The sequence below is a fragment of the Rana temporaria genome, chromosome 5, assembly GCF_905171775.1.
Source record: "Rana temporaria chromosome 5, aRanTem1.1, whole genome shotgun sequence".
NCBI lineage: Eukaryota > Metazoa > Chordata > Amphibia > Anura > Ranidae > Rana > Rana temporaria.
The window spans coordinates 315,794,781-315,938,959 of NC_053493.1; positions in this window are offsets into that span (position 1 = coordinate 315,794,781).

A 144,179-nucleotide genomic window follows, 5' to 3' on the forward strand; every position below is an offset into this window, starting at 1 on the left:
GCAGGACCGCTGATAGGGGGGGACCACCAGTCCTCCTGTAGGGGGATCGGGCTCACAGGGGGGCACAAACAGCAGAGGGAATCAGTGCGTTGGGATAGAGGGGCAATTACAGGATGCCCTATGTGACTCTCTGCAGCAGCTGAAAACCAGTTTCTCTCCCTCCCACTGACTTTCAGGCCTCGTACACACGACCGAGGAACTCGACGGGCGAAACACATCATTTTGCTCGTCAAGTTCCTTGTTAGGCTGTCGAGGAACTCGACAAGCCAATTTTCTCCATTCCCGTCAAGGAAATAGAGAACATGCTCTCTTTTTGACTCGACGAGTTCCTCAACAGTTTCCCCGTCGAAAAATGTACACACGACCGGTTTCCTCGGCTAAAAAAAAACCCCAGCAAGTTTCTTGCTGGTTTTTGCCGAGAAACTTGGTCGTGTGTACGAGGCCTTAGCTGCTGCAGGGAGAGACACAGACACAGCTGCCGACTTCCCTGTCCCATTAAGAAATTGTAACCCTGTATTGTTTTAATCCCTTGTAAAATTGAATACAACTCTTGGGGGGGAAAAAATGTAAAAAAAATATATTTTTAAAAAATTGAAAAATCTTTTTTTTTCAAAACATTAATATTTTTAAAAAAAAGTTATGGGGGGGACCATCAGTCCTCCTGTAGGGGGGACCACCAGTCCTCCTGTTTTTGTTTAAAAAATGTAAAAAAATATTTAAAAAAGGGCTAATTCACACAGCTTCTCTGTTATCTTTGTGTCCGCTAAGAATGATTTTAGTATATTTTAGGTGAAAATCTTGTTTTGATATATTCGAAGGGGGCCCTGCCCGGTAGGCTGTACGGGGCCCCCTGATTTCTAAACAGCAACCCTGATACTAGGACAATATCTCCTCTTCAGCACTGCGCTAGGCATCTCTTTCCCCTGTATCTCCACTGCTTGTGCCTACAGATCCTGCTGCTAGCTCTACAGTTAAAGCAGAAGGAAAATTGACAGCAGAACTGTGCTGATTATACAGAAAGAATGTCACTCTCCTAAAGTAAACTGACAGCTCGGTCCTGCACAGTGCAAGAGATGGCTGGGATAATGAAGAGACAGGAGAGGCTCCTACCCTAGCAGTGCCCCTTGCAGCATAGCACCAAGGGCTCCTTATAGCTCTGCCTTATCCTGGCCATGGACACAGGTTTTAGTCTTAATTTAGAACTACATTTTTAAAAAGTTTTATGTTGCAGTATGTTTGATTCTTCCAAAAATCTGCAAATTGCAAATGTTAAAGCGAACTCCACTGAAGTCAAGGGTAGTTGAATCTTGAAAAGCTAATGGGCAAGGGGTTGTCAAACATGGAAATTGATTAGCTGGGCACTGCCCTCGAAGATACTATATGTACCAAAAAAAAAACATGTATAAAAATACTGTTCAGCTGGGAGCAAGTAAAAGATTCTAAATACACAATTTCTTTAAAAATATGCTTGGAGATGCGTTAAACCTGCTTGTGATTGTGCACCTGTAGAATATACACAATTAAAAGTGACCTTAGAAAAAAAAGTGTCACTTAAGGCCCATACACACGATCAGACTTTCCGACAACAACCATCTGGACGTGTCGGAATTTCCACGGACAAAGGTTCGCTGTGCATGCTCTCAAACATTCTGACAACAAATGTGTTACGTCGGATCATCGTGTACACACGATGATCGTGTGTACACAAGTCCATCGGACTAAAATACAAAAACACGCATGCTCCGAACCAATGCTAACCATAAGACAACATTAGCAGAAGTTGCCCAAAGGGTGGCGCTTAAGAGCAGAAAAACCACGTAGTATGTCTATTACGTCACTACATTTGTGTTTGTTGGCTGGAAATGTTCTGCCGTGTGTATGCATACCAAGTTCAGGGAAAATGCCCTTCCGATGGAAGTCTGATCGTGTGTACAAGGCATAAATGACAGAAATATCCAAAACAAAGCAAAATAAAAAAATGGAAAAAACTGCATGGAGACCCCTAAAATTAAACAAAGGGCACGAGGAGATGGATATTGATCTACGGAGGATATACTAATGGCAAAAAACATTTAGCAAGAGTGACTATTTTAGAAAAAAACTTTTACCTGCTACCCCTTTGGTTTGTAAAAAATCAAAAAAGCAGACCCTACTATGTTATAGCAAAGGGGTTTTGTGACTTTAAATGAGGTGCATGATGACATGCACCTCCATCCCTAAATTAGAAATAAGAAGAGGGTTTTGGGGATTTTGAGTGAGGGACAAGACACGTGGTAGGAGAAACTGTAAAAATGTTTAGTAGGCATATAAACAAAGCATAACTCATAAACATGTGATACATGGTTGTACATGAGTATTTTTTCTTTATACAAGATGATGGCATACAAAAAAGAGGAATTCATATATATATATATATATATATATATATATATATATATATATATATATATATATATATATATATATATGTATATATACACGCATCTAAAAATCGCATAGTATCCCATGGAAGTAACTAGTATAAACAGCCGAATGCCTATTGAGTAATGGATACAAAATGGGTTATAGGATGAAAATGAATAACATTTGAGGTTAAGCTATGTGTTGGGAACATGATGACATAGATAGTCTTGCTGCGTTTCGTGGCCAGATGCCACTCATCAGGAGCATTTGATGTCCCAAAAACCCTTCTTATTTCTAATCTGTTATAAGACTACAATATAGACTTGGAGAGGGCCTAGGCAACCCCCAAAAAAATATTAAGGTGCCATACCACACCCTTATTTCTGATGAGGATCCGGTTTGGATTTTAACAAGGAACAAAGAAAACAAAACAAAAAAAGCACCAGTGTTCTAGTAGCCAATGGCATGGGGTAGATGCACAACCCTGAGCAGGAACCATTAACATTTATAGCAACTTAAGCCTCGTACACACGCTCGGTTTTCTCAGCAAGAACCAACAAGAAAACCGCTGGCAGAGCTTTCTTGCTGAGTATACCAAGCGTGTGTACGAGGCTTTCAGGTTTCTCATCTGGAAATCTGCCCAGAATCTCAACGAGAAAAATAGAGATCCTGCTCTCTATTTTCTCGTCGAGATTCTTGTTGGCCTGTTTCACAATGAGAAACCCAAGCATCTGTATACTTACCTGTCGCCGTGGAAACCCGTGCATGCTCGAGATGACTTTAACGCATGCGCGGTAGCTTCCACGGCATAGGTAGCGTGAAGCAAGATGGCAGCGACAGCATCGAATGTGATGAGCGCATGCTTGTCGTACGTGATGACGTCACCACGTTCTTGCCTTTCAAAAGAACCACGGTTCTTTTGAAAGGAGTGTGTGTGCACTCGGGCGGCAAGAGATTCTTGCCAGGAATCTCGTCAGGAAAAACAACGTTTTTTTCCTGACGAGATTCTGGCCCGGCTTCACTGTAGAAACTGGAGGCTCACTTCCATCCATGGGCTTACAAATATGCTATTTACTTTGCTTGAGGATTGACAAATAGCCAGACTTCACTGAAAACTCAGGGACATTTTTACATTTCAAGATGTTTCATGTTTATATGCTTAAAGTGGTTGTAAATGTCAATCTTTGACTTGTACCTATAGGTAAGCCTATAATAAAGCATGCACCGTTTTGGAGCTATTTACTATATATGCAGCCAATGACGTCATCGGCACATGAGCTCTGAAGGAACGGCCAACCAGGTTGTTCCTTCAGAATTCTGTGCCATAAACAGTGGCCCCCTGGCGCATGTGCAGGAGTGACGTCATTGCGGCTCCGACCAGTCATAATGCATACTAGCATAATATGGCTTTACCTTGCAGGTGAGAAAAAAATGAAAAAAAGGCACCCAGTGGTTTACACCTGCTTTAATCCTTTAAAAGTATGATACTGTTATGGACAGGAGTAAACAAATGTACTCTCGGATACATTTAAGTTCTATGGGCTATTCAAATGCAAAAAAAAAAACCATTTTCTTTTGCATTAGAGATTAAATAATAATTGCCAAGATTATATAACTTTGGTAGGAAGACAGGCAAATGTCACATGTTTCAGAAATAAAATTAATCAGAACAACCCTACTGAAAAAAAACATCATCCAAATTCTACATGTCATGGTAATAGTAAGTAAAACAATGTGTGCATAACCTTTAATGGATCATAGAGAATACACAATCATTTTAATATGATTGGCGCAAGAACAGCTCTAATATACTAAATTGTGCAATGTAGCGTATGTTCAATATTACTCTAATTTATCCAAGACAATTCTTCTCTAATGAGCAAAGCAAGTAAATCACAAAATACATAAAATGTGAATGTGTGGGAAACCGCTGGGTAAATCTTTGAAGGAGAAGGATCTTTGTGTCCTTGTAGACCACAGGCTAAACAACAGATTAACAAACTATAGCAATTTGCAGCTTCTAAAGCTAACAAAATACTGTCTTCTATTGAACAGATCTAAGGTTCAGCAAAAGAGGCATCATTTTACCATTTTGCAGTGCAGAAGTAAAATATATCTTGAGCATGCCATTTAGTTTCAGACGCCAGCTTACAAAAAGGACTCCAAAATTACAAAAGAGTGCAAAAGAAAGGAAACTAAATTACAGGGAATCGACTAACTTAGATATGAAGATGCATTGACATAGATAAATCTATTTACAAAGGAGAAGAGTTCCTTTAATGCCGGGGACAAACTATAAATGTATTTTCTTTCGGTCCAACTGGCCGAACAAAAAAAAATGATGGTCTCATTGTACTATGCAATGTTAGTACAGCGATCTCCATGCTTATTGGGGACTGCCCCCCTCCAGTACACACCGGTCAGCACTCGCCACCATTGGCGGCGAGAGCTGATCGGATGCCGATTGTCAGCTGTTTTACCAGCTTGCCCGATTGTGAATAGCTTGATGTTCAGTCTAGTAAATATTCCAATCGCACACGTTCCTGAAGAGACATCTCATAAGTAAAAGGTGGTTGCTGAAGCGATCACCAGCTGGGCACTGGAACAATCAACCACATAAACAGATTCGCCAGCACACCATGGATCGTATATGACATCCAAAAATGTATTGCAAAGACGAAGAGGCCCTGCGTGGCCTCGAAACGTTGCACTTCCTGTGATGCTTTCTTTGCAATAAATTTTTGGACGTCATATACGATCCATGGTGTGCTGGCGAATATGTTCATGTAGCCTGATGTTCAGCCGGCTTCTTTTAGACAGGCAGCTGTACACATGGACTGAGCGTCAGCTCTGTTGAACCGGCCAATCTGTATGGGTAAATATTTAAAAAACCAATACAAAAAATGTAAAGACATTGAGGTCACCAGAGATGTAAACACCTTCAGATGGTTGAGCCACATTTTTGCTTCTTGCCAGTAGGGATGAACATCGTATGATCGATCGTTCGTCGAAATACGAACAAAACAGGTCGTTTGTGCCAAATTCGAGTTACGTTTCACAGACCATAATTCACTGCGGCATCGCTGGCTGATGATTGGCCAAGCATGCACTATGACCCGCATGCTTGGCCAATCACAGCTTGCAAAAAATGGAGAGCCATAATTGGCCAAAGCCAGGGTGGCTTTGGCCAATTATGGCTCAGGGGGTTTAGTACACGCCCCACACGATAATAGGCTGCCTGCAGGTCGGCCTTGTGTAGTGTGTTGCGGTGGTTGAGAGGACAGAGAGAGTGTCATTTTTTGCAGGTAGATAGAGCAGGCAGGCAGGCTAGTCAGTTAATGTTACAGTGTGTAGAGGATATATATACATCCCAGGTGTTGTACATATATTTAAACACTGTATAGATCAGTTCTTCCTAATTTACTGGCAGGCAGGTGGTTGTGCTAGCTGCAGTATTCTTACGTGGTTTATTGCCTGTGTCCTGTGTAGTTTGCACCTAAAGCTACTTGGGGTGTACTGGCCGTGTGCTCTGTAGTTTGCACCTAAAGCTACTTGGTGTGTACTGGCTGTGTGCTCTATAGTTTGCACCTAAAGATTCAGGAGCAGTGATTTTAATGATGCTTAAATAATAAAAAAAAAAAAAATGAAAAATTCCTTTAAATATTGTACCTGCTGGGTGTCTATAGTATGCCTGTGAAAACGTCTTTGAGAACCCGGGTCTTGCCTGAGGGAACATGTATCAATGGAAAAAAAGTTTTAAAAACGGTTGTTTTTTCAGGAGTCCTGTAAAAAACGACCGTTTTTAAAACTTTTTTCCATTGATACATGTTCTTTGGGGCAAGACCCGGGTTCTCAAAGACATTTTCACAGGCCTAATATAGACACCCAGCAGGTACAATATTTAAAGAAATTTTTCATTTATTTTTTTATTTTATTTAACCCCCTTAGCGGTATTCCCAAGCGTGACTCGGGGTGGATTTTCAATGCAATTATCGGTAACCCCGAGTCACGCTCGGGGTAGATGTGCAGAGCCTGCAGCGCGCGCTGGCTTAACTTTTCCAGGCAGGGTTACTGTACTTACCTTGTCCCTGGATCCAGCGATGCATCCCCGCTGTGTGAGCGAGCGGCGTCCTCCATTCGATTCACACAGTGCCCGCGTGCCGCCGATCTCCATTCCCTGCAACGTTACGACGCACAGGGGCGGAGACCGGTGGCAAATTCAAAAAAGTAAAAAAACACATTACATACAGTATACTGTAATCTTATAGATTACAGTACTGTATGTAAAAAATACACACCCCCCTTGTCCCTAGTGGTCTGCCCTGTGTCCTGCATGTAGTTGTATATAATAAAAACATTTTTTTTGTGCCTGCAAACTGTATATTGTCCATAGCAACCAAAAGTGTCCCTTTATGTCAAAAGGGATTTTAGAGCAGCTAGAAAACAGCGATAATAAATTATAATCACTTGCAGAATTGTGCGATAGCGATTTGTGGGGAAATTCATCATAAAAAAATAAAAGTAATGACAGCGACAATTCTGCAACTGAGCAAATTTCAGTGATTTTGATTTGATTACATTATTTAATCATTTTTATTATAATTACATTATCATTTGTTATAACTATTTATAGTTATTTATTATATTATACTTTTATGATTTTGTGTTTCAAACTTTATCATACCCGGGATGCCTATTAGACTCTCGTTTGGACAGATTTAAGTGAGTTATTCCTAAGAATTGCAGGCCTACAGTATAAAACGCAGAATTTCCATGCAAAATAATTGTACTGCTTTTGGTACGTAATTCCAGACAGAATCATACCGCCAGGGAGGTTAAGCATCATTAAAATCACTGCTCCTGAAAAAACAACCGTTTTTAAAACTTTTTTTCCATTGATACATGTTCCCTGGAGCAAGACCCGGGTTCTCAAAAACATTTTACAACAATAACTTGAATATTAGGCTTTAAAATGAGCACTTTTGAATTCGAACGTTCGAGTCCCATAGACGTCAATGGGGTTCTAAATGTTCGCGTGAACATTCGGTCCGTTCGAAGGTTCTGGTGCAAACCGAACGGGGGGGTGTTCGGCTCATCCCTACTTGCCAGCTTCCCCCCCTTAAGCTGCAATAGGCAATGGACGTGGGTGTTTAAATGCCATGGTCATGAGGCTTTGATTCGCACCTGTTGATTCGCACCTGTTCACCTGACATGGTGATCGGGAAGGCGGCAAGCTCGCTGAATGCTACACACTTAAGAAAACAGGGAAGCGCTGCAAGCACAACAACATGCAATGAATGTGGTTGTGGGGCATTTGTCAGCAAAATGGGGTTAAGGTGGTGAGGAAGCATCATCTCACTTCGTTACTGCCTGTAAGGTGATCCGAATGCTGATCAGGTTTCAGAGGAAAGAGAGATTTAGACAATACGTCTAAATCTGCATCTTGCGCTTGGTAGAAAAACTATTTAAAGCCTAGTTTAAAAAGTTTAATTTATTTATTCTTAAATTAAATAATTATTTAAAAAAGGGTTAACTCCACTCATTATATAAGGATGGCAAGTCCATCCTTCCTTTACTGGAGGGTATATGTGACCCTGTATTTAGTGGGCGAGCTGTAAAGTTTGACTGGTTCCCTGCTTTAGGCTCTGTTATTAAATTTGAAAGTCTCTTGTACAAAAGATTCTGGAACCGTGGCCACTTTTTGATAAGACTTGTATATTACACCAATCAAGGGGAACTTTCATTCATATAATTCCAGTCTCATACTCGATGAACGAAAGTTCCCCTTGATTGGGGTGAAATACAAATACTATTCCCAGTCTATATTAGAGGAACGTATTATTTTTTTATCAGTCTGCTGTCCCCTATGGGATATATGCACCTTTTTTGTTCATTTTGTCTATTTTCTTTCCATGGGTACATTTTTAATGAATTGATTCAATAAATTTGTATTTTTAAAAATGACTGTACTGTGAGTTCATACCGTACCATAAAAGTCCGTTTTGCTTCTACATAATATTTTCGGACATTCTTGATTTCATAGGACGTAGGTACTCTGGGCCAAATCCTCAAAGGAGATACGCACGCGGAACTGCTGTTCAGCCTGCGTATCCCTGTGCCTATCTTTGGATCTGATCCTCAAAAGGATTTTTCCTAAGATAGGCAGAAGATCTGACATCTGTAAGGCCCCGTACACACGACCAGTTTCCTCGGCAGAATTCAGCTTCCGACCGAGTTTCTGGCTGAATTCTGCCGAGGAAACTGGTCGTGTGTACACTTTCGGCCGAGGAAGCCGACGAGGAGCTCGACGAGGAAATAGAGAACATGTTCTCTATTTCCTCGTTGTTCTATGGGAGCTCTCGCCCCGCCGAGCTCCTCGGCGGCTTCAGTGCTGAACTGGCCGAGGAACTCGATGTGTTTGGCACGTCGAGTTCCTCGGCCGTGTGTACGAGGCCTAAGACACTTACACTGTCAGATCTTAGGATGCAGTACCGCATCCGCCGCTGGGGGCATTTTGAGTCGAAATGCCGCTTTGCGTATGCAAATGAGTACTTAGGCAGATCCACAAAGCTTTTTAGCTTTGTGTTTTCTGCGTAAGTTACGTTTTGCATACGTAAAATTAGTTCTGCTTTTACAAAGTGTAAACTAGTAACACCTTGTAAAAACAGAACTTTTTTTCGATCGCCGCAATTTTTTTAAAATTTTTAATTTTTTTTCCCGGCGCGTAACTTTTTTTTTACCCGACGCAACTTTATTGTCCCGTCGCAATCCACAAAGACCGACGTAACGTAATTTTTCGCGATGCACGCAGTACGGCCGGCGCGGGAGCGCGCCTCATTTAAATTGTATATATATATACTCGCCAGCACACCAGGAATCATAACGTCCAAAGATTTAATGCATATCTATTATGTCAAAAAGAGCAACGTTTCGAGGCCACGCAGGACCTCTTCGTCAGGCAAAAAGATACAAATACAATAAAGCAAACAAATATATAAGAAGCTGTCACCAATGAAAATCTTTGAAAAATAAAACCCACCCACCCCAAACACCTCCTCCCTCTACCCACCCATCCAATCAGGAGTCTACATTAGGTATGTTATGCAAGCACCTATTAGTGATCAGTTAATCACAAACAGGCATGAGCAAAGAGTCACATGGGGTACATACCCCCAGCTGTGTTCACGATCAAAACAGTGATCGCATAGCTGCTCAGTTGTACATTGCCAGAAAAAATGTATAATGTGACAGCGCGACTTGTAAAACAAGCCGCTGTGATATGGTTCAATGGGAGGTACTAGAGAGGAAGCGTGCTATATTCACCCAGGATAAGATAATAAGTGAAGAAAAGAAGAAACTTTTTATAAAAAAAAGGTAAAATGACTAATAATAAGCACCAATACAGAACCATACACCTACATAGATAGACAAAAAAGAAGAAAAAAAGGAGAAAAAGAATAAAGAAAAAAAGAAAAAAAGTAAAATTAAACAATAATAAACAACTAGAAAAAATGTAAGAAATAAAGAATATAAATAAAAATAAAAATAGATGTAAATTAACATAAATAAACATAAATAGAAAAAAATCAAAATAAATATAAATAAATATAAATAAAAATAAAAATAAAAATAAATATAAAAAATGAAAATAAATATAAAAAATAAAAATAAATAAATAAAAATAAAAATAAATAAATGCAAATAAAAATAAAAATAAAAATAAAAATAGAAAAATACAAATAAAAATAAAGATAAATAAAAATAAATATAAAACAAAAATAAAACAAAAATAAAACAAAACAAGGCAGAAATCAAAAAACAAAACAAAGTGAAATTACTGAAACAGAAGAAAAGAAAAAGCAAAAGAAAATACCAAAAAACAAAAAGGTAAGAAAGCACCAGGGTGAACAGACTGTTAAAAAAGTGTAAGATATGACATGTAGACACAATACAGAGGGCTAACGGTCCGGGTGAGAACACCAACAGACAAATGGTCACTCAAAAACGAGCCATATCGATGTACATCCTATGTCAAACCTGCCTAAAGGTCTAAGTTGATAGGGTCATCGTCCATACATAGTCAAATGTAAAAATGTCTACAATGTCAACCATGAAAAAAGAAAACAAAATACAGTTAAAAGAAGCCCACAGGGGGCTTGAAAAAAACCGATGGTATAAAAAATACCATATGGGATGTCATTTCTAATATACAATGGCAAGATAAGATCAGAGAATAACTTTAAATAAATACGATGGCGCAAGAATAATATGCGATTGAAGAAGAACACTAGATAGATAAGCCCAATCAAAGGCCATAAGGCATTGCATAGGGGAGCTTAATGGAAGTCACAGCGATCAATCAGCGATCATCTATAAAGCACGTCAGTGACAAATTCGCGTTCAACCCACCAGGTTGCACTGTCCCTAATGTGTGTATCCAATAGGCCTCACGGCAAAGTAGTGCTCGATTCCGATCACCACCCCTATAGGGTGCTTTAACGTGTTCAATAACCATACCCCGGAGTTCGTGGATCTGGTGTTTGACTGTCACGAAATGTAAAGCCACAGGTTTGTTGAAGTCTACCTGTTCCCCCTTGGCGGTCTTAGTTAGGGCTACCCTAATGTCGCTCCTATGTTTTTGGAAACGCTTCTTAAATGGGCCTATAGTCTTTCCAACATATACCAATGTACAGGGACATTTTAGAATATAGACACAGAAGTCGGTGTTGCAGTTTAAATATTCGCGTATAGGATAGCGACCTCCCATATGTGGATGTGAAAAATATTCACCACAAATAAGGGAGTTGCATATATTACAGTTATAGCATCTAAAACATCCGGTTTTGAGGGATATCTTAGTTGCCGTCTTCGCGTACTTGTGTCGTGGGTCAGCCTGTACTAGATGGTCTCGTAGCGTTTTTCCGCGTTTGTACGCCATCATTGGTTTGGTCTTGATTGTAGGACTCAAAGATCTATCTGACTGCAATATTTTCAAATTGCGTTCCGTGGCGCATTTGATTGTGCCTGACTCTTGGTTGTACGTGTGAACTAGCATAGGGCACGAACTAGCCCTAGAGCTTTTGCTACTACCAGTTAATGCCTTATCTAGAGCTTGATCCAGAATTGGTCTGGGATAACCACGTTCGAGAAATTTCTGGTACATGATATCAAGTTCTTTCTTTTTATCTTGCTCATCTGAGCAGATCCGTAAGACCCGTACAAACTGTGAGATCGGCAAATTGTGGCGTAAATGCGTTGGATGTGCACTCTGAAAGTGTAGCAGAGTGTTTCTATCGGTGGGCTTAGTATATAGGGATGTGGTCATACTACCACCAGTGATGGTGATAAGTACATCGAGGAATGGAATACATTCACCCGAAATCTCTGGGTTGAACACGATCCCTGGGAAAATGCTGTTAATATACTCCACAAATTTCACAAAGTCCGTCTCACTCCCCGTCCATATAAAAAAGATGTCGTCTATATATCTCATCCATTTTTTTACATATTGATGAAACAAAGGAGATGGATAGATATACACCTCTTCCAGATAGCCTACAAACAGGTTAGCAAAAGAGGGAGCTGCGGAGCTCCCCATAGCTGTCCCTCTAATCTGTGTATACATCGTTCCTTCAAATCTGAAATGATTGTTCACCAAAATAAATTCAAGACATTCAATAACAAAAGCCCTTGGTAACTCAAGGGAACCTCGTTTAGACAAGAAATGATCAACAGCCAGAAGACCAGCCTCATTGGGTATGCAGGTGTATAGTGAGGAAATGTCCATTGTGGCAAGCTTCCAACCGTCATCACATGTGGAGGAGGGACCAAGTTTGTCAAGGAAATCACCCGTATCACGGATGTATGCTGGTAAATCCTTGACTACCGGTTGTAGATAATAGTCTACAACCTGGGCCAATGGCTGGGTGACAGAACCAGTGCCAGAAACTATAGGCCGAAATTTAAGGGGCGTGATGCCCTTATGGATCTTAGGCAGTCCATATATAACAGGTGTACGAGGAAATTCGTTGTACAAAAAATCAGCAACCTCGTCTGTCAACCAGCCATTGGTCCGACCGATACCGATCAGTCTCGCCAAACCATTCTTGGTACTCAATAGGGGATCACTCCCCAATAATAAATAACTAGACGTGTCAGCCAACATGGAAAGCATTCCCTCCCTGTAATCACTATAGTCCATGATAACCACCCCCCCGCCTTTATCGGCGGGCTTAATTATGATGTTTCTGTCATTCTTGAGGGATTTCAATGCTGAAAAGTCCATAGGTCCCAAATTGGTCTGTGCGTTTTTGGAGGCTTTATGAACGACATCATGTTTGATCGTTTGCTCTTTTTGACATAATAGATATGCATTAAATCTTTGGACGTTATGATTCCTGGTGTGCTGGCGAGTATATATATATATGATTTGCTTTCCGGTTCCCAGCCGGTGATCGTTTCAGCACCCTTTTACTACTTGGCCATTTTGCCGGAAGGTGTGCAATCGGAATATTTTTGAGATCATTTAAATTGTAATCGCCCCCCGGAGAGGAGGACCGCCTTGCGACGGAGGCACTTAAGTTACATGGCCTGAAATTTCTAGGTAAGTGCTTTGTGGATCGGGCACTTAGGTAGAAATTTTAAGGCCGTGTAACTTAACTCGGAAAAGTTAAGTTACGCTAGTTTTCTGAGGATTTGGCCCTCTATCCTTGCCCTAACGTATTGTAGCACATCCTTCTATACTGTACTATTTTGTCTCTTCATTCTTTCTTTGAAATTCAAAATAAAAACATTAGACACTCAAAAGAATTACAATTTATTCTTTAAAAAAAAAATCCCTGAAGGGTCTCTTTAATGTTTATTACCTAATCCACTGATATTCACCTTCACAGAGCTCCCATGACTCTCCTGCCATGATGCACACTGTTACGTGCCAGAGAGGATGTTATTTTTGCTCCCTGTAAGTTTCAACAACAGCTGACTCCTGGATATGTTTTGCTGAAAAGCAAGCACAAACCTCAACCCTAGTGGCCGTAACAAGGTACAGAGAAGAAGCATTGTGGAGGTGAGTATAAAGAGGTCAGGGTGGGCTTTAAAGAGACCCTGTCACTGTGCACTTTGTCCTAAAATGGCTTGATGTAAGTTACATAATAGTTACATAGTTAGTCAGGTTGAAAAAAGACACAAGTCCATCTAGTTCAACCAAAAAAAATAATAATAATACAATCTCATATACACAAACCTATACCCACAGTTGATCCAGAAGAATACGAAAAACCCCAGCAAAGCATGATCTGATTTGCTGCACCAGGGGAAAAAAAATCTTTCCCGATCCCCTAGAAGTAAAGAGTGCCCCCTTGTCCTCTGTGATGACCTTACAGTTAATAACTGAACACCAAGTTCACTATATGGCCCCCTTATGTATTTGTACATGTTGATCATATCCCCCGTTAATCTCCTCTTCTCAAGAGGGAATAGATTCAGTTGCTCTAATCTTTCCTCGTAGCTGAGCTCCTCCATGCCTCTTATTAGTTTGGTTGCCCTTCTCTGCACTTTCTCCAGTTCCCCCATATCTCTTTTGAGAGCTGGTGCCCAAAACTGAACTGCGTATTCCAGATGAGTTACATAGTTACATAGTTAGTCAGGTTGAAAAAAGACACAAGTCCATCCAGTTCAACCACAAAAAATAAAAAAACAAAATAAAAAACACAGTAAAATCCTATACACCCAACTCCATACCCACAGTTGATCCAGAGGAAGGCAAAAAACCCCAGCAGAGCATGATCCAATTTGCTACAGCAGGGGAAAAAATTCCTTCCTGATCCCCCGAGAGGCAATCGGATTTACCCTGGATCAACTTTACCTACAAATCTTAGTACTCAGTTATATTCTGTACATTTAGGAAAGAATCCAGGCCTTTCTTAAAGCAATCTACTGAGCTGGCCAGAACCACCTCTGGAGGGAGTCTGTTCCACATTTTCACAGCTCTTACTGTGAAAAAACCTTTCCGTATTTGGAGGTGAAATCTCTTTTCCTCTAGACGTAAAGAGTGCCCCCTTGTCCTCAGTGTTGACCGTAAAGTGAATAACTCAACACCAAGTTCACTGTATGGACCTCTTATATATTTGTACATGTTGATCATATCCCCCCTTATTCTCCTCTTCTCAAGAGTGAATAAATTCAGTTCCTCTAATCTTTCCTCATAGCTGAGCTCCTCCATGCCTCTTATCAGTTTGGTTGCCCTTCTCTGCACTTTCTCCAGTTCTCCGATGTCCTTTTTGAGAACTGGTGCCCAAAACTGAACTGCATATTCCAGATGAGGTCTTACTAATGATTTGTACAGTGGCAAGATTATGTCACTCCCTCTGGAGTCCATACGTCTTTTAATGCAAGAAAGGATTTTTCTTGTTTTGGAAAACGCAGCTTGGAATTGCATGCTACTATTAAGCTTATGATCTACCAAAACCTCCAGATCCTTCTCCACCATTGATTCCCCCAGTTGTACTCCCCTAGTATATATGATGCATGCATAGTCTTAGCCCCCAAGTGCATAATGTTACATTTATCAACATTAAACCTCAATTGCCACTTAGTTGCCCAATTAGACAGAGCATTGAGTTTGGCTTGTAAATTGGAGACATCCTGTAAGGACGTTATTCCACTGCATAGGTTGGTGTCATCTGAAAAGACAGTTATCAAGCTGTGAACACTAGAAATGTCAACAATGAAGTGATGTAGATATTGAATAAATGCAAATGTTTGACAATCTCTGAAGTGAAGCAGATCCTACCTTATGCTTGATAAGTGTGCTTCATTTTAACTATTGGGTAAACCGAATAATAAGCAGCAATTGGACCAGTCACTAAAGAGGATACATTGGAACATCTGTCCCTTTAGGCTTAATCTTGGTGTATGTCTTCTGATTTTGTGCATACTCATTGCCTGCTAAGTATGTCAGTGCAGCTCTTGTGAAAGGTAAATCTGCCTTCACTACTTTTTTTTACCCATAAGGATTTAGGGCCAGATTCACAAAAGAGATACGATGGCGCATCTCCTGATACGCCGTCGTATCTCGGTGATCCGCCCGTCCTAACTATGCGGCTGATTTATAGAATCAGTTATTCATAGCTAGCCCTAAGATCTGACAGGTGTAATTGACTTACACTGTCGGATCTTAAGGATGCAATTCTATGCCGGCCGCTAGGTGGCGAGGCCATTGCGGTCGGCGTAGAATATGCAAATGACTAGTTACGGCGATCCACGAACGTCCGCATTACCCGTCGCTCTAACTTTACGTTGTTTCCGTCGAGATACGCGTCGTAAAATTAGGGCTGAGCCCTAGTTGTTCTAAGCCATGTTAAGTATGGCCGTCGTTCCCGCGTCAAAATTAAAAAAATCACGTCGTTTGCGTAAGTCGTCCGTGAATGGCGCTGGACACAATTTACGTTAACGTCTAAACAAATGACGTCCGTGCGACGTCATTTAGCGCAATGCACGTCGGGTAATTTTCCCGACTGAGCATGCGCACTATGTTCGGCGCGGGAACGCGCCTAATTTAAATGGTGCCCGCCCCATTTGAATTAGGCGGGCTTGCGCCGAGCGGATTTACGTTACACTGCCGCAAGTTTACAGGTAAGAGTTTTGTGAATCAGGCACTTACGCTGTAAACCTGCGGCGGTGTAACGTAAATCAGATACGTTACGCTGCCGTGGAGCAACGTAATTCTTTCTGAATCTGGTCCTTAGATCTCTGAAGCTGGTCTCTGCTGCTAGGAAATTTCTATTCATCTGATTGTTTACAGGTTCCACTGAAGGTGAGGACAGGATTACAAATGATAGAAGGATACTAACACTCATGTCCAACACATTAATAAAATTACGAAGTGGAAATCAGTTATCAGATCACCGTAAAGAATGTGCTTGATCATAAGGTAATGTTATAGCATTTATCACATATACCATATGCTAGTGTGTTTCAAGCAGGGTATTTAAGGTAATACATTTTTTTTTGGTTTTAAAATAACCAGGTCTGTCAAACAGATGTGCATGATAATGCAACTCACTTTAAAATTGTTTATCTCTCTAAACTATATTTATTGATATTAGCCATTGTATTATTTTAGTGAGACAAGAACGTCCATAGAATTTGGCAAACAAAAATTGAAACCTTTTGTGCATTTTAAAGATTTTACAATTCTACTAAAGAGTAGGTATCTCAAAATTGGGCAAGGCTTAGCCCAGAAGTTATGGTAGTTTTTTTGGCTGTAGCTGGCACATTGTGGTATCACTCATAGGCAAAATGTAAGTATTTTAAATGGCTAAAAGGTTTTCTTTAAAGTTTATATAAACTCCTTTAGTTTAGCCCTGGTTCACACTGGTGCATTTTGACATGCGATTTGACATGTCAAATCGGCTGCATTTGCCGGCAATTTCTGGCAATGGCACCACCCTAATCGGATTTCAAGGGCAGAGGAGACATCTGAGGTCTAATAGACTCCGGATGTCTCAGTAAAGAGGACCTGTCACTGCTTGTTGTTATCACAAAAGGGGTTTACATTTCTTGAAAAAGAAGGAATGCCCCAGTTGAAGTCCAATAGAGACGGAACGCATCGGTCCAGCTAACGATTGCTTCTCACGTTGCTTTTATCCGATTTGTGATCACTTTTATACTTTTTAAACATCATGTTGTGATGTATACCAGATTAAAAAAAAATCTTCCATGTTTGATCTGCACCATATGGAGCCCCTTTTTGCTTTTTCCCCCGCTCTCCATCTTGGATTCTGATGGGAACATCTTCACTTGGGAATCATCCATTGGACCTACTTCTGGCATCTACTCATCGTCTGGTTCCTGCCTGGTTGGTACAACTCTGGAGTCCCAAAGAAATAACACTTTTAAGCTTGTTTGACCCACTGCCTTATGGTACGTCCATCTGATCTGGTAAGGTACCCACCTATTTCAATGCATTTGGAGTCTCTTATGTCATCTTGTGGTTCAAGATTCAATTTCTGAATTTTTTCATCTTTTCAATTTATATCTTGTGCCAGAGTACATCACCTTCACTTAGATTGTATTGTTTATTCAGTCACTTCTGAGGACACCACTATTTTATATTGATTCATACTTCCTGATTGGATCATTTGAATCACTTTTATGTTTGGACTATACTTGTTATGTGATTATTACAGACACTAGCACAAACCACGTTGCACATTATATTACATTATATTGTATACTTTTTAGTGCCACACTATATTTTTATAATTTTTTTGTTTTATTTTATTATTTTATTGTTTACATTTCTTGTAATAGCAATAAAAGTGATCAAAGAAAAAACATAAAAACAACTAATTAAAGAAAGTGTAAAAAAAAAAAAATCTAACAAAATAAATAATAAAATATATATATTTTTTAAAGTGTCCCATTAGCCCGTGCACAAATGCGACCTCACGTGTTGATCCTGCGCGCATATGTAAATGGCAATTGTACCACACATGTGAGGTATCTTCGCGAATGTTAGTGTGAGAGCAATAATTCTAGCTCCTGCTTCTAAAGTGTCGCTTTTGGGGATTTTTAGGTACCTTAGTTTGGAGCCATTTCACGGAGTTGGAGGGCAACATGGTCTAATGTCATATTTCTAAAGTTTCCACACATCTGTTTTCATTTCCAACAGTCAGACAAGCTGAGGCTTGCAATGTCCTGGAGGACAGAATGCCCCCCCCCCCAGGTTGGAATGTAGCCTGTTAAACCCCTATATGTACATGATATTAGAGGCTCCAATCTGTCTGCAAGATCCTTTGATTAGCCACTAAATGGCAATGATCAATGGCCAGCAAGCTGTTGGAGATGATATGGGAAATACTGCCCCCAGAGGCCAAGTATGGCAGGACAGTCAGTAATATAAAGAGGATTGTCATGTGAGCACTGATTGGTCCAAAGCAAATGGGACTGGCAATGGGGGGAGTTTGAATGAGTGATGACTGAGATTTGTAAAAAGGATTGTTGCAGAGAGCTCTATCTCTCTTTTCGCTGCACAGCCTTTTTCCATGAGGCTGTCTCTCTGCCATCCACATGGAATCTTGGGTTGGGCCTAGCCATGAGGCTTAGCCCTTTCTGTTAACATTTGAGCTCAGCCAGTGAGGGTTTACCCAGAGGAGGCGATAAGTATTTTTGATGATGTTGTTAAATGTAGATATTTGCTGTATTTGATATTCCTATTTTTTTAAGGGAAATAAATGTAACATTGTTTACTGAGAAAATGTGTCTGTCTTCATAGTTAAAATCGTATCATTAGGCCTAACATACTCTGGTAGTTAATTATAGGGACTAGGCAGATTAATACATATATGTAATAGCTATATAGGTTACAATAGAGTGTATAGTATTGCAAGTTGTTACTCTACAAAGGCAGACAAAATTTTAAAGTGTGGCATGTTTGGTATCTATTTACTCAGCGTAACATCATCTTTTATATTTTACTGAAACATTGGGTATTATGTCGTGTTATTGTGAATGAAAATTCATGAAAATTTACTTTTTGAAAAAAAATTACATTTGATAAACCTCTGTACAAATATCGCGTGACATAAAAAATGCAACATCGACCATTTTATTCTCTAGGGCCTCTGTTTAAAAACAATATATTGTTTGGAGGTTCTAATTAGTTTTCTAGCAATAAATTATTTTTTATACATGTAAGAGAGGAATGTCAGAATTGGCCTGGACAGGAAGTAAGAATGCATCTACAATGAACACAGATATAAGTATAAATTATGTGATTCCATCAAGTTTGCTATAAAACAGTCCAACCAACTGTTACAGATTCATTGTAGACTTATGGGAATTTATACAATATACATTATACATAGAGCATATGTTCATATGGATGATACATAACATTTCATCAAAATATACCCTTTACTGATTGGCAGTAACAAATTGTATAACCTGTACTCTCATCTTGAGAAAGATGCATGCTTTTTATATAGTAAAGGCATTTTACACAGGAATTATGGATGATATGTCATTGGATATATAAGCACTAAACCCATAATGTTTGCTTGTTTAAATAATACAAACCTCTACTCAATGCCTGCCCTGCAGGTACATGTACCCACTATCTTGTGTGGAAACAATGCACTGGAATTCTGCAGTGCTTGCAAATACAAGACCAGACAGATTTACATTCCCTTCATCTGTATGAATGAACAAAACAGGTGACAGGTATGAGTACAGGCCTTATTTATCTAAAAGAACAATGCCATAGCTATGAGCCAAGACTGATTGTATGTCACTGTAGATTTACTAATTAAGGAAATGAGTTGTATAGCCCCGAGTTATTAGGTGGAAATTTATTATCATGCTGCTGGCACTATGAGTGAAGTATTCCCCGCTAGCAACATCCTTACAAATGTTCACATAAGAAACAAGGACTATTCCAGTTCTCTGTGATGTCATGTCTGAGCAAGAATAAGCAGTAGTGACTGTGTTTACATTATGGCAAAAAAGATAAGTATTAGTAGAATGTGTTTACAAAGTTAAATACCTGTGTGAGAATCTGCTGATGATTGCAGCCACTCCCTGCCTTGCAGCAAATGTTATTGTAGGGGCAGTGAGCAGAAACAATTCAGTGCAGGAGCTAGATGGTGGTAACTTCAATCTGATGCTTCTCACCAGGTATTTGACTGTAACAAACCTTCTCTAATACCATTCAATACATGTTGTATGTAACCCATGCAACTCAGTGAGGTTGAAATACAATTTTCACTTTGTTAGGGAATATTCACTTAGCTTAAAGTGGTATTAAACCTTCATTTTTCCCCCCTTAAAATAACAAACATGTCGCACTTACCTGCACTGTGCAATGGCCCTTTTTTTCTGGGGTCTCCCGCCGGGGTTCCAGGCCCCTCCTCTTCAGTGGGTGCTCCATGGAAAGTCAATTTCCATGGGGACACCCATGCATGCTCGCTCCTGAGTCCCCCTGCTGTGTCCATTGACACAGACTGCAGGACTTGGCCCCATCCACAGCTCACATGTCACAACTGCTACCAATCTACCCAACGGGGAGCAAGTGAGCGGTGGGAGGTGGATCAGATCGGGCTCAGGTAAAAAAAAAGGGGAGCAGGGGGGAAACTGCAGCACAAAAGATTTTTCACCTTAACGCATTAAGGAGGAAGTAAATTTCCATGTATTGTTTGTACCTATAGGTAAGCCTATAATAAGGCTTACCTATAATGTACTGTAAATATCTCCTAAATGCCATTTAGGAGAGATTTACTGTATATGCAGCTGATAATGTTATCATTGCATGGGCTCTGAAGGAATGGCTACCCGTGCTGTGATTGGTGGCTCCCGCGCGCATGGACTCGGAAGGAAGACAGGTGAGGATGGATGCGGCCTCCAGTGGTGACGACTAGGGCTTCGTTTGCAGGTAAGTTTCACATAATGGGCTAGTATTATTTGGATGGTGAGCTGTATTGCATTTCTGCTGGATTTGTTGTTTGGTGTTGAGGCCAAATTATTTAATTTTAATCTGACCATAACCCATTTTTCCATGTGGCCTCAGAATCTTCAAGGTGCATTTAAGATGAGACTAAAATTGAATGATTTGACCTCAACACTAAATGATATGTCCAATCCAATACAGCTCACCATCCAAATAACACCATTCCTACAGAAAAGAATGGAGGTGGTAATATCCTGTTATGGAGGGTATTTCTCTGCAGCAGGGACTGGAGCACTTGTCAGGAAAGAAGAAAAATAGATGGAGCAAAATACCATCCAAATCCTGGGGAAAATATGCTGCCCTCTGCCAGAAAATTGTCAATGGGAAGAAGATTTACCTTCCAACATTACAATGACCCAAAGAACACACCAAAAGAGAACACAGTGGTTGAAGAAGAACAGGGTAAATGTCCTTTGCGTGGCCTAGCCAAGTGGTCTCCAAACTGTGGCCCGGGGGCCAGATGCGGTCCTTGGCTTGCCTTTATCTAGCCCTTGAGGCATTATTCTTTCCACTGACATTAATAATGGGACACAATTCCTTCCAGTGACACCAATAATCAGGTACTATTCCTCCCACTGACACCAAAGAGGGTGGCACTAATCCTCCCCCTAATACCAGAGATTGGGAATTGTGTACTTTCACTGGGCACAGACTGGTCCACCCTAAAGTCCGAATGACAGTAAACGAGTCCTTTGTTTAGAAAGTTTGGAGACCCCTGGCCTAGTCAAAGCCCAGACTTAAATCCCATTGAAAATCTGTAGAATGACTTGAAGACTGCAGTCCACAAACAGTCACTATCAAATTTAACTGAACACGAGCAGTTCTGCAGAGAAGAGTGGGCAAATATTACAAAGTCTAGATGTGCAAAGTTAGCAGAGACATATCCCAACAGACTGAAGGCTGTAATTAAAGCAAAAGGTGGTTCAACTAAATACTAACACAAGGGGGTGATCCTTTTTCCAACTCAGTGATTCTGTTTTTGATCGTATTACATTTTTTTCTGACATGTTAGTGTTATATCTTTCAAAAAGAAAGCTCTATTTGTGTAAAAAAAGTATACAAATGTCATATGGTACAGTGTTGAATGAACACACATTCAAAGTGCGACAAAGAAAAACTGACCTGGGCAGGAAGGGGGTAAAATGCCCCACACTAAAGTGGTTAAAAAACTTTATTAAAACCAGCAACAGTTGAGACAAAAAACACATTGGTCAGGTCTATTTGCAGGGGTCAGAAGTAAGTCAAAAAACAAATAACATATGCAGCGTCAGGATGAGGGCCATGTTCACATCATATTCTCCATCTACACATCAGAGCCCCCAACTTATGTCTGTGTCTCCAAAATCCCACCTTACATCAGTGTCCCCAGAGGGCCACCAACTTACATCAGAGACCCCCCCTTACACCAGAGTCCCACCTTACAGCAGAGGACCGCCCCTACATCAGAGCCCAGCAGAGTGCCCCTTTACACATACATTCTCCACTGGCGGGCACATGAGATGAACTGGTTTTCAAAAAATCCCCTTGTCACTGGCTCTGAACTGCACATGGGCAGTTCCAGAGCCAGCCAATCAGCGAACTTGTATTTTTTCACAATCCCTACAGTAGGTGAACCCGATTTTGTGTCAATCTCGCTCTCTTTCTCAGCGAGATTGAGCACCTACGAGCCCCATCGCGGGAGCCAGCGCCGAGCTGGCTTGCCGCGATGGAGACAGAGCCGTCATAGAAGCGACGGGAGATCCGACTTGGATTCCCGCCAATTCTACACGTGTGCGGCGTTTGTTATGAATCCTGAAGGGGAAGTCCCCGCCGGATTTTAAATAAAAATCCGGCATGGGTCCCCCCTCAGGAGCATACCGGGCCCTTAGGTCTGTTATGGGTTGTAAGGAGAGCCCCCCTACGCCGGAAAAAACGGCGTAGGGGGTCCCCCTACAATCCATACCAGACCCGTATCCAAAGCACGCTACCCGGCCAGCCAGGAAGGGAGTGGGGACGAGCGAGCGCCCCCCCCCTCCTGAGCCGTACCAGGCTGCATGCCGTCAACATGGGGGGGTTGGGTGCTCTGGGGCAGGGGGGCGCACTGCGGCCCCCCCACCTCAGAGCACCCTGTCCCCATGTTGATGAGGACAGGGCCCCTTCCCGACAACCCTGGCCGTTGGTTGTCGGGGTATGCGGGCGGGAGGCTTATCGGAATCTGGGAGCCCCCTTTAATAAGGGGGCCCCCAGATACCGGCCCCCCACCCTAAGTGAATGAGTATGGGGTACATCGTACCCCTACCCATTCACCTGCAAGAAAAGTGGTAAAAACACAAATAAACCACACAGTGTATTAAAATATTTTATTTTTCTGCTCCGGAGGCCGCCCCCTGTCTTCTTTATTAGCTCTTTTACCAGGGGGGGCTTCTTCTTTGACGTCTTCGGGTGGGTGGGGGCCGCCATCTGGTTCTCTTCCACCGCCGGGGGGGGGTGGCTTTTAAAAAAGCCCCCACCCCCCCGGCGGGTTTCCTCCGGCGTCTTCGGCGGGGCTCTTCTTCTTCCGCTATCCCGACGGGTCTTCTCCGCTATCCGGGGGGTCTCGCCGCTCTCCGCTGTTGACTCGTCGCACCCCGGTTCTTCGTATCGCTGTCCGGTCCCTTCTTTCGTGCTGTACGTCTTCTCCTTCCGTGCTGTGATGAGTTCTTCTTCCGTGCTGTGACGTCATGTTCTTCACTTCTCTCCTTCTCCCGATGTTGACTCGCCGGTCCTCCTCGCTGAAATGACGGATGCGCGCCTTGCATCGGACCTATATAGGCCTCACAGTCCCATCATGCTCTGTACCTACCCATGTGATACCTACCACGTGGTAGGTATCACATGGGTAGGTACAGAGCATGATGGGACTGTGAGGCCTATATAGGTCCGATGCAAGGCGCGCATCCGTCATTTCAGCGAGGAGGACCGGCGAGTCAACATCGGGAGAAGGAGAGAAGTGAAGAACATGACGTCACAGCACGGAAGAAGAACTCATCACAGCACGGAAGGAGAAGACGTACAGCACGAAAGAAGGGACCGGACAGCGATACGAAGAACCGGGGTGCGACGAGTCAACAGCGGAGAGCGGCGAGACCCCCCGGATAGCGGAGAAGACCCGTCGGGATAGCGGAAGAAGAAGAGCCCCGCCGAAGACGCCGGAGGAAACCCGCCGGGGGGGTGGGGGCTTTTTTAAAAGCCACCCCCCCCCGGCGGTGGAAGAGAACCAGACGGCGGCCCCCACCCACCCGAAGACGTCAAAGAAGAAGCCCCCCCTGGTAAAAGAGCTAATAAAGAAGACAGGGGGCGGCCTCCGGAGCAGAAAAATAAAATATTTTAATACACTGTGTGGTTTATTTGTGTTTTTACCACTTTTCTTGCAGGTGAATGGGTAGGGGTACGATGTACCCCATACTCATTCACTTAGGGTGGGGGGCCGGTATCTGGGGGCCCCCTTATTAAAGGGGGCTCCCAGATTCCGATAAGCCTCCCGCCCGCATACCCCGACAACCAACGGCCAGGGTTGTCGGGAAGGGGCCCTGTCCTCATCAACATGGGGACAGGGTGCTCTGAGGTGGGGGGGCCGCAGTGCGCCCCCCTGCCCCAGAGCACCCAACCCCCCCATGTTGAGGGCATGCAGCCTGGTACGGCTCAGGAGGGGGGGGGGCGCTCGCTCGTCCCCACTCCCTTCCTGGCTGGCCGGGTAGCGTGCTTTGGATACGGGTCTGGTATGGATTGTAGGGGGACCCCCTACGCCGTTTTTTCCGGCGTAGGGGGGCTCTCCTTACAACCCATAACAGACCTAAGGGCCCGGTATGCTCCTGAGGGGGGGACCCATGCCGGATTTTTATTTAAAATCCGGCGGGGACTTCCCCCTCAGGATTCATAACAAACGCCGCACACGTGTAGAATTGGCGGGAATCCAAGTCGGATCTCCCGTCGCTTCTATGACGCGCTTGCTGGGATGTGCTGTCACTATTCCAGTGAGTGTGAGATGTCGGCGAGATCTCGGCACCCTGTCGCCGAGTATCAGCGCGACGCTGTCGTGCTAAAAGCACAATATCACAAACACCTACTGTATGTAAATTTACAGATGGTTGGAAACACAGGGCAGGGGTGTATACATGCTTCCAGTGTGATGCTTTTTTTTATGGCCGTGACAGAAATTACACCCTCTGTTACTTTCTGTGGGCACAGGGAGTGGGAGGGGGGAGAAGGGAGGGGGTGGGGACAGTTCCTTCATAGAGCAGTGCTCAATGTTCACTCACCCCAAGCTGGGATCTGGAGACTCAGGCACCATCATCATTCACGCAGCCAGGGTGTAGCTTCCAGTTGTACTTCATATCTCCTGCCCACACATCCCCTTTCTGAGGCACAGCAATGGCTAGGGATTGGAGTGTGGGTGGGGCAGACACAGGAGGAGAGGGCAGAAGGAGCTGGAGTAAATTGAGTTCCCTCTCCTCATCCGTCTATGCAGAGGGGGGAAATGTGGAATGGGGTGGGGAGGTGGGTAGAGCTTGGTGCTTGTAGTTTGAGGGACACTGAAACTTGACAGATGCAGCCAGCCTGCCCTACAGACTGATTCCACTGATAAATGGTTGGCAACCCTGCCTGGGCACAACATCCATGGAGCATGGCCTGGGGCAGAGGGGTGCAGCTGAAATCTGTGGGAGAACAGCCCACCCCCATCAACTCTCTAGATCTGGCCATGCATTACATATATATCTCATAGAGATAACCAGATCAGAAAAGCTTGTTGCATTTTTGATCCATTCCTCATGTAGTTTTGGAATTCAAGCAATCACAATTCATGAATTGTCTGATCACTACAGACTGGTTTATTCAGCATGCAAATATTCTGTGAAATCAAAAATATCACTATTTATTAATATATGATTCACATGGTTGTCAGTTTGCTCTCCATTGGCCTTTTTTCCCTTGAGAATCTAGTTTGAGTCAAATATTTCCTTTTTTGTCACTTTACAGGTTGCAAATAAAAAAAACACAGTTTGCATTGTAAAATCAGGTTTGCCAAGTATCACACCCTATGAGTCTGACATGCTGACTTATACTTAAGAAGACTGTTGAACCAATAAAAATCCTACCTGCCCTCAAGCCATTTTTCAATGTAGTGGAAAGAGCTGAGCTTTCTGAAATGTCAGAGTTTAGGATTATACAATCACTTTGCTTTGCAGATTTTAACTTTTGGAGCCACTAGGGGACTGCTATGTACTATGCTATACACCTGCTTTTCTAAGCAACCAATAATTATATTCTTTTACAAAGTATAATTGTATATTGCGGTTTAACCAGCATTTATGATACCTTACAAATGTTTTCAGAAGAAAGGGCAAACCAAGCATTTTGGCAACTATTTCTAGAGCAAGAGGGCCATTAAGCGTGGAGCTTCCTTTTAAATTGATACCAGCCTATATATTTGGCACTGAGTAGCAAGATAAAAGAACCCCCAACAAAAAAAAACACAACGGATGCTTTTGGAACTTATAGGTAGATTCACAAAGAGTTAGGCAGGCTTATCAGTAGATAAGCCGACCTAACTCCGAATCTACGCCACCGTATGTTTAAGCGTATGCTCAAACAGAGATACGCTTAAACGAAGCTAAGATAGGACGGCTTGCGCCTGATTCCCGAACATATGCCAGCCCGCCGCAGTCGAATTACGTAGTTTCCGTAAGGCCTTAGGCGGCCTAAAGTTGTTCCACCTATGAGGTGGAATAACAATGTTAAAGTATGGCCGTCGTTCCCGCCGCGAGGTTCGAATTTTTTACGTCGTTTGCGTAAGTTGTCCGCGAATCGAGAGTTACGTCGTTTACGTCCACGTCGAAATCAAAAGGCCTGTACGGCGTACTTAGCCGCAATGGGCCCTGGGAAATGTAGGCGCCCGGCGCATGCGCAGTGTAGAAAAATGTCCGCTCGTTTGAGGCTACGCCGCCGTAGATTAGCAGGTAAGAAGATTGAAAATCATTACTAGCCTAGCTAATTTACAGCGGCGTAGCCTAAACAGGCTAGGCAACGCTGCCCTAAAGATATTCCTGTGTACCTGAATCTACCTATTAGTTACTGCTGATGGGTACTGGGCTTTTCTGCACCTATTGTGAACGAGGACAGGGGAAGATATTTGGAAACAATGGGTTGTATCCCAAAAATGTATTAAAAGTTGTCACAAGAACAAGAAGAAGAGAGGAAATGTTTCAAATGTTTCTTCCAGTGAAAACTGTCTAATGGAGAATTTTCCCTAACTTTAGAGATTTCCTGTAATTTCCTGTTATATTTCTGGAAAGGAAGTCAAACGATAATCTCCCTAATATTGCCCACGAAGGACAAAAAAAGACCTATTTATTCAAAATCCCACAACATATTTTGGCTATGTATACACTTTAATAATTTTTTACAAATTGAAACATTAGGCATCAGAAAAAACACAGAACAGATGCTGGGGAAATGTTATCATCCTCCTTTATAGATCTGGACAGGGTGTTTTATTTTTTATTTTTTCACCAGGAGTTGGAACCAACAAGTATTGAGCAAGAAATATGAAATTATGTGGATTATTTTATGGTTTTCTTAATTAAAGAGAAAAATGGGGAAAAGGAAGGTGGCAAGTGCCATTTAATAAAGCATATTTTTTAACTTTTACAACGTCATTATTTGATGTTGAGGTATTTGGTCCCAAGCACACATTTACCAGTTCCCAGGGCAAATGACTTTGGAAGTACAGAAGTCACTGAACCAGAATGACATCCAGGACAAGCATTTCAGAAAGAGAAGTGGACAGTAGAAGCCTCAATGCTTTCTCGGTACATGTTTCCTTTAAAGCTGAAGTTTAATGTGGTTACATATTGTCTTCCCTGGACCCTCATTGCCCGCATATCTACATGCCAAGTTAATTAAAGTTTTCATTACATATGCTATTTTAGATCCAGTGACATTATCACTAGGTCTTTGTGCTTCTCTATACAGTACAATGCAGCCAGACTAGGGCTAGTGGAAGGGGCCAGCAGGGTGCTTTATATACCGTATTTATCGGCGTATACCGCGCACTTTTTTGCCCTGAAAATCAGGGCAAAATCGTGGGTGCGCGATATACGCCGATACCCGCTTTCCCGCGCCGAGTTTGAATACTGCGCCGGCATATACCGAGCGCAATACACTCGTGTATAGTCGGGCAGTCTTTGCTCCTCCCGCGGAGGCGAGTGTACTACGCTCGGTATATGCCGGCGCAGTATTCAAACTCGGCGCGGGAAACGAGCGAGGAGGACGCCGCAGAAGGACGCCAGACCCGACGAAGAGGACACCCGAAGCCGCAGACGGACGCCGGACCCGACGAGGCCGCCGATGGGCGCCGCGCAAGACACCAAAACTGTAAGTACAAAAATCTTTTTTTCCACAGGAATTTTGGGCCAACTTTAGGGGTGCGCGCTATCCGCAGGAGCGCGCTATACCCCAATAAATACGGTAGCTTATTAAAAATAAGAGCTATATCAATACCTACATTTAATGCTTAAATGTTAGTTCACCTTTACAGAAAAATGGAAAGATGAACTAACACTGGACACTCTCCCCACCCCCATGGTCCTCACTGTACTTACCTCTGGGGTTGTTGAATTGTCAGCACCCCAAAGCTGGTCCAGTGATAGGATATCTCTGCTCTTCACCTTCTTCTCTGTGCAGCACTTCAGGGATATACAACATTGATTCTTATTGGATGGCAACATTACATTGCATTGATCATGTCTGTCCCAGAAGCACCACACAGTGAAGAGGAAGAAGATCAGGGATTCCAAATTCCAGTTCTCTGGACAGGCTGCAAAATTGCTGACAGCTCGTGTGTATGTGTAGCGGAGAGGGGGGGGGGGAGGTGTCCAGTGTTATCTCACCTTTACATTTTTTCTGTAAAGGTTAACTAACCCATTAGCCTCTATGGTTGAAAAAAATGTAATATAATAATTTAAATAGGCAGACTAGGGACAATAATGCTTGGAAGGAAAGGTCTAGATCAGTGATGGCTAACTTTGGCACCCCAGATGTTTTGGAACTACATTTCCCATGATGCTCATGCACTCTGCAGTGTAATTGAACACCATAGGAAATGTTGGAAATGTTAGGAAGTGTGGGCCAGATTCACAAAAGGGATACAACGGCGTTTCTTCTGATACACCGTCGTATCTCTGTTTCTATCTATGCGACTGATTCATAGAATCAGTTACGCATAGATATCCCTAAGAGCCGACAGGTGTAATAGTTTTACACTGTCGGATCTTAGGATGCAGTACCGCGGCCGCCGCTGGGGGGAGTTTGCGTTGTAAACCAGCGTCGGGTATGCAAATTAGGAGTTACGGCCGATCCACAACGGTTTTTCGCGTTCGCTACATCGTCCGTAGTCAAGTTTCTCGTCGCAAAGTTAGTCGTTTTTTTTTGGTGCCCTAACTTTAGTCAGCAAGTGTAATGCTGTCTAAAGTATGGCCGTCGTTCCCGCGTCGAAATTCAAAATTTAACGTCGTTTGCGTAAGCCGTCCGGGAATACGGAAGTACGCTATGAGCGTCGCCATTCAAAAAAATGACGTCACGGCGCGCAAAGCACGGCGGGAGTTCGGAAACGGAGGTCCGGCACGGGAGCGCGCCTAATTTAAATGGCACACGCCCATTTAAATTGGCCCGCCTTACGCCGGAGGCCGCGGGCGTAGTTTTCATCGCAAGTGCTTGGTGAATCAGGCACTTGCGATGAAAAATAGCGGCGGTGTAACTTATCTAGGATAAGTTACGCCGCCGCGATTCTACGTGAATCTGGCCCAGTGCTTCTTTTTTCTGTTTTCTGAGCTGCAGTTTACACTGTATGAAACTTACAATGTTCATTGCAATCAGAGTAAGCACTTTTAATACAAGAAAGGAGCCTGTAAAACTATGCAAGATGGAAGGTAAAGCTGGATACAATACAAGCTTTATACAATGAAAGTAATGGTTGTATTAGGGAACCATTAAAGTAAATAATCTTAGCAGTAAAGCAACAGAATTAGGTAAGTAGATATAAAGTGTCAATCTATCAGCGGAATTGTTATGTTATTTTATTTAAACTTTATAAATCCAACTAACTATTATATAAGACATTTCAACACTTTTAATTGTTGTGTTGTTTTGCTGTTTTTGGTTTTACATGTTTTTAAGAACTAAATAATAATCAAGAAACCAAATTGTGTTAGAAACACAATGACTTGGTAAAATATAGTAGATAAAAGTAATGGTTTTGTTTGCTGAAAACATGCCAAAACCAATAAGCACTTTTTTTTAGGTGATAGTGTTGGCAGACCTAGAACAGATCGCCTTGCCTGTATTTAGAAAATAGTGCTTGGTAGATTTCTGTTGTTTAATGGGCTGTCACATTTTCTTCCTCTATTATATTTATTCCGGACTTGATGGAAAAGTCCCAGCTTTTGAAACAATGTACATTGTCACTTAATAAAAATCAGTTTGTGTGTGGTAGAGAGCTACAACTGAAGATGAGCTAAGACTCAACAGATGGAAATACATCTGCATGGCTTCAGAATGTATAAGGGGCAGTACAAAATTCTTTTCCGAGTTATTCAAAAACCAAATTCCAGAAATGCATCCTCTGTCAAGTTTGAATGAAAGCCAAATCTTCTATCCTTTTACAGCCTTTATATCTTTGTCAAATTCATGTTTTTCTTTTTAAACAGATTGTATACTTTTCTTTACAATGGCACCATCATTACACCTAGTTCAACAGCTCAAATTACTTAGCAGATATACATATTAACTGAATGAGATGTGGGGGTCCCATTTATAACGCACCAGTATGGCCTTACCCCTACAAGTCCAACACATTTATAAAGCACAGAGCAACACCATGCTTTATTATGCTCCACTTGCTTTAGGACTCCAAAGAAACACAAAATGCCATTCATCCCAATTAATGAAAGAAAAAAAGGGAAAGAGGAATGCCTGGCCATGTGACCTGTCAAAGTCATGTTATACAATGTCAATACTTTGTGGGACTTTGTGGGACTCCACATGCCCCACACCATAGCCTGCATATATAAATCTCTGTGAACCCCACATACCCCCGTCCAGCACAAATCCTCCACACTCCAACTACCCCATCCCCAGCCCAAATCCTCCCTCCTCCAACCCCCAATTTTTCTAGCACAACCCCCCCCCCATTTAACCACCCCTCCCCTTCTAGCACAAATCCTCTCTTCTCCTAAATTGCCTCCCTCAGCACAAATCCTCTTACTGGAATATTTCTCAATTTTGTAGAATTCCCAAGACATTCCTGCAGAATTCAGGAAGGTTGGGAGGTATGATTTTGTGCCCGGGGCAAACGCACCTGTGGCCCCACCCACACTACACCACTGACCAATTTATCTGACTGTAGCTTGTGTAAACTAATGGACTATATACTGTCTATGGCCCTTTGCATGCAATATATTCAGGCAGCTAGCCTGCAAAAAAAACAAAAAAACAAATTGACCCTGTATAACAATTTAAGTTAAAGCGGTTGTAAACCGCATATATAATTTTTATTTATTTTTTTACCTGCAAGGAAAAATGCATAATCAGCTAGTATGCACTGCATAATAGCTGATTATGAAAAACTTACCTCAAAACGAGGTGAACAACACTTACCTGGTTCACGCCGAGCGAGATGTCATCTTTCTCCGGCGTGTCTTCCGGGTATCGCCGCTCCAGCGCTGTGATTGGCTGGAGCGGCGCCGCTCCAGCGCTGTGATTGGCTGGAGCGGCGATGACGTCACTCCCGCGCGTGCTCGCGGGAGATTTAAAATCGGCAAGGTCCGGCGGCTGCCGGATCTTCCGCCGTGGATCCCCCCTGCACATGCGCCACCCGCATTGCGAGGGGAATATCTCCTAAACCGTACAGGTTTAGGAGATATTCTTTTTACCTACAGGTAAGCCTTGTTATAGGCTTACCTGTAGGTAAAAGTGAAAAATTAAGGTTTACAACCGCTTTAAAAACAGAGTTTTTAGCTGCACACATTTTTAAACAAGCCATACAAAAAAATGGCAACCACCCCAACCTATAACTAGCCTTTGCAGTAAGGTGCACTTGGAAGGGCAATGCACAACACAAACAGACAAACAATTCCCAGCACACTTACCAGCTAGCCTGCAAAAAACTCAAATTGACTCTGTCTAGCAGTTCACGTTACAAACAGAGGTTTTAGTTGCACACATTTGCAAATATATGTAGAGGCCGCAGTGCCTATGCCAAGGCTCCTCTGTATACTGTGGTCCTAACTCTATATTTTTGAGGGTCAAACTGGAGCATATATATAACAGTGTGTAAATTAGGGTGGGTTTTAAAATACCTTTGGAACTGTAGCAGTTGTTGAACTGAGCATTTGTTTCACTAAACAGCTCTCTAATGTCTAGTTAGATCTCTGCTCATTATCCTATAGACCTGATTTATTTCTATATGAAGTCAGGAAAAGTGATGAGAACCTGTGCACACAAACACCCAGCCATATACAATCCATGGAATCCATGTACAAGTCATAGAGTTTAAAAACAAAAATAAATTGTATTACTTTTAATACACTTTATTGGATGGTTGCTAGGAATACATGCTCTCTTCCCCATATTTGAGTAATTCAGGCCCTGTGTAAGCAAGCCTGCTTGTGATTAAAAAAGAAATAGTAAACTTTGTTTTTTTTTTCTATCTAGAACATGTTATGGATGACTCCCTAAAACAAAAAAATTCCTTTTGCAATATTTGATATTTATTATGACCCCTTTGGTTATTTATCTATGGTTTGGCAAAACACCACATGTACCAGGATAATTTTATTTTGTGAAAAGTCAGTTGTAATCATGTAACCCCCAGTGTTTTCAAGGACACAGAACCTTGCACAGAATATGATCTATGAGTTAACCTTGTCCAGTTCGTCAGCTGTAATCTAAAAGATTGGCTACATCCAGCCTTTGCTGTCAGGAATCTTTTAGGATGTTTGTAGCAGACAAATTCACTGCAGATTCCTTCAAAGAAGCTGAAACCAATACGTGTATAAAATAAATATTTCACAGCATAATAGAATAAAAATATTTACCCCCTGTTTACCTTAGTTTTAGATTTATTTCCTTCTTTAAGATCCAATTTGAAGTAGCTTTCCATGGAAACAGCAAGGGTGGATCGGCTTGGAAAGATGAAAGGAAATGGTCTCTGAACTCACTAAATGTATTGCATCTCACCAATCATTGTTATAGTACTACACACATTCCTGTAGCCAGGTGTATTTTATTACTTTACTGCTTGGCAAGGCTTACATAACAATATGGAAAAGTTAAGCCTTCATTCTGATGTGGGAAACCAGTTAAACAAATGCAAGATTTTTGCTTGTTAACCTGTTAACGTTGGCCCACCACGTTCGTATGCAATCCTTACGTTGTTGGTCATCTTGATTTTAGTAAGAGAGAAAAGTCTGTGGACAAGATCCCAGATCCTACAGTGTTCACATGAGTGCAGTGGGAGAAACTGAATCTATAGATACCCATGGACAATAATGTCTAGTTTGTAATTTTTCTGACTTGTTGTGGTAGCGATTGGTTTAAATTACTAAAGGACAATAAACTTTCACTTAAGCTGGCCACAAATTGATTGAAATTCAGCTGGTGGAACAGGGACTGGCTAAATTTCAATCCATCTTTGGCCATTCCCATTCATGTGAAGTCCCTCTAAATCAGTGGTTCTCAACCTTTCTAGTGCCGTGACCCCTTGATAAAATTTCCCAAGTTGCGGGGACCCCTAACAGTAAAATTATTTTCATATTGTGGGTTGAAAGCACCCAAGACAAGTAATTTGCGCCCTTAACCCCGCGGACATTTAGCGCTCCCTGAGTGCTTTCCACTCGTACAGTATTAAAACCCCTTATAGTACATTTTAGGATGTACCTCTCTTTCTTTGTTCAACTTTCTTTCCCTTTCATCTCTCTCTATCCTAATTTCTTGTTTTTTCCCCCATCCCTCCCTCTAACTGTCTTTCTTGCTCTCTCTTTTTTTCCTTTCTCTCCCTTTTTTCTTTGTTCCTCCCCCTCTTATCATCTCCCTTCCTGGGAGAACAGTGCGGGCTTCAGGAACAGCCCAGGATTTGGTGACCCCTAGCAAATCATCATTTGACCCCCGAGGGGGTCCCGACCCCCAGGTTGAGAACCACTGCTCTAAATGATTGACTTCTCACAAAAGGCCTTGTTGGAAAATTTGGCTGCAGCACTAATCAGTGTATTCTGACAGCGGAGGGAGTCCCCACTGTCCGAATACAATAGCATAGCGAAGAGGATTCCCCCAGTCCACCTTACTTGGGAAAATACGTTTAATTTTTTCCAATCCCACTGGATGAATGAAAAAAAAAATGATAAATGTATAGCCAGCTTTAGTCTAGTGAAGCTGTTTTCTCTACAAATGCCCAATTATGTATAGTGATATTAGAGTTGTTAGATGCAAAGATGAGGGCTTATCTGAAGATATCTGACAAAATGTCAACATTTTTACACTAGTAACTGCTAGTTAAGTCTGCTTGGACTACGTGTTATGCAGAAAAAATTGATCATTAGCTAACGGAGCATACGTATTATGAATATAATATTATGAACATATATTATTACTGATGCTCCTGTTCCCCTGATGATGTTCTCTGCCAATGAAACGTGTTAGCAGGGGCTTAATCTGTGATCTGTCATCAAGTCTTCCCCTGCCGGAGGTGGGGCTCTTTCTCTCTGCTTGTGTTTACGAATTTCTTGTAAGTACCTGTCTTTGTTCTTCTATTTCCAAATATGTAACTGCTGCCTCAAACGTGCAAAGTGGTTTGCTTATTTCAATGGCAGACCTTCTTCTTCAGGGTTTGTCCTTTAAATATACAAGCAACTTTGCGTATTTGAGACAGTGATTGCATGTTGTATGAGTTTGACAGACAGACATCTGTATCCAGATGATTGAGTCATTCTGAACTTGGCATTTGAAATTTACGTTATACATGCTTCTTGAAAAGCACTTCTTGAGTACAACGTATTGAAAAAAAAAAGGTTTGTAGATTTCATGCAATGCTGGTACACTTTCTATCTGTTTTATAGTACAGTAGTTAAAGGATTCTTAAACTACTATACTTTACTATTCATATGAAAGCAATATGCATGCTACTAAATAGTATTGAACTTAGTAGTGGGATGGTTTCTAGGGTAGAGATTGGAGAGCTAAGGGCCCTGTCATTATTTTGTTGAGGTTTCACCATTTAAGGCTCGTACACACGATAGGTTAAACCGATGAAAACTGTCTGATGGACCATTTTCATCAGTCCAAAACGATCGTGTGTGGGCGCCATAGGTTATTTAACCTTCGGTTAAAAAAAGCAAAATTGCTTTAAAATTTAACCGATGGATTGCTAACCGATAGGTCAAAACCGATCGTTAGTATACAAAACCATTGGTTAAAAATCCACGCATGCTAAGAATCAAGTCAACACATGCTTGGAAGCATTGAACTTCGTTTTTTTAGCACGTCGTTGTGTTTTACGTCACCGCGTTCTGACACGATCGGTTATTTAACCTATGGTGTGTAGGCGTGACGGACCATCAGTCAGCTCCATTGGTTAACCTTCAGACCGTTGTCCTCTGGTTAACCTATCGTGTGTACGAGGCTTTACAGTTACCCCCCAGTGACCCCAGTCCATTAAAATATGGATTCCAACTGCTAAAAGCCAAGGAACCAGTGGTTTATAGGGTTCTCTTACAGCAGGCTGCAGAGATTTGAGGGGGATAAAGGGAACATATAGTCAAGCTACCATTGCTAATTAATTAAGATAAAACAAACCTCACCTAAAATGCATCTATGGCAATTAAGACATTGTCAGACTGAATGCAGATTTTTTAAAGAAGTAATTTGCTTCTGGACTTTCCAGTTATTTCCTTAATCTGTATTATGGAGACGTGAGAGTGCCACCATCGTCATCATCACTTGGCTTTGTAATGGCTATGATAGTTGGACATAATATTATTGTTGTGGGGATATCTTGCCAATAGAGACCTAAAAAATGTTTGAGGTAACATATGTTTCAGCCACAATCAAAAGTTGGATCGACAATCAATGGTCTTCCAAGGGTAAGCTATTGCTCATGCACAACTGGGCTGAGAGAGCTTCCTTAAAATACAGCATCCAATGGTCCTACAGGGAAGATTTCCTTGGTTTATGAACAGGTAAGTGGCAGACTTGGAGGACTTGCTGGGATAGAGAGGAAATACATTTTAAATTTTTTTTTATGTTTACACTATACATTTTCATTTGTAACATAATCATTATATTAGCAATACGGACAATAGTTATTTTTAATAGTCCAATATAAACTTACTTGAAAAACCTGCCTGTCTGCTTGCCATATCTTTCCACAGCCTGTATTTCATGCATGCTTTAAGGCTTTTCCTCTTCTGTTTACTTTCAATATATAAGAACTACATGTCCCATAGTACATTGCTGCATGCAAGCAGTGATTGTACTGACACTGCCTCCTAAAACTCCTCCTCTCATCACCTCTATAGTGCAGAGGGCAGGCTCTGTGAATTCTGCTACACAACAACAGACCATAGTGAATATATGTCACAGAATTTAAGAAAGTAAATGTGTGAGGATCTTTACAAATTAATACATGCTTATGAAGTTCGGGATCATTCCGATCAATAAGAGTATGCCAGAAATAATTTAAATACAATGTGGAGATGAGTATAAGGCATTTGGCAGGAGATGAAGAGGCATTATTTTGACTCCTTGCCACCTGTTTTAACCCCTAAAACCTCACACCACCACCATGCTGAAATAATGTGCATTACATGTGGTTGCGGGGCAGTATTGTCAAAGCCCCATTCAGATGAATGTTCACATGGTAGGGGTATAACTTTTGCCGTGCATTGCAGCTGCAGCATGCGGATATCCCTATTCACTGCTTTTGTAGCTTTGTAGCTGAAGGGGGAGTGGTCAGGGTGGTGGTAAAAAATGCATCTTAGTCACACGTTGTTCCTGCTTCCCAACTCCAAGTGTAAGCACAAAAGTTTGATGTAAAACCTTATGTGTAAGGCCTCATTCACACAGGCGGACTCTGTCGCTACGGAGTCCGCATGCTCCCGTCAGCTCAGCGGGAGATCAGTCCGCAGATGACAAGCTAATCTCTGCTCACTTAGCGGGGAGGGGCTTGTCGGGCACCGCTGTCCTCCTATGGAGCGATCTGATGAAAAAATACAGCATGTCTGTTTTCATCAGATCTTACCCGATCCGCATGGTCGGATGGGGAGCCCCCATACGTCTGTTTTTAGTGGATCGGATAGGGTCGGATGTCAGTGGACATGTCTCCGCTGACATCCAACGCTCCATAGCGATGCATGGAGCGGCCGTTCAGGTCCGTGACAGATCGACCCGAACGGCCCGTAGTGTGAATGAGGCCGAAATGAACAAAAATATTTGTTCATTAGTCAGCTTAGATTCCATTCACACTTGGAGATCAAAGTCACATGACAAATCGCAGACCATTCTTTTCAATAGCACCCATTCAAATCACTTTGAAAAGGCCGCAGTGCCGAATCGCAAAAAGGGGCCGTCATTAACCAGCAATATGGTCCGGGGCTGAAGTGGTTAAACAGTGTACAATATAAGAGCCCTATACATTTTTTAGGTAGGCAAATTAGAGTTATTATCAGGTTATTCTATACATACCGATGCTAATAAAATTTGATCTAGACATCTGGGCTTCAAATAGATGGTCATGAAGTTGTTGCAGTTGCTTTGTTAAAACCCATGTTACATTGGTTAGGTGATAACACAATAGATTAATTGCTTTTTTTATATATACAGTGTATTGAGTTATTGTGATTCAGGTGATTGTAGACAGAACATGGACAGCTGGAATGACTGATAAATGCCTGTTCTATCAGTGCTACATAACTGAAAGCTTCTTGAACAGGTGCAGCTTCTAGTGCATGTTTCCACCTGCTGAACGGAGTTTACCCCTCCCGCCTCTGGATTCCTTGTCGGTATCAGCGATGTTTTCTCAGCTGCTGCCTCCATCACATATGAAACATTTCACTGGCTTTTCCACACTGAATATATTTCTACCTGTGAAATAAACATGAGATGACATATTTTCTTGATTTGCGTTCTTGCTGTTACCTCCCTTCAGTAATCATAAACACAGGAGCACAGTAATGTTTTTTTTAGTAGTTCAAAGGTATTGAGCCTTTCACCATAAAGCCTACTGCTTTCATGGATAACCCATAGTATTTGGATAATGAAATCAAGGGGCACTTGACTGTGCAAGGCTAATAAGGAATTTTGGACCCTATGGCACAGTTTGTAGAGATTACTGTTGTCTAAAGGTTTCTTGCACTACCAATTGCATGCTCTATTTCATGTGCAATATTGGGATAGCTTCAATTTAAAATAGAATTTTGGCCAAAACCACTACTCTTGGACCCCTTTCACACTGAAGCGTTTTTACAGCGCTTTAAAAATAGCACAAACTGTCATAAATCATTCTCCATGCATCTCAATGGACCCTTTCACACGGAGTCCTGCAAGCAGCATCTTTGGAGCAGCTTTTGGGTGCTGAAAAAACCCCTCCAAAAACGCCCCTCTCCATTTAAATGAATTGAAAGCGCTGTAAAAACGCCTTACCCTTTCACACTGAGGCGTTGCACTGGCGGGGCGTTGAGAAAATTCCTGCAAGCAGCATCTTTGGAGCAGCTTTTGGGCGCTGAAAAAAACGCTCCAAAAATGCCCCTCTCCATTGAAATGAATTTAAAGCGCTGTAAAAGCGCCTTACCCTTTCACACTGAGGCACTGCAAAAATGCCCTAAAACGTTCGGGTCTTAGCGGTGCTTTACCAGCACATTGGGATTGCAGATGAGACTTCTCTCCAATAACGCTTGAATAACGCTTGAAAAACTCCCCAGTGTGAAAGGGGCCTTAAAGTGATTGTAAAGTCTTGTTTAAAAAAATAAAAAAATAAATAACAAACATGCTATACTTACCTGCTCTGCGCAGTGGTTTTGCAAAGGGCAGCCCCGATCCTCCTCTTCTCGGGTCCTTCTTTGGTGCTCCTGGCCCCCCACCTGTCAAGTGCCCCCCACAGCAAGCAGCTTGGTATGGGGTACCCAAGCCGTGTCACAGCTCTGTGTGTCCATTCAAACACGGAGCTGCCGTTTGGCCCTTCGCTCTCTCTCCTGATTGGCTAACTGACTTTGATTGACAGCCGCGGGAGCCAGTGGTGCCGCTGCTGTGTCCCAGACAATCAGGAGGCGAGTCCCGGATGGCCGAGACACTCATGGACATCGCTGAACAGAGATGGAGCTTAGGTAAGTATTAGGGGGTGCTGGGGTGGCTGCTGCACAGAGAAGGATTTTTTATCTTAATGCATAGAATGCATTAAGATAAAAAACCTTTTGCCTGTAGAACTCCTTTAAAACTGTCCCCAATCCCCTCCTATCACCTATTCTGACTAACTTGTAAAAGAAAGATCAGTATACTTCCCTATTTTATGGCATTCCGGTCTGGTCACGTGATCACCCCAGCTCCTGCTGCAGGGGAGAGGAGAAAACACTGTAACAGTGGCTGGTAATGCTTGGGAACGTGATGTCACCCATGGGCTCCAATGGTCCATGTGTTGTTGGTGCTCCCTTCTCTCCCCTGCATCAGTAGACACAGGGGAGCAGGATCACGAGACTTGACCAAAGCAGCCTGCAAATAGGTAAGTACAGTATACAGATCTTTCTTACACAGGTTACTTAGCATAGGTGTTATAAGGGGGGAGGGGTTCGTTTTAAGGCTAGTTAGAGTTTTCCTGGAATTCCACTTTAACTAATAATAATAATAATACTTCCATCAATCAGAAACAACTGTTACCAACCACAAGCAAGTTACTCTTGCTAGTCTGACAAATTCAAGTTCTGACATCAGCAATAAAAATCCAATTGGTTGTTATGAGGTGAGTGCACTTATATTACATATATTGTCCCTGTGCGTTTATGCTGCTTTACTTATTAAGATCAATAATATGAGGGTGAGTCATTAATTATCCGCACCTTTGCTATAACAGCCTTTGGTTTGGCTGTACTGATTTCTGTGTGCGCGTGTCGAGAGATGGCGCCTTTGTCGTCACTTTATCGAATCTTTGATCTTCATTACTCAGTTTCCTATGCGGCTGCACTAAAGAAGACAGCACATAGTATATATATATATATATATATATATATATATATATATATATACACACACACACTCTGAATAGAAAAAAAATGTAAAGACACATTTGAAAATGTGTGTTTAAAACAGAGACCGTGTCAGTAGAGCAGTGGATGGTGTCAGTAGAGCAGAGATTGGTGTCAGTAGGGTAGTGGCCGGTGTCAGTAGTTTATTTTTATTATTTTTTACAATGTTTTTATTATTTTTTTTTTTAGGAGCTGTGTTGAGGGGCTTTGGTGAACTTATCAAAATGTGTAACTTCCAGGCAACAATTCTGACTTTTTCCCTCTGTGCAGGGGCACCAGGCAGGGTTGCCCACTCTCCCCACTCCTTTTTGCCCTGGCAATAGAACCCCCTAGCCTGCGCAATTAGAAATAATATAGATATCAAGGGCTACACTAAAGGGTCCAAAGAATTCAAACTAAGCCTCTATGCTGATGACGTCCTTCTCTTTTTAACAAATCCTCCCATCTCCTTACCTAATCTGACCAAGATTCTAGATACCTTTCATGATCTATCTGGATTGGGTGTAAACCTGTCCAAATGCTCAGCCTTACCCATCAACATCCCACCAACCTTAATTGCATCGCTCAAAGACAATTTTCCATTCACTTGGTGTACGGATTCATTTAGATACTTGGGAATACGTATCACCTCCTCATTCAAAGCTCTATTCCATGCAAATTACCCACCATTATTCAATAATATCAAAAACACAATAAAACTATGGTCTTCACACCAAATATCTTTCTCAGGAAGAATAGTGGCCATGAAAATGGTCTTACTACCCAGACTTTTGTTCCTTTTTAGAGCTCTTCCTCTTACATTGCCCAAAAGCAAGTTAGATTCACTCCAAAGGGAAATTAATAAATTCATCTGGCAAAACAAAAAAACAAGATTTTGCTACTCCCTAATGTTTAGGTCCCAATTGAAAGGAGGACTAAGCATCCCAAACTTATGGCTGTATTATCTGTCAGCCAGATTTACTCAACTTGCACAGTGGTATGCCCCAGCCTCCCAAATACCATGGCTTCAGTTCGAAGAGCAATCCGTCCTCCCTTACCACCTACAAGGTCTGCTCTGGTCCAAATCCATTCTGCCTCAGAGAATTAGACCGTTAAATACAATTGTAACACATTCCCTACAACTGTGGAACAGACAGGTCACCAAATTTAACTTGTCCTCGGACATCCCTCCCTTGGCATCCTTCCTAGGAGACCCTCATTTCACTTTCCAAGATAATTACCAAAACTCATTAGCAATATGGAAGCTACACAATATAACGAATCTAAAATCTCTCACCCATAACAATACTTTTTACTCATTCACTGAACTACAAACTAGATTTGACCTTGCACACACAGATTATGAAAATTATGAAAAGATAAAGCACTTTTACCAAAAATACTACTCACTTACTCTAAACAACCCTTTCTCACTATTCGAACGTATTTGTATTTCCTCCCCTCGTGACAAGGGTTTAATATCAAAAATCTATAAAAACCTAAACTAATTCAACATGCCAGAAAAAACACACCCTATGCTACAATGGGAATCGGACTTAAATGTTTCATTCTCCCCCGAACAATGGGATGCCATATTTGACAATCTACACAGATGTACCAAAACTACCACCATTAGAGAATCTGCCACTAAACTGCTGTACAGATGGTACCTAACCCCTGCCAAACTTAATTTGTTTTACCCATCAACTTCTCCACTCTGTTTCAGGGGTTGTCCTACACAGGGAACACTATTACATATATTTTGGGAATGCTCCCACATCAAACCCATCTGGCACAATGCAAGTCTTATGATTGATCGAATTTCAGGTAGAAAAATCCCAATAACTCCTCAAATGTGCCTTCTATTTGCTCCCATTCAAGACATACCAATTGCAAGTTCCAGATTAACCCACACTCTCCTTAGCGCCATCCACTGGGCCATAGCTTTCAACTGGCGTTCAAACAATGTGCCATGGCCTCAAATTCTTAACCGCATGGAAAATATCAAATTATCGGAAAGAATACACCACACGCTATATGACACTATGCATCTACACCAAAAAAAATGGTCTCTGTGGGAAGCCTCACTACGGATGTAAAATCCATTATAGGTATTCTGCTTAAGCACATCCACTAATTACTATTCTTATTTTATTTCTTTCTCCCCCACGGAGATCGTATAGATCTGTAAATCAGTTGTATACATTCTCCCATGAGATATATCTTTACTTGTATGTACTGTATTATGTAAATGACTCTTTCACTTGTTCATTTTTTACCACTGGTAAATGCTTATACTATGACCTTATGCTTCAATAAAAACGTTTGTAAACAAAACATGGACAAAGTCAGTAGAGCACTGGATGGTGTCAGTAGAACAGTGGATGGTGTCAGTAGGGCAGAGATTGGTGTCAGTAGGGCAGTGGCTGGTCTCAGTAGTTTTTTATTTGTACTATTTTATTATTTACAGTGTTTTTTTTTTTTGTTTTACAATATTACTTTTTTTTTTGTAGGAGCTCTGTTGGGAGGCTCTGCTGAACTGTCAGGGGTCTAAACAAACTTCTGATGTCTCACTTTAAGACATTGAAAGGGACTGAGGGAAAAGATTCTTCAGCCCCTTTCTCTGCAGCCTCAGCTGCACGGGACAGTGAATGAATAGAAAGTGTTCTGTGCTGAGTGGCTTCCTGTTCATTCACAAACTAAAGTTTACTATGCTTCTGTTATAAATAGTATCGGTACTGATCACTCACTGTGTTTAATCAGAAAAAGAAGGGGCCAGTAAATGACATATTTGCTGACCTCTTCTCCCACTCTCACTGCTTGCTGTCATTCGGGGACCACTTATAGAAAAGTCTACTGGGAGGATCCTCTTTCCTTATTCACTCAAGTCCTCTATTGAAATTGGCCTGTGGCAGGGGCCCTAGAGACAGGTCTGTGTGAGAGATCTGTTCCTCCCAGTATTATCCTAAGTGACGCTCCGGCTGCCAGGCCTATCATAGGGGTCTGTCCGGGGGCACTTCACCCACTCCGAGCAGAGTGGCGACGTGTTACAAAATTGGTTCTATGCAGGGCAGTGTGATGCTCAGTTCTATATCCAGGCCTGATACCGCATGGTTCTCTTCTTTTTCTTCCTTCATCAACTTTGACCTTCCCAAATTGTGTTGATGTTGGCCGTGTTTGGCCTGGGCAATAAAGCATAGAAAACTTTTTATTGAATGTCTAGACCTCCACTCATTGTTGCTACTCTCACAGTTACACCCCTAGACACTGCCAGGGTAACTTAGTAGGCCGATCCCCAAATCAACCAGCGGCTCCTTCGGGGGTAACGCTACAGTTGCATGACAATGAATGCTTACATACTGCCGTCCACACTGTTCAAACAATTCAGAAACTGGGTTTTGAGTTATTGGAGCATTCTGCATGTAGCCCAGATCTTACTCCCTCAAATCACCATCTGTTTGGTCCACTTAAAGATGTCTTAAGAGGTCATTGATTTGCCACACACCAACATGTGCAAGAAGGGGTACAAATATGGCTGAGGGACAGACCAAAAAATTTTTTTGAGAGTGTAGACAAGTTTGTGGAACGCTGGAGGAAGGACATTGAAAAGCAGACGGACTATGTTGGAAAATGATGTAACTGTACATTCTCTTCTGTTATATTCAATAATATGAATAGAGGGAGGATAGTTATTGACTCTCGTATTATTACATTTCAGTGGTCGGCCAACAATACCAGGCTTAACCTGCAGGTTGCGCTGTAAGAACACATTGAAATGAAGGCTCTTATCCCCAGGGAAACTGAAGATTATTGGTATGGAGGTGGTGGGGAATTATGTGTAGTTACACAAAAATAACAGCTAAAATTTCAGTTTTGGTTGCAGAGAAACACAATTATAGGATTGTGTTTTACAATAGGTAGGGATTATTCAAACTATTTTTATTCTTAGTTTTTTTTCCCTATAAAATGAACATATGTTTTAAATACAAACAGGACCTTTTGTAATTATCTTCATTCCTGTCCTGGAAACTGCTGTGTCATAAGACATCAGTCTTTTATGTAAATTGCCAGAATTCTTAACGATAATGTATCCTTCCTCTTAAAAGACAATCCTACCGTTATTAGAGATGACAAGGCAACAAATATCAAGGAACAAACATTAAACAAAACCTTCTCTAATTTGTTATACCCATCACAAAATTAATGTTCTAAATCAAAGCAAGAATGCTACGTTTTATATAGATCTGTAGCTCGCTTAGGTAATAAATGCATATTTATTACTGAGTTAAAGGATTTGTAAATGAAATATTTTTTTGCCTAAAATTAATGTCTGCAAGGTAGACAGACAGAATAGTGTAATGATTCTGTTAAAAAACAAGCAAATACCTATTAAATTCCTTCATCTATATCACCTCCGGCATTCTAGTTTCTGTTCTCTCATTCACTTCCTGGTTTTCGCTCGTTCATCTAAGAACTACATTTCCCAGTATGAATTGTGGCACGCCCAGTAATTCACACCTCCTTGAAGTCTCTAACGCTTAGAGAGCGTCCTGCCACACAGATGTAGTTCCCAGGAGGGGGTGAGCACGTTACTGACCACCGCAGTAAACCCTCCCGTCACGGTGGTCAGTAAAATTCAGACAAGCAGGAAGTGAACAGACAGAGAAGAAATAGAGCAGCTTCTGAGCAAAAACGAACAATGAGGAAGTGAAAAGAGGAATGTCTGCAGGTAAAGGATGCTTATTATGAAAATTTTTTTTTTCCTTTACAACCCCTTTAAAAAAAAAATGATTTCCTAAGAAAGAGGCCACAGAGTGCTATGTTAAGCTATGCTAAGAAGGTAACTTCACTTTCAAATGTTTTTTTTTGTAGTAGGGAAAGAGTTAAGACCTCTGTAGATTTTTTTAATTGTCCACATTAGTGTTAGTGAATTCGATCTAACAGTAGCAATGAAATTCTGGTAGAGTTTTCAGCTCTACTCCAAATAAAAGTGGAGATCTACCCAACACAATAAACAAGTACAAAGGAATTTAAATTTAAAGCTGAACTCTAGGCAGATATACAAGGTATAAATGAATGTAACTAAGGGTAACAATTATGCTAAGTACACACGGTCGGAATTTCCGATGAAAAAAGTCAGACGGAATTTTTTCATCGGATATTCCGTGTTTATGCCCCATTAGACTTTTTCCGACGGACTTAGAAAGAGAACATGTTCTCTTTTTTTCAGACGAAAAAAATTCTATCGGAAATTCCATATGTCTGTATGGAATTCCGACAGAGAAAAAAAACATGCATGCTCGGAAACAATTTGACGCATTCTCGGAAGCATTCAACTTCATTTTTCTAGGCTCATCGTAGTGTTGTACGATCGAAAATTTGGAGTGTCCGTGTGTAAGCAAGACAGCTTGAGCGGGATTCCGTCAGAAAAACCAGCTGGAGTTTACTCCGACGGAAAAAAACGATTGTGTGAACGAGGCATTAGACTCTCAGCCTCAACAAGCACACAGATTTTCATGCCCATGGCAGAGCAACAGCAAACTGAGTAATTGTAATTGTCACTGGGGCAGGTTAAGTGACCAGTTACCTTTCACTACATGTTTTACCATAAACACGCATTGTCCACAGAATCAGATGTGACCTATTAAAAAAAAAAATGATCACTTGCTGTTACATCAAGACAGGAATGTAACAGATTTTACAACCATGGTTGCTTCTTTAAAAAGGCAATGTTTTTAAAGCTCAAGTTTAGGTAGGGATAGTTTTGCATAGATATATTGGTCCAGTCAGAACCCATTTAAGTATGCATATATTTATTACCTGGCTGATTCCCATGGAATCTGAAAATCAGTGTAGTAGGTACCATTACTTCACACAAAGAAACAGCCATGCATCCTCCTTCACCTGGGTCTGGTAACAGGTATGGGATTCCACTGGCAGGGTTTGGTAGCAGGCTAAAAGGCCCAGATTCACCAAGACACACAGAACCCGATTCCCCATCAAGTCCATCAAAGGAGCAGGTATCCCAACAGTTGGGTAAGATATTAGGCATTCAGCACTGGAGCCTTCGAACAACACAGGACCCCCGATGTTACAACACACACCCCATTTCTGAGTAGATTGTAAAATCTAGGGCCTTGTCACTTGGATCAGTTTTGTACATTGAAAACCACCTAGGTCTTTCCAGGGCACTGGTTACCTGACCCCAATATCCTAATGCACCTGGAAGGAATCCAAATTACTACATCTGGGCAGTGGCGTATTTAGGGTATGGCAGCCATGTCAAGTGCCATGAGCACCATATGAAGGGGGCACTGTTGAGTGGCTGGGCAGCAAGGCACTTACCAGGGTCTGAGGGTCTCTTCTTCCCTCCTCCCGAGCATAGGCAGGATCCTCTTTTCAGCACCTTTGCTAATGGACAATGGCAGCGCTATCCCTGCTGTGTTCAGCCACAGCCCTCCCCCTTTCTCCCAGGCTCTCCCATTCAATCTGGTCGAATTGGCAGCGCACAAAGAAGAAGGAGGAACATCAGTCCTCTGTGAAAACTGAGGCCTTAAGTGATGAAGATTTCATCACTTTCAGTATTGGTTCTGCATTTACCTGGCCTTGGAGGGCAGGGGAGGGATCAGGGGTCTAATAAACCTCAGATTTCTCCATAAAGAGGATATGTGTTAGGATTAAGTTCACCTGCTGGTGGCACTATCCTGCTCTGGGCTGTTTGCTGCAGTTCCAGTGTCCACCAGCAGGTGTCTCCCAGAAGCCAGCAGGTTCTGATCAGCCACACCTGGCTCCAGCTGCCAGGTGGATATTTAAGGCTGCTCCTCCCTTCCCCCAGTGCGTTACGATTCTGGTCCCTTCCTGTCTGTCTGCTACCAGCTTGTGCCTGATAACCTGCCCTTGTCCTGATTCATCCTGCACCCTTCTTGCCTTGTTTTATGCTCTTGTCCCCAGCCGTGTCCCTTTCCTTGCATCCCTGTTGCCTTTTCCCTTATGTTGTAGATATTGTATATAGATAGCTGTTAGGTTATTAGTTGTTCTTGTTTGCTGGCGTGGTTTATGTTTTCACTGGTTGTTGTGTATGTTTATTGGTGTATGTTCACTGTAAATAAATATCACTTAATATATATATCCTTTGTTTGGTCTCAGTTCCTTTGTGTAGCTACGTGTCTGGTCACCTTAGCTGCTGATCCTGACAATATGTCACTACCCAAGGTATCTCAAGAGATGATACATATCACTAGTTTTGTTAGCTGTTTTTTTTGTTAAGGTTATCTGAAAGATGGGTTTCAAATGTTTCGACAGGGCCGCAGTTTTAGTTCTTGCCATAGGATACGCCTCTGCATCTGGGTAACCAAATATTTCCTTGACAGAAGATCCCTACTGCTAGGGCTGCCATTATGAATACAACTACCCGTTTCAGAGTGAGTGTTTGGACTTGTAGACATTTGCACAAGAGCAACAACAGACAAAGATAGGATCTAGGGCAAGCCAGCTACAAGAACAATCTCAGGCCAGACAGACAATCTATGCCAGATATGTGACAAACATTGAGAATCAGTAGTAACAGACCAGTCAGCTGAAAAAAAGCTCAATATAAACTTTGGAATCAGGCTAGATAGTGAGTGGAGAGTTAACTTAGGCAGGCTAGATAGTGAATCGATTTTTAAAGAACAATGTTTGTCATTTTTCGACAACAGAAATACAGACACTACCCGAGCAGTGGGTTTTTACACAGACCTCTGCACAATGGAGTTGATTTACTAAAGGCAAATAGACTGTGGGCTTTACAAGTACAGATGCTCCAGAGCATAGTAAATGAAGGGAAGCTCTGCTGACTTCCATCATCCAATCATGTGCAAGCAAAAATGCTGTTTTTTATTGTCCTAGCTTGTGATTGGATATTCTTTGCAAAGTGAATCTACACCTCATTAGCTCTAGAGCAACTGCACTTGCAGAATGCAACTATAAACAGTATGGAAACTAGAGGCTGCAAAAACTCATCAATATATCTGCCTATTCGTGCCGTAACTGAATCTATTCCACTAATAATAGGGTGGCCCGGTGGGTTAGACATACTCTTGTGAACCTTGGGCAGATAATATATGACTGGTACCCTAGGTGCAGAAGGCACCAAATGTGTTCTTTCTTTTTTGTTTAGAACACCCAGGGAATAGCCCTCATTAATTAAAGATAGGAGCTCCTTCTTAAATGTAACAGTAGAATTGCATGCCAGTTGGGTATAGGTAGCAGTATCTGATAAAAGCCTGTTCATCTCTGTCAAATAATCAATCTTATTTAAAATAACAACACCACCGCCTTTGTCTGCGGGGCGTATCACAATATCCTTCCGTGCGCAAATTTCTTTTAGGTTACTCTGGAATTCATAATTGTTCCTGAATCTCAGGGTTTTCAAAGCTACTATATCCTTAAGTAGCATCTCTTTAAATGTTTGAATTGAAGGGGCAACAAAACCTGGTGGATTAAATAAAGAAGCATTTGAAAATTGGTATGTCGAGTTGGAACTATGGGCCAGATTCTCGTAGAATTACGTTGCTCCACGGCAGCGTAACGTATGTGATTTACGTTACACCGCCGCAGGTTTACAGCGTAAGTGCCTGATTTTCAGAACTCTTACCTGTAAACTTTTCGACGCGGGAACGACGGCCATACTTAACATGGCTTAAGACAACTAGGGCTCAGCCCTAATTTTACGCGGCGTAACTCGACGGAAAAGACGTAAAGATAGATCGACGGGCAGCGCGGACGTCTGGGAATCGCTGTAACTATTCATTTGCATATTCTACGCCGACTGCAATGGCCTCGCCACCTAGCGGCCGGCCTAGAATTGCATCCTTAAGATCCGACAGTGTAATTCAATTACACCTGTCGGATCTTAGGGCTAGCTATGCGTAACTGATTCTATGAATCAGTCACATAGTTAGGACGGCCCTAACACAGAGATACGACGGCGTATCAGGAGATACGCCGTCGTATCTCTTTTGTGAATCTGGCCCTATATTCCCAGTACTAATTGAGGTACTAGGTGCAGACAAAAGATCTTGTCCTACTGATTGTGCTCCAACCGTAGAGACAATTTGACTGGCATTTCCTATAGGGTTAAGAATAAAGTGTCTTTTGAAGTTCATTTTTTCGAACAAATTTGTGAGCATCAATGAATGTCTCAAATTTATTCAGTGTACGAGGGGGTGCACATTTGAGGCCCTGACTCAAAACTATCTGTTTGCCCTGTGACAATTGGACGGAGCTGAGATAAGTATTTGCATTTACCACAAGGTACTCTGGCTGACTCCAGCACAAAAAACGTCTACCTGCTTGTCCCTCACTGTACTTCTCCAATCTGTCATTTGGTTTCAGCAACAATTTAATGAACCTCCACTTCATTAATCTTTGCTCAATAGAACGTTTATTTAAAGGGGAGTGAAGGGGTTGCCTCATGCACAAAAAAACTAAAAATATGTAAGAAAATATGAATGAATGAATGAATGAATGAATGAAAAACTTATATAGCGCGGCACATGCGAACTGAATCGCCTCTGGGCGCTTGTTGTTAGTGTCTCATGCCTTTCAGAAAAGCAGGGTTTTGATCTGCCTTCTGAAAGACAGGTGGTTTTGCTCCAACCGAATGCTGGTTGGTAAAGCATTCCAAAGCCTGGGGCCCTGGAAAGCAAACCTTCTTTCTCCTTTGGACTTGTATTTGGTTATAGGAACCTTGACCAGATTTTGGTCGGTGGAACGCAGAATGCGGCTGCAATTGTGCGGTTTGATCTTGTCGCATAGATATCTAGGAGCCTTCCCATGGATGCACTTATGTGTCAGGCAGAGTGCTTTGAATGCAATTCTGTCTTTCACTGGCAGCCAGTGAAGGGATCTCAGTGAAGGTGAGATTGATTCCCAAGATTTTTTCCCAGTCACCAGTCTAGCGGCCGTATTCTGTACGACTTGGAGACGAGCGATTTGGTACTTGGGTAGCCCGAGGTAAAGGGCATTTGCATAGTCCAGTCTGGAATTCACGATAGATCCCACCACGACTGCTACGTCTTCTTTGGGAATAAATGGGATCAGTCTGCGTAGTAGGCGCATCAAATGGTGCGCCCCGCTGACTACTGACCCTATTTGTGCGTCCATTGTCATGAAGGTGTCAAACGTGACTCCCAGACTTTTGACTTTGGAGCTAGGGGCGATGATTTGTCCCAGGATGGGAGATGGTGTCCAGTTTGTTGTCGGTGATTTCTTCCGACTGGCATCGAAGATAAAGAGTTCTGTTTTAGCACTATTGAGTTTGAGATAACTCTTAGTCATCCAGTTTTCTATTGAAGAGAGACAATTCTCTAAACTTAGATGATGATCCTTTTTGTGGCAGATGCGAAAATACAACTGCGTGTCGTCTGCATAAGAGTGATAAAGTAGTTCATGGCTACTGATAATATCAAAGAGAGGACGAAGATAGATATTAAACAGCACTGGTGATAAGGGGGATCCTTGGGGGACCCCACATGTCACCGTGCGTTTTTCTGACGTGAAGGATCCCAGTTTCACTGTTTGTGATCGGTTTCCTAGAAAAGAGGAGAACCATGGTAAGGCATCTTCTGAGACTCCGGCGACTTCTGTTAGTCGTCTCAGTAGCAATCCATGGTCTACTGTGTCAAAAGCAGCGCTTAGGTCCAGCAGAACCAGGAGAGATGATTCTCCTTCGTCTGCGGCCTCGAGCGCATCGTCCCATATTTTCAGTAAGGCCGTTTCTGTCCCGTGTCCGGGACGGAACCCGGATTGAAATGGATCGAGTAGGTTGTGGGTGTCCAGATGCTGTTGCAGCTGATTTACCACCACTTTCTCCATTATCTTGGACAGAGCATTTAGACTTGTTATGGGACGGCGGTGAGTTGGGTCCATAGGATCCAAATTAGGTTTTTTCAAGATCGGCAGGATTGTGCCCTCTTTCAGCAGGGAAGGCACTATGCCTTCCTTAAATGACTGATTTATAAGCTGCGTGATCGGAGGCGCCAGGATGTCGGCACATTCCTTCAGTAGCTTGGTGGGAATGATGTCATTCGGTGCTGTGCTGTCGCGCAGCAGGCCAATGAATTTTTTTGTTGTATCGATGGAGATGGGTTCCAAAGTGAACTTAGTTGATTGTAGAGGCGTTCGGTCGTTGTTTTGATTGAAGACGGGGCTGAGTGGAGTATTGTTTTGCCGAATACTTACCCGAATTTTCTCAATTTTGTCGATGAAGAAATCCGATAGTTCATTGCAGAACTCTTGGGTGTCTGAAGTGGGGACTTCTAGACATCCAGGTTTCATGGTCTGGGTGACCATCCTGAAGAGTTCGCGAGGGCGATTCAGTGCGCTGTTAATCACCCTGGAGAAGTGAAGTTTTTTGGCTTTGAAAATTTCCTTGTGATAGCGCGTAGTTACTGCTTTGTAGATGTTGAGGTGGTCTTCTGACGGACTTCTTTTCCAGGAGGCTATGATTGAGGTCCCCCTAAAATCTATATCAGAATCAAAGGTTCTACTATGGATTTTCCAAGGGACTTCTCAAATTTTTTAGGGTGGAGATCCTTCTTAAAATCCATACCGGATTTTGTTTGCATGGGGTACCCCCTCAAAATGTATACACCTTGTACACCCTAACCCTCACTCCCCCAAAGTTTGGACAGAACTGTTGGCTCATCACCTGAGTCTAAGGAAACTTACAGAAGACAGACTATATAAATCAGTCATGACTGTATACAACCTGGCAATGGCCAATTTAGAGTAGAGTCCCCCCTGCATATTTTAGGGCTGCTAAACATGATAATGCATGTGGATCATTGTACCAAAAATACAGTTGTGCCCATAAGTTTACATACCCTGGCAGAATTTATGATTTCTTGGCCGCTTTTCAGAGAATATGAATGATAACACAAAAACATTTATTTCACTCATGGTTAGTGTTTGGCTGAAGCCATGTACTATCAATCAACTGTGTTTGCTCTTTTTAAATCATAATGGCAACAGAAATGACCCAAATTACCCTGATCAAAAGTTTACATACCCTGGTGATTTTGGTCTGATACAATGCACACAAGTTGACACAAATGGGTTTGAATGGCTATTAAAGGTAACCATCCTCACCTGTGATCTGTTTTCTTGTAATTAGCGTGTGTGTCTAAAAGGTCAATGAGTTCCTGCACTCCCGACAGACCCTTGCATCTTTCAGACCTTCCCATCTTTCATTCAGTGCTGTATTGACGTTTCTGGATTCTGAGTCATGGGGAAAGCAAAAGAATTGTCAAAGGATTTGTGGGAAAAGGTAGTTGAACTGTATAGAACTGGAAAGGGATAAAATAAGATATCCAAGGAATTGAGAATGACAATCAGCAGTGTTCAAACTCTAATCAAGGTAGACCAACTAAAATTTCAGCCACAACTGCCAGAATTTTTTTTGGGATGCAAAGAAAACCCCACAAATAACAGGTTAAATACAGGACTTTCTGAAAACATGTGGTGTGGCTGTGTCATGATGCACAATAAGGAGGCACTTAAAGAAAGATGGGCTGCATGGTCGAGTTGCCAGAAGAAAGCCATTACTACGTAAATGCCACAAAGTATCCCACTTACAATAAGCCTTAAACCATCTGGCACACAGTCATTTGGAGTAATGAAACCAAAATTTAGTTTTTTGGCCACAACCATAAATGCTTCATTTGGAGAGGAGTCAACAAGGCCTTGGAGGTGGATCGCTGATGTTTTGGGAATATGTGAGTTACAAAGGCACAGGAAATTTGGCAAAAATTGATGGCAAGATGAATGCAGTATATTATCAAAAAATACTGGAGGAACATTTGCATTCATCAGTCAGGAAGCTGGGCATGGAACGTACTTGGACATTCCATCATGACAATGATCCAAAACACAAGGTCAAGTCGACCTGTCATTGGCTACAGCAGAATAAAGTGAAGATTCTGGAGTGGCCATCTCAGGCCTCGTACACACGACCGAGTTTCTCGGCAAAAACCAGCAATAAACTTGCTGTTTTTTTTTTTTTTTGCAGAGGAAACCGGTCGTGTGTACACTTTTCGACAAGGAAACTGTCGAGGATCTCGTCGAGCCAAAAAGAGAGCATGTCTTCTTTTTCCTTGACGGGAATGGGGAAATTTGGCTCGCCGAGATCCTCGACAGCCTAACAAGGAACTCGACGAGCAAAACAATGTGTTTCGCCCATCGAGTTTCTCGGTCGTGTGTACGAGGCTTCAGTCTCCTGACCTCAATATCATTGAGCCACTCTGGGGAGATCTGAAACATGCAGTTCATGCAAAACTGCCCAAGAATTTCCAGGAACTGGATGCTTTTTGCCAAGAGGAATGGGCAGCTTTACCATCTGAGACAATAAAAAACCTCATCCACAAATACCACAAAAGACTTCAAGCTGTCATTGATGTTAAAGTGGGCACTACACAATATTAAGGACTGGGGTATGTAAACTTTTGATCAGGGTCATTTGAGTCGTTTCTCTTGTGATTATGATTTAAAAAGAGTAAACACTGTTGATTAATAATAAATGGCTTCAACCAAACACTAACCATGAGTGAAAAAAAATGTTTGTGTTATCATTCATATTCTCTGAAAAATGGCCAAGAAATCATAAATTCTGCCAGGAAATGTAAACCTGTATCTTTGGATTGAAGTTGTTATTTAAACCTGAAAAGGTTTAAGCTAGCAAGAGTTCCCTGTGTGTAAAGCCCCCAAAGTTGCCTTCTGTGATTATTTATAGAGACTGGATGTTTGCACCAGAACCAACTATCACACATAGGTGTACCTATTTACTTGCGTAGCACTCACACAAATGATTTCATTAAGTTTAGATTACTTTGGCTGGGAAGTTAGTTCGGAAACAAAAAATATACTTTATTAGGCAGCTGAAATTAGCCATGCTGGTAGCTCTGTAAACTGAATTACTTTTAAAATTCTAAACAACTACAATGTGGACTATATATGGTCATTTTACGAAAAGGCAACTGTAACCTGTGTTTTAAAAGCTGCTGTAATAAAGTTTGCGTTGTGTGATGTTGAGCAATAACCTTTCACAATCCTAAATCACGAAGCCTCGAATATGAAACTCTAAAGTTAATTAAGTAATTGCGTCTAAGTTATTGCTGTGACTGGGAGGGAAAGAATGCCTAAATAATACTGCCATGTAATAAATTGCTGATTGAATTCAGATACACATTTTAAGTGAAACAGGCCTTTTGTATTAATGTGCATTTCATTATTGGAAAATAAATGTACATTCCGGTAATGCAAAATTTCTTGTTTTATTGCACACAATGATTTTAAGTATATTCCTGAATAAATAGTAATAGTCTGTTCATTAGTGAATAAAATAAGAATTTTAACAGGTTTTTCATTTATGTATAAGCTATGATTTGCAAAAAAGTATTGTAATCATGGCTCAAGTCCTGCGGGAACGTGTGGGAACGGAGTTCCTGCACTTTTTTCACAGCAGGAACGCAGTTCCCTTTGCAGGACTAGAGCAGCTGAGAGCAGCCGAGCCGCCCGAGCCAATCCTTCACTAAGCAGCGATGCCCAGCTCGAGTCACTGTCAGTGGCAGGCGAACCTTAGTAATCCTTTATGTTACTGGCCGCTTCCTGTATACAGATTCATCAGGTAGTGTGCGGGTATTCCGTCACTTCCTCGATGCCGCAATGTCTCCTGGGAGCTTTTGTCATTGTTCCCAGGAGACATTGCAGAGGTCTGCCGCGAGTTATCGTGGGATTTAGAAAGAACATGTTTAGTAATTATACATATGAGCGTATCATTTTTTTTTTGGTGGGGGGGGGGGATCTTGGGTGGGAGTTCCCACACTTTTTTCCCCAGGACTTGATCCCTGATTGTAATGCATTATTGTTATAAATATGTTGTTAGTGACCCTGCAGTTTTCCTAGCTTCTCCTTGTCCTGCATACAGTTGTATAGTTTTCTAACCAAGTGGAGTAGGTTCACCCCACTTGGCAGGGGCCTGTTGGCATCCAAATTGCACATGAATTGAACATGCACTATTTTGAGATCTTAAGCAATGGCACACAGAAGCATGAAAATAAACAGAAAAGCAACCGATTGGGGAAAGCTCCCATTATTGTATCTGGGCTGCAAATACAAGCAATTAGGAGGTCGAAGGCCTAAAGGCGGCCATACACGGTTCGAATTTTCGAAAGAATTTTCTTTCGAAAATCGTATCAAAGAATTTTCGTACAAATTTCGCACCGTTAGTGGGCTGCAGCAACAGCCGATTTTTGTGCGGCAAACAAATTTGAGAAATCCGACATGTTGAAAATTTTTTGAAAAAACGAACGATTTTCTGATCAATGATGGGAGAATCGTGCGAGAAATGTGATAGAAAAAAATAGAATTAGATAGAATTAGATCGGCACAGTGTATCAGAGATATGCTACGCCGCTGTAACTTACTTTTGGCTGGTTCGAATCCTGGAAGAATTTGCGCCGTAAGTTATGGCGGCGTAGTGTATCTCTGGCGGCGGAATTCAAATCGGCGATTAGGGGGCGTGATTCATTTAAATGAAGCGCGTCCCCGCGCCGAATGAACTGCGCATGCTCCGTTTCTAAATTTCCCACCGTGCATTGCGCGAAATGACGTCGCAAGGATGTCATTTTTTAAACTTACTTCCATCCCGATTCACGGACGACTTACGCAAAAAAAATAAAAAATTCAAATTTCGACGTGGGAACGACGGCCATACTTAACATGGCAAATCTAACTATACGCCGCAAAAAAACAGCTTTAACTATACGCCGGAAAAAGCCGACTAGAGACGATGTAAGAGAATGCGACGGCCGCGCGTATGTTCGTGGATTGTCGGAAATAGCTAATTTCCATACCCGACGCGTCTGTATTGCATCTTAGATCCGAAAGGCGTACGAGGACGTATACCTGTCGGATCTAACCCAGATGCCGTCGTATCTTGGTTTGAGGATTTAAACCAAAGATACGACGCGGGTAATTTGAAAGTACGCCGGCGTATCAGTAGATACGCCAGCGTACTCGCTCTGTGGATCTGGCCCTATGTTTTTGGGTTTAGATACAACAGTTATTAAAACTGTTAGTTATTAGGCTGCATTCACATCTAGGCAGACAAAATCGCGGCGTTTTGCCCCGCGAATTGCGGCGACAAATAGCGGCATTTTGTACCGCGATTTGCGGCGACAAAACCCTGCGATTTGCGGCGACAAATCGCCGCGATTGTCCGCCTAGATGTGCCCCTAGATTGTCCCCCTATGGAGATGGTTCCCATCTCCTATGCCGAACGCCGAAAGCCGCCTGAAAAAAAGGTCCGGGACTTTTTTTCAGGCGGCAGGCGGCAGGCGTTCGGCGTGGAGATGTGAACCATCTCCATAGAGGGCAATGTTAAATCATCCCTCTGGCGTCTTGGGACGGCAGTGGCGTCACACTACAGGCGACAAAACGCCTAGGTGTGAATGGGGGCTACGAAAAAAAATTGTGCTTACTAAACACTGCTTTGAATTTTGAGGCAGCAAAAATGCACCTTGTATAAAATGTGTCTGGCCATATAGTATGTACAGTATGTGAACAGACAGTTTGTCGTCATTGTGAAAAAATTCCAAGTGCAGACGCTATTTTGTTTCACATATTTAACATTGATGGTTTCTTGCATTCCTGCATTCAAATGACTTCATATAGCAGCCGCTACATTTGCTCCCAAATCCCAGTTAAACTTTGGGCTGCACGACTAGTATGAACAGGTTTTTATTTATTCTGCTGCTTGAAGGGACAAGGTAAAGGAGAATGAGCGCTGACGTCAGCTTCCTGAGGGAGCTCTGTGTGCCTACAACTTGCTGAGTAACTACAGGAATCAGAGCAGGGATTATTAGCGCTGACCAGAGTTTTTCTGGCTCAAGATCAGACTGTGAAGTTGGACAGGATCATGCCTGACACAGTGAAAGAGGACGGAATAAGGGAAAGAGTCAAGTACTGGCTCCAGCCTGTCGGCCCACTGAGCAGGTTGATGAATGGTCTGAGCTTTAAGAGCATGCCACCCAGGCCAGTTCATAGCAGCCACAATGAGTGTTACAGTTACCCAGGATCTCTCCCTCACCTTCCTCCCTCCCTACTTCTCCTCACTGCATAAACACTGGCTCTCAGTGACTGTCTTCAAAGTGCAGTCTTGTCGCTGTGGGAGTTTGTGGCAGACAAGGATCGCCCTGCTGCTGGCATGGTCACCAGGCCTGGCAAATAAACACTGGCTGCGCTTATGGTTTTTCAGGGCAACACATGTCCTCTAATCTGTTCGGTTCCCAAAGACAGCATTAAATCCCACACATAGTTACTATGCAACCTGCCTTGTGTGTCATTGTGAAGAACGTAGGAGGAACTTGCAGGCTCACATCATTTTTTATTGTAGCCCATTAACATTTTTCTTGAGAGCCTTCCCAAACATAAAGGCTTCGCAGCCATCCCCAAGGAGAAATGTGCTGGAGACATAAAATCTTCCCACCAGCCCTCCGTTTTCTGGCATGTGGTTTCATTTTTGCATATGATTTCATTTTCAAGTTGTCTTTTTCTTTTTTCTTCTCTTTTAACTTTTTAACATTTTTTGTATTTTTCATTTAGAGCTATAGAGTTGTGTTTGTTGTTATATTGAGGATGGCTGCACAGATATCATATATGCACAAATCAAATGGGTTTAGTTTATGTACATAGTGCCAATTTATTCTACGGTACCTGAAGTGTATCTAAACCAAGAAACTTAGGCCTTGTATACACGATCAGACATGTCCGATGAAAACGGTCCGCGGATCGTTTTCATCGGACATGTCTGCTGGCAGATTTTGGTCTGATGTGTGTACACACCATCAGACCAAAATCCCTGCGGACAGAAAACGCGGAGATGTGGCGGCGACAATGACGCGGCGACGTGCGCGACCCAGTAAGTTCAATGCTTTCACGCATGCGTCAAATCACTTCGATGCATCCGCGGGATTTCGGCCCAGCGGACATGTCCGATGAGTCGTACTAACCATCGGACATGTCCGACGGACAGGCTTCCAGCGGACATGTTTCTTAGCATGCTAAGAAACTTTTGTCCGCTGGAGACCTGTCCGCTAGGCGGGAAAACTGTCCGGTCGGCCCTACACACGGTTGGACATGTCCGGGGAAACTGGTCCGCAGACCAGTTTCAGCGGACATGTTCGATCGTGTGTACGAGGCCTTAAAGGTATGGATAGAAAGGCTTTCCTGAGTGTGTCAACATCCTAAGCAAACCAAGACAAAATAATAACAGGTGTTCTAGTGTAGAAATCCCTGTATATAATGTGGGCTTTAAAGCGGAGCTTCACCCTAAAGTGGAACTCACGCTGATCGGAACCCTCCCCCCCTCCGGTGTCACATTTGACACTTTTCAGGGGGGAGGGGGGTGCAGATACCTGTCTAAAGACAGGTATTTGCACCCACTTCCGGACATACAGTTTTGGGTTTACTGCGGGCAGAACGTCACCTCCTGTCCTCCCCTCGTTGTGCTCTAGGAACACTCGGCTCCCAGAGCACAGCGGGAGCCAATCAGCGGCGCAGCGCAACTCGCACATGCGCTGTAGGGAACCGGGTAGTGAAGCCGGAGCGCTTCACTTCCTGGTTCCCTCACTGAGGATGGCGGGGGGAGCAGCATAGTGACGAGCGATCGCTCGTCCTCTGCTGCGGACGGCGCTGGACTCCAGGACAGGTAAGTGTCCTAATATTAAAAGTCAGCAGCTGCAGTATTTGTAGCTGCTGGTTTTTAATATTTTTTTTTAGTGGCACATCTGCTTTAAGGGCACAATATGAGACACATATCAAAAGTTAATTTCAATAAAAAATAAACTTATTCAAGCAATAGTCTAAAACATGAAATGTTAAAAAGAGGGGTAGGTCCTGTATCTCGAGCCTAGCCCAATAAAGGCAAAGAGAAAGAACGGGAGTAAAAACCTCCTTAAGGTATATATTGTATGCACCTTACATTTGAATCACAGACAAGAAAATATAGTAATACATAAGATACGTGGGTAAATATGTTCTTGTCCAATCAATGGTCAACACATTTCACAGATAGCTTCTTCAGGGCCATACAGTTGTAGGTATAAGGACAACGTTCTCTTTAAGTAAAAACAGCTCTGTGATCATTTTGCATCAACATAGCTTACATATTGCAGTGTTTGTCCAATACCTAGTGAATGACAGTCTGGGGGGCAGACATAGGGGTTCAAGTTGACCAGCCAAAGGTTGATAAGGTTGAATAAAGACACCAGTCCATTCTGTTTGTGAGATTATGTCAATAATAGATCCCACATCCCTGTATGTTGCAATCGTTAAGATGCCCAGCTAATCATTTTTAGAAACTATCAACACTCCCTGCTGACACCACTGATTGTGGAAGGGGGATTTACATCCTTACCACTCTGACAGTAAAGAACCCTCTATGCAGTTGAAGGTTAAACCGCTTCCCTTCCAGTTTCAATGAATGGGTGTGTGTCTTTTTAAACTCCCTCCCACAGAAAAGTTTTCCCTATGATAGAGCCACCATTAAAGTTGTTGTAAACGAACGTTTTTTATTTTCTAAATAGGTTGCTTTAAGCTAATGCATTGTTGGCTCGCTTACCCTTTCCTTCGATTTCCCTTCTAAATGTTTTTTTCTTTCTTTTCTTTGTCTGAATTTCTCACTTCCTGTTCCTCCTCAGTAAGCTGTTCTGGCTGACTAACACCCAGCCAGAACGGCTCGGATGATGGGGCAAGCTTACTGAGGAGAAACAGGAAGTGAGAAGTTCAGACAAAGAAAAAAAACATTTAGAAGGGAAATCTAAGGAAAAGGTAAGCAAACCAGCAATGCACTAGCTTAAAGCGGTTGTAAACCCTCCTATCTTTTTCAGCCAAGGAAGCTGCCATCTTGGCCTTTGTTCAATCTTCAACTGCCATGAAGCTGCACATGTGATCAGTTATGACACCAGCCATTGGATGGTTTGACAGTTTGGTTGAGAGCACAACCAATGTGCAGTTAGCATTCCCGGCATGCCGGGAATGTTAACAGTTTTTTTAAGTGTTACATCGATGGGTTTACAACCGCTTTAACCACTTGCTTACTGGGCACATATACCCCCCTCCTGCCCAGGTGAAATTTCAGCTTCCGGCACTGCGTCGCTTTAACTGACAATTGCGCGTCATGCGACGTGGCTCCCAAACGAAATTGACGTCCTTTTTTCCCCACAAGTAGAGCTTTCTTTTGGTGGTATTTGATCGCCTGTGCGGTTTTTATTTTTTGCGCTATAAACAAAAAAGTGCGACAATTTTGAAAAAAACTACACTATTTTTTACTTGTTGCTATAATAAATAGGCCAATTTAAAAAAAAAAAAAAAAAATTCCCAGTTTAGGCCGATACGTATTCTACATATTTTTGGTAAAAAAAAAAAAAAATCGCAATAAGCAACTGGTTTGCGCAAAAGTTAAAGCGCCTACAAAATAGGGGACAGAATTGTTTTTTTTTTATTATTTTTTTTTTACTAGTAATGGTGGCGATCTGCGATTTTTATTGGGATGGCGACATTATGGCGGACACATCGGACACATTTTTGGCGCCATTCACATTTATACTGCGATCAGTGCTATAAATATGCACTAATTACTGTATAAATGTGACTTACATTGAAGGGGTTAACACTAGGGGGTGAGGAAAGGGTTAAATATGTTCCCTGTATAGTGTTCTAACTGTAGGTGGAGGGGGGTGACTGGGGGAGGTGACCGATCTGTGTCCCTATGTACAAGGGACACAGATCGGTCTCCTCTCCAGAGACAGGACGCTGTCTCTGTGTGAGCCGGCAATGAGAGATGATCTCAAATGTTTACATTTGAGATCATCTCTCATTGGCCCCACAGATCGCATAGCAAACGGCCACTCTGATTGGCCGTTCGCCGCGATCTGTGATTGGCTGTGTCCAAGGGACATATCTCCTCTCAATATTCTGCTCTCCAGATAGAATATGTTTAATGCATTTAATGGTTCCTCATAACTGAGGTCCTCTAGTTCCTTTATTAGCTCTTTTCCCTTCTCTGGACTCTCTCTAGTTTCAGCACTTCTTGAGGACTGGTGCCCAGAACTAGATGGCATACTCAAGATGCGGCCAGGCCAGAGTCTTGTAGAGTGGCATTATTGTTTTATCTCTTTAGTAAATTCCCTTTTTTATGCATGCTAATATTCGGCTTGCTTTGCTTGCAGCAGCTTGGCATTGCATTCTATTGTTGAGTCTGTCATCTACTAGGACCCCCAGATCTATTTGCATTTTGGATTCCCCCAGTGGTTCTCCCCCTAGTGAGTAAATTGCGTTGCCCAACCCATTGTTTTATTGAGGTCCTCCTGTAAGGTTTCCATATCTTGTTGTGAAGTTGTGAAGTTATTGGCCTGCTTAGCTTTGTGTCATCAGCAAACACTGAGATTGCGCTATTTATAGCAACCTCTATATAATTTATGAATAGATAAAACAGAAGTAGTCCCAGAACAGATCATTGGGGGACCCCACTTACCACACCAGACCATTCTGAAAGTTCACTAATTATCACCACCCTTTAAATGCGTTCCTGTAACCAGTTTTCTATCCAGGTACTTACCCTATGGTTCATGCCGACAGACCAGACCTCAGTTTGTAAAGTAAACATTTATTGGGAACTGTATCAAATGCTTTTGCAAAATCCAGATATACCACATTCATAGGCCTTCCATTATCTAGATGACAGCCCACTTCATCATAGAATGTTAACAGATTGTTCTTTCAAGAAGATCTTTCATAGATCTATGCTATTACTAACAATACTGTTTTCATCAGCAAATTTTTGGATATAATCCCTTATCATTCCCTCCAAAAATTTACAAACTATTGATGTTAGACTGACTGGCCTGTAGTTTCCAGGTATATATCTCTGCCCTTTTAAATATTGGTACCATTTGGCTTTCCTCCAATCAGTTGGTATCATTCTAGTCAGTGAATAGTCTAGCTATCACCTGAGTGAGTTCTTTAAGGATTCTCGGAGATAAGCCCTAGTCCTGGTGATTTATTTATGTTACGTTTTACAGGTCTATTTCTGACACTGTCTTCTGTTAGTCACATGGGTAAATTATGTGATGCGTTATTAACAATACAGTCCAGTCTTGGTTGCTATATATCCCCCCTTTCCTTTGTGAAAACTAGGAGAAGAATGCATTTAATACCAGTGCCTTCTCCTTATACCGATGCCTTCTCCTTGTAACCAACTTCCCCTGATAATCTCCTATGGGCCAATATGTGTAACCGGCGTTTCTCTCGCCGTATTGCGTTCCACGCTGGAATGCATATGGCAACCGCGCAATGACGTCATCGCCCGGCGCCGCGTGCGTTCCAGCCTGGAACGCGTAAGTGCGCTGCATGATCATCGCTGTTTTACCCATGCACCTGTCTGCTGCCTATAAAGGCATCTAGTTTACATTCAAACATGGTCCTATTATTGTCAGCTGTAGCCGTCCACACTACAAGGCTAAAGGTACCATATATCCCAAGCTGGAAACCATGCCATGCGGGACCGCTACCACCATCGAGCTAATGCTAACTGGATCCATGCTGCCATGAATATTGCCATTGCTGGGGACACCCTAAAGATATCTTCCTCCAGGAGACCCTGCACTACAGGATCCCATTGCCGCTATGATACTTCAACACTCATCCTCTGCGAATGGATAAGTAGCATCATTACGTCACTTATACTGTTCTAAAATTACCTGCTTCACATATTGCCTTACCCGGAACTAAATCTGGCTAAATCCTGCTGCTTGGAATTACTTAACATGCCTTCTTGAAAACAGTTGTGGAAAATCTTAAAGGGACATATACTCTTAAACCATTTAACCACTTAAGGACCCCTTCACGCCGATATACGTCGGCAGAATGGCACGGCTGGGCACATCAACGTATATGTACGTTGTCCTTTAAGCCCAGCGACCCGGTCCGAAGCTCCGTGACCGTGACCGCGGGACTTATGGACCCGATCGCTGCTGGAGTCCCGCGATCGGTCCCCGGAGCTGAAGAACGGGGAGAGCCGTGTGTAAACACTGCTTCCCCGTTCACTGTGGCGGCAGCATCGATCGTGTGATCCCTTTTATAGGATGACGTCACACCTACAGCCACACCCCCCTATAGTTGTAAACACACTTCAGGTCACACATAACCCCATCAGCGCCCCCTGTGGTTAACTCCCAAACTGCAATTGTCATTTTCACAATAAACAATGCATCTTAAATGCATTTTTTGCTGTGAAAATGACAATGGTCCCAAAAATGTGTCAAAATTGTCCGAAGTGTCCGCCATAATGTTGCAGTCACGAAAAAAATCGCTGATCGCCGCCATTAGTAGTAAAAAAAAAAAAATTAATAAAAATGCAATAAAACTATCCCCTATTTTGCAAACGCTATACATTTTGTGCAAACCAACCGATAAACGCTTATTGCGATTTTTTTTACCAAAAATAGGTAGAAGATCGGCCTAAACTGAGGAAATTTTTTTTTATATATTTTAGGGGATATTTATTATAGCAAAAAGTAAAAAATATTGAATTTTTTTCAAAATTGTCGCTATATTATTTTTTTTAGCGCAAAAAATAAAAAACGCAGAGGTGATCAAATACCACCAAAAGAAAGCTCTATTTGTGGGAAAAAAAGGACGCCAATTTTGTTTGGGAGCCACGTCGCACAACCGCGCAATTGTCAGTTAAAGCGACGCAGTGCCGAATCGCAAAAAGGGGTAAGGTCCTTTAGCTGCATTTTGGTCCGGGTCTTAAGTGGTTAAGCTTCAATTGCTTCTCTCAAGTTAATGCTACTTGCATACAGTATTTTTATATGCTACGTGCTTGACATTCGTTGTTACTTGTATACGGCTTCCTCCCTAAAATACTGAACATGTTCGTTATACCTTTTTTCGGCTAAGGTTGGAAGGTATGTTGTAATACCTCCCCCTTAGTAGCCCAATGCATTCCTTTATGTAAAGTGATATGATGTAGAGAACCCCCAAACTCCTGTTCTCTGATTGGAGTGACGCCTGGGATCCCATACTGATAATCACTTGCATAGAGAAGTGCATTGGAATTTTTAATGCAGTTGTGCTCGTTGATTTTTATTGTGATCTTCGATGTTAGCGATTGGAGGCATGTTGTAATACCTCCGCCCTTAGTAGCTCAACACATTCCTATATGTGTGAGAGATGATGTAGTGAACCCCCAAACTCCTGTTCTCTGATTGGAGTGAAGCCTGGAGTCCAGTACTGAAACCTCACATAACATAGGGAGGTGCATTGAATTCTTCCCTTAAACGCAGTTGTGGTTCACTCCCGTTCACCGTAGTTTGTGACAATATGCTTGAACCTCACTTTCTAATTGTTAATATATTTAAAATATTTATTTGAGATTTTTTTATTCTCCTCTGCTATGTGCCTTTTGTGGTCTACCTTAGCAACCCTGATTGCACTATTAGGGCCCGTACACACGGTCGGACAAAACCGATGAGAATGGTCCGACGGACCGTTTTCATCGGTTCACCGCTGAAGTGGCCTGATGTGTGTACACACCATCGTTCCAAAAACTGATCGGGTCAGAACGCGGTGACGTCAAACACACGACGTGCTGAATAAAACGAATTTCAATGCTTCCAAGCATGTGTCGACTTGATTCTGAGCATGCGTGGGTTTTGAACCGATGCTTTTCTGTACTAACCATTGGTTTGGACCGATCGGCAGGGGTCCATCAGTTCAGTTTTGAAGCATGTTTTAAAATTTTGGACTGAAGGAAAACAGACCGATGGGCTATACACACCGTCGGTTTGGACCGATGAAACTGAACCTCGGTCCATTCTCATCGGTTTTGTCCGACCGTGTGTACGGGGCCTTACACTTCTTATTGCATGCTTTGTAGTGTTGGAATGCTGGCAATGAACCCCTGAGACTTTTCATTTTTTAATGCCTTTTTGTTCTCTTTTATATGCATTTTTACTTAATAGTTTAGCCACCCAGGTTTAATCTTAGCTCTTTTATATTCATTTAACATTGGAATGCACTGGCCAATACCTTTATTTAATTTTTTCTTAAACCCCTTAAATTTTTCCTCAGTGTTCCTTGTTTCTAGGATTTTATCACATTTTATATTGTGTAGCATAGAGAGCAGTTTAGGGAAGTTGGCTCTTTGAAATTCAGTGTACTTGTATTACCCTTGTGCTTCTTTTTCTTGTGATTTATACTTTATATTTATATTTATATTTGTGAATGTAATTACCTTGTGATGGCTAATGCCTAAGTTGCCCTGTATTTCCATATCCCTGATCAGGTCTGTGTTGTTTGTAATCAGTAGGTCTAGTAATGCATTATCTCTTGTTGGTGCATTCACCAACTGACCCATGAAATTGTCCTGCAAGACATTTAGATAATGGTGAGCCTTGGATAAATGAGCAGTTCCTTCTGCCTAGTCGATATCTGGATAATTGAAATCTCTCATTATAACAACATTGCCCTGCCTTGCTACCATTCCCAACTGTGAGAGGAGGTCAGGCTCCTCCTCATCCTTCAGGTTAGGGGATCTGTAGCATATGCCCACTATTACTTTTCCATTTGTTTCCTCCCTTTGGAGTTCTAGCCACAAGGATTCCACCTCCTCCCTTGCTCCATTAGTGATGTTGTCCTGAACGTTCACTCAAAAAACATTTATGATATACAGGCATACCACTCCCCCGTTCCTACCCTCCCTGTCCCTAAGATATAGAGAAAATCCCTGAATGGTTACCAGCAAGTCATGTGAGCTGTCAAACCAAGTTTCTGATATTCTCACAAAATCAAAATCCTCCTCGTAAAATAACAGCTCCAGTTCTCCATTGGCATTTGTGCATATGACTCTTAATTTTGTCCGGTCACATATTATTTCCTTGTTAGTTGTGTTTAGGTATTCTAGTCACCCTACCACTAATGCTCCCAATAGTATCCGCTGAACCATGCTCATTGCTGGCTATCGCTTCATCTGATCCCTCCACCCCAACACCTAGGGCCAAATCTTCAAAGGAGATACGCAGGCGGAACTGCTGTTCAGCCTGCGTATCCCTGTGGCTATCTTTGGAAACGATCCTCAGAAGGATTTTTCCAAAGATAGTCAGAAGATCCGACATCTGTAAGACACTTACACTGTCGGATCTTAGGATGCAGTACCGCATCCGCCGCTGGGGGCATTTCGAGTCGAAATGCCGGCTAGCGTATGCAAATGAGTACTTAAGCAGATCCACAAAGCTTTTAAGCTTTGTGTTTTCTGCGTAAGTTACGATTTGCACGCGTTAAATTAGGGCTGGTTTTACAATGTGTAAAGTTAGTACACCATGTAAAACCAGACCTTTTTTTCGATCGCCGCGATTTTTTTTTAAATTTGAATTTTTTTTCCCGGCGCGTATTTTTTTTTTCACCCGTCGCAACTTTATTGTCCCGTCGCAATCCACAAAGCCCGGCGTAAATTATGTTTGCGCGCTGCACGTCGGGAAAAATGACGTCACACGCATGCGCAGTACGTCCGGCGCGGGAGCGCGCCTAATTTGAATAGGAATCGCCCCCTCGAGGAGACGACCGCCTTGCGACGGAGGCACTTAGGTTACACGGCGTGTAATTTCTAGGTAAGTGCTTTGTGGATCGGGCACTTAGGTAGAAATTTAACGCCTGTGTAACTTAACTGCTGAAAGTTAAGTTAGGCACCGTTTTTGAGAATTTGGCCCAAAGTTTAAAAGTTCCTTTAACTTTCTGGCAATCTTCTCTCCCAAGAGAGCTGCATCCTTCCATTTTAGGTGCAGCCCGTCCCTGCTAAAGAGCCAGAAACCGACTAAAATGTCAGCCCAGTTATCCAGGAGCCTGAACCCCTGCTTCCTACACCAGTTCCTCAGCTACTTGTTACATTGGAGGTTCCATCAAAAAAAACAATTTTGCTTTAAACTGTAGCTTACGACTAAAAAAGAAAAAAAAAAAATTTTTTTTTTTTACTCATCTGGAAATGCCTGTTGCTATGCGGTCCCACGAAATCTGCCTTTGAAACCACCTAGGATTCTGACATCCTCTCCCTCTAATGCTCCTGGGAAATGTGTGTCATCATTTCCCAGAATGCAGTGCGCTGTCCAATTATCACTCCCCATCCAAGACTTCCAGGAAGTAAGTGCCTGTAGGCTTCACAATGCCCACAAGCAAAATGGCAACGGTGTAGATATAGTTTTATAAACTATCTTTTTTGAATATCTATGCAGATCGGCGGCGGATTGTAAAATAGTAAGTGACCAGATTTATATTATAAAAACGCAGGATGAAAGTACATACATTTAAAAAATGCTAATTGTGGGTGGAACTCCGCTTTAAGCTCCCTGGCTGGAGGTACAGGCAGTATTTCTGAGAATACTACCTTGGAGGTCTTTTTCTTCAATATAGCTCCTAAGTCCCTGAAAGAGGTTTTTTAGGGCACTCCACCTTCCTCTAACTTTGTCATAGGTACCAATGTATACCATGACAGCTAGGTCCACCTCAGCCCCACCCAACAATCTGTCCATCCGATCTGCGACGTTGGGCATTTCCCCTAGAGCCCAACTCCAGCCACATTTTTTTACTTTTTGAGTGGTGCAGGGAAGAGTTAGAACCTCTGTTAGGTGTATAGCGCTGACTGTGCTGCAGTTGTTGAACGAAGAAAAAAAACGCAGCGTTGAACAATACCTTTTATTTGGCTAATTGAGTAGATTACCACTGCAAGCTTTTGAGACAGCTCAGGTTTCAGTGTCAGGCATGATGTATTATGGAAACTGAAATTTCTTATAATTTATACTCACTTAGACAGGATAATAGCTTTCTTATCATTTTGACATCCCTGTGTAAAATATATTACTGATATTGATTAGATTCATGCATCAAAGGTAAAGAGGCCAAACACAATTCACACCTCTTTGTTAGCAGATGACACTCTAATGCCAGTATCTTTTGGAATGTAAAGTGACCTTTGTTGGAGGTTTGCTGAGTTGTAGTGCTCCTGGATGCATCAGAGTGAAGTTAATCATAATAATTTGACACAAAATTCACTTTTTTTATTGAAGCCTCGCCGGAAGCATATTACATTTTTCACAGATTTAAAATTCTATTCTTTTTGCTGCTGTGTTTTGAAGCTGCCTGTTAATATAGTGACCTTGAGGTTTTCGATGATGTTGTCCTCAACTGATATTAAATTTGAGCACATAGATTTGCCGGACACAGTCTCTCCCTTTCCCCCACAGTATGTTTTCATAAACAGAATGGAGTAGACCACACTAGATGACCTACAGGAGAATGACTCTTTGCTCTGAATTCCAGGTCACTAGGTTATATGGCTAGTTTGTCTTTTATAAACTGTAGATGTATTGGCAGTTTTCTCTTTATTTCTACAGGCATGGAGTCATGCTACTTTCTGATGGGTCAGGTGAGACACTTAGGTGTTGAGATTTAGTGGTTGTTTTTTTATTGTAGAAGGACATGTTATGGGATTTTCTCTTTAGCTTATCTGCTATATACAGGGTGATTGGGGGTTTTCCCCTCACTTCCTATTCTGACAGGTGGTCCAGGAAAAAGCCTTATAGGCTGAAACACGTCAACCATTTCTTTTTGCGTTTGATCATTGTGGCTTGTTAATAAATACTACATATTTTTAAGAGCAACGACTTTAAACATTACTCTACTCAGCCAGCGACTGTGGATCGAGCACTCGGGAGCTTTGCTTTCCATGTGATGTATGGGTAGTAGCACTGACCTTTTTGTTTATGGTCCGGGAAAAGCCCTTTAGTGGGGTAACCTTCTGTTCCATTGATCCCTATTCCCATTATTTCTTGTCCTGGTGACAGGTATAAATAGTGGTGGTAACTCTCCCCAAAAAAGGAACAGACAGCAAAATAATTACTCCCTCTACATTCTTAAAAAAAAAAAAAGAAACAAAAAACATTGGCCCGGATTCTCAGAGGACTTACGACGGCGTAGCGCCATGTACGCCGTCGTAAGTCAGAATCCGACCCGTCGTATCTATGCGCCTGATTCTTAGAATCAGTTACGCATAGATATCCATTGGATCCAACAGGCGTAAGTCTCTTACGCCGTCGGATCTTGACTGCATTTTGTTTTTTGCCCGCTAGGTGGCGCTTCCGTCGAAATCCACGTTGAGTATGCAAATTAGCTAGATACGCAAATTCCCGAACGTACGCGCGGCCGACGCAGTAAAGTTACGACGTTTACGTTAGGCTTTTCCTGGCGTAAAGTTGCCCCTGGGTCTATGAGGCGCAGTCAATGTTAAGTATGGCCGTCGTTCCCACGTCAAAAATTTATAAAATGACGTTGTTTGCGTAAGTCGTCCATGAATGGTGCTGGACGTAATTTACGTCCACGTCAAAACCAATGACGTCCTTGCGACGTCATTTAGAGCAATGCACGCTGGGATATTTTTAAGGGACGGCGCATGCGCAGTTCGTTCGGTGCGGGGACGCGCTTCATTTAAATGAAACACGCCCCCTACCCGCCGAATTTGAATTCAGCCGGGTGATTTACGCTATGCCGCCACAACTTTACAGGCAAGTGCTTTGTGAATAAAGCACTTGCCTGAAAAACTTGCGGCGGCGTAACGTAAATGAGATACGTTACACCCGCACAAGTTTGCGCCCATCTACGTGAATCTGGGCCCAAGTTTATAAACACTCCTGCAAGTCTCGCTTTCCCTCGAGAAACAAATTCTTTTTTAGAGTTTGGCAGCAGGAAAGGTGAGTATGTACTGTCTTCTTTTACAGGTATGCCATAATTTAAACAATGTTCTAAAGTGGCAGGATCACCCTATTATACCATACCTTAATTAAATCACTGTCGTTGAAAATATTGTAAGCTTCAGGGGAGCCAAATCACTTGGTGGCCTATCAGATGAAAGACCTTGTTAATTAAAGTTTGCAGTGATTACTACTATAGTTACAATGACCTACAGAAAATGTATACCAAATGTGCCAAAACCATCTCTAGCATGCAAAAACCTCTTCCTGAGTTCAGAACATTTTACTATAATAGCGCAATATTAGATAAAATACAACAAGCTGTAACTGTACAGCCGACATAGCTAATGCATTGTTAGAGCTCCCAGGCACCTGTCTGTACTCCCACCTAATAAGACATGCACACACAAGAACACATCTTCTTTTTACAAGAACAGGTTCATTTCTCAACAACAGGCATCCACTAGCATTATTTCTTGGCACTGCATTTCTTCCCTCAGGCCAATTCCTACTAAGAAAATTGTTTAAAACTCGCACTGAGTCTAAACCTGCAAATTAATGGAAAGGTACAGGTAGAAATGTGATACATGGATACATCTGTGAGACTGAAGGCATCTGAGCAAGGTTTAGGCATGACTATGTTAGGATGGAAGAGGAAAAACAAACAGTGGTATAGAAAACAGTGATTTTTTTTTAAATTCAACATGAACATGCTATTCTGTATACAATCTTGTGTACTGTACAGCTCATTTATACGAAATCTCTGCTGTAGAATATTCTGTTACTCCAAATTGTTGTTCACAAATATAGAAGGAGGGGAAGCAATGATTTGAGACTTGGGTTGTCCAGTGTCAGGTCACCCGTAGCCAGGTGACAAGTGCACCCCGTTGGGGTCAGGGATGCACCACAGGGTAGTGAACCCTAGCCGACTGCTGCTAGCAGAGAGGAAGCGCGAACCCAAGATCACCCAGGGAGCGGAGTCTAAGACCCAGTTTTGTGTTCAACAGAGCCTCTAGTGGTGAGGATGGCCTTGGCCGCAACTGGATCCAGGTAGCGACCCCCAGGATCCCCTAGGTCACACTCCGCAGGGAGAGAGGGGAAGCAGCCAGCAGGACAAACGGTGGTGATAGGTAGGCCGAGGTCAGGGCAACAGGCAGACAAGGGTAACCATGGGACAGGCAAATGGTCAGGGGCACAGGCAAACAGCAGAAGTCAGGAACAAGCCAAAAACGGTACACAGATGATCGTAGCACACTGCAAACAGGAACTTAGCAAACTACACTATTGAACAGCGAAGCAGACTAGCAGTGCATTGGTTAATATAGGCTTCCTGGGATGGCCTAGGGTGGAGCCATACAGGGAGGAAGGTGATAAGAGACAGTCAGAAGGAGGGTCAGGCCTCTAATGAACACATGGAGATCAGGTAAGCAGGCAGACTTTGTTGCATATCCATGACATCCAGGCATGGGCATCCCTGAGGAATTTAGTTCAAATAGTTACTAAAGCTGTCCATTCACAGTAGAATTTCATTAGAACGTTTGTACGGAAATTCTGAAAAATCTTTGCCAAAGCATTCAATCTTCCCATCATTAAGTCGACTAACTACATTTGAAAGCCCTTAAAATTTATTTGGAATAGAATGGAATTTTGAATAAAAATTTGAGTAGAATCCCATGCCTCGATTACACAGCCAAACACTTCTGTGTCCCATGTAGGAGCTTGTTTTTCCAGCACAGGGATGCACAGGTTTTGCATGCATCCCAATGTTGGCAGTCCCATAGATGTCAATTGGGACACATGGCTGCACTGACACAGCTGTTGTGTCCTAATGTGACACCCGAGAGGATGCACAGCTCTGAATGCACCCAGGGTGTGTTTTTGAGACACGCCTATGCACAGATGCAGACACATCTGTCCAAATGCCCCGTACACACGTTCGTAATTTCCGATGGCCTAAAATCCGATGGAATTTTTAGTCAGAATTACATTCAAGCTGTCAGACCAAATTCCGACCGTCCAAAACGTGGTGATGTAAAACACTATGACGAGCCGGGAAAATTAAGTTCAATGCTTGCGAGCATGTGTCAACTTGATTCTGAGCATGCAGGTTTTTTTTCTCTGTCGGAGTTGCACACAGACAATAGGAATTTCCTATCGTTTTTTTTCCCATTGGAAAAAAATAAAACATGTTCTATTTCTAAACACAGATGAAAAAAAGTCTGATGGGGCTCACACTATCGGAATTTCCAATGAAAAAAGTCCATCGTACCTTTTTCATCAGAAATGCATTCATTAGGAAATGCCACAACTGGCAAAACATGGCCCTGCAAGGGACACAGAAGTAATCGGCAGTGTGAATGAAATAGGATGCAATAGGAATGTGGGTGTAGATAAGTGGGCCTGAATGCAGAGAGTTCACTTTGGGGCTGCTCACCTGCATGCCTATCACATTAAATGAGCAGCTGTGTCTACACAGCTGTGCATCCTGATAGACTTCATTGAGCTACCCGCACGTAGCACCTGGAAGAAAAAAACAGCCTGTTCATGCTATATACAGTAGATATCTTTTTCCCATGAATGAGGTCGTAGGCCCCATTCACATCTCTTGATTTGGGATAGCGGGCTACACTTGTCGCTCAAAAAGGAGAATGAGCTTCTTTTTGGGCTACAAACCCATTGGTTCCTCCCCTGAATCCACCACCTTTGCCCTGCCCATGTTACAGAAGGCGTCGTTATACAGGAAGCATCGGCTCTGCATCCTCTAGCGCCGGGCGCCCCTAGGTAGCAGTGCGCCTAGTGGTAGCACCGGCCCTGCCTGGTTGTCTCCTACAACATTTGGCAGTCTATCTAGGTAATTTATATCAGAATGTCTGTTCGAATATTAATTACAAGTTATTAAAATAATAAATATATATATACTGTATATACAAAAAATAATATGCAGCCATTACTTATTGTCAAGGACCACACTTCCTATATGCAGAGTGATGGGTGTAGGATACAGTGAAGTATATGTTAGATTGATAGGTATATAACCAGATTCACGTAGGCGGGCGCAACGTTAGGCAGGCGTAGCGTATGGCATATACATTACGCCGCCGTAAGTTAGAGAGGCAAGTGCTGTATTCAAAAAGCACTTGCCTCCTAAGTTACGGCGGCGTAGCGTAAATGGGCCAGCCTAAGCGCGCCTAATTCAAATGTGGAATAGGGGGGCGTGTTTTATGTAAATGATATATGTTTAGATGTCAGTGTCAAAGGTATGTCTTCCTGCACACCTACTAAACCTATTTATTAGGTTCAAAGTCTGTCCCAAGCAGTAACACAGCTGTCTTGAATAATCTTCGTAATTTACCATATTTACTTCCTATGATCCTCGGCTCCATCTAGTGGCCATAATGTGGTTATTTTCCTGATTTAGGTATTTTATAAAAATACTGCATTATGGCCACTAGATTGAGCTAACAATCATAGAAAGTAAACATATTACACAATTTAGGGGGATTGTTTATTATAGCTGTACAAATGCCGGAGACATTTGCACAGAGAATTTTTTTTTTATAAATGGACCTATTTTTGTCAGACAGAAAATGATGAAGAAACCACCCAAATTGGGACAGATGTCAATATAAACATGACAGAGGCTCTAACTCCCTCGCTCCTTCCAATAAATAAATAAAAAAACACGTCTCTGAAGCTAAACTGGTTTTAATCATACAAATGGATTGTAATGTGTATGCCCAGCTTTACTAGTAATCCCAGCAGTGTTTTTAGTTAAATGTAATGTCCTATTGATGCAAACAATACAGCAATAAAACTTAGTAATAGCAGAAGAATGGAAGAGAGTTGCGTAAAAAAAAAAACGTCATCATCATTTCAATAACACTGGTTAGAAGCAGTTTACTTAATTACATATTGATCCTGCAACGGCATGAAAACAATCACATATTTATTAAAGTTAGAAAATACTCCTTCGGTCCTCTTCCTCTGTAGCCCTAAGGGTCTGTAAACCACAACCACATGATGCAGCTATGGGAGTTTTCATATGTGTTATGTTTATTTATTTTATAACATTTGATACAGTTGAAATGTAGTATGTGGTCATGTACCACAGCCATTAATAAACATCATTTCGTAAGTTTAAACCATGCTGATGACAATTCAAATGGATTGATGTAAAACTCTCAAAAAATTGTGCAATAGCATGAAACATTATCCATATGGCATGGATTAAGAGCAAATGTTATGCACAGTTTTAGTTGTTGAATTATTTGACAGACTCTTAATGGTGACCATCTCTAAACAAGTATAGGGCAAAAGAAAGGACAGAAGGTTTAGAATGGTTTAAATCACCATTTTTATAAAGATCTTCAAATTTTATTCCACCTTTGTTTGATTTACCCTTTTACTGTCAAAGCAGTTTTTTTTGCAAATTATTTTCCACATGTTCAATTGCACATTTTAGGCCTGAAGATTAGTAAGAACCACCAAACATTATTAGGTAGATTCACAAAGAGTTAGGCCGGCTTATCTACAGATAAGCCGACCTAACTCTAAATCTAAGCCGACCTATGTTTAAGTGTATTCTCTAACAGAGATACACTTAAACATATCTAAGATAGGATGGCTTGCGCCGTCCTATCTTAGATTGCAATGTTTTGGCTTACCGCTAGGTGGCGCTTACATTGCGGCCGGCCTAGATTATGTAAATGAGGGGATACGCCGATTCACGACGATTCACGAGCGTACGCCGGGCCTACACCGTCGCATTACGTTGTTTCCGTACGCGATAGGCCGCCTAAAGTTATTCCACCTATGAGGTGGAATAACAATGTTAAGTATGGCCGCCGTTCCCGCCGTGAGGTTCGAATTTTTTACGTCGTTTGCGCAAGTCATCCGCGAATCGGGATTTACGCCGTTTACGTACGCGTCGAAATCAATAGGCCCGTACGGCCTACTTAGCCACAATGCACACTGGGAAATGTAGTCGTCCGGCGCATGCGCAGTGTAAAAAACGTCAAAAAACGTGAGGTCAAGCCTCATTTCCATACTTCACGCCCCCCTCCCAGTCATTTGAATTAGGCGCGCTTACCCTGCTCGTTTTAGGCTACACCGCCGAAAATTTGAAGGTAAGTGGTTTGAGAATTACTAATAGCCTAAATAATTTACGGGGGTGTAGCCTAAAAAGACTAGGCTAGGCCGTCCTAATTTTAGGCAATTGTATGTGAATCTACCCATATATATTTTCTGATAGCAGAAACCCTGGAGAACACACTGATTGTAGTTAAAATTGTATATATCATATATATCATATGATACTGGCATAAAAGTTTATCAAACCCATCTTTCTAGTAAAAAGCACACTAATGCATGGGTCGAATTTCGAAATAACTTTCTTTTGAAAATCAGAAAATTCGTGATCCGATGGTGCCACCATTGATTTTCGAAATTCGACCAACCAAAGCTTTAATTTCACCTCATGTCATGTTCCTACAGAAAATAATTTTCGTGTCTGGGAATCTTATTTTCTTTCCGGGAATATTCTTTTCCACATGCGCATTTCTTTTTCGATTACATTTCTCGCACGATTCTCCCATTATCGATTAGAAAATCGTAATTTTTTTTCTAAAAATTTCCAACATGTCCGATTATTAAAATTCGATGGCCGCATGAAAATCGGCTGTTGCTGCAACCCACTAATGGTGCAAAATGCGAACGAAAATTCTTAGATACGATTTTTGAAAGAAAATCCTTTCGAAATTCGACCCATGTATGGCCAGCATAAGGGTAAGTTTAGTGCACAGAAACATAATATATTACCCAATGTCTGGTAAAATTTAAAGATGAGGTTGCATTGAGTAAATAGATACCAAACCTATGAAGATTTTAACCTCCCTGGCGGTATGATTATGTCAGATTTTTGATGCTGAAAGCGGTACAATTGTTTTGCATGGAAATTTGGCATTTTATATTGTAGGCCTGTAATTCTTAGCAACAACTTAAATCTGTTCAAACCACAGTCTAGTAGACATCCCAAGTATGATAAAGTTTGAAACACAAAATCATAAATTCTAATATAATAAATAACTATAAATAATTATAACAAATAATAATATAATAATAATAAAAATTATTCACTAATGTAATCAAATAAAAAACACTGAAATTTGCTCAGTTTCAGAATTGTCGCTGTCATTACTTTCATACACACGGCCGGGATTCTTGGCCAAAGCTCTACAGCAGTTTTTCTGCCGGGTTCTCGGCTTTCCCCTCGGTTTTCACAGCAGACTTTTTACCGTCGTGAAAACCGAGCGTGTGTACAGGGCTTTAGGAGTAGCTTAAGGATCATGTTATGGAGTGTGGGAAAACACTTCTTTTCACCACTGAAAGCTCTGTGCTAAGAACTAGCGAGCCGTTCTTTTGAATGGCACGAACGCGGTGATGTCATTGACTACGACTAGCATGCGCTCGTCACATTCGATGCCATCGCCGCCGTTCTTGCTACACCCTTCCTATGCCTTGGAAGCTACTGTGCATGTGTCAAAGTCATTTTGAGCATGCGTGGGTTTCCATGGAGAGGTAAGTATACACACGCTCAGGTTTTTCGGCAGGAAAACACTGCCGGAAATCTTACTACGCGAAAATAGAGAGCAGGTTCTCTATTTTTCTCGTCTAGATTCTGGGCAGTTTTCTTGACGAGAAACCTAAAAGCCTCGTACACACGCACGGTTTACTCGGCGAGAAAACTCTGCCAGCAGCTTTCTTGCCGAGAAAACCGTGCGTGTGTACGAGGCTTTAGGCTCAAAAAAGTTCTGGAGCTTTTTTCGGAGGTCAAATTGGGAAGATTTGTGTGTTTTTGGCTCATTGTTATTCCCATAGAAACTAATGGAAACTCATGATTTGCACGTTTGCATGTTTTTGTTGTTTGTACATTTTTGATCAAATTTTCTGCTCACATTAAAATATATATATATATATATATATATATATATATATATATATATATATATATATATATATATATATATATATATATATAAAAATAGTAATAATATATGAATAAATACACAAATAACTAAAAATCATCATAAATTAACCACTTCAGCCCCAGAAGGATTTACCCCGTTAATGTCCAGGCCATTTTTGCGATACGGCACTGCGTTAGTTTAACTGACAAACTAAATTAACATCCTTTTTCCCACAAATAGAACTTTCTTTTGGTGGTATTTTATCACCTCTGCGGTTTTTATGTTTTGCGCTATAAACAGAAAAATTGAGGAAGCAGGAAGACAGATCTCAGTGTCATCCCCTGACAGAATGGAGATCTGCCTTGTTTATTTTGGCAGATCCTCATCCTGTCTCTGCGGGGAACGATCGCGGGTGTTCGCCGGACACTGCTCCCCCAAATTCTTGGGCGAGAACCGCCGTACCGGTATGGCAATTTGTGCAGCTGAGCCACCTTGCCGCAGTATATCTGGGGCGGGTGGTCGGCAAGTAGTTAATAATAAATAAATAAATTAAATGTATAATATGTAATAACATAATAAATAAATAATAATTAACCCCTAATATAAAAATATATATTATTATTAGTAGTAGTATTAACACCCTAACCCTAACAACAAAAAAAATCATAATAATAAGACAATAAATAAAATATGAACCCCTAATCCTAATCCCAACACAAACCTTAACTCTAACCCCTTACCTTAACAAAAATAGAAAAACAAGTGAAGAATAAAATTAATAATATATTTTTATTTTTTATAAATTCTGCTGAAAAAGCTGAAAAACCTAGCAATAAATGATGCAACAGGTAGTAGTTTTCTCTATTGGCTAATAAAAACAATGTCAAAGCTCAGAAACGCTGTGTAAAAACATACATAAACGTGCATAAAAACGCACCAAAACCTCACATGAGAAAACACACCAGAAAAACATTCAAAGATGCTACACTCAGATGTGAATGCAGCCTAAGAAACAATGAGCGAGTGTTCATTTCCCATAGCAGACAGTTTGATTTCAGTTTACTGAAGTGAGATGACCAAAGGATGAGGTGTGATTGGTTGTTGTGGATAATTGCATTTTGCACATCATTTTTTTTTCTCTGTATTGGCTAAATAAATGCAAAGTAAAGGACCTGGATGATATGCAAACAGCAGTAACCCATAACAAACAACTAAACAGATTTCAGTTTACCGAAGTAAGACCAGTGAAAGGTGATTCACAATTTCTACATTGTCCTTTGGCAGATTGCATAAACTTAATGAATCAGATTAATTCAGTACCATGGACAGGGAAACTCTATGATATGATGTGCATGCCGCTGCTTAGGAACACGAGAGTACATGTACTATCACACGTGTATACATACATTCACACTATAACTCATGTTGACAGTACAGCATCTGTTCTGAAATAAATTTAGAATTGCTGCAATAGGGAATAAATTATACTTATCTTTTTTGACTCTGTTCTTCAATTTTATGCTTTTTTGACAAGATACAGTATATTTAAAGAGGATGTAAACCCACTCTCATCAATTATAAACTACTGCCATAGTGCTGAACTATAAGGACATACATGCCTCCTGCATGTATCCTTACCTTTTAAATGTCTCCCTCTTCTCTATTTGGAGCCCCGAAAAACTCTGGATTCAGTGGGAGGGTCTGTTGTGTGGTGCTCAGTGAGCGGAGTCATGACATCAGCAGGCTCCCTGCCAACCTCTAGATTCCCCTTGGACAGAGCGTGCACAGGAGAGGCAGAGTGCGTTCTGGGCAAAAGCAGAGCGCGCTCACGCCCCCTGTCAGTCCTGCACACATACACATAGATGTACAGTGACAGTCGGGATCGGGGACAGCTGTGAGCACCGATCCCCCTGCATGGCTTTCTTTTCAGTTGACAGCCACGGGAGGGAGAGAAGGAGAAGTGGCTGATGAAAAGCCATGCAGGGAGATCGGTGTTCACAGCTGTCCCCGACGCACGATCATCCCCGACTGTTCCCGTGTCTTCATCCTCCTCCAGCACCTGTGTTCTCCTCCAACACCCCCTTCATCTCTGGCCCACTCCGCATTCTCCTGATCCGCCTGCTGTGTCTCTGTCTTCCTCCTCCACCACCCCTCGCCCCCTGCAGCTGGCTTCTCTCCTCTCCCATGGGCTGCAGGGGGGGTATCTGTCAGGATGGAGAGCGGAGGAAGGTCCCTTCCTTTTCTGAATGGGACATAGAGAGCTTTCTTTACCGATCGTTTTCCGTGTTCTGTGATGACCGAGCAGAGTAAACTGTATGTTACTCTGCTTCAGTTTATGAATGGAGAGGAGTAGCTCCTGCATGAGATATGTAAATCACCTGTCACTCACAGCATGGGGGAAGAACTGACTAAAGAAATATCAGTTTGTCAGTTTTATCTCACTGAAAAAACATAAGAGGATTGCTCAGAGCTGGATTAACTCTTCATGGCAAGACATGACACAGATGGAATGAAATCCTGTACTATACAAGTTTCAAGCCTTAATTAAAAAAAATTGGGTTTACATCCACCTTAAGTTGGACATCTATTATGATAATCTTTGGGCACCTGGATAATAAATAGGGATTAGTGAAAGGATAGGGATTAGTGAAAGGAAGTTTTAATCTCATAGACATTCCGCTGAAAACCATTATATTGTGATGAAATGTATTATTTATTACAAAATGCATTAGTGTGAAATGAAGGTGTATTTAGGGTGGAATCGGCTTTAAATGCCCCCTAAGGGTATGGAAAGCTCTCTGAACCAACTTCGACCTGTTTGTGTGTTAAAAAACTGTTTTAAAAATTGTTTGTTTCTTGCTCGTATGCCATATAAAATACTTTTTTATTTCCCATGTATTAGCACAGTTTCCTGTTTGCACCGTGCCAATGTATTGTCAAGTCAGTGTTATTATTTTCCATTTTCCCTATAACTCCAACCTGCTCGATTTTTATGATCCCATTGTGTGTAAATAATGGCAGTTCCTATGTACTGTCCTCACAGGTTCACTATTAGCAAACCAGTGACCAGTAATGAAGGAAAAATTTTGATCCATCTCTCACGTTACAGACATGTCCAAGTACTTTCATAGCAGATCTACACCCAGGGGTTGGTTTACTAAAACTGGAGGGTGAAAAATCTGGTCCAGCTTGTTCAATTAAAGGAGTGCAACTCCCCCCCAATATTTAACTGATCCCCATCTCAATCCAGCGATGTGCATGAGAGCACTGACTCTCTCAGGTCTCTGTTTCCTCATTGGCTCCCACAGCAGCTGGAGCCATTGGCTGCTGTCAATCAACACCGGTGAGCCAATGAAGAGAAAGCAGGGATGGGGCCAAACTGCACTCCGTGTGTGAAGGGGTAATGTCGGGAAGTGAGCCTGCTCGAGTGCCCCCATAGCAAGCTGATTGCTATTGGGGGCACTCAGCAAGGGGGAAGAGCCAGGACCACTGGTGGGGGACCCAAAAAGAAGAGGATCTGGGGGGTAAATATAACATGTTTGTTTTTGTTTTGTTTTTAAATTCCAACCTGTAGAACCACTTTAAAGACACTGTAACCTTTAATAAAGAAAACTAACCAAATGGTTATTATTTTTTTAATATTATTATTATACAGGATTTATATAGCGCCAACAGTTTGCGCAGCGCTTTACATCAGGGAAGACAGTACAGTCACAATACAAATCAATACAGGAGGGATCAGAGGGCCCTGCTCGTTAGAGCTTACAATCTAGAAGGGATGGTCAAGTGGAACAAAGGGTAGTTAGCTGTGGGAGATGATCAGATGGACTCAAATGAAAATACAGTTGTGTGGGAACGATAGGCTTCTCTAAAGAGGAGGGTTTTCAGGGATCCTCTAAAAGCTAATAGAGAAGGAGATAGGCGGATAGATTGGGGTAAGGAGTTCCATAGCTCTGCTATATGGAGTACAAGTTATTTCACAGCCTTGAGATACAGCAATGTTAGGAGTACGCTGCAGAATCCCTTTAGGGTTAAAGAACAACTAAACTTTTCCTTCTTTCTGTAAGATCTTTTGTTGCATTCTTAATTTCTTTCAATTTCATGAACTTTATTTATCATCTATATGACTCCTCACTGTGACATATCCTTCTGGCTCTACTCACTTCATATTATTTTGCCAGTTGCCATGAGTGATCTGTGCATACACACAGAGGTCCTGTGTGATCTGAAACCACCCTGACATTGCTATTACTGGCAGTCAGGGGCCATGTGGCTCGCAGGAGCTGTAGAGAAACAATTTATAGTTGGTTCTATTTCATATGGTGTTATATTTGCTGGACAGGATGTCATCCCTATTGAAATTGATATATTAGAATCTCTAGTAATAATCACAATCAAGGTAATTTTGGGTAGGTATGCTATCCAAAATTTCAATACACATTTTCTCTGCAGTTTGCGCAATACAACAAGAACATCATTTAACTGAGGTCAGAGACTCAGTAAACAGTAAGGTTAGGATGAGGATGACCATTCCTAATCTGCCCCTTTATAACAAGTTAGTAGTGGCAACCACATGTCTATACCCTGATATGTTCTCTTTTAAGGTTCTGTTCACAACCACAGTATATACTGGCCAATTGCTGGTAAAAAAAAAAAAAAAAAAAATTTTGCTGCTAGTACAGTAACATACAAGATCTAATTTCATCAGGGAGATGAAATAAAATTATACTATGAAAAATGGTCCAAATAATTCTAGTTTGGGGTGGTAGCTACAAAATTTTGATCCATTACTAAACATAATCCTATTTACATCAGTCACTCCATCCATCCTCCTGTCTTTCCATCTTTTCATCCACTAATAGGTCCTCTATCCATATACCCATCTATCTATCCATCCATCCATTCTCCTAAGCATATATTCATCGCCTCACCTATCCATCCATCTGTTCATCCACCACAATGGCCTGACCATGTTGGGTGCATCCACAGCAAACTGCTTGCTAAAGGGGTACCCAAGCCGAGTCATAGTTCCTGTGTCCATTCAGACATAGAGCTGCAGCCTGGCTCCTCCGCCTCTCTCTTCTGATTTTCTGACTGACCTTAGGAGAGACCTGGAGAGAAATATCCAAGGACATCCAGGAATCACCAAGCATTGGTATATGTTCTGATTGGTTGTTTCCCCTTAAGTCCATTCCTGATTCAAATTGCTCATTGTAGCGTTTATGACCTAATGGGGTACATGAGGTTTGATATAGTTGTATTTCTGACTACATTTGTCTCTTCCATTGCCACCATCAATGTTGGCTAGTGGTGACAGTTTTAATTTATTGACTACATTCTTTTGACCATCTGACTCAGCATTACTGTCCTTCCCAGTTCCTCAAAGTCTTAAGCTGTATATACATTATATAATTTTTGTTGTTCAAATTCCTTTAGATTTTCCTTTAACTATGTAGTACAAGGGCCTATCTGATTGCATACAAGTTGAAAGTGTTTAGGTTTGATTTTGGTATATCTAAAGAAAAATTGTACAAGAAAATTGTATAATGTACAAGTCTTAGTTTGCTTCTGATGATTTATAGTCATTCTGCGCAGTTATTTAAATCTACCTTATACATTCCATAGCTAAGGGCAAATGGATTCCAGGAAGTAAATGCTACATAAAGCATTTGCCCTTACTCATGATGGCCGCAGACAGAAATGCTAGGTGGGTGTTTTTCAAAGTGATTTTTCAACAAAATTAAGCATGGGGACATGAATGGATAATGGGTTTGTGTTTAATATAAACAAAATATTAAATAAAAAAATATTAAATTGTGTATTTGATTTGTGGTACTTAGATGCAGTCCAGATCCATTTAAATGTGTTCATTGTAAGTGTATGGAATAAAGTATTTGCCATGTGAATTGGTGGGCTGTGAGTGTTGGGCAAATTTGCACATGACTGCCATGAGCTGGAATAAATGTTAAAAGTGTATATCGGGACATCAATTGTGTGCCAGCAGTGGGATTTGACCTAACCAAATACAGTACAATTAAGTAGTAAGTGTAAAATAAAGCAATTTGCAGATAAAACAGCGAATCATATGATGAAGAAAAGTGCAGCTACACACAGTCTGTGATCTGGAAAGTATATGTATTTTATTTTACTTTGTTGAAGTGCTTGTTAACTTAAAAAAGAATGGATCCTGTTACATTGAAGCATCTTATATAGCACGTGCTTGTGCTGTGTAATTTGGCTCCATGTATTACCCCAAAATACCTGGCTGATCCTGACAGTTTCTGCCCTCCCCCTGTATGCTGACCACAATAATCAGGGCTGCTGAGCCCTGACACCGTGGTCACAGTACGTGCCTCCGTCAGACACAGCCCTGTTTTCCTGTGTCTATGTCTTCCTCTGTCCTCCTCCCCCTCCCCTCCCTGCCTGGCAGCTCCCTGATCCTCCCCTCCTGCTCTAAAAAAAACTGTGTTTTTTGCTTCTATAGTTCCTTCTGATATAGAGGTGGATGTCATGTATAAAAATATGCGGTGTAACAGCTTACTTCAGAGCGCTGTTCAGCGCTCACCTGACTGCCCGCTGGTCTCCTCCCCTCCTCTCCTCCTCCCGGCTGATGCCAGCAGGGGTTTCACAGTACCTCCCCTGCAACTATATGATTGGGAGAGGAGGCCAGCGGGCAGCCAGCTGAGCGCCTGAATGGTGCTCTGAAGTAATCAATTGTACCGCATATTTTTATAAATGAAATCAACTGGGGAGACTAATGTTCTATATCAGAGGGAACTAAAGAAGAAAACATTTTAGCTTAACAAACACTTTAACTGACCTCTGCAGGGTTTTCTTCTCATGTGTCAGGCTCTAAAGATGTTATCTCATGGTTCAGTTCCAACTGATAGCCATTGTTCACAATGTTTGATGTTCTATTATGATTTAGCATGAATAATAGATGCAGCGTGTTTCTAAATTTCTGGAATGTATTTGATGATTGATTTGGAATCTCAAACGCTTTTGTGATCTAACATAAATTTTTCATTTGAGTAGACATTTTAAATGTAAATCTCATGCCAGTCTGTATATTGTGTGCCAGCTCAGTCTTGTAGCAGAGAATAGGAAGAGGTAATGACACAGAATGAAAGATTGAGAACAGAACACTTCAATGTTTACCTTACACAACAAAAATGTAAGATGCCTATGTAACAAATGCATGCAAGAAAGAGGATTGCTTAGGTTCTTCAGGGACTATTCATCACACAGCATCTAAATTAAAATCATTCATTGCTACAAACTTTTGGTGCAGAATGACTCACGTTAATACACCAATTTATCAAACCTAAAAATGATCAAAAACATTGTTTTTTTTTTTCTTTCATTTTCATACTGCCAACATATTCTGCAATGCAGCATTTCTCAACTTCTCAGAATCTAGAGATTTTAATCATAGAAGAAAAGTGGAGCAGTTGGACTAAACTGACATGGACTTTAACTGTATTGTTCATTTAAGCACAAGAGACTCCATTTTGTTCACGCTGTTGAAATATGTTCTGTAACCTTCACTTAACACACAGACACAAGCTCTCTCTGTCTCTACTCCCCCCTCCCCTCTAAAGGTTTTACTTTTGCAATTGTTCTATTCGCTAGCTTTTAATAATATATTTCTATTTGTTCGTTTTAAATAACATCTCATACCACTTATTTCTTATCTATGTATAAAATAACATGTAATAATACATTTTGTCACAAAAGGACATTTTAAAAAGTGATTGCGTCCTGTGAATCTGTTCCTGAAATAGCACTTTTAAATTTTGTTTTTAGAGTCGCAATCAGAAATATTCCCATAACAGTTTTGGCGAGTCATTTTAGGAGTTTGGCAGAGTCTCCAGAAGGAACCGTGCTTTGATCGGGATCATGGGGAACGCAGACCTCTAAATGTTAAAGAAAAAACTGCGCTATTTCACCTAAATAAAGTACGCTGCAACTCAGTGATTTACACACCAACAGAATTAGAAACAAAGAAAGCTGTGCTAATAATGAATCAAATGTGTTTACCAATGAAATAAGCAACTGAATAATAATGTAAATAATTAATGTAATGCGACTAACCCAATAAGTAAAAAATAGTAAAAGAAACCTTTTTCATATATATATATATATATATATATATATATATATATATATATATATATATATATATATATATATATATATATATAAAAAATAATTAAATGCTAAAACCTCTGGTAGTCCCAAAGTGTCAGAACCAACTAACACGCTAGATGTTGGAGACTTGGGGCCAGATCCACAAAAACAGGCGTATATTTAGGTGGGCGTAGCGTATCTCATATGCGCTACGCCGCCGTAAATCAGAGTGGCTCGTAGGGTATCCTCAAAGAACTTGCTCCCATATGTGGGCCGGCGTAACGTAAATCTGCCAGCGTAAGCCTGCGTAATTCAAAGTAGGCTTGGAGTGGGCATGTTGTATGGTAATCTGGTATGACCCCACGTAATTGACGCTTTTTTACAAACGGCGCATGCTCCTTCCTTGGACGTATCCCAGTGCGCATGCGCGAAATTACGTCGCAAATAGTCAATGCTTTCGACGTTAACGTAACTTACGCAAAGCCCTATTCGCGAGCGATTTACACAAACGATGTAAACGACGGGAAATTCAACGCTGTCCCGACGTTAATACCTAACATTGCGTACACCTCATAGAGGCAGGCGTAACATTATGCCGAAAAAAGCCTTACGTAAACAACGTAAAAAAATGCGCCGGGCGGACGTACGTTTTAGAATCGGCGTATCTAGCTAATTTGCATACTCTACGCGGAAATCAACAGAAGCGCCACCTAGCGGCCAGCGTAAATATGCACCTAAGATCCGACGGCGTACTAAGACGTACGTCAGTCGGATCTAGCCCACATTCAGTCGTATCTTGTTTTGTGGATACAAAACAAAGATACGACGGCGCATCGTTAAACTTACGCGGCATATCAATAGATACGCCGCCGTAAGTTCTTTGTGGATCTGGCCCTTGATGTTAATCCAGCAAGGAAAAATTACAGAGGGGATGGTCCACAAAGAACCACCAAATATCACAGAATAAATCAAGAAGAATAACTCTTGAGTAATGAAAATCCATCACCGGTATGTCCAAAGAAATGCAGTATGTATGTGTATTTATGTGTAGGAGGTTCTGACATGTGGCAGCTCTGTGGCTTAGAGGCTAGAACTTCTGCTCAGCATCCCTGAGTGTCAGACTTTTTTGTTATTCGCTATTTGTTTTCTAACACCAATTATTATCTATTTGCTTTATTTCACTTGTAAACACATTTGATGGTTTATTGAAGACCTGTCATAGGGTGTTTTAGCATTTATTTATTTTTTGAAAATATGAAAGAGGTTTCTTTTACTATTTTTTTACTTGTTGTGTTTATCGCATTACATTAATTATTTACATTATTATTTAGTTGCTTACTTCATTGGTAAACACATTTGATTTATTATTAGCGCAGCTTTCTATGCAGACCTCTAAATGCCAGCTAGGTAAGCTGTCCTGAAGCTTCCTATATTTTCTGTCTTTCCTATGTATCCTATTTCTCAGTTCTCAAAGAAACCAGACCAGTCTCTGACCTTTTTTGCTTGCGTAACGTGTGTGTGTGAATGTGTTTGTGTCCCCCCCTTCATGGGTTGGACTGTGTGTGGATTGGGCGAATCCTCTGCCTTTCCCTGGGTTGACTCCTTGTGGGCGAACTGGGTCAGAGGCGCATGGTAGGGTCAGAAAAAACCCACAGAGAAGAGAAGAAACAAGGAGGGTCTCTTAGTGAGTGTTTTGTCTATTTGTCATAAACCCCTTCTATCCACATAGATAAGTGGAGACTATTCTTGTAAATCTGAAGATTTTCTGTACTATGAGCTAGATTCACGTAGCTTGGCGCTTCTTTTGGCCGGCGTAGCGCATCTCATATGCGCTACGCCGACGTAAAACAGTGAGCCCAGAACCATATTCTCAAACATCCCGCGCCGTACGTTGCGCCGGCGTAGTGTAAATAGGCCGGCGTAAAGCCGCCTAATTCAAAATAGGCAGGTAGGGGGCGTGCTTCATTTAAATTAGCCGTGACCCCATGTAAATTAATGGCCGTTCGTACGGCGCATGCGCACGCATGCTCAGAATCACGTCGCATATACTCCCTAAGAAACGTTGGCGCAATGCTTTTGACGTGAACGTAACCTACGCACAGCCCCATTCACGTACCACTTGCGTAAACAACGTAAAATTCGACGGCTGTTCCGACGTCCATACTTTTTTTTTTTTTTTTTTAATCCACTTTATTTTTATTTATTTATTCTTATTTCATACATAGATATGCCTAGTCGGCATCCGTTGCATTTCAATTGACATACTTTATACAACATTTTTACATTCCTATAATATTCCAATGTACGTCTCTATATTTCTATATCCCCCTCCCCCCGCCCCCCCACCCCCTATCCTCTGCACACTACATAGAGAATCTATCCATCACCAGTTTTGGTGGTGCAACACTCGCATCTCTCAACCAGGAATACCAAATCTCCTCAAATTTACCCTCTGCTTTCCTTCATTTGTATGCCAGGTGTTTTCTGCCCAACAGGGAGTTGACATATGCAATCCATTGCTTCCCTGTGGGGACCCCCGGGGCCATCCAATAACGTGCAATGAGTTTTCTTGCCAAATACAACAATCTTGTTACCATATAGTACTTTCCTTTTGTATACTCTCTAGGATCAATGGCCCCTAACAAATATACTAGGGGATCCAATGGGACTGGTACCTGTGCCACTCTAGTGATACACTGTGATACTTCCTCCCAGTACCTGTGAAGCTTTGGGCATCTCCAAATCAAGTGTATGAAATCCCCCTGCTGAACTTTACACTTTGGACACATAGGGGTGTCCCTTCTTCCCCATCTATGTAGTTGTGGCACTGTTCTGTAAGCCCTGTGTAGGATAAAGAGTTGCGACAATTTGTGCGACGCAGAGACCGATACCACCGGGACAGATTCAAGCGCCCTCTCCCACTGGTCTCCGTCTATCTCCCCAATGTCTTCCACCCACTTCCTGCGGCTTCTAAGGGGGGCATGACTCTGAGTTGTTGCCAGCAATCCCTTGTATATTTTTGTTATCAGTCCTCTCCGAGCTTCTGCTTGCAGGACCGCCGTCATCAAAGGTGACGGTGATGTTACCACCAGTGATCGTATTTGTTGTTGTTTCTGTAGAGCATGCCGGAGCTGGAGATACTGATAGAAGCCCCGTGGGGCTAATTGGTATTCTCTACACAGCTGCTTGTAAGTTTTCAGTACCTCACCCTCGTACAGCTGTGAAAAGAACCAGATTCCCCTCTTTTTCCAGGAAGTAAAGCCTACTAGATCCTGTAGCTCTGCATATCTAGGATTATTCCATATTGGAGTGAATGGTAACACCCCCTCTGTCCCCAAAGTCTTCCGTAGCTCCCCCCATACCTTTCTGAGGAGGGTTCCTGAGGGTGTTGCCTTTGGCATACTGGGCAAGCCCATCTCAAGATAGGAGGGTGCCTTTAATAAGGCAGCGGTACCAATTACCATACCTTAACATCGGCTCTGCCTCATATAGCAGGGGTAACGTTACTCCGGACGTAAGCTTTACGTAAACGGCGTAGCGGCCGCAAGTACGTTCGTGAATCGGCGTATCTAGGTCATTTACATATTCTACGCGTAAATCTATGTAAGCGCCCCTAGAGGCCAGCGTAAATATGCACCCTAGATACGACGGCGTACTAACACTTACGTTGGTCGGAGGAAGCTGAAATTCAGGCGAATCTAGCTCCATGAATAGCGAGCATAGATACGACGGCGCATCTTCTAACTTACGCGGCGTATCAATAGATACGCCGACGTAAAGTCTACCTGAATCTAGCTCTATTTGTTTTAGAGGCAAGAGGGTATAGGCACAAGAAGAAAAGAGAAAAGGCTGGCCAGTCATTATGGGCATTCAATTAAATAAGGGAATGAAGGGTGCCCAGCGCAAGATGAGCGTTAGAAAATATATGAACTGAAGGTACAGTTCCGCCTATACCAAACCCCTAGATAAATTGGTAGAATGGACAAAAGGAACAGCTAAACCTTTTAAATCTGAAGAGACTTTTGATTTACAAGCATGGCAAACTTTTGTGCACAATTATGGCCCATTACTGTGCAGTGAAGGAATGTGGAGAATAGCTTGCACATTGGGGACAGAAGCTAAAGTAGCAAATCAAACTGGCTTGATGGAAATGTAATAAAAGTACTGCCCAAATTTACTACGTTTGGCCAGAAGACTCTGTAGAGGAGGACCCCCCCCCACCTTATGTGGCTGCCAGTTTAGCTTTAAGAGGTCCATCAACAAAAGTACAAGAATCGGATTACATGAAACAGACAAAAGATGAGCTGGGTAATATAGTAGAGAGCAGAGGTTTAACAGCCCCATATCAACCTACAAAGAGTGATTTGGCTCATGTCCTAGAAACAGATGATTGGCATAAATCAAAAGGCACATATGCAAAACCAAATCTCTCTGAACTTAAAGCGGGGGTTCACCCGTACATAACACTTTTTCCCCTTAGATGAATGCTCGTTTTGTCTAGGGGAATCGGCTAGTTGTTTTAAAATATGAGCTGTACTTACCGTTTACGAGATGCATCTTCTCCGCCGCTTCCGGGTATGGGCTGCGGGACTGGGCGTTCCTATTTTGATTGACTGTCTTCCGAGAGGCTTCCGACGGTCGCATCCACGATTTTCCAAAAGAAGCCGAACGTCGGTGCGCAGGCGCAGTATAGAGCCGCACCGACGTTCGGCTTCTTTCGGCTACTAGTGACGCGATGGATGCGACCGCCGGAAGCCTCTCGGAAGACTGTCAATCAAGAAGGAACGCCCAGTCCCGCAGCCCATACCCGGAAGCAACGGAGAAGATGCATCTCGAAAACGGGAAGTACTGCTCATATTTTAAAACAACTAGCCGATTCCCCTAGACAAAACGAGCATCCATCTAAGGGGAAAAATTGTTTTATGGGTGAACTCCCGCTTTAAAGCTTTGGCCAGAGAAAGAGAGATAGAGTCTGAACTTCCGGAGCAAACCAGCATTTCCAAATTGTGGCAGCAAGCTGAAGGAGGAAGGAAGGGAGGAGCCAATGTCAAAATGTTTAAATTGAATCCTGGATTTCATAATCCTATTTTTCTCTATAGTCATCATTGAAACGTAACAAAAAGGTTTCTATCCCTATTTTAACAGTATTATCTGTAGGATGATATATAAAACACTTCAAAAGTGTTTTCTACTGCTGTGTGTTTTAAATTGAATCAGACAGATTTGCTCTTTCTAGGAGCCATTTATAAATTAGGGCCCAGATTCACGAAGCAGATACGACGGTGTATCTCAGATACACCATCGTATCTCGGATTTTTTCTGGTCCTATCTATGCGCCTGATTCATAGAATCAGATACGCATAGATAGGGCTGAGATCCGACAGTGTCACACTGTGTTACACTGTCGGATCTTTTTTTTGAATTAAAAATGGCGCCGGGGGCGTTCCCGCTGATTTACACTGAATAATATGTAAATCAGCGAGATACGCGAAATTCACGACCGTACGCGGACCCGACGCGGTGTTCTTACGTCGTTTCCGTAGCGCGGTACCCGTCGTATACTTACCCCTGCTAAAAGCAGGGGTAAGTATTGTTAAGTATGGCCGTCGTTCCCGCGTCGATTTTGAAATTTCCTACGTCGTTTGCGTACGCCGATTCACGAACACGCGCGTCGCAAGTCTAGATCACGTCGCAACCACTGACGTCCTATTGACGTCAGTGGGAGCAATGCACGCCGGGAAATTCCCCGGACGACGCATGCGTATTTAAATCAGCGCGGGAGCGCGCCTGATTTAAATATGACACTCCCCTAGCCGCGGAATTTGAATTCCGCTGGGGGATTTAGGATCCGCCGTCGCAAGTTTGGAGGTAAGTGGTTTGTGAATTAGCCACTTGCCTCCTAAACTTGCGGGAGCGGATCTTAATTCACGTAGAACGAGCGGATCTATAGATCCGCTGATCTACGTGAATCTGGCCCTAGGGATCTACAATTCTGCTTGAATAAAACCTCTCATAATAAAACTATCAGTATTTCTTAACCACCAGGCTGTGGCCAGGCCATTGGTGGCAGGGCAGCCATCAGGAATTATGGGGCCCCTTACACAGCTTCAGGCATGGGCCCCCTGGAGCAGAGAACCGGGGGGGGGGGTGCTCCCGCCTGAAATTGACCTCCGGGCCCCTTACAGGTGTACTGCCTGTACCCCCCTGATGGCGGCCCTGATTGGTGGACCCCAGCCTTGCTTCTGCTGGGCTGTCACAATGTTCACCTGTGTTAGACCCCTTTCACACTGAGGAGTTTTTCAGGTGGTACAGCGCTAAAAATAGCGCTGCTATACCGCCTGAAAAACTCCTGCACTGCATACTCAATGTGAAAGCCCGAGTGCTTTCACACTGAGGCGATGTGCTGGCAGGAGAGAAAAAAATCTCCTGCCAGCAGCATCTTTGGAACGGTGAGAGGAGCGGCGTGTATACCGCTCCTTCACCGCTCCTTCCCATTTAAAACAATGGGAAACCGCGGCAATACCGCCCGCAATGCGCCTCTGCAGAGGCGCATTGCGGGCGGTATTAACCCTTTATCGGCCACTAGCGGGGGTTAATACCGCACCGCTAGCGGCCGAATCCCGCTGCAAATTTGACGGTATAGCGCCGCTATTTTTAGCGGCGCTATACCGCCACCGCGCCTCCCGCCCCAGTGTGAAAGGGGCCTTATTCTAAAGCCAGTGCGCCATCACTGAATGCCTTCCGTCAAGCCATGAACTGAAAATACATTTAACCCCTAAAATGCTGAACATAACCAGCACAGAAATTCCCCAAATATCACCTGCTTACATTTGGAACCATTTACAAAGTGCAACGCGGCTTGCTGATGGGAAATTGGCTGTGAAGCCACTAGGAAGACCGGCGAAGAGCCAGCTTAGGTGAGTATGGCTTTGGATCCCTGGACAAGTAAGTGTCCTTTTATTAAAAGTCAGCAGCTACAGAACTTTAAATGTTTTCTTTATAAGAGGAAAATCCTCTTTAACCCCTTGGCGCCGGCTCCCGCCGGCCTTTTAGGGGCTTGGCATTCCGGGAGGTGGCACATGGCTTGTGACCATGTGACTGCCATGATTGGCTATCATGACGGTCACATGATCGGTAACTCCCTCATAAAAAGAAGCGATCAGAGCTTTATGTGTGCCGCCGATCATGTATGCTCTTGTCACAGCCCTATCAGCGCTAATGCATGCGCCAACTCCAAGGCCTGGCTGCGAAGAGGCTGCATATTTGTGTATGGTCAGTGTGACGATATTAGAATGATTAGAATGATATCCCCATCAAAGATTCCCTTCTTCCCATAAAAGAACATCCCATCCTGGAATCGCCATAATAAGCAACACATGAGCCCAAGCTTACTGCTAGAACAAGACAGACTTTAATGGTATAACACACAGCTTACATGTAATTTCCAAAACTGTTACAATGACAAATCTCTGCCCCCTCACACTGGGGCTTCCATACAGATCATAGGCAGACATTTCGGAGCCGACCCTGAAAACACATTTTCTTTAGATAATGACATCAGTGAAGGTAATTACTAGTTGTACAGAATACATTATCTAGACAGCCTGACCACAATGAAGCAATCAGAATAATTAACATGAGCCACTTCTAATCATAGTAAACAGTAACCACAAGGCTCCTTCCCACACACAATTACCCTTTGAAATAGGACTGGCTGAGGAAGGGTCATTAACATTTCAAAAGCCTGTTAGGAGAGGGGTGAGTCACACCTGAAATCACCTGTTACACTTAACACACAGCAATATTACTTAGCAGGGAGAATTTAAACTGAAGCATCCTTCACAGTCAGTGCCTAGGGGTTAAGCATTTTGGAGCTTCCAGGTACAATACTCAGGTGTGAATGGGGCCTAAATGTTTATTGCAAAGGATTCAAAGGTCCCCACTTTATTTAAGATATTTATGTATATGCTTTATTTTTTGTGAATCAATAAGTATTTTTTCCCATCTTTGGTCAATACCACAGTTCAGTTCATTTAAGCTACGCCGCCGTAAGTTAGTGAGGCAAGTACATGATTCACAATGTACTTGCCTGCTAAGTTACGGCGGCGTAGCCTAAAGCGGGCGGGCGTAATGGCGCCTAATTCAAATTTAGCTAAGGGGGCGTGTTTTATGTTAATGGGGCTTGACCTGACGTTTTTGACGTTTTTTTTTAACTGCGCATGTGCCGTGCGCCTACATTTCCCAGTGTGCATTCTCTTACGTAAACGGCGTAAATGTACTGCGGCGGCCGGGCTTACGTTCGAGAATAGGCGTATCTACTGATTTTCTACTGATTTGCATATTCTACACCGACCGCAATGGAAGCGCCACCTAGTGGCCAGCAGAAATATTGCAACCTAAGATAGGACGGCGCAAGTGAGGGTAAGATACTATATATACAAGCAATAGGATAACTGCCGTTTTGGATCTATGTACTATGCACTGTTTGTGTAGACGCGATGATCCTTGTTTGTAACACACCATATTTTGGAAAGAAAGAAATACAAAATAAAAAACATTAAAGTAAAAAAAAAAATTAGATTATTCATGCTGGTTTAACCACTTCAGCCCCGGACCATATTGCTGGTCAATGACCGGGCCCCTTTTTGCGATTCGGCACTGCGTCGCTTTAACTGACAATTGCGCGGTCCTGCGACGTGGCTCACAAACAAAATTGGTGTCCTTTTTTTCCCACAAATAGAGCTTTCTTTTGGTGGTATTTGATCACCTCTGCGGTTTTTATTTTTTGCGCTATAAACACAAAATGAATATTTTTTACTTTTTGCTATAATAAATATCCCCCAAAAAAAACATATTTTTTCCTCAGTTTAGGCCGATACGTATTCTTCTACATATTTTTTGTAAAAAAAATCGCAATAAGCGTTTATTGATTGGTTTTCGCAAAAGTTATAGCGTTTACAAAATAGGGGATAGTTTTATGGCATTTTTATTAATATTTTTTTTTTACTAGTAATGGCGGCGATCAGCGATTTTTATCGGTACTGTGACCTTATGGCGGACACTTCGGACAATTTTGACACATTTTTGGGACCATTGGCATTTTATCAGTGCTATAAAAATGCATTGGATTACTATAAAAATGCCACTGGCAGGGAAGGGGTTAACACTAGGGGGCGAGGAAAGGGTTAAGTATGTTCCCTGTGTGTGTTCTAACTGAAGGGGGGTGAGACTGACTAGGGGAAATGACAGATCACTGTTCATACATTGTATGAACAGACGATCCGTCATTTCTCCCCCTGACAGGACGCTCTGTAACGAGCGATCGTGGGTGCCTGGCGGTGATCGCGCCGGCCACCAGGGGCGAGCGGGTGGCGTGTGCGCGCCCCTATTGGCTGAAACGCAAGATGACGTATAGCTACGTGATCTCGCACAGCCGAGCCGACCTGCCGCCGGCTGGTCGGCAAGTAGTTAAAGAAGATGTTTATCAATCAAAATTATCTGTTGGTATACAAAAAAGCGTATTTAAACCCAAAAACTAAAATATGATATTTTGCAGCTTACCGGTACCTAGATGTGGTGGCTGCATAAGGTTTATTTTTTTGTTTAATTTTTTCCTTTATTATTACGTCCTCATGCCTTCTATCGGGTGGGGGGTCCGATCGGGACCCCCTCCACTGCGTGCGGCGGGCGACTTACCTCAGGGAGCGATCCGGGACGACGGCGCGGCTATTAGTTTATAGCCGCTCCGTCACGATCGCTCCCCGGAGCTGAAGAACGGGGAGAGCCGTATGTAAACACGGCTTCCCCGTGCTTCACTGTGGCGGCGTATCGATCGAGTGATCCCTTTTATAGGGAGACTCGATCGATGACGTCAGTCCTACAGCCACACCCCCTACAGTTGTAAACACACACTAGGTGAACCCTAACTCCTACAGCGCCCCCTGTGGTTAACTGCAACTGTCATTTTCACAATAAACAATGCAATTTAAATGCATTTTTTGCTGTGAAAATTACAATGGTCCCAAAAATGTGTCAAAATTGTCCGAAGTGTCCGCCATAATGTCGCAGTCACGAAAAAAATCGCTGATCGCCGCCAATAATAGTAAAAAAAAAAAATTAATAAAAATGCAATAAAACCATCCCCTATTTTGTAAACGCTATACATTTTGCGCAAACCAATCGATAAACACTTATTGCGTGGTAGAAGAATACGTATCGGCCTAAACTGAGGAAAAAAATAAATTTATATATGTTTTTGGGGGATATTTATTATAGCAAAAAGTAAAAAATATTGCATTTTTTTCAAAATTGTCGCTCTATTTTTGTTTATAGCGCAAAAAATAAAAACCGCAGAGGTGATCAAATACCACCAAAATAAATCTCTATTTGTGGGGAAAAAAGGACGCCAATTTTGTTTGGGAGCCACGTCGCACGACCGCGCAATTGTCTGTTAAAGCGACGCAGTGCCGAATCGCAAAACCTGGCCTGGGCATTTAGCTGCCTAAAGGTCCGGGGCTTAAGTGGTTAAAGGCAGAAAATTACTAAAAATGGGTAGAGGAGATTAGCAGTGCTGAGTTGACAAAAATAAAAAATGGCTAAAAGAACAGTATCCTATGAAAAAGATGGAAACAATATCCTATATAAAATGCCAATTGTTTATAACACTTAGTACTATATATAACAACTAGAAAAGATACAATTTCTGGGGAAATTGTGCGGCGTGGTCTTGCCTCCACCAATACTCCTGACTGGAGACGGTGCCCCTGGAGATGTAAATGTGATCCAACAGTGTGTCGAGCCAGTTCGGTCCATTGCCCCATCAAAAACTGCTCCATTAAAAACTACCCCATCAAAACTGCACCATCCTATTTGCCCCATCAAAAACTGGTTGCTATGGAGGGTTGCTATGGAGGGTTGCTATGGACTGGTTGCTATGGACTGGTTGCTATGGAGTGGTTGCTATGGAGTGGTTGCTATGGAGTGGTTGCTACGGAGTGGTTGCTACGGAGTGGTTGCTATGGACTGGTTGCTATGGACTGGTTGCTAGAGACTGGTTGCTATGGACGGTTGCTATGGTCGGGTTCCTATGGATGGTTGCTATGGACTGGTTGCTATGGACAGTTGCTATGGACCTGTTGCTATGGACCTGTTGCTATGGACCGGTTGCTATGGATGGGTTGCTATGGACTGGTTGCTATGGACTGGTTGCTATGGACTGGTTGCTATGGACTGGTTGCTATGGACCGGTTGCTATGGACTGGTTTCTATGGACTGATGGCTATGGACGGGTTGCTATGGACTGGTTGCTATGGACAGTTGCTATGGACTGGTTGCTATGGACTGGTTGCTATGGACGGTTGCTCTGGATTGATTGCTATGGACTGGTTGCTATGGACTGGTTGCTATGGACTGGTTGGTATTGACGGTTGCTCTGGATTGGTTGCTATGGACTGGTTGCTATGGACTGGTTGCTATAGACGGTTGCTATGGAGTGGTTGCTATGGAGTGGTTGCTATGGACTGGTTGCTATAGACGGTTGCTATGGAATGGTTGCTATGGAATGGTTGCTATGGACAGTTGCTATGGAGTGGTTGCTATGGAGTGGTTGCTAGAGACTGGTTGCTATGGACTGGTTGCTATGGTCTGGTTGCTATGGACGGGTTCCTATGGACTGGTTGCTATGGATGGTTGCTATGGACCGGTTGCTATGGATTGGTTGCTATGGATTGGTTGCTATGGACTGGTTGCTATGGACTGGTTGCTATGGACGGTTGCTATGGACCGGTTGCTATGGACTGGTTGCTATGGACCGGTTGCTATGGACTGGTTGCTATGGACTGGTTGCTATGAACTGGTTGCTATGGACTGGTTGCTATGGATTGATTGCTATGGACTGGTTGCTATGGACTGGTTGCTATGGACTGGTTGGTATTGACGGTTGCTCTGGATTGGTTGCTATGGACTGGTTGCTATAGACGGTTGCTATGGACTGGTTGCTATGGACTGGTTGCTATGGAGGGTTGCTATGGTCTGGTTGCTATGGACTGGTTTCTATGGACTGGTTGCTATGTATGGTTGCTATATGCAGAGCATGCAGAAGTTACGCAGAGCCAAAAAAAACTGAGCCATATCACCTCACAGTGTGTGGGAGGAGCTATAGAAAGCCCTCACAGATGTGTGTATGAAGGATTTTACCTCAGCGTCTCCTAGGAAACCAATGTAAACATATGCAAACACACTCGAGTCTCAAACTGGCGGCCCTCCAGCTGTTGCAAAACTACAAGTCCAATGAGGCATTGCAAGAATGACAGTTACCAGCATGACTCCCACAGGCAGAGGCATGATGGGACTTGTAGTTTTACAACAGCTGGAGGGCCACCAGTTTGAGACCCTTGCAAGCAGAGGAAAGTTCCCTCAGCCTTGTGTGGGAGGAGCCAACTCACCTCACAGCTGTTTGTGAGGTGTTATTAAACTCCTTAGCGTCTCCTAGGAAACCAATTGTTTGGTTTGCAGGCTCTCTGTAAACACATCAGAAATTGAGGATTTTTTTTTTAATACTTGTCCTTCAAATTAAGGTATTTACCTCACAGAAAACACCTCACAGCTACCTCACAACTGTGTGTATGAAGGTATTTACCTCACAGAAAACGCCTCACAACTACCTCACAACTGTGTGTATGAAGGTATTTACCTCACAGAAAACGCCTCACAACTACCTCACAACTGTGTGTATGAAGGTATTTACCTCACAGAAAACACCTCACAACTGCCTCACAACTGTGTGGGAGGAGCTATAGAATCCCCTTACAGCTGTGCGTGAGGAGTTTTTATTACCTCAGCGTCTCCTAGGAAACCAATGTAAACATAAGCATGCAGCCTCTAAGCAGAGACTCAGATCCTGGATTTTTCTTAAATACTTGTCCTATTCAAATGGTTGTATTTTAAAAACTATGAATCGTACAGCGAATATCTTTATATTTTACGAATCACAAGACCCAGACCTACATTTTGATGTATAGTATGTCTCTGAAATAATAAAATTGAAGGCACAGTCGCAGTTTACAAATTCCAAAGATGATTTTAGTTTTCTAAACTTTGACCTCCATTGACTTCCATTGAAATAATGGATGGCGTAGGTTGCAAACAAATTATCATATTGTGAAAACGGTTTGATCAATCACTTAGCCGTGAACACGTGTGGAGGCAGCAGGGATAGCTGAACGTTTTGATATAAGATTTGTGTAGGTCGGCTTGAAAATGAGGGTGTGGTCGCAGTTTGCAAATCATGTAATGATTTTTCATTTTTAGAAATCCCACACTCTACCGCTCCCCATTCATTCCTATGGGAAAATTTTGCCGCAAAAATTACAATATTTCGCGAACGATTCGGCGAAATTTTCCACACAGTAATAGCCCACCGATCGGGAACAATCCGCACGATTCGATATATTACTCGTCTATGTAGTGTAAAAACTGTGGGAGGAGTTAGGGGGGCAAATTTGGCTATAAGAATAATAATAATATATATGTGAGATAACAATAAGTGCTCTTGCTATGCAAGACCACTTAATAACAACATGCCATCCAGTTATGATTTAGAGACTTACTTCCAAATGGAAGGGAAATTCAATTTTTGTACCTTATAGTATATTATAAAACCATGATCTTGTCCTGTTGCAATGATTTCTTGGTAGGTTATACTGTGTTTCTTCTGCAGGTTTATTTTTTTAAAACATGTTGTGCTGATTAAGCTGGGAGGTCTTTGTTAAGAGGTCACAATCTGAACTAGTGCAAAAGCTAATACTCTGTTGGGAAAAGAAGCTAGTAGAACTCAAATGTGCTTTCCAAGTAATAAAGAACAACATGTACAAATGATGTACTGTATTCCCACAGTTTTCTCATGAAAAATGGCTGAGTGACACCAATCTGAAGTTTGGCTCCTAAAAAAGATGTTATCTTCCATTTCCAGTGTCCTCAGAATACATCACTTACATGCATTAAATTTCATCTGTATTTTACAAACAATATGTCCACATCGTTTTCAAGGACTTCTGCAATGCTCTTTTCCCATTTTCAAGCATGGACAATTATTACGTGTGAAAATAGCTACAAATAATAAATTTACAGGATAATGATTTATATGTCTATCTGCCTATACTTCACAGCACTGCAAAATTCAGAAATAGTCAAGAAAACTATAGTACGGTTAAATGTCAATTTACCGTTAAAGTGGAGGTTCACCCACATAACATGTATATAAGATCATATTCTCTATACTTCCAACATGTACAGTATGCACCTTTTTTTTGGCTCTACATACCTTATTATGGCTATTTTCCACCCGGCTTCTGGGTACTCACTCCCGCAGGAGTAGGCGGTTCTATGCAGAGGCGCAATGTCACCTGGGACTTCGCCCAGATGATTGACGTCCTTGAGGAAAAGTTCCCCCCCGCGCCTCCCTATTGCGTAGGCGCGTCACGAGAGTGACAGAGTTTCCGAAAGTAGCCGAACTGCGAGTCAGCTCTACACGGCGCCGTGTGAAGCTGACTGCGCAGGCGCCGTATAGAGCTGACTCGCAGTTCGGCTACTTTCGGAAACTCTGTGACTCTCGTGACGCGCCTACGCAATAGGGGGGCGCGGGGGAGGGTAACTTTTTATCAAGGACGTCAATCATCCCGGCGAAGTCCCAGGTGACATTGCGCCTCTGCATAGAAACGCCGCGGGAGTGAGTACCCGGAAGCCGGGTGGAAAATAGACATAATAAGGTATGTAGAGCCAAAAAAAAAAAAAGGGCATACTGTACATGTTGGAAGTACAGTGATACCTCGGTTCACGAACTTAATTCGTGAACTGACTCTGGTCGCGAACCGAATTGGTCGCGAACCGAGGCACATTTTCCCATAGGGTTCAATGTAAATCCGGTTAATCCGTGCTGACCTTTTTTTGGGGGTTTTTGAAGCACAAAAATATGAAACAAATTACAATACACATTAGTGCAGTATAGTAATGTATATTTTCTTCACAACCTTGCTGTCACCTTTACTACTGCTCTGCACTTTCTTTTTGCCACCATGCTTGCGCTGCACATTCTTGTCACCTGCATTTTCCACTTTGCACATTGTCACTTGCATTTCCACTTTGGACATTGTCACCTGCATTGCTGTTCTTGTCACCTTCATTGCTGCTCCGCACTTTCTTCTTTCCACTATGCTTCTTGAGAGCCATATTGGGTGTCCAGTGAACTGTACAATACAGCAAGTACAGTACTGTAGTACAGTACAGTACTGTATGTGCTAAAAAGAACACCAAAAATCCAAAAATCACTTAAAATGTTTGCAGAGTACTCACAGTACTTCTTTCTGTATGTCTTCTTCTCTCCACGGTCTTCCTACAGGAAGTCACGACCATGTGACAGCCTGGAAATAGCATTAAAATGGCCGCGGCTCCTGTTCGTGAACCGAGGCGGAGTTCGTGAACCGGAGCATATTTTTATGAACTTTTCTGTTCGTGAACCGAGTTGTTCGTGAACAGAAGCGTTCGTGAACCGAGGTATCACTGTATAGAGAATATGATCTTATAGACATGTTATTTGGGTGAACCTCCGCTTTAAACTTACATAATCTCAGGTTAATTGCACTTGGAATTTTCTGTTTGTGAATCGTAGGAGTACCTGCAATAAAAAGCTCTTGCAACTGACTATGTAATACTTATTATATCATTTAATAAAAACTAGGCTGATTAAATGTAGCAACGGTTTGATACTGTGGTAATCATTAATCGACAGTTTGTTGTTTTTTATGTATGCGATTGACTCCCTCTAGTGCATGCTGAACTGAGAATGACCAGAGCAATGCATCATGAAACATGTAGTCTGGGATGAGGAAGTGACACTGTTGGATGGACCAATCTGGACCACAGGTAACAGAATAGAGCAGCCTGCTGGGTGAGGAAATAAAAGAGTGGGTGTGGCCTGTTTTCGCTCTCTCTGGACGCCATTCTGACCCTGCCAGCAGGAGGTCTGTGTGACAGGGAGTGGAGAATCGGTGGCCGTCATACTCACCTGTTCTGTGCAGTGGTTTTGCACAGAGCAGCCCCGATCCTTTTCTTCTCGTGTCCCCACAGATGCTCCTGGACCCTCCCTCCAGTTGAGTGCCCCTTGAGCAAGCAGCTTGCTATGGGGGAACCCAAACAGGCTCGCTCCGAGCCGCTGCTCTGCATGTCCATTCACACACAGAGCCATGGCTCGGCCCCACCCACTTTCTCTTCTTACTGGCTCACTAGCTGTGATTGCTCCCCGCTGCTGACTCAGCCAATGAGAAGTGAGAGTCCCAGGAAAGCTGAGGCTCTTATGCACATCACTGGATCACAATGGGGTTCAGGTAAGTATTAGGGGGGCTTGCGGGGCTGGTGCACAGAGAAAGTTTGAGCCTTTAGAACCACTTTAATTCTGAAAGTGCTTTTCTTCTGCAATGTGCTATGTTCAATTTCCCTTGTCATTCTGATACCATCTAACATCTTCTCAGGGTCTTCTATTGGGGTCAGTTCCACTGGCTCAGGACAGCATAACTTCTAAACATGTGCATGTGCATAGGAGTTCATTTGTTCATGCACCCACGGCATGTCGAGATTGCACACTAACGCCACGTACAGACGATCAGACATTCCGACCAAAAAACGTGGATTTTTTCCGACGTACAGTATTTCCGAGAATTTGTTTCAAGCATAACGGCATCGCGCTGATTCTCGGTGACATGGTGCCGACATCTCGCACTCGCTGGAATAGGAAAAGCACATTCCAGCGAGCGCGTCAAAGATGCGACGGGGATCCGACTTGGATTCCCACCAATTCTAGCCGCAGCGTTTGGTATGAATCATGAGGGGGAACTCCACGCCAAATTTTAAATAAAAAAACAGCATTGGGTTCCCCCCAGGGGCATACCAGGCCCTTAGGTCTAGGCCCAGGCCCATGTTGATAAGGACAGGGCCTCTTCCCGACAACCCTGGCCGTTGGTTGTCGGGGTCTGCGGGCGGGGGGCTTATCGGAATCTGGGAGCTCCCTTTAATAAGGATAGGGAAATAACTTAAAATAACATAAAATACCTAAAAAAATAAATATGGATATGGAGGAAACACTGCAAACACTGAAGGAAACACTGCAAAATATATTTTTTTGTCCTAAATGGGTGTTTTTTGAATAGCAAAATAGAAGAACAGTAGCTAAAGTGTTTATCTCACACGTACAGATATGGAGGAAACACTGCAAACACTGGAGGAAACGCTGAAAAATATTTTTTTTGCCCTAAATGGGTGTTTTTTGAATAGCAAATAGAGCAATGGTGAATGGGTTATTGCACAGAAAAATTCATAATACATAAATAATATTATATATCTCAAGACACTTGATAAGTGTATACACAGATAAGTGTATAACGCGAGTGAAAAGGGTGATCAAAATAAATCAATTGATTCCACTGGAAAATAAGAGTGACAAAGTCCAAAAGATGAAAGTGCAGATAAACTGCTAATGTGAGGTGTCCATTAATCCCAAGAGGAATGAAACTCCACCAAAGACAGCAGTCTGGTCTCCCAGAACTCTCACCTCAATGAGGGCTAAAATCAGCAATCAATGTGAAATACCACCACGCATCAATCTCCTTGATGTCCCCTGGTAAAGGCAGATGGAACACTGGTCCCTTAACAGAGTACCTAAATCGCTCAAGCTCTGGGAATAAGAGGGACAAATGGAAGGCCTCCAATAGTGTAGTACGTAAATAAACATGGCATTTATTGAAAAACAGTTGCGCTTACATGAAAATCGATAAAAACAAACATAAAATTGAACAGTGGCGTCCACAGCGCCTTCTCACGTCACTCCTGGTGTACGTCTGTCCATGGCCAATCCCTATGCATTACGACATGGTCACATGTCTTCATCTGGGGGATGAAGACACGTGACCGTGTCGTAATGCATAGGGATTGGCCGTGGACAGACGTACACCAGGAGTGACGTGAGAAGGCGTGTGGACGCCACTGTTCAATTTTATGCTTGTTTTTATTGACGTATTTAAAACGTTGACGTTTTATCGAAGTTTGGAATGGCACCAAACTTCAGGACTTCAAAATCTCCATAGGCAACGCTTGAATTTTTTTTACAGGTTACCAGTTTAGAGTTACAGAGGAGGTCTAGTGCTAAAATTATTGCTCTTGCTCTAACGCACGCATCAATACCTCACATGTGTGGTTTGAACGGCGTTTACATATGTTGGCGGGACTTACATGCATGTTCGCTTCTGAGTGCGAGCTACTAGGGACAGGGCGTTTTTTTTAATAATTTGGGGTGTACACAGCAAAATGCTAGAGTGCAATTTACATAATGGGAAACTATTTAGATTGATCTGTGTGTCCCCAAGAAAAGACATTAGTAAGGTTTTACCCTCACTTCCTGTTTGGCTATGTGACAGGAAGTGAATTAATTTGAAGTAGAAAGTGACAAAATTTGGGAGGTGACTTCACCCTATCAGGGGTGCAGACACCCCCCAAAAATGAGCAGACTTTTAATCCCTCTGCATTTAGCCCCAAGTAAAAAAAAGAAAGGATTTAATTTAGTTTAAATTTGCAAAGACACATTCCTCAGATCAACTGTGATGCATGTCAATGGCCCATTTAGCCATTGTTTAATAGAAAACACCAGTTGCCTTTCACTAGAAACATTTGTTAGTCCGATCCTGGAAATCTGCATCTGCTTTACTATCACTTTCCCTAAAAATTGGGTTCCTGCATGTAGATGTGCGACCACCGTGTATTGGATATGCGCATATGTGGTTTTCGGAAAGCGGTGGCCAGCACCCAGGACATCACGCCCCACATGGGAAGTTGCTTGTACTGCTGCTAAAGGTCTCTGAGGGATGATACTTATTTTCAAATTAAGAAAATTGTTTATTTAACATTTGGTGGTGTTTGTGGGGGTCCCTAACACACATTCATACATATTAGCAACGCTGTATCCTGGCCTATTGGCATGGTTATATTTTCTTAGTCCTCTCAATAAAATTATCAGAAATTTGTGCTTAAAGTAGAACTATAATCAAGATTTTTTTCATTTTGGATAGAGTAAGGAAGAGAGGGAGGGTTATAGGCCCTGTCAGTTTATTTTGTACCATCTCTGTCTGATTGCGGAAATTTCCCTTCACTTCCTGCCCCATAGCCAAACAGGAAGTGAGAGAAAAACTATGCAAATTAAGAGAATCCAATGCCCCCCCCTGAAAATTTCTGGGCGGGTCATAAAAAAACAGGGTGTGGCCTTGACAGGAAGGGGTGGGTCATTTTTCTATTAGGAGGTGCAGAAGTTTAGTCAGGCCTAGGGCAGCACAAAACCTAAATATACTACTGCATGTTAGGGCTTATTTAGACAGGATCCGATTAACAGCATGTTTTTAGATTGTGGGAGGAAACCCGCACAGGGAGAACATGCAAACTCCAGGCAGTTGGTGTCACGGGCGGGATTCGAACCATTTTTGCTGCTAGGTAAAAGTGCTATCCACTACACCACTGTGCTGAACGAACATGATTGCGGCTGAAAGCATGAGATCAGTGTTTTTTTCTGATCTCATGCTTTCCAGCCTGAAGGACAAATATTGGGTCTTATTGACCCCACCTCTCTCCATAAAGAGGACCTGTCACACACTAGTCCTATTACAAGGGATGTTTACGCTGCTATAATAGGAATAAAAGTGATCAACAAAAAAAAAAGGAAAAAAAAGTGCAAACCACACGTGAGGTATTGACGCGTGCATTAGAGCAAGAGCAATAATTCTAGCCCTATACCTCCTCTTTATCTCTAAACTGGTAACCTGTAAAAAAATTCAAGCGTTGCCTATGGAGATTTTAAGTCCCGAAGTTTGGCGCCATTCCATGAGTGTGTGCAATATTAAAGTGTGACAAGTTAGGTATCTATTTACTCAGTGTAACATCGTCTTTCACATTATCCCTAAAAATTGGGCTAACTTTACTGTTTTGTTATTTTTTAATTCATGAAACCGTTTTTTTTTTGGCAAACAAAAAGGCGTTTGAAAAATTATTGTGCAAATACCGTTGGAAATAAAAAAATTTAATGACCGCCACTTTATTCCCTAGGGTGTCTGCTAAAAAAAATATATATAATGTTTGGGGGTCCTGATTAATTTTCCAGGAACAGAATATAATTTTTACATGAAGGAGAGAAGTGCCAGAATAAGCACGGTATGGAAGTGGTTAAAGTGAAAGTCAAATATTCCTTTAAATTTCATACGGGGGGGGGGGGTATAGTATGCCTGTGAAGTAGTGCATGTTTCCCGTGCTTAGAACTGTCCCTGTACAAGATGTCATTTCTGGAGGGGAAAAAAAAGTAATTTAAAAGTACTCATGGCTATAAAGAATACAGAGAACAGTCATTGCTCATAAAAAAAAAAACGTGGGGGTCCCCCTAAACTCAATTACCAGACCCTTCAGGTCTGGTATGGATATTAAGGGGAACCCCACCATCAAATAAAAAAAATGATGTGGGGTTCCCCCCAAATATCCATACCAGGCCCTTCAGGTCTGGTATGAATTTTAAGGGGAACTCCATCCCAAATTTTGGGAAACAAATGGCATAAAGGTTTCCCCAAAAATCCACACCAGACCCTTTATCCAAGCACGCAACCTGCAAAAAAAGAAAATAGGGGGGGATAAAGAGCGCTCCCCCCTCTCTCGAACTGTACCAGGCCACATGCCCTCAACATGGGGAGGATTCTTTGGGGTCCCCCCCAGAGCACCTTGTCCCCATGTTGATGGGGACAAGGGCCTTCATCCCCACAACCCTGGCCGGTGGTTGTGGGGGTCTGCGGGCGGGGGGCTTATCAGAACCCCCCCCCTATGTGAAATGGTAATGGGGTACATTGTACCTCTACCATTTCACCAAAAAAAGTGTAAAAAAAGACAATAGCCGGTTTTTGACAATTCCTTTATTAATGTCTTCTTTCCACGCTTCTTCTTCTTCCATCTTCTTCATTTCTGCTTTAATTCGGGTTTCTTCCTCCATCTTCTTCTTCTTTCTCTGCTTCTTTCTTGGGTCTTCTCGTCCGCATCTTGCACCGGCTTCTTCCTCCATCTTCTACTCTTTTCTGTCGGTCTTCTCGTCTGCATCTTGCTTCTTCTTCCCCGGACGATCCACTTCCAATTGAAGTTCCCACCGTGTGACTCTCCCGTTCTTCTGACAGTACTTTTATAACCAAGGACGCGGCGTAATCCAGTGAACCCCGCCCCCCTCTGACGCACATGTACCACACAGGGACTTTCTTATGGCTTTCCCCGTGGCGTCAGAGGGGGGCGGGGTCACCGGAAGAAGATGGAGGAAGAAGCCGGTGCAAGATGTGGACGAGAAGACCCAAGAAAGAAGCAGAGGAAGAAGAAGATGGAGGAAGAAACCCGAATGAAAGCAGAAAATAAGTAAATGGAAGAAGAAGAAGAAGCGCGGAAAGAAGACATTAATAAAGGAATTGTCAAAAACCGGCTATTGTCTTTTTTTACATTTTTGACACCTTTTTTTGGTGAAATGGTAGAGGTACAATGTACCCCATTACAATTTCACACAGGGGGGCCAAGATCTGGGGCCGGGGTTGTGGGGATGAGGCCATTGCTTTGGGAGGGACCCCAAAGCCTCCTCCCCATGTTGAGGGCATGTGGCCTGGTACGGTTCAGGAGAGGCGCTCTCTGTCCCCCCTCTTTTCTGCGGCTGGCCAGGTTGCGTACTCGGATAAGGGGTCTGGTGTGGATTTTTGAGGGAACTCCACGCCATTTTTTTTAAATTTGGGGTGGAGTTCCACTTAAAATCCATACCAGACCTGAAGGGCCTGGCAATTGAATTTGGGGGGACCCCACACTTTTTTTCTTTTTTTACATGAATGAATTCTCTCTGAATTGCTGGGAGCCGACAATTCGTTATAGCCGCGAGTGATTTTTTAAATAACTTTTTTTCCTTCAGAATGTAATTTTGTGCAGAGACAGTTCTGAGTACAGGAAACATGCGCTATTTCACAAGCTTACTTTACACCCCCCCTAGGTATGAAATTAAAAGTAATATTTCACTTTTATTGTTGCACTTTAAGCATTATTAAATTCAGTGCTCCTGAAAAAACGTCCGTTTAAAAAAATAAAAAAAGCATTGATACATGTCCCCTGGGGCAGGACTCAGGTCCCCAAACACTTTTTAGGACAAAAACTTGCATATTAACCTTTAAAATTAACACTTTTGATTTCTCCCATAGACTTCTAAAGGGAGTTTGGCGGCTTTACATATTTATTATTGCATTGTGCCCGCTGCTGCGCCGGTTCATACGCCTAATTAAGGATTCATCCGGCGTGCCAATTAAGCCATGAACCGGCGCAGCGCATTGTTAATAGTAAATCAGCCCCTTAGTGTCATTGCAGCCTTGCCCAGTGTCATTGCAGCATGATCGTTTAAAATTACCTCCGCTAACATAGACAGAACCAGATGTCATGTGTACTCGGCTCCTCTCGGCTCCTCTCGCAGTCCTGCCCAGTCCCGCCCCTTGGCCAGGCTCCTATGATGGACATAACACAGGTCCAATGGCGGGACTATACGCCAATAAATACAGTATATTCTATTTTTTTTTTAAATCTATTCATATCCACTATTTATTGGCCTTGAAATCCATTTTCATACATTTCTTACTATACTTTACTGCCTCCTTGTAACATACTTTGTTAGCTCCTGAACCTCTCTTCTTACATTTCACTTCTGTTTGTTTGGAATGAGCAATGCATGTTAGGAGGTATTTTCCTGCATACAGTGGGATCATAACCACCCTCAAAGTCAGATCACGGCAGCAAAGATAGAAATGTGTAGATTTGGGGGATGCTGCCAGCAATAGGTACTTTTTGAGCCAAGAATACAATACATATTTCAATAGGATATATTTTTTTAAACTTTGGTGTCATTCTAACTCTAAGGCCCCGTACACAACATCGGATCTGTCCGCTGAAAACGGTCCGCCGGAATGGTTTCAGCGGACATGTTCGCTGCGTCCGGCTGCCGTATTTCTGTCTGATGGTTGTACACACCATCAGACAGAAATCCGCGCGTAAACAATACGCGGGGGCGTGGCCGCGCCGTCTCGCCGCGACGATGACGCGGCGACGTGGGCGGCCTTGAAGTTCAAAGCTTCCACGCATGCGTCGATTCAGTACGACGCATGCGAGGGATGGCGGTCGGTCGGACGTGTCCGGTGAGTCTGTACAGACGACCGAACACGTCCGACGGACAGGTTTCAAGCGGACAGATTTCTTAGCATGCTAAGAAATTTTTGTCCACTGGAAACTGTCCGATCCGCCGGACAATTGTCCGCTCAGGCCTACACACGACCGGATCTGTCCCCTGAAACTGGTCCGTCGGACCAGTTTCAGCGTATAGATCCGGTCGTGTGTACGGGGCCTAACTCTAACTAACAAAAATGTGTTGTCACCCCCTAGCTGCTCCCTTTCATCTGAATGAGGTATATGAAAAACAAAGGTGGCCAAGCAGAATGACCAATCCTTTGTCATGTAAGTAGGTATACATATAACTACGTATGGGTATTTTAATAAATGTATTTAGCTGTTTTCCTGGCCATGTATATGTATGCAGGTCTCCCTCCATCAGATATACATATACTGTAAATGATATGTGATGCTACCTGTTGACGTCGATCCAATTGGGTTTGGTTGCCCTAAGTTGAGGGCATGCAGAACCTAAAGTCCACTGTAGATTTCTAGGCATCACCTTAGATTCTTAGCTGGAAATAAGGCAATAGGTTGCTTCACAAGTAATGGAATGATAGCCCAACAGAACACAGTTATTGTCATTCTCCTGGGGATCATTATCATGATCTTGCAGAGGATAAACAGTACTGCCTATACATTCTGACCAAGGACACACTTAGATTTTGTCACAGTCTTTGTCACAGTCAGTTGATTGGACAGATAACATTAAGTGCATTTTAAGGGTCTTCTGTTGTTTCTAGAGGGAACAGACCAGTCCTCTTATGAACAGGTCACATTGCTGGTCACCTCCCTTCAGAGCAGAAGACATTCCACTGGAGATCAATTCTATTACCCTCCTGTTATACATCAGTGCAAATGGCAAGGCTCTGCTATTTACAAGATACCCTGTGGCTTCTGCGATGTGACCTGGCCACACTCTATTGGTCCCAGCTGAAAAATAAACCTTGTTTAGACTTTAGGAAAATGGAATGTTTCACAAGACACGTCTACTCAATTTATTCTTCGTTGAATTCTCTTTGCAGTGGGGAATTGCCTTTTTAGTGGATAGTAACGTTTCATTACTGTTGAAAAGGTTACAAATGTGTGTTGAAGGTAGCAGCAAAATTAGCAATGAAAACACTGGAATAACTTGGGAATATTAAATCTTGTTATATTTGTGAACTTGACATTTGTAATGTTTAATAGAAAAATGTTGACGTTTCAGACATTCCCTCATAGAGAAAGGCTTTACTACACAAGCCATTGTGCAACCTCGCTTTTGGTTGACTGAGAATGCTGCTACTTTCCCAGGAATGCCATATAGCTGTTAAAGTGTAAACCAAGCATCACTTTTTCTGTATGTTTAGTATCACCCCTCACTGTGTACAGTTTTCTTAAGCAAACTATTTTTGTGAATCTATTGCAAAGTTTCTTACTTGAAGATCCTACCAGTATGCACTGACAACATTAAGGCCTTGTTCACCAAATGTCCCTGCAGGACCGTATTTACCTGCACAGGGATGCATAGGTGTTCTGTACATCCCTGTGCAGGCATACTGTAGTTACCTAGTTGGTAAGGTTGAAAAAAGACACCAGCCCATCCAGTTCAATATATGCAAGTGTTTATGTCTCTATCCCTTCCTATATCCCTGTATGTTGTGTTCAATACGTTGCCCATCTAAGTTTTTTAAAATTAGCAACTTTTCCCTCTGAAACCACTGAGTGTGGAAGGGAGTTCCACATTCTTACTTCTATAACAGTAAAAAGCCTCTTACGCAGTTTAGGGTTAAACTGCTTCTCATCCAACTTCATTAAGTGGCCACATGTCTTCTTGAGTAACCTCAAGAAGACATAATTTCCTCCTAATGCTGGCATCACCATTAAGATATTTGTATATCACTATTATATCCCATCTTAGACGTTTCTTCTCCAGGGAGAATAAGTTTAATGCTTGCAGTAACTGAGATCCTCCAGCCCTCTTATTGGTCGCACCCCACTTATAGCTGCAGACAATTCAGAAGATACGCTATTTATCACCACCCTCTAGATGAGCCCCTGTACCCTGTACCCAGTTTTCTATTCAGATACATATACCATTCTCAATGCCAACAAACCTCAATTTGTGGATGAAGTGTTTTGGGGGTACCTTGTCAAATGCTTTGGAGAAGTCTATATACAGGGAGTGCAGAATTATTAGGCAAGTTGTATTTTTGAAGATTAATTTTATTATTGAACAACAACCATGTTCTCAATGAACCCAAAAAACTAATTAATATCAAAGCTGAATATTTTTGGAAGTAGTTTTTTTTTTTTTTTTTAGTTTTAGCTATTTTAGGGGGATATCTGTGTGTGCAGGTGACTATTACTGTGCAGAATTATTAGGCAACTTAACAAAAAAAATATATATACCCATTTCAATTATTTATTTTTACCAGTGAAACCAATATAACATCTCAACATTCACAAATATACATTTCTGACATTCAAAAACAAAACAAAAACAAATCAGTGACCAATATAGCCACCTTTCTTTGCAAGGACACTGAAAAGCCTGCCATCCATTGATTCTGTCAGTGTTTTGACCTGTTCACCATCAACATTGCGTGCAGCAGCAACCACAGCCTCCCAGACACTGTTCAGAGAGGTGTACTGTTTTCCCTCCTTGTAAATCTCACATTTGATGATGGACCACAGGTTCTCAATGGGGTTCAGATCAGGTGAACAAGGAGGCCATGTCATTAGTTTTTCTTCTTTTATACCCTTTCTTGCCAGCCACGCTGTGGAGTACTTGGACGCGTGTGATGGAGCATTGTCCTGCATGAAAATCATGTTTTTCTTGAAGGATGCAGACTTCTTCCTGTACCACTGCTTGAAGAAGGCGTCTTCCAGAAACTGGCAGTAGGACTGGGAGTTGAGCTTGACTCCATCCTCAACCCGAAAAGGCCCCACAAGCTCATCTTTGATGATACCAGCCCAAACAAGTACTCCACCTCCACCTTGCTGGCGTCTGAGTCGGACTGGAGCTCTCTGCCCTTTACCAATCCAGCCATGGGCTCTTCCATCTGGCCCATCAAGACTCACTCTCATTTCAGCAGTCCATAAAACCTTAGAAAAATCAGTCTTGAGATATTTCTTGGCCCAGTCTTGACGTTGCAGCTTGTGTGTCTTGTTCAGTGGTCGTCGTCTTTCAGCCTTTCTTACCTTGGCCATGTCTCTGGGTATTGCACACCTTGTGCTTTTGGGCACTCCAGTGATGTTGCAGCTCTGAAATATGGCCAAACTGGTGGCAAGTGGCATCTTGGCAGCTGCACGCTTGACTTTTCTCAGTTCATGGGCAGTTATTTTGCGCCTTGGTTTTTCCACACGCTTCTTGCGACCCTGTTGACTATTTTGAATGAAACGCTTGATTGTTCGATGATCACGCTTCAGAAGCTTTGCAATTTTAAGAGTGCTGCATCCCTCTGCAAGATATCTCACTATTTTTGACTTTTCTGAGCCTGTCAAGTCCTTCTTTTGACCCATTTTGCCAAAGGAAAGGAAGTTGCCTAATAATTCTGCACACCTGATATAGGGTGTTGATGTCATTAGACCACACACCTTCTCATTACAGAGATGCACATCACCTAATATGCTTAATTGGTAGTAGGCTTTCGAGCCTATACAGCTTGGAGTAAGACAACATGCATAAAGAGGATGATGTGGTCAAAATACTAATTTGCCTAATAATTCTGCACTCCCTGTACACTACATCCACAGGCCTTCCTATATCCAGAGTACAGCTCACTTCCTCATAGAATGTTAATAGGTTGGTGTGGCAAGAACGATCCTTTATAAATCCACGTTAGTTACTACTAATGATACTATCCTTATCTGCAAATCCTACATGTTTCATCATAATTTATGACAAAACGCGTAGGACGGTGGGTGCTGCATACTGACTTCATTGCGCCCATACAGATCCCGGAAGCACGGGTGAATTGTTTATCATTTACATATACAAGTGCAATTTTATCTTTTTTTTTTTAAATAAACGATTAAACGATTTTACACTATTGGAGCATCTTTTTCCTTTTATACCCTGATCCACGGTATCTGGCGTGGCTGGTCGGGAAACAAGCAGTGGTGATCATTTTTTTTTATCAAAGTGTAACTTTATCTGTAATATACCAAAGATGGTTATGATTACTGCTCGATTGACCTCTCTAGAGATAGAGGGTCAATAGGATCTGGTAAGCACCCCTATTTTCAGAGGTGGAGATTTTCACCGAAGGAGCTTATATCACTAATGTTGTTGGATCCCTTTCAATGAGTCTTTAAGGAGATTTCTTTACTCACTTATTCACGTGGACTTTATTCATCATTGTAGTGCCATATTTTACAGAATGTTTTTTTGATTTATTTTTATATTATTTTTATATTGCACAAGCACGGCTTTGTTTCACATTGGGAATGCAGATGCAGCTTCTTTCAGGCACGTTACAGGCGCTTTTTTTAATGCTAAAGTGCCTGAAAAACGCCCCAGTGTGAAAGGGGTCTAAAGGAGCCTGCAACCTGTCTTAGACCCCTTTCACACTGAGGAGTTTTTCAGGCGGTACAGCACTAAAAATAGCGCTGCTATACTGCCTGAAAAACTCCTTCACTGTCTACTCAATCTCAATCTCCTGTCAGCAGCATCTTTGGAGCGGTGAGAGGAGCGGCATGTATACCGCTCCTTCCCATTTAAAACAATGGGAAACCACGGCAATACCACCCGCAATGTGCCTCTGCAGAGGCACATTGCGGGCGGTATTAACCCTTTATCGCCTACTAGCGGGGGTTAATACCGCACCGCTAGCAGCCGATTCCCGCGGCAATCCCGGCGGTATAGCGCCGCTATTTTTAGCGGCGCTATGCCGCCACCGCGGCTCCCGCCCCAATGTGAGAGGGGCCTAAGAAGACCAGGGACAACTTTTACTTAGTGGTGTGAAAAGAAGAAAATATTACTATAGTAACAGACCCTTCCCCACCCCTAAAAAAAAAATAACATTACCAGCACTTCAGAGAAATTGAAGGCCAATGCACAATATACTGTATAAAGCGCATTCAAAGTTTAATAAAAAAAAGCACTTGCTATGTAACATTTTCAAAGCTTCAGGTAGAGGTAAATTATTGTTATTAAGAAGTAGTTATTTTGATATTGGTGGTTCCAAAGAATCTATTTTTGCTTGAAAAGTCTCCTATAATTTTAAATAGCTCTATGACAATGATTATTAAATTACATTTCACATACAGACTTTGTAAAAAATACTTGTGGTGTCCAGGAATCCAGCAAAGAGGGGCACGCTGTAATTTCTACGCTTGGCAAGATTAAAGAACATTATGTGATTATTGTTGATTGCACGATCCAGGTTTCTAAATGTTATCTTTCAAATAACTGTGGGAAATGTGTTTGTTCTGTTTTGACATAGGTGAGTTATGATGGGCAATTTGCAGCACTAGGTGATTTTTCTTTTGCCAGATGTTAAATGTAAAGCTTGGTGTAAAAAGAAAATGAAAATGAAATAATATCTCCTGCAGCAATTACCTAAGCATTGCATACATATCTGCTGTAAATGAAACATTTTAAAGGAGGACAAATATGTAATTGTTAAAACTGAAAAAGTAGGCTGTAGCACACTGGTAGAGATACACCTTCGTAACAAAATCCTTTTTGCTATGTGAAGGAGATCATTTAAAGTGGAACTTCACTCTTTCAATTAACATGAGCTATTTAATCCTTAAAGGGGTTGTAAAGGTAAAAAAAAAAATCCCTAAATAGCTTCCTTTACCTTAGTGCAGTACTCCTTCACTTACCTCATCCTTTGATTTTGCTTTTAAATGTCCTTATTTCTTCTGAGAAATACTCACGTCCTGAGAATACTCACGTCCTGTAACTGCACACAGTAATGCGATGCGTTCTCCCTGGTGTGGAGAAAGCCTCTTGAGGGGGGAGGGAGCGAGCAGGAGTGTCAGGACGCCCACTAACACACAGCTCCTTTCTCTATCTGCAAAGTAGAGAGCATCCTGACTCTCCTGCTCGCCCCCTCCCCCCACACCAGGGAGAAAGCTTTGCATTACTGTGTTTAGTTTAGTTACAGACAGAAGAACAGGAAGTGAGGATTTCTCAGAAGAAATAAGGACATTTAAAAGCAAAATCGAAAGATGAGGTAAGTGAAGGAGGACTGCACTAAGGTAAAGGAAGCTATTTAGGGAAACTTTTTTTTACCTTTACAACCCCTTTAAAGCGGAGTTCCACCCAAAAATTGAACTTCTGCTTTAAGTGACCCCCTGACATGCCACTTTTTAGAGGCATCCAGCTCCCACATCCTCCCGGGGCTCCGCGCTGCCAGAAGGAAGTATAACTCTTCCCCCTCCCTCCCTGAAATCTTCTGGGACATGTCACACGTCCCAGAAGATTGTCCGGACAATCACAGCGTACAGACTGGCTCGCACAGTAGTGATGCCTGCGCCACAGTAGGGGGAGAGGAGCGGGGCTTTGTTCGCTAGCATCGCTGGTCTGTGGGACAGGTAAGTGTCTGACTATTAAAAGTCATTAGCTGCACTTTTTGTAGCTGCAGACTTTTAAATGGGTGGAACTCCGCTTTAAAGCGGGAGTTCACCCATTTCTTAATTTTTTTTTTTTCCCCCCTTAGATTCCTGCTCGTTTGGTCTAGGGGAATCGGCTATTTGTTTTAAAATATGAGCAGTACTTACCGTTTTCGAGATGCATCTTCTTCCGTCGCTTCCGGGTATGGGTCTTCGGGAGCGGGCGTTCCTTCTTGATTGACAGTCTTCCGAGAGGCTTCCGACGGTCGCATCCATCGCGTCACTTGTAGCCGAAAGAAGCCGAACGTCGGTGCGGCTCTATACTGCGCCTGCGCACCGACGTTCGGCTTCTTTCAGAAAATCGTGACGCGATGGATGCGACCGCCGGAAGCCTCTCGGAAGACTGTCAATCAAGAAGGAATGCCCATTCCCGCAGCCCATACCCGGAAGCGACGGAGAGGATGCATCTCGTAAACGGGTAAGTACTGCTCATATTTTAAAACAAATAGCCGATTCCCCTAGACAAAACGAGCATCCATCTAAGGGGAAAAGTGCTCTCTAAGGGTGAACCACCGCTTTAAGCTGCTAGCATTAGTAAATAAGTATAAAAGTATATCATATATACTTGTTTAAAGAAGAAGTACAGTCAAAGCTCAATTGGCTGTACTTCTTCTGTGGATGACAGAAGTGCAGTTCATTTTGCTCTCCTGTGATCTGTTTTCAGCAGACAGTGGCCTGAAGACCGCTGTCGGCTGATGTCACAGAGTTGATCCAAGCTCAGGAAAGATTTTGAAAATATGGTTGGCATCCATCCACGTGCCTGGACTGAGCCTCTCATCGAGCTGCTGAGAGCCTGGCTCGCTGCTCCTGCCCCCTCCACAGCCCAATGCTCCAGTGAGCGTGGGGGGGGGGCAGAGCAGTGAGCCATTGACTGGCAATCACCAGCTCCCTGTTCACGAAGCTCTGAGAACTGAGTGATCTGCAGTGTTTGATTTCTCAGTTCTCAGTGTTTAAGAAAAGCAGTGGATAGTTGCAGCATCAAGCCGATGCTGCATCCACCTATATAAGTATTATTCAAGAGAAAAATTCTTTCCCATACTTCTTCTCTTTTTTTTTTACATTTCTTCAATTACTACCTGGTTTCCAGGCCTAGACAAATGATGTCATACATCCCAGGAGTCTTCAGGAGGGTCTTTCTTAGCTAAGCCCACCCTCCTGCCTGCATTTCTGAGCTATGGGCAATTAGATTCCAGGAGGTAAATGCTACATGAATCATCTGCCCTTACTCAAGATGGCCAGAGCTAGAAATGCTATGGGGTTGTTTTTTCAAAGTGATTTGTCAGCAAAAAAAGCACGGAGATATGGATGGATGGGGAAGTTTGCTTTGAATATCAAAAATAAATTAAGTAACATTTTTGGTTTGTGGTGCTCAGATTCATTGTAGTTCTGCTTCAATTGCCCCCCCCCCCCCCATATTAGTTTCTAATTCAGTCAGACACTAAATTTGATCAGACATGTTACTATCTGATTGTACAATTTCTACATTCTATAAAGGACTACAAATGGCAAATATAATGTAAAAAAAGTGCAGTGAGTGATTTAAAGTGATTGTAAAGTCTTGTTTTTTTTTCTCTAAAAATAACAAACATGTTATACTTACCCACTCTGTTGCAGTGGTTTTGCACAGAGAAGTCCAGATCCTTCTCTTCTCGGATTCCTCTTCGGCTCTCCTGGCCTCCCCTCCTATCGAGTGCCCCCACAGCAAGCAGCTTGCTATGGGGCACCCTAGCCAAGTCACAGCTCCCTGTGTCCATTCACACGCAGCCCCGGTTCGGCCCCACCCCCTCTCTATTCTGAATAGCTAACTGACTTTGATTAACAGCAGCGGGAGCCAATGACACTGCTGCTGTGTCTCAGCCAATCAGCAGGCGAGTCCCGGATGGCCGAGGAACTCGAGGACATTGTTGGAGAGAGATGAGGCTCAGATAAGTATTAGGGGGTACTGGGATGGTTGCTACACACAGATTTTTTTTTTCTTTATCTTAAAGCGGAGCTCCACCCTAAAGTGGAACTTCCGCTCATCGGATTCCTCCCCCCCTCCGGTGCTACAATTGGTACCTTTCGGGGGAGGGGGAACAGGATCCTTTGTCACTTCCGGGAGTCCGGCCGCAACTGTGACGTCACCGCGGGGCTCCCTCCTCCTTCTCCCCTGGCTAATAGGAGAGAGGAGCGGGCCCCGCGCATGTGCAGTAGGGTTCCCGGCGTGAAGCCAAAGGGCTACACTGCCGGGTTCCCCTACCGGCAATGGCAACGGCAGCACCCAACAGCTGAAAGGAAACATTAGCTGCGGTGCCGACATCGAGGGACACCAGGACAGGTAAGTCTCCATTTATTAAAAACCAGCAGCTGCAGTATGTGTAGCTGCTGGCTTTTAATTTTTTTTTTTTTGCCCGGAACACCCCTTTAATGCATAGAATGCATTAAGATAAATAAACCTTCTGACTTTACAATCACTTTAAAGTGGATGTACACCCAAAAAATTGTTTTTTTGTTTTTGATGTCACAATGTAGAGTATAAGATTCCCTATCATCTGTGCCCAGTCTTGCCACACAGAGTTAATCCAGCGCTGAGCAATCCTCTTTTAATGTTCAGTGAAAATTAACAGAATTCCAGATAAAAACTTGCCAAATTATAAAGTCCGTTTCTCTGTTCTTGCTTTGTGTTACAGGTTATTTACATATCTAGAGCTTGGACATGTTTATCATATGTTATGTTATGTTTATCATAATATGAGGTGATCCAAAGTTCATTGTATATTACCAGGATATGTAAATAACCTGTAACACAAAGCAAGAACAGAGAAACAGACTTTATAATTTGGCAAGTTTTTATCTGGAATTCTGTTAATTTTCACTGAACATTAAAAGAGGATTGCTCAGCGCTGGATTAACTCTGTGTGGCAAGACTGGGCACAGATGATAGGGAATCTTATACTCTACATTGTGACATCAAAAACCCCAAACTTTTTTTGGGTTTACATCCACTTTAATGCTATCTATGACCTCACAATGCACAGAAGTGAATAGTCTGTGCACTGCCAGTGCTCTGTGCTGTGAAAATGAATACAGGTGCATTTTTCATGCCTTGAGGCATTCATTCTTTTTTGAATAAACACAACACTTTTTCCACACATGTGAATGAACCAAAGACATTTCCCTGTTCCCTCACCAATATTATGTAAGGGAGGTACCAAGTGTAGCAATATGTTCTAAAAATAATAATCACTTTAATAAATAAATTTGTCCACTTAGTATTATAAAACTTTTTAAAACAAATCTGAGCAATACTGTTTGTTATCTTGAATGGGCGTGTGTAGATTCAGTTAAAATGAAATTGCAAAATACAAAGCCTTGTACATATCTTCTGTGCAGTACAGTTTGTTCCTTTAGTTCTCATTGCACACCTAGGGCTGAGCAATCCAAATAACTGACTTTGCTTAATGGTGGCCTGGCGACACCAGAGTGTTCTGTCTCATAGATTGACGAGCCCTCTGCTGCCGATTTACAGTTACATGGCAGCCACACTGGAGCCGGAGCACATCTGGAGTAGAGTAAACTCGGGGATGTAGGGGCCAGTCTTGGCTGTAGTCTTAAATGAGAGCAGCTGATGAAAGCCAACACTACCTCACAGAGTCCTTTTCAATCCTTTGGCCCATTTGCTAATGTAAACATATAGATGGTAAAAACACACTGTGACCTTTTGCTACAATGTTGACACTATACCTATCACTCCAGAGGCAGAGTCAAAAGAACATTAGTAATTCATTTTATCTGATCACATCTCGTGTTCCATGTTAACTGTCATTTCCATTCACTTGTAGCATCCATTATTCCTGGATTGCACATTGCTGGCCAATGTCTTGCAGCAAAGTGTAAAATTATTAGACAGTAAAAACATCACTTTTATACCACAAGAAAAATTATCTTTACTTTTATCAAGCACATTATGACTTATAATCCTCCTTTACAAATGCCATTAATTCTCTTCTACGCCATTAAAGGTTTAGTCATAAGTACCATCATGCAATACAGTATCATGAATTTAATTTTAATGTTATTTATATTAGAAGATTTATTTGTGTGGACTAATAGAAAACCAGCAGGATTTTCTTACTACTAATAAAATAGTCTGTGATATACTTAATGCGTAGCAAATTCTAAAAATGTCATTTAGTATTATAATGGAAACAAAATATAGTCACAGTGGAATAGTGTAAAAACGATACTTTACTATAATAAATAGTATGGGCCAGATCCAGAGAGAGAGTACGCCGGCGTATCTACTGATACGCCGGCGTACTTTCAAATTTCCTGCGTCGTATCTTTAGTTTGAATCCTCAAACCAAGATACGACGGCATCTGGGTTCGATCCGACAGGCGTATGGCTTCGTACGCCTTCGGATCGTAGATGCAATACTTCGGCATCTGCTGGGTGGAGTTTGTGTCGTTTTCCGCGACGGGTATGCAAATGAGCTTTTTTCAGACGATCCACGAACGTACGCGCGGCCGTCGCATTCTCTTACGTCATCTCTAGTCGGCTTTTTCCGATGTATAGTTAAAGCTGGTATTTTGCGGCGTATAGATAGACTTGCCATGTTAAGTATGGCCGTCGTTCCCGCGTCGAAATTTAAAAAAAAAAATAAGTCGTCCGTGAATAGGGATGGACGTAACTCACGTCTAAGTTCAAAAAATCACGTCGTTGCGAACGTCATTTTGCGCAAAGCACGGCGGGAAATTTAGAAACGGAGCATGCGCAGTTCAATTGGCGCGGGGATGCGCTTCATTTAAATGAATCACGCCCCCTAATCGCCGATTTGAATTCCGCCGCCAGAAATACACTACGCCGCCGTAACTTTCAGTGCGCAATCTTTCAGGATTCGAACCAAAGCCGGAAAAGTTACGGCGGCGTAGCGTATCTCTGATACGCTGCGCCTATCCATTTCTATGTGGATCTGGCCCAAATAAGTACCAAAAAAAAATCTACCCCTGTCAGTTTTTTTTGCCATCTGTGTCCCATTGATGAGATTTCCTCTCACTTCCTGTCCTATACACACCAAAGTAAGGCCAGACATACACGGTTTGAATCTCGGACGGTTTGGCTACTATAGCCGCTAGCAGGAGGGAATCAAGCGAATTGCAGGAAATAAATTCACTCTGCGTATTGCCAGCCCAAGTGAAAAGAATAGGAACTCTATCCAAAATGAGAAAAATCCCCTTTAACCTGCCTGGCGGTATTTCCGAGTCTGACTCGGGGTTAGATTTCTGTGCTGCGAGCGGTAACCCCGTGTCAGACTCCGGCTCGCCTCGCTGGATCCACAGGCAGTGTTTACTTAACTTGTCCCTGGATCCAGCGATGCCACCGCGCTGTGTGAGCGAGCGGGACCTCGCTCGATTCAAACAGCGTCCTCCTGTGCCGCCGATCTCCGTTCCCTGCGACGTTACGACGCACGGGAGCGGAGAACGGCGCCAAATTCAAAAACGTAAACAAACACATTACATACAGTATACTGTAATCTTATAGATTACAGTACTGTATGTAAAAAATACACACCCCCCTTGTCCCTAGTGGTCTGCCCAGTGCCCTACATGTTCTTTTATATAATAAAAACTGTTCTTTCTGCCTGCAAACTGTAGATTGTCCATAGCAACCAAAAGTGTCCCTTTATGTCAAAAATAGTTTTAGAGCAGCTAAAAAACAGCGATAATAAATTATAATCACTTGCAGAATTGTGCGATAGCGATTTGTGGGGAAATTCGTCATAAAAAAAAATAAAAAATGACAGCAACAATTCTGCAACTGAGCAAATTTCAGTGATTTTGAGTTGATTACATTATTGAATAATTTTTATTATAATTATATTATTATTTGTTATAATTATTTATAATTATTTATTATATTATAATTTATAATTTTGTTTTTAAAAAAATGTCATACCCGGGATGCCTATTAGAATCTTGTTTGGTCAGATTTAAGTGAGTTATTCCTAAAAAATTACAGGCCTACAGTATAAAACGCCAAATTTCCTTGCAAATAATGGTACCGCTTTCAGCATGTTTTTTCTGAAAGAATCATACCGCCAGGGAGGTTAAGGCCTCGTACACACGATAGGTTAACCAGAGGACAACGGTCTGATGGACCGTTTTCATCGGTCCAAACTAATCGTGTGAAGGCCCCATAGGTTATTTAACCATACGTTAAAAAAAAGCCAACTTGCTTTAAAATGAACCTATGTATTCCTAACCGATGTGAAAAAACGATTGTTAGTAGGCACGACCATCGGTTAAAAATCCACGCATGCTCAGAATCAAGTCGACGCATGCTTGGAAGTATTGAACTTCGTTTTTTTCAGCACGTCGTTGTGTTTTACGTCACCGCGTTCTGACACGATCGTTTTTTTAACTGATGGTGTGTAGGCACGACGGACCATCAGTCAGCTTCATCGGTTAACCTATGACAACGGTCCTTCAGACCGTTGTCCTCTGGTTAACCTATCGTGTGTACGAGGCCTAAGACAGATCATAGATGGATTCTTTTTTTGATCAGCCGAAGGGCTGATAAAAAAAACAGAAAAAAACAAAACAAATTCCCCCATCCACAATCAAGGTGGATTCACGAATCATCCCCGCTGTGCTGTTGTACTCTGACAGCAGGGACTCCCCCACTGTCAAAAAAACTGATGAGCTCTGTAGCATAGAATAAAAATTTTCAAGCATTCCTGTTCAAGGGAAGCTGATCATTAGATCGATTTCTCTTGAGCAGGAACAGGCATAGATGCATTATGCTGAAAAGGGTCGGTGCCAGCACACACCCTTGCTTGACGCCATTTGTGATGGGAAAGGTCTCTGAAGCTTCTCCATCTTCTGAAACACGAGCCGTCTTGCCGCTGTGGAACTGACGTACCATCAGGATGAATGTGTCAGGGCACCCAAACTTCGACATGATGCGCCACAAACCTTTGCGACTGACAGTGTCAAAAGCCTTGGTAAGATCTGCAAAGATGGTATACAGTTCAAGATTCTGCTCTTGACACTTTTCCTGGATTTGTCAGGCTGTGAAGATCGTGTCCACCGTGCCGCACTCTTTGCGGAAAACGCACTCGGGTAGTAGACCTTGTTCCAGGTGGTCAATCAGACGATTCAGCAACACTCATGCAAGGATCCTGTCTGTGGTGGAAAGCAGTGATATTCCTCTATGATTATCGCAGACTTGTCGATTTCCTTTTCTCTTGTAGAGGTGTACAATGGACGCATCTTTTACTTCCTGAGGAATAGATCCTTTATTCCAGAAAGACTGGAACAGCTGAGTAAGATTGTCAACAATCACTGCACCACCAGCCTTATAGATTTCCCTGGAATCGTGTCAGTTTCTGTGGCCTTGCCTCTGGACAGCTGGCTGATGGCCTGTAAGGTTCCAGCCTCTGATGGTGGGATATTCATGCTGTAGTTGATGACTACGCACTCACAATAGGGAATCCGGATGAAGTAGGACAAGTTTTATGAAGATCTCAATGCCCTACTCTCATCCATGAAGGGCACTGATAGGCTAATTCTACTTGGCAATTTAAATGCAAGAGTGGGGTCAGATTCTACTTCCATTGGTATGCCTTCCTAGTAGTTAAATTGCATTTAATCTTCCATCTATTTTTAAGTACATATACTTTATATACATTTATATTGGGGAGCATTTAAACAGTTGTTCAAAAGCGATGACCGGACACAGCCTTTGAACAATCACATTTTTCCTCTGTTTGGATAACCAAGTAGGTAAATGTATTGGAGCGAAAAGTGGCAGAAAACCTTATATGCAGAAAAATATTAGGGGTAAGTCTAAAGCCGCGTACACGAGACCTTTTTTCATGTCATGGGAAAAACAACGTTTTTCTTAACGTGATTCTTGTCAAGCCTACCTTGCATACACACGATCGTGAAAAAAAAAATGCTGGAGCAAAGCGCAGTGACGTACAACACGTACGACGGCACTATAAAGGGGAAGTTCCATTCGGATGGCGCCACCCTTGGGGCTGCTTTTTCTGATTTTGTGTTAGTAAAAATTTGGTGCGAGACGATTCGTGCTTTTCAGTCTGTTACATCGTGACGGATGTGCTATCTCCATTACAAATGCTAGTTTTACCAGAACGAGTGCTCCCGTCTCATAACTTGCTTCTGAGCATGCAGATTTTTTTCCCATTGTTAAAGTCTACACACGACCGTTTTTCACGACTTGAAAAACAACGAGAAAAATTAGAGCATGTTCTAAAATTTTAATGGCCATTTTTCACGTCGAGAAAACTGCTCTGGAGCCCACACAATCGTTTTTAATGACCAATTAAAAAAATTGCATTTTTCACGCCATGAAAAACAGTCGTGTGTACGCGGCATAAGGCTGGGTTCACACTAGTCTGGTGCGAATTGCAGCTCTGTTTTCTTTGCAAAGAGAATATATCTTCATTCAGTGGTTCCTCTACGTTGTAGCTGCAGATCTGCTGACCAGGGAGAGCTGTAGGAGGGTAGGGAGAGAATTCCTGTTTAGAACGGAACACATCTGCAAACCAGATGGGTTCCCATTGCAGATTATGTTCCTGCAATTCGCACCGCACTGCCTAGAAAACGTACATGGTTTTTGTGTAATGCGAGTTGCGGATGCAATGCACATATGTGAACCATATCCATTGAAAAGTACATGTTTGCAAATGTTCTGCGAATTGGATGTGGTGTAAGCCGCATCCAATTGACAACAGTGTGAACCCAGCCTTAAACAAGCCTTATCTGCATATGCATGAATTATGATACTTTCTTACTCAATGTACTGTATGTGAATTATTGTAAGGCTCCATGCACACTGAAGCTGATAAACTGCAGTTTATTGGCGTTTTGGCTTTTTTTTTTTAAAGCCCATAAACTGAACTCTATGTTAGCCTATGTGCCCATGCACACCTGGGCGTTTTTTAGTGTTAATGAGCTTTGGAGTTTATTGGCTTTTTTTTCTGAACGCCCATAAAATTTGCGTTCAAAGTGCCGTTTTTTGGCGGGAAAAAACGCAAAATGCTGAAAAACGCTCAAAAACGCGTAAAAACGCTCAAAAATGCCGGTGCCAGCGTTTTTTAGCGTTTTTTAATCCATTGAAAAAAAAAAAAGCTCCACTGAAAAACGCTGATTAAAGCTATTGCAAAAACGCTAAAAAACGTTGAAAGGCTCCCTGCAAAGCTACTGGCGTTTTTTTTATAGCTTTTATCAGCTTCAGTGTGCATGGAGCCTAATAGTAAAACTTTTTAATACAATTCAGTTTAAGGTTGTCTATAGATTTAGAGCTTTTTGAGCATTCACAGTGCATGGAATGGCCATTGGGTGGCCTATGAAGTCACACAGCACAGCTTGTTCGGCAGAATATTGTTCAGTATAATGGTTGCAGTTAAATTAACAACATGCTGTTAAAAGAGGACAATTGGGCATTGTACACAACATGTTTTATCTGTAATTGATTGCACTTACCTGCAGTTTGCTGCCAGTAAATTTCCTGGCCATATATATAAACATTGTAAAATTATTGGCAAACAAGTTACAGTACTTTTGCAATTAGTGCAAACTCTGGTGCTCATTGGGACATGTAGTTGTTTAGTTTCAAATTTTACTCAAACGGGTCTTTGTTCTCCCTACGGGCTGAAATCAACAGCATAACAGCACAAATTTATGAGAAGTGATATCTGACTGCTTTGCAAATAACATTCCCACATACACGATTCTTGTTGCCCATTTTAACTAGCCTTGGATTTAACTGTGTGTTTGCCACTGGAATTAAATAAAGTTTTAGTACCGAGAACAACATTTTATTGGGTTTAGAAGTAACAAATGATTTTCAGTTTTGCATGATTTAAATCGTATATCACTTTTATCTCCAGTAATGTGAGATCACCAGGATTTTCAATACGACTAATTGCCAGAGCACCTTTTCCCATGTTTTCTGTGTCCCCCACATGGCTTCTTGCAAACTGCAAACGGGACTTCTTATGTTTTAATTTCAACAATTGGCTTCCTTCTTGCCACTCTTCCATAAAGGCCAGATTTGTGGAGTGCACCACTAATAGTTGTCCTGTGGACAGATTCTCCCTACTGAGCTGTGGATCTCTGCAGCTCCTCCAGAGTTCCCATGGACCTCTTGGTTACTTCTCTGATTAATGCTCTCCTTGCCCAGCCTGTCAGTTTAGGTGGATGGCCATGAGATGTTCAAAGTTTGGGATATTTTTTTATAACCTAACCCTGCTTTAACCACTTCCCACACACTATATAGCTGAATGACGTGCGCAAAGTGGTTACGTTATTCTGACTGCAAGTTGGTGTGGTGTGTCAGTCTAAAACATTGAATCACCGATCTCGGTAAAGAGCCTCGGACGTAGGCTCTTTACCATGTGATCAGCTGTGTCTAATCACAACTCATCACAGAGTAAACAGGAAGAGACGTGTATCGTCTTTTCCTCTACTTGCACTGACAGATGCGAGTAGAGGAGAGCCGATCCTGACAGGGGGGTCTGCGCTGATTGATTATCAGTGCAGCCCCCCGAGGATGCCCACCAGTGATGCCCACCCAGGACCACCAGGTATGCCCACCCAGGACCACCAGGTATGCCCACCCATGACCACAAGGGTTGCCAATCAGTGCCCATTAGAGGTGCCAATCAGTGCCCATGAGAGGAGCCAATCAGTGCCCATCAGTGATGCCTGCCAGTGCCTCCTCAACAGTACTGTCTATCAGAGGCATTTATCCGTACCCATCAGTGCCAACTAAAAAAGTGCCCATCAGTACCACCTATCAATGCCCATGAGTACTGCATATCAGTGCCTATCAGTGCCCATCAGTGCTGCCTATAAGTGCCCATCAGTGCCAAATATAAGTGCCCATCAGTAACACCTATGAGTGCCCATCAGTGCTGCCTATCAATGCCCATGAGTGCTGCATATCAGTTCCACTTATCAGTACCACCTATCAGTGCACATCAGTGCTGCGTATTAGTGCCTCATCATCGGTGCCCATCAGTGCCACCTCATTAGCGGCAGCTCATCAGTGTCCATCAGTGCCACCTTATCACTGCCCGTCAGTGCAGCCTCATCAGTGCCTATCAGTGAAGGAGAAAGCATACTTATTTACAAAACAGAAACAAAGAAAAACTTTAAAAAAAAAATCAAAATTTTGGGTCTTTTTTTATTTATTAGTAAAAAATAAAAGCCCCAGAGGTGATCAAATAAGACCAAAAAAAGCTCTATTTGTGGGAACAAAATGATACACATTTAGTTTGGGTACAGTGTAGCATGACCGCGCAATTATCATTTAAACTGCGACAGAGCTGAAAGCTGAATATTGGCCAGGATAGGAAGGGGGGGGGGGGGAGACCCTTGTATTGAAGTGGTTAAAATTCTCCACAACTTTATCCCTGACCTGTCTGGTGTGTTTCTTGGCCTTCATGATGTTGTTTGTTTACTAAGGTTTTCTAACAAACCTCTGAGGGCTTCACAGAACAGCTGTATTTATATTGAGTAGAGGGGGCTGAATACAAATACATGCCACACTTTTCAGATATCAATTTGTTAAACATTTTGAAAACGATTTATCATTTTCCTCCCACTTCACAATTATGTGCCACTTTGTGAAGGCCAGGAAACACACCAGACAGGTCAGGGATAAAGTTGTGGAGAAGTTTATCCTGTCAGTACTGAGTTAAAATTAAACTAAAGCCACCCCGTAAAACAAGATGCTGTACCCTTTCCTTTCCAGCAGCTTGTGTGTTAAAACCACACTACATTGTTCACCCCTGTGCACTATTTCCAGGTTTGCTACATACCTGCTTCTCGCTGTGGTTCCTCCTGCAAGCTTCTACATCACTCTCAAATTAAACTAAAAATGTACCAAAAATGTGAAATATTGCATAGCTCATGAAAATGTGTAGCTCACATAGTCTTGTTTGGCCCATATACAAGCTAATGCCACTTCCTAATACTATTTACCATATATTCTATAACAGGGCTTTTTTTCAGGGAGAACTTGGGGGAACTCAGTTCTACCACCTCTGGCTCAGACCCTTTGGTTCCTGCTCACCGCAATCACTCGGTCTGGTTTCTGTGTTTACAGCTCTGCACTCTGTGTGTAACCCCCCTGAACTCTGCACTCTGTATGTAATGCCATCCTGGTATTTAATGCCCCTTTAACCACTTAACCCCCGGATCATTTTGCTGGTCAAAGACCGGCCACTTTTTGTGATTTGGCACTGCGTCGCTTTAACTGACAATTGCGTGGTCGTGCAACAACAAAATTGACGTCCTTTTTTTCCCCCACAAATAGAGCTTTCTTTTGGTGGTATTTGATCACCTCTGCGGTTTTAATTTTTTGCGCTATAAAAAACAATAGAGCGACAATTTTGAAAAAAATTCAATATTTTTTACTTTTTCCTATAATAAATATCCTCGAAAAATATATAAAAAAATATTTTTTTCCTCAGTTTAGGCCGATACGTATTCTTCTACATATTTTTGGTAAAAAAAATGCAATAAGCCTTCATTGATTGGTTTGCGCAAAATTTATAGCGTCTACAAAATAGGGTATAGTTTTATGGCATTTTTATTAATAATTAATTTTTTCTAGTAATGGCGGCGATCAGCGATTTTTATCGTGACTGCGACATTATGGCGGACACATCGGACACTTTTGACACATTTTTGGGACCATTGTCATTTTTACAGCGAAAAGTGCTAAAAAAGGGAATGATTACTGTGAAAAGGACACTGGCAGTGAAGGGGTTAACCACTAGGTGGCGCTATAGGGGTTAAGTGTGCCCTAGTGAGTGCTTCTTACTGTAGGGGGGATGGGCTGTGTGTGACAAGACAGTGATCACCGCTTTCGATTACAGGAAGCTGTGATCACTGTCATTGTCACTAGGCAGAGCGGGGAGATGCTAGTTTACATCAGCATCTCCCCATTCTTCCTCACTGTGACACGAGTCCGCGGGACCCACGGTCAGGCTCACAGAGTGTGGCGCCGGTGGCGCACGCGTCCACAATGCCGCTTCCTTAAAAGGGACGTAAGGTACGTTCTTTTGCCCAGGAGTTCCATTCTGTTGACGTATAAGTGCGTGCAGCAGTCGGCAAGTGGTTAAGACCCTCCTACTGTTCGTGAAATTTGACCGACCACACCCACTATTTCATGTGATTTGGAGGGTGTGGGTGGGGGGAGTGGCTTTGGGGCATCGTGGTTGAGTTCCAGTACCTATTGTTTGGGAAAAAAATCCCTGTTCTATAATATCATATCATATGTCATATCAAACCATTTCAAAAGGTATAGTACAACAAGCTGACTAAACTTAAAGGGGTTGTAAAGGTAAAAAAAAAATCCTAAATAGCTTCCTTTACCTTAGTGCAGTCCTCCTTCACTTACCTCATCCTTTAATTTTGCTTTTAAATGTCCTTATTTCTTCTGAGAAATCCTCACTTCCTGTTCTTCTGTCTGTAACTCCACACAGTAATGCGAGGCTTTCTCCCTGGTTTGGAGTGTCGTGCTCGCCCCCTCTCTTGGACTACAGGAGAATCAGGATGCCCACTAAGGCCGTGTACACACCAGCAAACATGTACCATGAAACCGGTCCGCCGGACCGTTTTCACCGTACATGTCTGCCCGGGGCTTTCTGTACGATGGCTGTACTAACCATCGTACAGAAAGCCGCGCGTAAACAATACGCGGGCGTGTCCGCGGTGTCGCCGCGTCAATGACGCGGTGTCGCCACGACAATGACGCGGCGACGTGGGCGGGCCTGCCAGTTAAATGCTTCCTCGCATGCGTCAAAGTCATTCGACGCATGCGAGGGATCGCGGGCGCTCGGACATGTACGGTAGGTCTGTACAGACGACCGAATATGTCCGAGCGGGCAGGATTCCAGCGGACTGTTTTAAAACAAGTCCAGGAATATTTGTCCGCTGGGAAAAGGCCCGGCGGGCAAATGTTTGCTGGAATCCTGCACGCTCGGGCCTACACACGACCGAACATGTCTGCTGAAACTGGCCCGCAGACTAGTTTCTGCAGACATGTTTGGTCGTCTGTACGGGGCCTTACACACAGCTCCTTTCTCTATCTGCAACGTAGAGAGCGTCCTGACTCTCCTGCTCGCCCCCTCAAGGGAGGGGGCAAGCACGACACTCCACACCAGGGAGAAAGCCTTGCATTACGGTGTGGAGTTACAGACAGAAGAACAGGAAGTGAGGATTTCACAGAAGAAATAAGGACATTTAAAAGCAAAATGGAAGGATGAGGTAAGTGAAGGAGGACTGCACTAAGGTAAAGGAAGCTATTTATGATTTTTTTTTTTACCTTTACAACTCCTTTAATCTATTGACTTTAAAGGAGTAAATAAAAAAAAAATTATGTTGAAATGACTGTTTACAAGGTATAGAGACATAATAGTTAACTGATTCATTTTAAAAACGACTAAAAATAGATAAAAATCAATTATATAATGTACCTGTAGTTTCTAGTTTCGTTTTTGCATGTTGTTTCCTGCCTCTGCTGTACAGAACCACAGAGCCAATCAGGGATGGACTGGCCATAGGGACTACAGGGAGTTTCCCGGTGGGCCGATCGCTCAGTGGGCCGTTTTTTAAAACAGAGATGCTGCTTGGAGGACTTTTTTTAACGCCCTGGCAGCGCCCCAGTGTGAAAGCACTTAGGCTTTCACACTGGGACTGCAGTGGAAGCATTTTTCAATCGCTTTACAGGCGCTATTTTTAGCCCAAAAGGGCCTAAAAAACGCCTCAGTGTAAAAAGGGGTCCTACACTCACCCCCTCTCTTTTACACTCACTCTCTTTTTCTTACACTCACCCCCCTCTCTCACCCACCCCCTCTCACCCCCTTTCCCTCAACCCTCCCTCTCTCTCTCACCCTCTCATGATATACAATAATGGATGTAGGGGCCTTTTGGTGAGCGTGATTTTTCGGGGGGTGGGGGCAGCATTTTATTGAATTGAAGTGGGCCGGTGTCTGGATGAAGTCCAGGGCCAATTTTTTGTCCCAGTCCAGCCCTGGAGCCAATACAGGGCAGTGATGGTTTGGAAAACGAAACTGATTGGTGCTGAGGGGTTTTAGACACACAGTAATCACACCTCCTTGATTAGTGACCACAGAGAGAAAGCTCCCAGCACTGTGGTTATCAGGAAACAGACAACCAGGAAGTGTGGAGATCAGAGAAGAATTACAGCAAATTGAGAGCAAAATCGAACAATGAGGACATGAAAACAGCACTGCATTAAGGTAAAGCAAGCTATTAAGATAAAAAAAAAAAATCCTTTACAAACCCTTTAATGTGTTCATTATACTGCAACTCTACATATCATAGTCATATGAAATAACTGTCTAGTTGTTAAATGAAAATCTAACATATATCTTGTAAAAAAAAAACATACTGGGTGGTTTCTTTAGCCCACAGAGGCATCTGTTTTTAATATGTTTCGCAAATCAGCGTTACCTTCCTCAGAGGACAGAAAAAGTTAAGCGGTCAATTCTGTAAAAACATATATATCAATATACACCCAAAATAAGACACGCATTCAAACAATATGTCATAAAGAGAAAAAGGAATTCATTCACATGTACTGTAGCTAAATATTGTTAATCTAAAAGGGGTAACCCAGCAAGCAAGCCTTTATTACTCTAAATCCAGAATGAATTATTTTGCACCAGCTGTGCAATATGTACCATTTACCCAGGGGTCCATCTGGAAGAGCATGCCCATTTGTTTTGTTCCCAAAAATTTACAAAAGTAAAAGGAGAAAGACTGACCATCTGTATTCACCTCTCAGTGTTGATGGTTAATCAGTTCACTATAAATTGTGATGTCATGACTAGCACATGTAATTTATATATTAATTTAACTGTATTAGAAAAAAGGGTTATGGGGCCAGATTCACAAAAGAGATACGACGGCGTATCTCCTGATACGCCGTCGTATCTCTGAGATACGATTGTCGTATCTATGCGCCTGATTCATAGAATCAGGTTACGCATAGATAGCCCTAAGATCCGACAGGTGTAACTGTGTTACACCGTCGGATCTTAGGCTGCAATTCTAGGCCGGCCGCTAGGTGGCGATTCCATTGTGGCCGGCGTAGAATATGCAAATGACTAGTTACGCCGATTAACGAATTTCCGCTTTGCCCGTCGCTCTAAATTTACGTTGTTTCCGTAGAGATACGTGGCGTAAAACTAAGGGTGCCCTCTAGGTGGGCTAGCCAATGTTAAGTATGGCCGTCATTCCCGCGTCGAAATTTAAAATTTCACGTTGTTTGTGTAAGTCATCCGTGAATGGCGCTGGACACCATTTACGTTAACATCGAAACCAATGACGTGCATTTAGCGCAATGCACGTCGGGAAATGTTAGGGACGGAGCATGCGCAGTACGTTCGGCGCGGGAACGCGCCTAATTTAAATGGTGCCCGCCCCATTTGAATTAGGCGGGCTTGCGCCGAGCGGATTTACGCTACGCCGCCGCAAGTTTACAGGTAAGTGCTTTGTGAATCAGGCACTTACGCTGTAAACCTGCGGCGGTGTAACGTAAATGGGATACGTTACGCCGCCGCAGCGTAACAGATTTCTACGTGAATCTGCCCCATGGTTTTTATTCCTTGCATTGAAATGTTTTGTCTGTATGAAATGCTGAAAAATAAAAAGGGGTGGAATTAGCCTCTATTTGGGCCCAACAAAAACAATTTACCTCGGCCCTTTACAGTGAAAGTGACATCAGATTATTTATAGCATATTAGTTTAAAGCGGATCTTCCCCCATTATCCCCTAAATTTCACACCAGAATGCATCTCTGCATGCTGATGTGAAAGCACCTAATCCTTTCTTGTAGTTTTTTACCTGTCTTTTTTTCTCTTCCACTTTCTGGTTTCTCTGAAGGCCTTGGCCTCACAGATACCCCCTGGGAAGACAACGTCGCCATTGCCTTCAGGGCAATCCCGTACCTAAACTACGGATCTCGTGAGATCTGGAAGTATTATCATACTGCATATGTGCATGATGCAATGCATGAAGTCATCATGGCGGTACAAAATGACAGTCATTAGCTGGGGGAAAAAAATGCTTTTTCTGAGATGCTCAACAGATTTTGTTCCCCCCAATAGGTGCCTGTAGTTTCTTACAGTACTTGTGCAAGATGAAGCAGGATGTCATGCGCTTCATCTCACACATTGGAAGTATCACGGACATTTGTAACAGGGATCCATGCTGCACATAAAATATGTCATAGGGTATAGGTAAATATGATTGTTTATTTCCCCTTATTAGGGTAAAGAATAGGGACCTGGGGGGAGGTCCCCTTTAAATGTACCTAAAGGTCCAGTATTTTTGCCACATCTTAGTTTAAAGCAGAACTATATTCACCTGTTCTCCAGCACTGTGATCCTCCGGAGCTCCCCATTGGCTGCTGACAGCTTCAGCTTCCAGGTGTCTGTCCCTATACGGTTTAATTGGCCAGGCTGAGGTGATGTAACCGCATGTGCGAGAGTTCAGTCCCTTGGCATTGCCAAAATTCTACACTGACCTGTGTATGAGCAGCTTAGTGTACAGCGCGGATAGGCAGCTTTATTACATGGTATATCAATTTTCTGCATCAGTTCGTTCTGCCCTCCTATAACCTGTTTGCAACTGACAGCGGGCTAAAGCTAAAGCCCGCTGTCGGCTAACATCATCAAGCTGTTCCAGGTTATGAAAAGATGCCTGGACTGGCAGCTGGCTCAAGCTCTCGCTGAGAGCCTGAGCCAGCGGCTCCTGTCCCCTCCTGTTCCGTCCACAGCTTAGTGCTCCAGTGAGCACTTGAGGGGCAGAGTAGAGAGCTGGTAAATGACAGTCACAGGCTCTCTGCTTAACGAAGGCTGAGAGCCGAGCGATCAGCAGTCTTTGATCGCTTGGTTCTCGGTCTTAGGCCGCGTACACACGGTCGGTCCAAACCGATGAAAATGGACCGAAGTTCAGTTTCATCGGTCCAAACCGACCGTGTGTACCCATCGGTCTTTTGTCCTTCGGACCAAAATGTTAAAACTTGCTTTAAAATCGAACCGATGGACCGCTGACCGATCGTCCAAACCGATGGTTAGTACACAAAAGCATCGGTTCAAAACCCGCGCATGCTCAGAATGAAGTGGACGCATGCTTGGAAGCATTGAACTTCGTTTTTTTTCAGCACGTCGTTGTGTTTTACGTCACCGCGTTCTGACCCGATCGGATTTTGAACTGATGGTGTGTACACACATCAGACCATCAGGCCACTTCAGCGGTAAACCGATGAAAACGGTCCGTCGGACCCTTCTCATCGGATGGACCGGTCGTGTATACGCGGCCTCAGAGTCGACAGGGGACAGATGCAGTATCAGATCGACAATGCATCCATCTAGCTATAAATGTTTTTTTTAAGAAGCCAATACTTCGATTTTAAAGTTTTATTTTAATGAAAGAGGTTTATTTTAAACCCACAAAGCATGCCAAGGAATATGAAACGCTAAGATAACTCTAAAGGTACCCAATGATTAAAAATTATATATGGAATGTATTTAGTATTTTGATGTTTATTTTGAGATGTTATTCACATTTTTGTAATACATTGATAGGGTTTGTTTTACAATGGTTACATTCTGCTAGAAGAGACTACCATTTATAATGGGAAGATGTGATCGACGTACTGCACTTGTGCATCTGATGCCATGCAAGTTATACCAGTGACTATGTTGTGAGGAAGTCTGTGTTGTGAGGGATAATTCAAAACTTATATTATACCCCTGTATATGCTGAGTTGTGAGATTTGGGATCGAGGCTTATTATATAAAGGGGGTGTTAATATATTGATTTATTTTCTAATTATGCCCTTTGATGGGTGTTGTAGACCCCTTCCAAGCTCTCTTTGGAAACAGTATAATGATTTGTGGATTCTATGTTTCATCTTTTACTAACATATTAGAGCACTGGTGTCATGGGATATTAAGATTCTTATTAGGTAAGCTAGCTAATGAAACTGCGAGGGACTTCCCAGTAATTGGAAGTAATATTACCAATCTTTCTATCATAAATTGGTATTTAAGATTTTTGTATCTAACTAGTATAAGCTTCCCTTGAGATCCCTTGCAGTCCTCCAAAGCATATGGGATGTTCATGCACATACTATATGTTAATAATGATTTTGATGAATTGGGTTGATAATCAAATTTGATGTATAATGTAAGCTATATTGATCAATATGTTTCAGCATATTGTGAGTATCTATATATGTGTTATAACAAGATGTATTTTTATAATTATAGTTACTTGCCTACTGCGGCCTCCTAAAGAAGTAGACCAGACAAATGCAATTATCGTACCTCCAGCTGTTGCAGAACTACAAGTCCTATGAGGCATAGCAAGACTGACAGCCACAAGCATGACACCCAGAGGCAGAGGCATGATGGGACTTGTAGTTTTGTAACAGCTGGAGGTCTGCTAATTGCATATCCCTGAAGTAGACAGTTGATCTAAGAAACACATAGAACTACATTTTTATATCGTCCTATCTTATAATCCTACTTGGTAGGTGTAACGGTCACCACCGTTTACGACCTTCCATCACATCCAAGACAGCTTATCGACACTCCAACCAACAGGACCCGATCCATATCAATTTCCCCAGAATCAAGACGAGACACAGCTCTGTACTTGTTCTAAATGTAATGACAACTTTAATGGTACACTTAGCTTGCTTATTTGCAGTACACAGGTTACAGAAATCACAGGAACAATCAAACTGTCCCCACCCACACATCACACCTTGGGGGGCTTCAATCACATTCTTTGAGCTAATTACTAAACATTCTAGACATGTCGGTGCCGGGCTATAATTATCATGACCTAATCACTGCACATTCCTTCATTAACAGAACTTAAACAAAACACCATCACACAATGATCTCTTCCCAATCCACATCCCTAGACAGACGCTCTGTCTCCGACAAGTACATTCCACACATAAACAGTATTTAGCATACATAATTAGAGGTCTGGGAGCAGACCTGGATTAACACCTTTACACAAGGGACAATGAAATGTCTTCCAGGCCCTGACTCAATTAGCATGTCACTAGTCAGGGCTAATCATAGAATGAGTCACTATTGACTGGTTGGGTCACAATTAACCAACATCTTGCAGTATCTCAAAATCCTGCAATATGAACTATCAGTGATGTCCCCTGTCCTGTAATTTAGGACATAATTTCTCAGTCACCCTATGGCCCTATTGGACATAAGGTGACCCTAGACATAAGACTCCTTGGTGACGCCGGTACAGGAGTACCCCTCATCCTTGCAAAGTTTCTGGGTGTCACGGGCCATTCCGTTACAGTAGGTTTAAAAATTAAATATGATTGGAGTAGTACAATGTTGTGACTTTTATGAATCTGATACTGTGTTAGGGGTTGGTGGGTAGACAAGGAGGTCCACATAAACAGGTGTTGATAGAACACCTTTATCAATCTGATGCTTTTTTTAGCAATTTTTGAAATGAAAGCATTTCTTGAAATAAATGTATTTATTTTTTTGTATTTTGTCTTTCTATATTGGGTAACATGAAAGTCCTGTTTTCTTTCTTCCATTATTTGCGCCAACATTTTAGGTACGGACAAACCATGTAATTGTTTTTGAATTCATATATATCTCCGATCTACAATCCTCACTCTTAAAGTGCAACTTTACCCATAACAACTTGATAAAAAACAATGGGCCAGATTCACGTAGAATCCCGACGGCGTAACTTATTCAATTTACGTTACACCGCCGCAAGTTTTATGGGCAAGTGCTTGATTCACAAAGCACTTGCCTGTAAACTTGCGGCGGCGTAGTGTAAATCCGTCCGGCGCAAGCCCGCCTAATTTAAATGGGGCGTGTATCATTTAAATTAGGCGCGTTCCCGCGCCGAACGTACTGCGCATGCGCCGTCCCTAAAATTTCCCGACGTGCATTGCGCTAAATGACGTCGCAAGGACGTCATTGGTTTCGATGTTAATGTAAATGGTGTCCAGCGCCATTCACGGACGACTTCACGGACGACTTACGCAAACGACGTTAAATTTCAAATTTCGACGCGGGAACGACGCCCATACTTAACATTGGTTAGCCCATCACCTAGGAGGCATCTTTATCTTTACGCCGCGTATCTCTACGAAAACGGAGTACATTTACAGCGACCGGCAAAGCGTACGTTCGTGAATCAGCGTAACGACTCATTTGCATATTCTACGCCGACCGCAATGTAATCGCCACCTAGCGGCCGGCCTAGAATTGCAGCCTAAGATCCGACGGTGTAAGTCACTTACACCTGTCGGATCTTAGGGAGATCTATGCGTAACCTGATTCTATGAATCAGGCGCATAGATACGACCGGCCGGATTCGGAGATACGACGGCGTATCAGGAGATACGCCGTAGTATCTTCTTTATGAATCTGGCCCAATGTTCTTTAGCAAGGAACATACATCCCGCATTAATAATTATGCTACCAAGATTACTGTGTGCTGTTATTGCCTCCAGCATTGCTCCTGTTTCTTATTGCTGGAGGCTGCCATTTCACTGAAGCCCAAAGCCCCTGAACAGCAGTAAACCATAAAGTTTAACTAAACCCAATTTTTTAACGGTTTAAAAAATAAAATAGTTACATTCCTGGAATGCTGGGATTGCACACTGTCACATTTGCTTTTGTCCTCAACCAAACTGTCAAACCTCAAATAGCTGGTGTCAAATACAGTTGGGCGAACGGTTCAGCCTGAGCATGAGTTATGGTTGAACAATGGCTGTTTGCACGTTCGACGAACACCCAAATTATCAGGGTGTTCAACTGTTTGTTCTGCCTGCCGAATGACCACAATGTACTGCGCCGCAGCACAGTGCATTGGAAGCCCTGATTGGCTGACGCAATGAAAGCTTTGCCCAATCAGGGCACATAGCACTGTCAGAGCCATGATTGGGCACTGTGATGATGACTCTATCCAATCATGGCTCATTGCTCTTAGTCCCACCCCACACTATCAAAATATTATTCCCTTTGCGGCCATTTGCAGTGTGACACTGGCTGGGAGAGAGATGGAACCGGGCTCTGTTCAGTGCTACTAGCGAGTTAGTGTGCTATTATGCTTCGATTGTGAGTGTAGAGTGTCAGTTAAGTGTAAATCTAATGATATTACAGTGTAAGAGTAGTACGACCGTTCATTTTTACTTTAGTGTCATTTTATTTTGTAAGGGCAGGTTTCCTGCATATATTTCAGTGCTTACTGCACGTTTACCGCATTATATTGCAGTATGTTATTGCAGGTTTAGAGCACAGCAGTATATTTCAGTGCATTATTGCACGTTTACCATAGTATATTGCAGTGCGTTACTGCACGTTTAATGCAGCATATTTCAGTGCATTATTGCAGGTTTACCACAGTATATTGCAGTGCATTTGTGCACAATTAACACAGTATATTTCAGTGCTTTAGTGCAGGTTTACGACAGTATATTGCAGTGTGTTATTGCACGTTTAATGCAGTATATTTCAGCTCATTGGTGCACGTTTAACGCAGTATATTTCAGTGTGTTATTGCAGGTTTAACACAGTATATTGCAGTGCGTTAGTGCACATTTAACACAGTATATTTCAGTGCATTATTTCATGTTTAACACAGTATATTTCAGTGCAGTATATTTCAGCGTATTAGTGCATGTTTACTGCAGTATTTTGCAGTGTGTCAGTGCAGTTATACTGCAGTATATTGTAGTGTGTCAGTGGAGTGTGTCAGTGGAGTGTGTCTGTGTAGTGAGTACTCAAGTTAAAGTGCACCAAACACCACTTTCCATTGATTAAATTGATTCCACATTTCCACTTTATTACATTTGGTTAATAAGCCCCCCTCATCCTTGTGGGAGGCCAACAAGGAGAGGCAGACATTTCCATGGCACTGTGAGGGAGCCAGCAGGATCTGTGTCCACAGGCAAAGGTGGACGTGGTCTGCCTGCAAGACTGCCTAGCTTTGTGGGTGTTCATTTTATCTGGAATACATTTTTTTGGTGTAGGTTTCATGGGCACAATTAACACCCAAGGACCAATATATATGCATATATATATATATATATATATATATATATATATATATATATTTTTTTTTTTTTTACAGCAAGGCCAATTCTTGCTTTCATTAAGAGTACCTCTATAGGGTTACGGTGTGTGAAGGCACCACCAACACCCAAAGCCAGATTTTTTTGCCACAATTTGACCGGGGCATATCATTGAAATTTTTGACAGCAAGGACAATTCTTGCTTTCATCAAAAGTACCTCTGTAGGGTTACAGTGTGCAGGCACCACCAACACATGAAGACCAATTTTTCCCAGCGGGCTGAACGAAAAACAATTGAAGGGATCGGGAGGAGCCGCTGTACTAACTATGCAATATTATTGCTATTGTGTTCTGATAGGAGGAAGGCTCCCCGATGCAGGAACACACAGGTCAATGCTCTCAGCCACACAGCTCACACAGGTCAGCGGTCTCAATGATCGGATGCCATTCGTCAGACCTTTATTGGTCATGCCCTTTCCACAGCAGACAGCTTTAGGGACAACAGTAATGGGATACTTCTGTTGCTTATAATTATAAATGTGCACTCCTGGAATAAAGGATGCTCTGCTGAAGTTATTTCAGTTTCTTTATATCAACTTGTTGAATGATGTCATTTATCTTTGGCCTTGAAGCCATTAGACTGGAAAAAGTCAGAGATTCTTCTGCACAATGTAATATTGACATAAAAGCCCACGCACACAGGTTGAACTTGATGGACTTTTGTCTTTTTTCATCAACTATGTAACTATGTGCTGCCTCTGCAGGTTGGTCTGTGCTGTGTGGCAATGCTGTGTTAATGGATGGATAGAAATATAAATCCTTTGCCAGACAAAACAGCTCATTATTATCATTATTACAATACAGGATTTATATAGCGCCAACAGTTTGCGCTGCACTTTTCAACATTAGGGCAGACAGTACAGTACATTTCAATACAGGAATAATCAGAGGTTCCTGCTCATTAGAGCTTACAATCTAAGAGGGAGTGTCAAGTCATAACTGTAAGGTAATAACTGTGGGGGATGAGCTGATGAAGAAAATTAAAGTACAATTGTTAGGTGGAGGCAAGATAGGCTTCTCTGAAGAGAAAAGTTTTCAGGGATTGCCTAAAACTGGATAGAGTTGGAGATAGTCGGACAGATTGGGGTAGGGAATTCCAAAAGATTGGAGAGACTCTGGAGAAGTCCCGGAGGCAAGTCTGGGAGGAGGTTAAAATGGAGCTAGAGAGCAGAAGGTCTTGGGAGGAACCAAGAGGACGATTTGATTGGTATTTTAAGACTAGGCTAGTGAGGTAACTGGGGGCAGAGTTTTGGATGGCTTTGTAAGTTATTGTTAGTGTTTTGAATTTAATTTGTTGGGGGAGTGGCAACCAATGGAGGGATTGGCAGAGAGAGGTAGCAGACGCTGAACAGTTTGTAAGGTGGATGAGTCTAGCAGTAGCAGTCATGATGGACTGAGGGGGGATAATCTATTTAAAGATAAGCCGATGAGGATGGAGTTGCACTAGTCGAGGAGAGAGATATCCAGGGAGTGAATCAGAAGCTTTGTGATTTCATTAGTTAGGAAGGGTCATATTTTAGAGATGTTGCAGAGGTTGCAGTGGCAAGCCTTGGAAAGTGATTGGATGTGGGGCCGAAAGGAGAGTTCAGAGTCCAGGATAATAGAGTCCATGGCTTTTTTGCTGTTATTAAGTAATTTGTGAGTTTTAAAAGAGCAGTTTCTGTGGAGTGTTAAGTGTGAAGTCCAGACTGAAGGGGATCAAGAAGGTTTTTCTTAATGAGGTGGTCACTCAGTTGGTTGTAGACCAGGCATTCAAGGGGTTTAGAGGAACAGAGGACCAAGGAGATAGAGTCTAGATTGTTAAGATTGGGAGATCCAAGGACAGCTATTTAAGTATGGGGGTGACCAGTGCATGTATTAGAGAGTTGGGGGGGATGCCAGAAGAGAAGAAGAGATTGAAGATGTGGGTTAGAGATTCTAGGATAGAGTCAGAGGGTGACCATAGTATTTGAGAGGGAACTGGGTCCAGGGGACAGGTGGTTAGGTAGGTGTTAAAAAATTAGTTTAGCAACCATGTCTATAGTAGCAGGGTTGAATAAGGGGAGTGTTGATTGTACCTGTTTACTAGTGTTGAGCAGAATATGCCATATTCGATTTCGCGATATATCTCGAATATATATTCGAATATTCGAGATATATTCGCTAAATTCGAATATTCGTGATATTTTATCGAAAGTAAATGATTGCGATTTTTCGCTATTGCGAATGCGAAAATAATTGCGATTTTTTTGATAACTGCGGTAGGAGCACTCTGATTGGCTCAGAATATTCGTGATATTTTATCGAAATATCGCAACATGCGAATGCGATATTTATTGCGCAATTTCGAGAAATGCTGGAGGAGCGCTCTGATTGGCTCAGAATATTCGTGATATTTTATCGAAATATCGCAACATGCGAATGCGATATTTATTGCGCAATTTCGAGAAATGCTGTAGGAGCACTCTGATTGGCTCAGAATATTCGTGATATTTTACAATACAAAATAATTGCGAATATTCGGCAAATGCGGAAGGAGCACTCTGATTGGCTCAGAATATTCTTGATATTTTACAATACAAAATAATTGCGAATATTCGGCAAATGCGGAAGGAGCACTCTGATTGGCTCAGAATATTCTTGATATTTTACAATACAAAATAATTGCGAATATTCGGCAAATGCGGAAGGAGCACTCTGATTGGCTCAGAATATTCTTGATATTTTACAATAGAAAATAAAAAGTGTTTTGCATTGGTGGTGATTCTTTACTCTATCCATCTGTCACAGCCGTTTGTCAATCAAACACCTTGAAGATTGAACACGTTCATGCTGCATGCTTTGGACTTTTTTTCACTTCACATATCAAAGACATTTTTATGAAAGATTATTTTTCTATTATTGGGACTATATTTCTTTATATATTTGTTTCACTGTGTATTTCACAAGTTATTTGCGCTGGCTTATTTTATAATTTGCCCACATGTCTTGTCACTAGACATATTTTTTATTCTTGTAGAGCGACTCCATTTTCTGTCTTGTATTAATTTATGTTGTATAACATTTTTGAGTTGCTGCTGTATTCTCCCCTTTTTTAAGGTATGCGCAATTTTTTCCTTCTTACAAAAAAAAATAATATCAAACATACAAATATTCATAACATACACATACACAAAGCCCCCCCCTTTTGCATCAGAGACAATCAGAGTTCTCCTACCACAGTTATCGAAAATTCGCAATCATTTTCGCATTCGCAATAGCGAAAAATCGCAATTTTTTTTTTTTCAATCTGGCAACATAATAGGATCGCCTCAGCTTAGCTACTCGGCCCAGGGTCTCTAATCATACCAGCAATGCTTTTAGACGTCGATAGGATGTGATCTGTTTTAAAAATCAAATTGAAAAAATGCGAATATTCGGAATTGCGAATATTCACCGCGAAATTCGAAATATAGCGCGATTTCTCGAATATGCTATATTCGAGTCGAATATTCGCAATGCGAATATTCGTGAGCAACACTACTGTTTACATGGGGTGTTAAGTGGGGGCGATACCTGGAGTGGAGATTTCATCACAAATTGATTCAATCCTATTTTTGACGTGATTAGCAATCTTCTGGGCAGTGAGTGAGTTAGTGGGTGGAGGCAGTGGAGGACGAAGTAGAGAGTTAAAGGTAGAAAAGAGTTGATAGATGAGAATGTGTTAATGAGAGTGATAAAATAAGTATGCTTGTGTGCAGTGTGGAGCCGAGAATTTTATTTATAGAGGGCAGACTTATATTGGTTGAAGTCTTTAAGAGACTTATGCCACATACACACGACCGTTTTTCATGACGTGAAAAATGCCTTTTTTTTAAAAATGTCATTAAAAATGATCGTGTGTGGGCTCCAGAGCATTTTTCTCGACGTGAAAAATGGACATTAAAAAATTAGAACATGCTCTACATTTTCGCATCGTTTTTCACGTTGTAATTTTTCACGTCCTGAAAAATGATCGTATGTAGGCTTTAACGACGGGAAAAAAACATGCATGCTCAAAAGCAAGTTATGAGACGAGAGCACTCGTTTTGGTAAAACTAACATTTGTAATGGAGATAGCACATTCGTCACGCTGTAACAGACTGAAAAACACGAAGACTGAAAAGCGCGAATCGTCTTTCACCAAACTTTTACTAATACGAAATCAGCAAAAGCAGCCCAAAGGGTGGCGCCATCTGAATGGAACTTCCCCTTTATAGTGCCGTCGTACGTGTTGTACGTCACCGCGCTTTGCTCCAGCATTTTTTTTTCACGATCGTGTGTATGCAAGGCAGGCTTGACAAGAATCACGTCGAGAAAAACATTGTTTTTTCTAGGACATGAAAAACGGTTGTGTGTACGCGGCATTAGTATTATGCCACAGATGCGCAAGAGCAAGGCTACATTTGTAAGACTTCTGGCATCATCTGTTTGCCACGGTTGTAGGGGTCAAGGCCTGATTCTCTGTGTAGTGAGGGGGCAATCTCGTCAACGGTGGAGGACAGGGAAGAGACATTTAAAAAGCTGTCTATATTCAGTTTAAGGTGGAGGGCAACAGCAGGAATATAAATGCAGGATTACCAAAGAGACATTTGAAAAGCATTCAGTCTGTATTCAATTTAAGTTGGATGCATACAATGAATAGATATTGTGACACGTCCGGGTTTCTTAGCTCAGTGGTAGTGCCAAAACAGTGAGTTTACTCCACGCCAGATATAGTTTTCAGGGCTTTCATCCCGACTTTTATTTAAAAGAACATCAAAAATTATACAGGTATGTCTTCCCATGCATGAGTTTCACCCCATCACTGCAAAAACATAACATTCAGCCTCCTGGCTCTCTTTCGGCAGGTTTACTGTACCAAGTACCTCTTCAGGTTCTCTTCTGAACTTTAGTACCTTTTTGGTCCTCTTGACAATGCACAGATGCTGCACCTCAGCTCTGCGTCTTCCTCACAGATTCCTAGGTGTTCCTCTGTCCCTCACGGAACTCTCTATCAGCCTCAGACCTTCCTCTGTCCCGACCTGGACACCATGGTGCACACATGCCCTCTCATCTCCCTTACAGACACTGACCCCTTTGGGGGTGGGGCTCTAAACTAACGCTGGCTCTCATATGAATGCAGCACACATCTGAGCTATTAGTGTGCTTGCTACCCAGAAAACCAGGTGTAAATCACCATTGTACACAGTGTCACAGGGTTACCCTGAACTCTATATACAGTATATATATATATATATATTTATATATATATATATATATAGCTCTCTCTCTCTCTCTTTATATATATATATATATATATATATATATATATATATATATATATACAGTATCTCACAAAAGTGAGTACACCCATCACATTTTTTGTCAATATATACAGGGCTCAAGTCCTGCGGGAACTCGTGGGAACAGAGTTCCTGCACTTTTTTCACAGCAGGAATGCAGTTCCCTTTGCAGGACTAGAGCAGCCAAGCTGTCCGAACCAACCCTTCACTAAGCGGCGATGCCCAGTCACTGTCAGGGGCAGGCGAACCTTAGTAATCCTTTATGTTACTGGCCGCTTCCTGTAGACATTGCGGTATCGAGGAAGTGACGGAATACCCACACACTACCCCATGAATCCATATACAGGAAGTGGCCAGCAACATAAAGGATTACTATGGTACAGTGGATCGAAAAAAAAAAAACATGCTGTTTAGTAATTATGCATATAAGCGTATAATTCTTTATTTATTTTTTGGTGGGGGAGTGGATCTTGGGAGGGAGTTCCCACACTTTTTTCCCCAGGACTTGACCCCTGTGTATATATATATATATATATATATATATATATATATATATATATATATATATATATATATATATATATACAGTATCTCACAAAAGTGAGTACACCCATCACATTTTTTGTAAATTTTTTATTATATCTTTTCATGTGACAACACTGAAGAATTGACACTTTGCTAC